At 33.2% G+C, this 112383-nt stretch overlaps 8 protein-coding genes and 1 pseudogene across 11 annotated transcripts; 7 read left to right on the top strand and 2 right to left on the bottom strand.

Moving 5' to 3' along the window:
• The first annotated feature begins 4078 nt into the window (after window positions 1-4078).
• On the top strand, window positions 4079-14948 carry LOC148168794 (multicopper oxidase 3-like). Its single transcript, XM_088045274.1, has 6 exons — window positions 4079-4381; window positions 8175-8271; window positions 10552-11492; window positions 14123-14335; window positions 14402-14617; window positions 14666-14948. Exons 1-6 carry the CDS (start codon window positions 4252-4254, stop codon window positions 14815-14817), a joined length of 1749 nt encoding a protein of 582 aa, XP_087901400.1. The 5' UTR covers window positions 4079-4251; the 3' UTR covers window positions 14818-14948.
• A 5185-nt stretch (window positions 14949-20133) lies between these two features.
• Window positions 20134-26566, top strand: LOC148168793 (sodium- and chloride-dependent GABA transporter 1-like). Its single transcript, XM_088046073.1, has 11 exons — window positions 20134-20387; window positions 22647-22898; window positions 22948-23211; window positions 23267-23363; window positions 23415-23547; window positions 24721-24959; window positions 25005-25221; window positions 25267-25419; window positions 25601-25804; window positions 25859-26026; window positions 26078-26566. The coding sequence occupies exons 2-11, from the start codon at window positions 22652-22654 to the stop codon at window positions 26201-26203; spliced, it is 1848 nt and encodes a 615-aa protein (XP_087902199.1). The 5' UTR covers window positions 20134-20387; window positions 22647-22651; the 3' UTR covers window positions 26204-26566.
• A 7267-nt stretch (window positions 26567-33833) lies between these two features.
• LOC148168791 (uncharacterized) lies at window positions 33834-92086 on the top strand. Of its 3 annotated transcripts, none has more exons than XM_088045316.1 (9): window positions 33834-33921; window positions 66666-66795; window positions 84413-84692; window positions 84742-84964; window positions 86994-87130; window positions 87180-87332; window positions 87621-87801; window positions 90131-90270; window positions 90318-92086. In XM_088045316.1, the coding sequence occupies exons 2-9, from the start codon at window positions 66724-66726 to the stop codon at window positions 90581-90583; spliced, it is 1452 nt and encodes a 483-aa protein (XP_087901442.1). In that variant the 5' UTR covers window positions 33834-33921; window positions 66666-66723; the 3' UTR covers window positions 90584-92086. The 3 variants fall into 3 exon arrangements, with proteins under 3 accessions (XP_087901442.1, XP_087901440.1, XP_087901441.1); XM_088045314.1 differs by lacking the exon at window positions 33834-33921 and adding an exon at window positions 44422-44560; XM_088045315.1 differs by lacking the exon at window positions 33834-33921 and adding an exon at window positions 62586-62810.
• Window positions 76865-81303, bottom strand: LOC148168792 (uncharacterized). The gene is made up of 2 exons (XM_088046339.1): window positions 81192-81303; window positions 76865-81137 (listed from the first exon to the last, which is right to left on the bottom strand). The coding sequence occupies exon 2, from the start codon at window positions 81128-81130 to the stop codon at window positions 77318-77320; it is 3813 nt and encodes a 1270-aa protein (XP_087902465.1). The 5' UTR covers window positions 81131-81137; window positions 81192-81303; the 3' UTR covers window positions 76865-77317.
• A 5453-nt stretch (window positions 92087-97539) lies between the features above and the next one.
• LOC148168790 (uncharacterized) lies at window positions 97540-100264 on the top strand. The gene is made up of 3 exons (XM_088045497.1): window positions 97540-97618; window positions 97670-97991; window positions 98307-100264. The coding sequence occupies exons 1-3, from the start codon at window positions 97578-97580 to the stop codon at window positions 100164-100166; spliced, it is 2223 nt and encodes a 740-aa protein (XP_087901623.1). The 5' UTR covers window positions 97540-97577; the 3' UTR covers window positions 100167-100264.
• Window positions 100265-100395: 131 nt separating this feature from the next.
• Window positions 100396-101191, bottom strand: LOC148168789 (troponin C, isoallergen Bla g 6.0201-like). The gene is made up of 5 exons (XM_088045498.1): window positions 101097-101191; window positions 101019-101046; window positions 100703-100966; window positions 100526-100657; window positions 100396-100474 (listed from the first exon to the last, which is right to left on the bottom strand). Exons 1-5 carry the CDS (start codon window positions 101097-101099, stop codon window positions 100440-100442), a joined length of 462 nt encoding a protein of 153 aa, XP_087901624.1. The 5' UTR covers window positions 101100-101191; the 3' UTR covers window positions 100396-100439.
• A 2280-nt stretch (window positions 101192-103471) lies between these two features.
• On the top strand, window positions 103472-104262 carry LOC148168788 (troponin C, isoallergen Bla g 6.0201 pseudogene; annotated as a pseudogene). Its single transcript, XR_015770782.1, has 3 exons — window positions 103472-103724; window positions 103785-104186; window positions 104237-104262. The product of XR_015770782.1 is annotated as a troponin C, isoallergen Bla g 6.0201 pseudogene (transcript).
• A 230-nt stretch (window positions 104263-104492) lies between these two features.
• Window positions 104493-105399, top strand: LOC148168787 (troponin C, isoallergen Bla g 6.0101-like). The gene is made up of 5 exons (XM_088044837.1): window positions 104493-104515; window positions 104560-104620; window positions 104664-104779; window positions 104823-105108; window positions 105156-105399. Exons 1-5 carry the CDS (start codon window positions 104513-104515, stop codon window positions 105179-105181), a joined length of 492 nt encoding a protein of 163 aa, XP_087900963.1. The 5' UTR covers window positions 104493-104512; the 3' UTR covers window positions 105182-105399.
• Window positions 105400-105815: 416 nt separating this feature from the next.
• On the top strand, window positions 105816-107350 carry LOC148168786 (venom carboxylesterase-6-like). Its single transcript, XM_088046250.1, has 3 exons — window positions 105816-106959; window positions 107006-107117; window positions 107164-107350. The coding sequence occupies exons 1-3, from the start codon at window positions 105816-105818 to the stop codon at window positions 107348-107350; spliced, it is 1443 nt and encodes a 480-aa protein (XP_087902376.1).
• Window positions 107351-112383: the final 5033 nt, after the last annotated feature.

Below are 112383 nucleotides of genomic sequence, written 5' to 3'. Positions count from 1 at the left end.
TCTAGGATGGGCAGTAAATCATTTTAAGGAACAAGAAAACTCCTTGCGGTTTTAGACATATTCGTCTCAGACAAATGAAATAGTGTATTAAATAAATGTCGACCATAAAGTCTGCAGGGAACTTCTTCTTCTTATAAAGGAAAATTTTAGTGCAGTGGGCAAAATCGTAAACTTTATTCTTTAGCAGAGATAAATTGCTCCAAATATTCGACGAGAATATGTGAGGAATGTTAAACTGGCATTGTAAGATAAATAATCCTCCTGAAACTTAGACCTCAATTACTTGTTTTAGTTTCGTTCACGAGCGGGATTAATTCAGTTAGTTTAAAATTAACTTTTTGTAGTTTTCGAATAAAATTTGAACAAGCTAAGGAAGTAACTAGGGAAATTAGGTTTCCGGTAATGCAATTTCACGCAAACTTATAACATTGATTAAGTCTAATTTATTCTTGAAGGTGAAGAAAGTGCAGTCTGCAGTCTTGATCACTTTTGCTTTATAGGAGCAACTAATTCACGTGGACTCGTTTCACTTTTACGTGCATCGCAAAACTGGAATACCGGTATAATTGAAATCGGAATTTCAAGAATGTAAAGATATTACCAAGTGGTGAAAGAATCCCTTTTTGTAAATGTGCCTCGTTATTGCTTGCTGGTCTCTAACAATCACCTCTTATACAATGTGCTTATGTGCTTATCTTCTTCAGAGACGTTTATGATACTTTCTTTCAACGAAAATGGGGATTTCAAATTTGCTCGGTGAAGTATGTTTTTGTGTACGTACTATCTAACGAACAAAAAAGATGTGTTGGAACGTTTCGAGTAAATGCAGGATACATGCTTATTGTCACACAAGGAGATTAATTAGCCGGCAGCTTTCTCTTTGGTGCAACGTGCATCGTTCATATTAAATTACAAAATTCAATGAAGTTAATTTATTACATAAATAGGATACCAGGAGGTTCTATTATTTTCTTCGCAATGAAACAGATTTTTTTCAATTTCTTTATTTTTGGACGCACTAAAAATTTACAAAATTCTTGATTAAATATGGTACTTTTATTAATTTTAAGAATTCAAGAATGAAATTTGGAAGCATTACTACTTTTAATACTCTTATTGACTCTGCCAATTTTAAAAATTTTAGATCCAGTAACAGAATTTTTTAGATTTTTTTTTTATTTTAGAACAAACTAGAAATGTTTCTACATTAAAATTTCTACATTAAATTTCGCATCTTCGTTAATTTTAGGAATACAAGAAGAAAATTTTAAGGAATTTTACTACTTTTGACCCAATTAATAACTTTGCTAATATTCAAAATTATATCATGTTAAAAAAATATTTTAGGATGAATAAAAAATTTTCAATATTCCAGATTAAATTTCATATTTTCGCTAATTCTGGAAATTCGAGTATGAAATTTGAAGGTACTGCTAATTTTGACGTACTTATTAGTTGTGCTAAATTCCAAAATTGTAGAACCAAAAACTGAGCTTTTAATTTTTTTTTATTTCAGAGCGAACTATCAATTTTTAATATTCTCGATTAATTTTAAAATTTTCGCTAATTTTAGAAATTCAAGAATTAAGTTTGGAGGCGTTACCTTTTTTTGACACGCTTAATAACTCCGCCAAATTTCAAAATTGTGGAACCAAAAACAGATTTTTTAGAATTTTATTATTTTTGGACGAAATAAAAGTTTTCAATATTCTAGATTAAAATTCGTATTTTCGCAAATTTTCCGAATTTAAGAATGAAATTTAAAGGTATTACGACTTTTGACAAGGTTATTAAATCTGCTAAATTCCAAAACTTTAAAACCAGAAACAATTTTTTTAGAATTTTCTTATTTTTGGACCCACTAAAAATTTTCCAATTTTTATATAAAAGTACTTTTTTTCGCTAGTTTTAGGAATACAAGAATGGAGTTTAAGAACACTACTAATTTTGACATACTTATTAACTTTGCTAAATTCCAAATTTGTGAAACCAGAAACAAAGCTTTTAGAATTTTTTTATTTCAAGACGAACTAAAAATTTTTAATATTGTAGACAAAATTTTAAATTTTCGGTAATTTAAGGAATTCAAAAATGAAATTTGGAGGCATTACTAATTTTGACACACTTATTAACCGTGCTTAATTACAAAATTGTAGAACCAGAAAGAGAGCTTTTAGAATTTTTTTATTTTATGATAAACTAAAAGTTTTAATTTTAAATTCAAGTTTGAATTTTTGCTAATATTACAAATTCAAGAATGAAATTTAGAGGTGTGACGACTTTTGACACGCTTAATTACTTTGTTAACTTACAAAATTAATTTTAGAACCAGAAACAGATTTTTTGGAAAATTATAATATTAAGGCGAACTACATCAAAATCACCGTTTTGGTAATGCTATTCTGGCCACAAGAAAAACGCGAAAATTCGACAAATTTCAGATAAGGTTTCCTGGAGAAAGAACTAAAGAATAATATGCAAATTCTCAAAGCACAGCGGAAAAAATTGTTCCGAGTTTAGATTTTTTTTGCGAAAAAATGGTGAAGTTAGGGTATGAATTTCATTCTTATCTTCATCCAACCAATTTATGAATGATTCATTGTTAACAATCCTCAACATGTGGGCCCTAAAATCAATAATGCTTTAGTTCAGTATCAAAGTAGGTACACAATTATAGAATAAACGAAACAATTCTGGTAGCTTTAACGTAGAAATGAGGGCGTCAGTATTTTTCACTTGCTTTATTAGAGGAAAATGAAATACTTGTATTTTTGCTTTATTAACATTTTCTATTTCAACTGGGTAAATGATATAAAACAAACAAATGCCCCTGCACATGCACTTTGCAACCCATTTCCAGCATGATTACTTACTTTCTACACCACTTTTTGTTAATATTATTTTATAGTATTTGTGTTAGCTTTCATTCTTTCCCTCAGAATTCTAAAGTTTACACAGTTTTCTTAACTAGGTATACTACAAACAACAAACTTTCCACATGCATCAAACACTCCCAACTTTACCACAACCTTGTCATCTTAAAACATTAATTACCATTAAATTTTCATCAACCTTTGAAAAACCATTGTATCCAGAACTAAACTTTTTCCAGTTCATCGATCACCACAAGTCGGAAGTTTAGTTTTGTATACAGTTCACATGTTATAGACAAGCAGAAACCGAGTTTGAGGTGAATCTCAATGCCAATATCAACATAAAAAGACGACGTAAAATGTTAATGTGAAAATTCAACGTATGGTCTTGTTTTATTAAAGGCGAAACTCGGGTCAGAACTGCGCGGAGGTGGGTTTATAGGTCATTGGGTGGCCCAAGATCAACTAGACTTTAATTTTAGAGGATTTTACGAATGGAAATACGTGTGGAACTGTAGGACGGTTTTATATTTTTAATTTTGTCTGAGCTTCAATTAGTTGTGGAGAATTTAGATTTATGCATGTTCCACGAGCATATTTCTTAACCTGTGTTGAAATGAACAACGGGTTAAATTCACAAAGATCAATCTCTAAGTATCAATAAAATCTGTTTATTGTAGTAATAGAAAATTATTACCTGCATATTACGAGCGCGATGAAAATGCAAAATGCGAGTAAGTAATAATAGTTATGATATAAACCCTTTTTGTTTATTGTTAACGACTTGCAATTAAGCGCTTTATTTGTTTTATAACAAGCTTGCATCTCGAGAATAATAATTGTTGCGGCACTGCAATTACCTAAAAATACAACAAAATTAGAGTGCGAATTGCAACGTGCATCTCAATCCGCTACTTTCAACCACAGAAAATGATTGCATTTTCTTTTATAGAGAGCAAATTGAAATGCGATTCCCCAGCAAATAAGAAAAATCATTTTTTATGGTAAAACGGCCTTTTCTCTAGTTTCTCTTAATCTAGATAATTTTGATGTCGTATTGTATTTTCGCTCTAGAATCCTTCGAGTGTTAATCCAAGCAATAACGTGCATGCGGTCCGAGTCCACTTTACTTTCACTTCTGATATTTTTCAAGTACTTTATTTCCTTCTACCACATGGTAAAGTGGGAGATACCTTCATGGTATTCCATCAGTTTCATAGCTACACCTGCAACTTGCAGGTGGTGCGTTATTTATTTTCGTTATCTCAATGTCTGTTATTATTTTGATACCGTTTCTGCCGACGCTAGTTTAACTTCAGTGTCATCCTTTCCTCAGAGACTTATTCATTTTATATGTGTTCCTCGTGAAGTTTCTGTTATGTTCGATTCGTGTTGTAAAGAAACTAATTACAAAATGTCGAAAACTCAAAATGTGATACTAAGGCTGACAATCGTGTTAGCCATGATTGTGGCGGTTGTGGCGGTGTTATATTTCTCCCCTTTGCCAGGTACAGATTTAAATTATAAATGTTAAGATTAATTTATGCAAGGTAAACAACTTCAATTTTACCTTGCGGAAAAAGAATATTCTCAAGGGAGTCGAGTGCTCAGAAAATATTGGATATTTGAACGGAAATTACTGAGAGCTTCAATTTTATTATGTAAGCGCTTGTCATGCAAAAAATTCAAAAAATAATAATTCGCGTGGTTTAGAAAGTTATGATGTTTAATTTAAGAATCAACAATGTTACGCTAATGGCCAACATTGACGTAAATGCTTTTTTATTTCTTTGTAATAATTGCATTGATATTTAAACTAGAGTTGCATCACAAATCCGCAGATTTCCAGTTTAAACGCGAAATAAATTATTCAATTTTCGGACGCTGTTTTAGGCAAATTGAAAACGTAGTTTGTCAACAATACCATGTGTTAGTTAGTTTAAGTCGTTCTTAACATTAAAACATTAATCATTCAAACGTCCTTTGAAATATAATGAATTAATAAGTCTTTGAAGGTCTCAGGGAAGTTACGTTGATTAATTTTTCAGAAGATTAAATTCGGAATCGTACCATTTTATGTTCTTAGCATGTACCGGTAATTAATTAAGTTTATACTTGGGAATTAATTAACAAAGCAATAATGTCAAAATGTATTTTTCAAGAAATCTTAAGAGTGAAAGAAGGAAAACAGTAATGATGGCACACGAAACTATTAGGAAAAGAGCTCAACAATTATCGCATAAAAACTGTTCCAACGACAGGAAATGTGAAACTTTTACGTCATAGAACTTTCTTTGTTGACGTGTTCATTGCACTTCCAGTAATTATAACGTTTTTGAAAATGACTCAATAATTCAATGACTTCACGGCATAGTCAGTTTCGTTTTAAATTTTGGTCTTTTGTTTGCTTATTAAAATAGCCAATTTTTTTGCGATACAGTAAAGTCTTGGTAATCCAAATTTGTGAAAATTGTTTTTCTTAAGTAATTTTTTATCTGCACTAGATTCTAAAATTATAAAGCAGAAGAGACAAATTTTATAAATTTTTATCTTTAAATAGAACACAAATTTCGAAAATTTTGAAATTATTCTTTTAAATCTGTCAATTTTGTCCCTAGATCAATTAAATTTGTGGAGTTTTTATTTCTTAAATTACCTGTACCAAATTACAAAATTATAGATCGGTGGAGACATATTTTAGAATTTTTTTTTAACAGCCCACCAGAATTTTGAAAATTTTGCTTTTTTTTCTCTAATTCTGTCAATTGTGTCACTATGTTACTCAAATTTGTGGAGGTTCTTTTTTTTTTAATAACTCACTCTGTGTACAAAATTGCGAAAACATTGAGCAGAAGAGACAAATTTTAGAAATTTTTATTTTTATAGTAAATCAAAATTTTTGACCAATTTGAATTTTTTTCTCTAATTATGTCAATTGTGCTACTATAACACAAAAATTTGTAGAAGTTGTTCTTTTAAAATAACTTACGATGTGTACCAAATTATAAAAATATAGAGCAGAAAAGACTAATTTTAGAAATTTTTATTTTTAAAGAAAACCACAAATTTCGAAATTTTGTAATTTATTCCTCTAATTTTGTCAATTTTATTTTTAGAGCATTCAAATATGTAGACGTTTTTCCTTGTAATTGATTCATTACACAGCTCAACAAAAAAATTTTTTTTTTTGTTGCCCTGAATATCTCTGCGGATTTCTATGTTTTCAAGACCATAGTTTTCGAATATATTCTTGAAAGTTCTGAATTGGCTCTGGTTTTTATGATTTTGGCGTATTTTATATTTTTAATAATTTAGACTTTGAGTCGGCTCTTCAGAACACGAATTATAATAAACTGTTCATTATCATGTTAAAATTCGCTTTTGTGCACGACACGTGACCAACAAAAGTTGGAATGCTTCAAGATTTTGAGTAAATAAGGGCATAAAAAATATGAAAGACGCGCTTATAAAATGCGTTTCATTAAAGTTTAACATAAGTTTTATATATTTTTTTCTTTTTCAACTTCTATGTACATTAATTAACCATTCAAACGAAACAATTTGTAATAATTTCCAAAAAAAAAAATTTGAGAATATACTTGTTATTTCTTTCTCAATTTTACAGATTTTTAGTAAAGTATGAAAATTAAGATTGAAAAAAAATCAAAGCCAATTTTCCAAAACCATTTATAGTTTCGTGAATTGTTGGCATAGAAGTATTCGAAACCACTCTTACATCAAGGGCAACAAAATCACTGTTGACCAGTGTTATCTGTGTCAAATTACGAAATCATCTAGCAGAAGAAATAAATGTTAGCGAACTGGTAATCCGGTTATCCGGAGTGACTTCTTTCTTCATTACGTCTTCTGTAGTCCGGAATTAAGTTTCAAGGCATTTGAAAAAAACTAAAATTTTCTTGTATTATTAATTTTTGAAAAAAAATAGACTGACCGAGAAAGATTTTTTTAATTTGTCTTTTCTGCTCTATAAATTTGCAATAACAGATTTCCTTCAGTCTTTGCTATAAAGGTTTTGTATTTTTTAGTTATAAACCTGAAACCATCTTAAATTATTTCTTCTACTGTAAAGACTGTGTTCGATTTCGTCAAAGAAAAAAAATCAGCGTCTCTTAAAAACGAGTTAGTTGTTAATTATAAATAAAAATAAACACGTAATTTATAAAAAATCGTTAATTAACACCCGTACATGATAATTTAGCACTTTTAAGAAAAGTGGGTTAGAAACCAGCCATGTTTACGTATCGAGTGACCATGTCTTAACCTTGTCCAAATCCTGCTTTACAATTTCAATGCAACATCAGGAAAACTGCAAAGACACACAAAATTTTGTAAACAATTATCCAAGGTTGCAACCTACATTTCTTTCGTCCCAAGTTGATCATTTTACTTTTTGTTGCAATATCTTCTCATATGGTACACTGTTTTCTCTCCATGCACAAGACATTAAAGACATTCCTCGCAGGAAATGAAATGCACAACTTTCCTGTAGAGCTGCATGTTTTCAAAGTCAGAGGGTTTATGATGTAATAAGTTGAAACAAAGAGTGCAATAAAATTTATAATTTAACGGCGTTGTAGTAATTTTTCGTAGACAATGGAATTGGGTAACGAAGAGTTTTGTTCGCGTTTTATGTTAACAGGATTATTGTACAATAATTTTTGTGTTGTGCATAGTTAAATTTTGTTGCACAAACCCTATTATACTAGCTCCAACAACCACAATATTGCGCTTTGGTACACGATGACTTTGCAACAGTAATTTCATTCTTGTTGTTGCTTTGATATGAAAAGGAGTTAGTCGTACATTACCATTAAATATCGCAGATGCAAGCATGTTAAACATCTAGTGTTAATAATAGAACCTTGAAACTGCATTTTGTGCTTGGAAACAAGTTAATTTAACTTTGTAATACAATTAGGTTAATTTTACTGCAATTCTTACATTGTTGGTTTATTATTATTACCCTGAAATTGTACGATTTCCATTTCATCTATTGTAAACGAGGCATATCTTATGACCTACAAAAAATTTTCTTCTCAAGGATTACAGATATTAATGACATGACGACTCACAATGAAATTCATGCCAATTACCTTTAAAAGGAAGATTTTAACCTTTCACTGTATTGAACGGTACTTGTTTAACAGCTTTCTTTAAAGAGAAATTGTTGGTAATTTCCAGGCAACATTTCGTTATATCCGCGACACCTTCAACAATGTATCTGTCAATAAGGTGTCTAAAAACTAATATTTTCATTCATCATTTTTTTTCTTTTGCCAGAGGGACATTTCGAGAGCTGTGATAGACCTTGCCATGACCTGGATTGGCCAATGATATGTCGGATTAAACTCCATGTTGAGGCAGCACAGACGATAAGGTAGACCGGAATTTACTGACAGCCATAAAAAGTTCCATTATTATTATACGGAAATTTTGGAACGCGAAATTGTTTACGCACATCTGATGATCAATACAACCTACTTTCAATAAAATGATTGTATTTTTTCATTTCGCTTTCATGCGATAATTAAACGGACTTGCTGTACTGGTTTCCAGGGTGAAAGGGAATGCCTCAAAATGACATGCGGAATTCATTCAGCTGTTATTTGTGTAATGAAAGTATTGATAAGTGACGGTAATTTGCACTCAAATTCTTGATTGAAAACTTAAATACAAGGTTTGAGGGCATTGTGACTTGGAATTGATTCTCAGGTTCTTAGACCCTCGGACTCGTCTAAACTGTTTGTTGTGTAAATAAGATTCTAACTTTACGGACATAACTTTTAAAGTTTTCATCGGAATCTTATCAATTTATTATAATTTTTTGTTGTGAGATCGTTAAACAAGTTAGTTTTTTATTAGCATGTAAAATTTTAAATTTTGAATTTTGGGTTCGTCATGAAAATGAAAAATTTTAAAATTTGCATTTGTTCAGGGATGGAGTATGGTGAGCTGAAAATTTGAATAAATATATGAAACCCGAGAATTTGAAAACCTAAAATACCTAAAAAACTAAAAAGCTTTTTGTAAGGGTCCGGAAAACTGGCCACCTCTAAAATAGTCTTTAATTCAAAAGATAAAAATTTGAAAATTTGCAGATGCTTAAAACAGTATCACCAAGTTCAAGGATCTAACGAAAAAAATTGTTTTTATCACCGATGCTCTGGCGTCGCGACGCCTTAAAATTGTAATTTTATTTCACCTTGTACTAATAAGTGTAAAAATTGAGAGAAATTTGTAAATATTCAAATTCAAATCAAAATTCATATCATATTGTCAATTGTGTTTTTAAATTTTTTGATATTTTAAATTTTCTGAACTATTAAGTTTAATTATTCTAAAATATAAAATAAACATTATAAATTTGCGGATTTAAATGAAAACTTTTAATTTACTGCCTGTTTTATAAATAAAAAAATACCAAAATTTTCTCTATTTGTTCCAAAAGTCTGAAATTCAATAGTTTGTATGAAGAGTCCTAAAGTAATTCCACCAAATTTTATTAATGCAGCGAAGTTTAATAGAAATTATTGGATTTTTTACTTGTCCTTCAACCTGCACATAAAAAAAATCCAAAATTTTTATTTTTCCATCTATATTTTTGAAGTTTAAAACACTCGATAAAAATCCCTCAATTAATACAACCACCAAATTTCATTAATTTTGAGTTAAAAACAGCGGACTTATAGAATATAATAAAGAAAAAAGAATGTTTAGGTCATTCTAAAAATAAAAAATACCCAAATTTTCTATATTTGTTCCAAAAAGTCTGAAATTCAAAAGTTTGGATAAAGAGTCCTGAAACAATAAATCCACCAAATTTAATTAATGCAAAATTAAAATCAACGAAGTTTAATAGAAATTTTGGGATTTTCAGCTCGTCCTACAACCTGTAATAAAAAAAAATCCAAAATTTTTAAATTTAAAACATTTGATAAAAACCTCTCAATAATTACAGCCACCAAATTTCAAAACCAGCGGACTTTAATTTAATAAAAAAAAACAATTATTAGTTCATTCCACAGAAAAAAATTCTAAAATTTTCACTTCTTGGAAATTTAACAGTTTTGACAAAGAATTCTAATGTAATAAATGCACCAAATATTGAAAATTAAAGACGATTTTGAAAGTTGCACATTTTAAATTTGATAAGATGAAAAACAAATCTTGAAAGTTTTATAATTTATTTAACTTAATTTTATAAAATTTTCAAATCTGATAATCAAAATTATCTAATTAATCTAAGAATTTCAAAACTATTAAAATTAAAGTCTCAAATCAGCTCAAAGTCATAGAATAAAAAAAATTGAAAATCTAAGAAGCTGAATCTTGACAGACTTGGGAGTGAAAATCTAAGAATCTGCTTTGGAATTGAAAGTTTTAGAACTATCTAAGACTCTGAGTATATGGAAAAATTTCAGAAAATAACAAAAGTAAAAGACTTTGTAACAACTTAGAATCTGAAAATCATGTAAATCTTATTTTGAAGTTCAAGCACCCAAAAATTTGAATATTTGAAGGAAACGTGCGAAACCAAGAAAAAAATTTCAAAATTGAAGACCCCCCAAAATTCAATTCAAATTTTATAAAGTACAATATAAAACGAACTTTTATGGCTGTAATTTTCCCGCGACATATTCTAACCAGTTTTTTGTAGAACCTGTGAAGGCTGTGCCTCTAATAACCAGTCGTCCTCCCAAGAGATATTATTGAATAGACAGAGTCCTGGTCCCTCAATCCAGATTTGCCAGAATGACATTTTAGTCGTCGATATAGTAAATAAAATCCCGGGTCACACCTTAACCGTTCATTGGAGAGGGCAACCTAATAATGAAGCACCTTATATGGATGGAGTTCCCCTTGTGACCCAGTGCCCCATTCTTAGCTACACCACTTTCCAGTACAAGTTCCGAGTAACAGCTCCTGGAACACATGTATATCACGCATATTCCGACGACGATCGTTCCCGAGGGATATTTGGAGCTCTTATCGTACGACAGCCTGAGAAAATTGAACCTTTACGGAAACATTACGACGTGGATTCCAAAAGTCATCTCATTTTAATTTCAGAAAGCGATAATCAGCTCTTAATAAACGGTAAAGGATCCTCAGATACGGGAGCGTTATCGATTTTCAACGTACGAAGCAACAAAAGATACAGATTTAGGGTTGCTTTTATTGGGGGTGACTCCGGTTGTCCTGTTACCGTGAGCATTGATAATCATCCGATTAGAATAATTGCTTTGGATGGAAATCCTGTTAATCCCACGGAGGTCAATTCGCTTATTCTTGGCAAAGGAGAGCGCGTGGACTTTGTGGTAAAGACCAAATTGGGAAGTGGTGGATATTTCGTACGGGTAAAATCTTGCAAAGGGAAAGGACTAGCTCTGCTAAATTATGAAGATACCGAATCTAAAACTGATGTCAACAACGTTCCGGAAGAGGAAGGGAGAAGTTTTGATACCGTATTCTGCGAAAGTAAAATCGGAAGGGTGTGTTTAAAGGATGTGAAGTCATCACAAAGGATGCCGGAGCTATTAAGGGAGATCACTAAGGTCGTGTACTTGTCCTTCGGATCCAGAATTGTTAATGTCAATGGTGAGCATCCGGTTAAGTAGGCTGAGAGAAAGTAGTATGATATAAGAACGAATGAACGAATGTGCAGTGAAAGCGGTGTTATGTAAATGTTACACTAATTGAAGAAAAAATTATTAGATCTAGACAATTGGTTGGTGGCACTTCTTCAGACTATCTCGCAGACTTCTTTACTCTTCTTTAACGGGTTTTACTAATTTTTAGATGTTCCGGTTGATTACCTATGAGGGTCATATACTAATACGAAGGTAAAAACTGTAATAAAACTTACATCAAGGTCAAGTATAGAAATCAAAATATGCGCATTGACAAACGGAAGCAAAGGCTTGACCGCTCCGGAAGATCAACCAATGCAATTAGTAATGAAAGTAAATTTTTACGTGCGACTATAGATAACAACTCGTGACGAATGAAACAGGTTTACAACATATTAATGAATTATTTTGCCGGTTGCAAAAGTGAGTGTCTATAAATGCTAGAATTTGACAAGCAAAAGTTGTGATCGAAATCGAAAAGCTTTGTTTAAATTTGGGATTTTATTTTTAGCTACTATAAGTGAAAGTAATTATAGTCGTAAAAGTGCCTGTGTTAGTCTAGACGAAACAATAATGTTGCCCTTCTATGTTGTTCTTGAGCTACTTTACTGTTGTTCTTAATTTTTTCTTGTCAATAACATACAATAAACTGCATTTTTGAAAATTGCAAAGTTTTGGAATTGTTCGACAATGTCTTAACAAACCAATTTAATCCAACGACCTATAAAACTATGTATCTTAATATTTTAAAACTAATTTCGTCTTCCAAGAAAACTCATTTTTTTTAATTTTCATATGCAAATTTCCATATAACTTGAAAATTATTATATTGATTTTTTATTGTAACGTATCATTGAAAAAACTAAGAACTTGCCTTTTTGACGCGCTAAAAATGCATTAAAATCTCTTAATAGTTTAGAAGTTGCAGGACAAAAAACATTGAGAATTAAGAAATTGAACAATTGAGAAACTTGATTCTGGAACAATATTTTTTTTATTTTCCTCCTCTCCAGTCACAATTTTGATATTTGCTGAATCTAATATAGAGATCCAAAGTCGTAAATCCCGAAAATTTCTAATTCAAAATGTAGAAGGTTGTGTGATTTTTTTTCTAGTTTTTTCCTGATTCTGGAACAAACATTTTTAAATTTTCTTTTTCTGCAGTTACAATTTTAGGATTTGGTATGTCTAATACAGAGATCCAGAGTTATATATCCTGAAAATTTTGGCTGTATAATGCAAACAATATTTAATTTAAATCAAAAGTTTTGAGAAAAATTTTCTAGTTTTTCCCTGATTCTGTAACAATTTTTTTTAATTTTCTTTCTCTGCAGTTACAATTTTGAGATTTGGAATATTTAATAAAGAGATCCAGTTTCGTAATTGCTGAAAATGTTGATTTTTCAAATCAAAAAGTGTTGAATTTACAGGGCTAAAAAAAAGTTTTGTGAAATTTTTTCTGGTTTCTCCCAAATACTGGAACAAACATTTTTTAATTTTCTTCCTCTGCGGTAACAATTTTAAGATATATTGTGTCTAATACAGGGACCTAAAGTCGTAAATCCTTAAATTCTCGACTTTCAATTCCAAAAAACATACAATTTACAGGACTAAGTAAGAGGTTTTTGTAAAAAGGTTCCTATTGTTTCCCTGATTCTGGAACAAACATTTTGCAATTTTCATATGTTACAATATTGAAATTTGGCGCATTTAATGCAGCGATCTAACTCGTAAATCCCGAAAATTTCGATTTTCTAATACCAAAAGTGTTTAATTTATAGAGCTAAATTTTAAATTTTCTTCTTCTGCTGTTTTAATTTTTAGATTTATTTGATGTATCTAATACAAAAAGTCAAACTTGTAAATTCTCAAATTATTGGCATTCTAATCTAAAAAACAATGTACAAGGCAAAGTAGAAGGTTCATTTTTGGAAATTTTTATCAACTTTTCTAAAATATTTTAGCTAACTCTCCGAGCGACTTCTATAGTTCATTAGGAAGCTTATTTAACAAATTATTACGTTTTTAATAATGTATTACAAAAATTCATGATTTTGCAAGACAAACTGCAAAAAAATGAGAACGAGTGTACTTAAAAATTTATTTTACAAATGTCTCTGAGTGCTGACCTGTTGGAACAAAATTTGTTAAATATTGTAATTGGAAATTTCACTCGTGCTTTTCTCCCTAATAGTGGAAATGCCGGTCAGTCGAGCATAAATTCAGCCATGCGGTATTCTAATTGTCATTTAAATTATTAATTAACTCAATTATCTCCGCACCATTAGAAGAGAAACTGATGGCCAATACGAAAGCCCCTGAAGAAATATAGAGTTAAATTGTTATACAGTATCCTGTTTAAATAAATGACGCTTTTTATTTCCCTTTCCTGTAATAAATTACAGAACACTGCCAGATTTAGAAGGTAAAGCTGGCAAACGAAGTGATATATCTTAGGAGAAAATAAATTTTTACAAGACGCATCTGGAATGAAAGTGTCTGAATGCATGTGCATTTTCATCGACTTTTTTTGAGAGCAAATGACGAACTAATGGCAATGTAAAAACAAAGTAGTGAATTGGAAAGTCTAATTTTCAGGTAAATTCAGTTCCCGCATCTACGGAGTAAACAACTTAACCTTTACTTATCCTTCTTCTCCTTTGCTGACTCAACTGGACAAAATTTCCTTGGGCACAGTCTGTGATCGTCTAAATATCCCCGAGACATGTCGAGGCAAAGAAATTTGTGAATGCGTCCACGTCGAGTACATCCCATCGGGATCATCAACCGAGATCATTCTTATTAATCAAGGTTCGATCTAGTTCAAACTTGTAATTATTAACTCCGATCCCAACAATTACCCTAATTAATTTCCAGATGAGAACGAGGAGCACATTTTCCATTTACACGGCTATCGTTTCTATTTGGTCGGATTTCGACAATTCGACACTCTTCCATCAAGCGAAGAAATAAAATTACTGGATCGACAAAATGTCTTGTTTAAAAGGAATCTCAATAATCCAATCCTGAAGGATACGATCCGCGTCCCAAAAAATGGCGTCGTGGCATTGAGATTCCTGGCAAACAATCCTGGTTTGTTCTCTTTTTGTGTGTTGATTGACATTAAAGATGATTTTGAAGGTTTCTGGATGCTGAGAGACGAAAAGTCGAAAGGATGGACGAGAGGAATGGATATCGTGTTTCAGGTGGGAGATTCAAGTGATTTGGCTTCCACTCCATCGGATTTTCCGACATGCGGAAATTATATTGGTCCCGATTTCTTCCTGATGTAAGGCTGAATTTATAAAACGTGATAATTGTACAAAATTGTGCTTAGTTAGACATCACATGAGTCATTTAAGTTAGGATATATTTATATTTATGTTTCCTTTTAGTAGAAATAAACGAGCTGTTTTTTGTTTAATTTCTCGTGTTGAGAATCAATTGCATCTAGATTTTATTTGCATTTAATTGATTGTTGAGTCTTATTATTGACATAAATCAGAAACGCAATGAATTATAATCGAGTGCGGATTTGTGAGGGAACGACCTAATTGCCTCTCGACTAGAATTCCGTATTAGGTGCTGTTGTGGAACTCCAAAATAAAAAGACTATACGTACCAAAAGGGAATTCCCCTTTTAAAGTGCGAAAAAGGAAGCAATGAAACACGGTTCTGTATTTATTTAATTCCTGCCGATATTTACGACGATGCAGTAAACAATAATGCCCGTTTGCACCGGTTACAGTTAAGCGTTTGAATTAACTAAACGTTCGTTAAAATTAAGCGTTCGTTTAAGTTAAATTGCGTTGCACCACACTTTTCGATCTGCCAGTTAACTAACTCGAGGTAACGTAAGGTAACATAGGGTAACGGACAGTGTTTGACATTTTGACAAAAATCATTAGAGAAAAGCCAGAAGTTAAAGTGATTTAAAATGGTAATGGTGCAATTTCCTCTACTTTTCATTTAAGTTTACGTTGCTCGTGTTAAAGGAATTGCAAGCAAAACGAATTCGCTCGACGAAAAAGTGTTGTGTTTGAGCTTGGTCAAAAAGTATGCTAATGTAATAGAAAATAAAAAAACTGATTCTTGCTCTTGGAAACAAAAGAAAAGTATGGAATCAAATCACTGATGAATTTATTGCTCAAAATATCATAAATGTTCGGCGCAGTAAAGAAGTATTAAAAAGATTTTACGAAAATAAGACGAAAGTGATTAGAAATTTTGCTGCGACGGAGAAGAGAGAAATCATGAAAACGGGCGGAGGTTTAGTGTCGTTAGATCAAACAAAAAGAGATGCTACGTTTGAATTAACGATGTCGATTAAAAAAGCGACATGAATTCGCACCTATCGTAAGGGTACTCCAAACGTTCTTCTATCAACATCAACATCAACCTTAAGTAACAAGCTATAGATAAATAAAATCTTTTTCTAAAATTTGCGTCGTCGTACGGGTCGAAACTGTTATTTCTTATATACAGGGTGTCCCAAAATTCACGGAACAACTTAACACAACGTTGTAAAATATAGGTAAAATAGTGATAAAAAAATGTGAAAAAAAATCTAAGTTGTTCATAAGCGAAGATATTAACCTTCTTTTAAGACTAAATTTGGCAACCTCTTCAGTATATCAATAAGTAGAATAGCAACAATACATAGGTGCAAATTATGTTATATCTATGGAAATAAAACAGAATAATACAAACTACCTTTTTATGTCAATGTCAAATAAATTGAAATTAAAAAAACTCATAACATTACAACAATTGTTCAAAGTTTTGCCCGTGTTGATTTCTGCAAATATCTGCTCGCCGAATTATGTTCGCTTGCACCCTGTCTAGCATTGCCTCATTTACGGCACCAGCTGCTTCAAAAATTCTGTTTATTAAAACAGCTTGGTTTGGCACCGGTGTTCGGTATACGGTAGACTTTTTATGTCCCCAGACGAAAAAGTCTAGAGGCGTAAGGTCGGGCGATCTCGCTGGCCACTGAAACGGCCCTCCTCTGCCTATCCATCTTCCGGGGTAATTTTCGTTTAACCAAGCTCTTACGGGCGCTGCATGATGGGCTGGGGCGCCATCCATTTGTAGCCACATATTGTGAACTCTTGCTAAGGGAAGCTTTTTGGTAATCATCTATGAGAAATTCTAAAAAATTTTCTCCGCCTAGTCGAGGGGGAATAATAACTGGTCCAATTAAACGATTATCGAATATGCCATCCCAAACATTAACACTAAATCGTTGCTGATGTTTGGACAATGTAAATACCTTCGGATTTTCAAAACCGTAATAATGATAATTCCTAGTATTGTAAAATCCATCTCTTGAAAAATTTGCTTCATCGGTCCACATAATGTTTCTACAAAATTGAGGATCATCTTGCACCTGTTGCAGCAACCAATTGCAAAAATTTTCCCTTCTTACAAAATCTCCTGGCAATAATGCATGCACTTTTGTGAAATGGTAAGGATGGAGCCGCTCATCTCGAACAATTCTGCTGACTGCGCTAGACGAGGTATCCAACATATTAGCAATAACACGACATGACGTTGTTGGATCTTCTTCTATTAAGTCTAAAACGGCTTCTTCCATTTGAGGTGTTCTTGTTGTTCTGGGGCGCCCTCGATCCCGATATAATGCTCCTTCCGGTACTACGCTCCCTGTCTCCCGTATTCGTTATGTCTTCTTAATGGATATCTCTCCCGATACACCCTTGCAGCCGCGTTGGCATTGCTTCGGCTCTCGCCCAGCACCAAATACATGTCAGCGTATTCATTATTTGTGAACATTATTAATTCGCAATTCTGACAATTTAGGTGTCATTCGATTTGAAAGGTTTCAAGCTATTGTGATTAAAACATTTATTTGTAAGCATGTGCAATGTTGCCGCATGTTTTTCAGGTAAAAACAGCATAAGGTAATCGCTTTAAAACAAATAATATTGTAAAGCAAGCATTGCTAACTGTGTTGCTAAAACCCAAAGTGTAATTTCTGTTAATTTGTAGAAAATGGTATGTTCATATGTTTCCTAATTGTTGAATTAAACGACTGTAAAAAAATAATATTTGAGCCCCCATATCTTTAAAGCAAAGAGGCATGGATTTTTTTAAACATTTTTTTGAACAGTATTAGTCATGACTCATCAACGTTCCACTAAGCTGTTTCGCGAATTTTGGGACACCTGTATACTTGCCGCGGTGAGCCATTTAAAATAAAATCTATTTTATTAAGGTCGTCGTCCAACACCATTACATTGAAATTATTATAAATAAAAGCTATTTCGGCACTTTTTGAAGTCAATGAACAATTACTTTATATTTTTTGTTTAAACCGTACCTTCTCCAGGGATTAAATTAACTGACAGATAGATGTCATTTATGAAAGATTAGGAACCGGTGCAACGGAATCTATAAGTTAATCTGCGTTTAACTTAATTTTTAGACTTAACTGTAACCGGTGCAAACGGGCATTAGTAAACATTTTTAAAGTTAATTGCACTAAAATGCAATAATTCCGAGGAAGCGTTGGTCGTACTTTACCAATCTTATCTGGTAATTTCAACACGCAAAGCAGTTTTAACATCGTAATAATTAAGTGGCTCTCTTATCTTCTATTTTCACTAAAACGAATAGGTAAAGACACTTTAGAAATAAAATGATTTATTTGCAAACTTCTAAAAGCAAGCCTATGATTAATTAAATAAACTAAAGTTCGTACTTTCTATTTTATAGTACGCACATTACGTTTAATTAGGTAATTATGTCGATGCACTTTTATCTGATTTAATGGCTGTGTCACATGAGACGATTTCTATATCAAAATTGGATAATGTTCAATTTCACCGGTTCAAGAAAGCAATTTTACAAACTTTTTCCTAGTAGTCTACAACTGGAAGAATGGAGAGGTCTTGTTTTTTGCCGGTTCGTCTTTTTGTTTTCTTTAAGCTAGACGTTTGTATTTTCGAAATTTTATCAAAAGTTTTTACGTAAATTGCACACAATCATCCAAATTTTATACATTTTCCAACTTTATATTTTTAAAAATCGTAATCGTAAATCGTAGCCCTGTAAATTGGACGTTTTTCTGATAAGAAAGTCAAAAATTGCAGGATTTACGACGTTGGATCTCTGTATTAGATACACTAAATCTCAGTATTGCGGCTGTAGAGGAAGAAAATTTAAAAATTTTATTGCTTCAGAATCTGGGTAAAACTAAAAAAATACATAACCTTCTATTTAGCCCTGTAAAGTGGACGTTTTTCGAATAAAAAAATCGAGAATTTCTGGATTTACAACTTTGGATATCCGCATTTGATACACCAAATTTTATTTCATTTTAATTTCTTTAAAAAAATATTATTCCAAAATCAGACTAAAACTAAAAAATTACAAAACCCTCTACTTAGCCCTGTAAATTTGTGTTAACTTACTAACGAATTAGTGAATGTTTGTATTTAATAGTTACTCATCGTATTTTCCACAAAATGATGAACAATTTCTTTCAAAGATTTCCACCCTCTAATTTTGGTGCATGAGCAACTGCATGAGAACAAGAACTTTTCTACAATGTTTGAATTTGAGCTGCGTTAGCATTATAACCGTTTCAAAACACAATCTAGCAATTCCAAAACCTTGGAAGTTTCATAAAAAGCTAAAGAAAATAAGTTTTTGTACCGTCGAACCAATATCTCTGAATTCACATCCGATGGAGCAAAACGGACTTCAGATTCAGAATCAGAGACCATTCATTCCATCTAAGAAGTGTCTTTATATTTGTAAAAAATTTGTTGACTAGGGTCATCATGGATTGGACAATTGAAAGCCACATCTAAATAAATTAGAAAAAAGTGAAATCTTGTTAGCAAATTTAACTTCCGAAGTTGTTACGGTGGATTTACAGGCGAAATTTGGAATCGAGAATTACGAAAAATGCGCAGACCGTAATTAATTAGCTGTGTAATCTTTACATACAATTTCCTTTGCCTTTTCATAATTTATAATAATGGTGGGGTTAGTACTCTCATGTTTTTCAAATAACGAGCTAAATTCAACGAAAGAATATAATATTCTCCGCTCTGAATAAATGTTAGAAATGTAATGAATCTTATTTTATATTTCTCCTCTTTTATTAAGCTCATGGTTATACTTTAATTCCTACAGTTCTAAATTTATATTAATCCCAATTAATTCAGCACAATTAGATTAGGCGACATTGATCGCGTATGCGATAGGATGTTAAAAATTCACTCTAGCTGCCACACATTAAACACGTGTCGTTCAACCAACCTTAACCTTCATTTTAGCTTATTGCTGACGCATTGTCCCGTGCAAAATATAGATTTTCGATTAAAGCAGATTTATAACTCCCAACGTGTTGCTGCAGTTTATAAAACTTCATCAGCAGTGTTCTAAATTACCTACTTTCCCACAAATCGAGAAACTGAAAAATTCACCCGATGAAATTGTCTGTTTTCTACAATCTTCGCACTTTCTCTGTACTGTACTCATTGTCTCCGGAAAAGTCGTTTGATGCAAGTTTTCCGGTAATGAGGTGGTTGATTGGGAGTACGAGCAAAACAAGCAGAAACTTCAAGAACTGACTGATTTTATTTTACCTATACTAACAGCTAGAAGAGAATGTGCAGATTACAAAATAGTTATGCTACCTATCCGCGGGGTATTTATAGAAAGTGAACGAACTGTATTGTTAGATGGCGGTTTGGTAGCACTGTGTAGTTAGTTCAACAAGTTTTCGTTGGTATTGCACGAAAATAGCGCTAGAAGTCGCCGCTACAAAATTCCACGGCCCCCGGCAGAATTTATTAGTTTGATTTGAATCGGCGGTACCCCAGCATATCAGGTAAGAAGTTTTATTTATTTATTTTTTTTTGTAATTTTTTTCCCTTCAGTTTTTGATTTCTGTACAAAGTTTTGTTTATTGTTTGCGACCAAAAATTTTCGATTTTATTTAAAATTTAATTCAGGTAGAAAAATTCAGACTTATTCGGTCTTCACTATTGTTGCATCAGCCGTGGATGTCTGTTTTTTAGGCCGATATTATGGACTGCCTAACTTCAGTTATTCGATAAGAGATAAAATGCAGACATTCATTCATGACCACGACTCTAAAATTCTTCGGTTTTGAATTTGGGTGTAGTTTTATCAGTTTTTTTAACAGAAAAATCTTTTTGATTTCGAATAGATGACCTTTGTCTACTCCAACATGTGTTACAGAATTGTTTAAATCGACTTTAATTGACAGTCTTGGTATTTATGAAACATAACATGTTGATTCTTATTGACATTATTCCAATCATAATTATATCAAATGATTGCATGCCCGTTGAAAAACTCGAAAGAAGGCAGCCGCCCAAACCAGAAACGTGTGTTCAAATAAAATTTTTATGTTTGTAATTAACTAACCTAGCGTTAAACACAGAAGTAATTACGAGTACAGCTCTTGATTTCGCAGTCCTGAAAACCGCACAAATTAATGGACTGTACTGTAAATGCCGTGGCAAATAGCAGATACGCTCTTTACTCTCATATAGTCACAAAGGAATTTTCCAGAAAAACTTTGCCAAAGTTTCATTTGAATTTATGCAGTTAGATGCAGACGAAGGCGTATCTCTAATTTTATTTTTTTCGTGCCGTGGCTGACGCTCTTATTTATAGAAAACTTGCTTTGATAAAGATGAAGTTTTCAATTTTTGTTGCCAAAGTGTCAATTAGTTATCTAACGATTTATTTTAGAATACTGCGCGGTTTTAAACCTAAATCTTTGTCTTCAAAGCTTCTGTTTCATTTCGATCAATCTGTAGGTGTTAAATTTGAAAAGCCAAAATGAACACAATGAAATAATGCTTAGTTATAACTGTTACAGAACACCTACAGATTTTTTTCGCAATTCAATAGAAGAAAGGAACACCCACTCTGCAGGTGAACAGGTAAAATATGTTCAATCACGGAGCTAGAGACGCATTCACAGACATAAATAATCTGTGCCAAGGTACTAAAAGAGTTCGTATTTCATTATTATCTAATTACAATTATTTCTCGGTAATTATTAATTATAAATAGATGAAGTAAAATCACATTATAAATAATTATTTAATAAATAATTTAATTCAGAGAACAAATATTATTACAATATAGCTTTTTTTTACCTACAACAAAATTGGCTGATGTAATTCACGAAACGAAACTCGAATTATAATTTACAACTGGTTTTATCCGGTTAGTTTTTTTTATAGATGATAATTCAAATTTACTGGACCATAGAAAATGAGTTAGATGCAGCAGTTCTGCAAAGCCAATTTTAACATTCGCTAAAATTATTTAAATTACGATTTTTGGAGACCGGGTGTTGACCTTTAAATTTTTCAAAGACGAAGGTCAAAAATATTTTTTCGAATCACGAAATAACTGGTTTTCAACCATTTGGCAAAACGACAGTAAACAACATTTTTTACTATTTTAATCAAATTTACAATGAATCCTTTTTTTTTAAGTCTAATGAAGGATTTTTCTAAAATGGACATGTCACATTTAATTCCATTTAAACGCAATTTGGAAAGAACTTGTGCCCAATTATCCTCATCAGATCCTCTCTCCGTGTTTTCTTTCCAAGTTAATGATCCTTACATTAATAAACGTGCTCGTTACGAAGGATCACAATTAATTTGCTTATTAAACTAGTAAGCTACATGAGTCGGCGTTTATCCCGAAGTCCCTTAATTGTCTATATCAATGTTTTTAAAATAAACTGCGATGAAAACGAAAGCTCCAGAGCCCTGTTCTTAAAAATAAGGTTCCCGAAATTAAAACATTGCCAAATATAAAAATAATTTGGAAGGCGAGCAGACACGTGTCCATTCGACCCTTGACCGAAAGGTTCCATTCAAGTGTGCACCAAACATGCCAAAAATGCACCCCTTCGTTTTCAATGGAAACTTGAGAGTTGTTTCTTATTATTAAAACCACTCAAGAATTTCTATTAATGATGCAACAATTGAATTTAGTGTCGCTATTAAAATAGATCCCATTCTGTAACTAACTGGCGGGTTCTAAAAATACCAAACCTGACCTAACATAAGTAAAGCCATGAACTTGTTTTTAGCTGCAATGTCGAACTCGTGGGACGTTCGGACTGATCCTCAGGCGTTCGAAAAGGCATCGTTTATAAAACTGAAGGTGTCCGAAGATGGGGGTCAACAAAAATGTAAAAAGGTCACTTATAAACCACCTGCTGAAGACGACGAACGCGGTGGCTGGGGAAATAAACTCGACTTTCTTTTTTCATGTATTAGTCTGTCTGTCGGACTTGGAAATGTCTGGAGATTCCCTTATTTGTGTTACAAAAATGGAGGAGGTAAAGAGGAAATGAAATTACGATCATGTTTTCAATTTCGGGCTTTTAGGGGCTTTTATTGTCACATATACAATAGCGATGATTATATGTGGCATACCAATGTTTTTCCAAGAGGTAGCAATCGGACAATATTTAGGCTCCGGGGGGATGACGTTTGTGGGGCAATTGTGCCCCATTTTAAAAGGAGTGGGATATTCAGCCATGACGTTGGTGTTTCTCTTGGATGTTTATTATTGTATTATCATTGCTTGGACAATATTTTATTTGATGAGCACGTTTTCCTTTTTGCCGACGTTGCCATGGTCGGGCTGTGGTAAGCATTTTTATTATTATTGTTACAAAATTATTCTATTTTCTCAATATTTCAGATAACTGGTGGAACACCAAGAACTGCTTCTCTTTAGTTCAAAACAATTCGGTGGCCAATGCAAGCGAACGCACCACCTCAGTGGAGGAATATTTCGAGTACGAATGGCCAAAATAGTCAATTTGGTGATAATCCAGTCTTACTTTTAGGCGCCGCGTTCTCGGAATTTCCTCCGGAATCGACGAATTTGGAGGGATGCAGTGGGGATTATTTGTCTGTTTAGTCTTCGGATGGTTGGTAATTTACATGATAATTCGAAAAGGATTGCATCAGAGCGGAAAGGTAATCAGAAGAACGATGAATTAAGTAAATTTCACGCAGAAGGAATCTGTGGAGGGTTATTAATTTTGCCACTGCGTTTATTCAAACTTAGAGTGAATATTGAGATAAGTTTGTGCATATTTGCTTGGCGAAAACGGGAGATAAAAAAACTGTGCTTCTTATTCATCTTAAAAGAGGTGGAAATTTGATCTCGGGAATTATACAAAAATTAAATAAAAATTTCCAAAATAAATTTGTGCACTCGGAATTTACAACTGCACTCTCATTGGACCTTGAACTCTACTATTAAATGTTGAGACTATTTTTAAAATTAGAAATGTAAATTTAACATCGGATTAAAAAAAACAATGTCAGGGAGTTCGATGAGTCAGTGAAAAATTTTTTCTTTGAATTTGTTAAGTATCTGGGTGAACTTCGAAATTCAATGAAAATAATAATTATTAGATTTTTCTAAGAGAATTGGCGGATCGTGTTGACCTTTTACAGGAATTCAAAAAAGTCGTCAGAAAATTAAACGATTCATTTTGACCTTTAGAAAGTACTTATTTTACATTCTGGCGCGTGGTTATTAAAAATGCAGTTGTGCAGATTTAATTTTCAGAACACCTGTTAACAATTAGATAGTAAAATAAATAGTCAAATTATCTTTAGTAAACAATCCATAAATTTAATTTCAATTGTGTCCACATAACAATTAGAGAATTATTTATAGCCAGAACTATTCATTTCGTGCAGCTGTGAGTTTTTCCTTTTTATTTTGCGACTTTAATTTGGTAATTGAACTCAGATAACATATCTGATTTGATTAGTTTAACCATATTTGCCCAAATACATTACAATTTAACAACAAATAAAAAACTATTATATCCTTTATTATTTACTTTGTGGAGATACGAAAAACTGTAGTTTATTTCGTCCTTTTGTCGTTCCAACGTCACGACCATCCCTTGAGCTTGGCATTGACAGAGTTCATTATCGCAGGATCTGATCGTTCACCCAGATCCTTCCTCATTATCCACAGTTGGTCGATTTAAAGCCCCACTTGATTATCCTGTTCCATGTATGTCAAGAGGGATCAAGTTATAACAAGACCCATTGTTGCACGGTTGGGCTCATTTAATTTATAAAGCTTCCAGAATTTCGTTTTTTTTTTTCAAACCCGAAATATTCCAGGTTATCTGGTTCACAGCCTTATTTCCATATTTCGTCCTGTTGATTCTCATGGGTCGTGCGGTGACCCTTAACGGAGCCGGCGATGGCCTTTTATATTTCATCACTCCGAGGTGGGAGGAATTATTAACCCCTGGACCTTGGATGGATGGCGCTACGCAGATTTTCTTCGCTTATAGCATAGGATGTGGAGCTCTGCCTGCGCTGGGATCTTACAATAAGTTTCATCACAATTCTTACAAGTAGGGAATTTTTTTCCATGAACTGCAGTAACTTTTTACTTTCAGAGACTCGCTTATTACGTGCATCATAAACACCCTCACTTCGGTCTTTGCAGGAGTCGTAACTTTCTCGATTTTGGGGTACTTAGCAGCTGAACAAAAAACGGATGTAGCGAGTGTTGTAAAGAGCGGACCGGGCTTAGTATTTTTGACGTACCCTGAAGTAGTGTTGAAACTTCCGGGGGCCGCTTTCTGGGCTGTGACCTTCTTTGTGATGCTATTGGTGAGTTTACAAGAAGTTTGAAGCAAGTTAACAGAGTGTTTCCAGATTCTAGGTATTGACAGCGAGTTCTGTTTAGTCGACGCTTTCATTACTGGAATTATTGACAATTGGTCGGAGGAGTTGAGACCACACAGAGGCAAGTTTACCGTGGCCGTCTGCTTCGTTATGTTTCTGCTGGGGATTCCCATGGTTACTAATGTAAGTTCTGGTTGAAAATCGGTGAACTTGCATAACTGGATTCTCTAAAGAGTTGTTATGGAAGTTCGACTGTATTAAGGACGCTTTTTGTCTCCGGCTGCATCAAATGTAAATTCGGATTTACATTGCTAAATCTCGGGGCAAAAAATGTGGTAATAATTTGAAGAATTTCCCTTTTCAGGGTGGAATGTACGTTTTCCAACTGATGGATTATTACTCCGCCTCCGGAATGTCTTTACTTTGGGTGTGTTTCTTCCAAACCCTGGCGCTTTCCTGGATTTTCGGCGTGGACCGCATCAGCGACTGCATCGAGCAAATGATGGGAATCCGACCGAACAGATACTGGACCATTTGTTGGAAATACTGCGGTCCCTTGATCATGATCGTAAGAAGTAAATCACTTACGATTTTCCCAATCTCCTCATCTTTCTCGATTTAGGCAATTTTCCTCAGTCACTGCGTGCAATACGTAAACCTCACTTACGGATCGTATAAATATCCAGATTGGGCCGAAATTATAGGATTCTGTATAAGCATATCGTCGATGATTTGGGTGCCTCTATATGCCATCTATTTCGCGTTTTCTCGTCCGGGAACCTTCTTGGAGGTTAGTGTCGTTTTAATCAAACCTTATCTAAATTGAAATCTTTTTTTCTAGAATATCAAGGAAGGAATCCAACCTCATATCAAGATGAGAAAAATATCGATTTGCGATAAAAAGACTGGTCTGCCAATTACGGAAAGTAACGTTGGGTTAATTTCGCCCAGTCAGTCTTTCAATTAAAAGGCGTCCTATTTTTATTTTGTGGTTTACGACGTAAAAGACCAATTAAATGGCTGCTTATAAATCAGTTAGAAACGCCTTGACCGTACTTAAAGTTAAATAAAAACAGACTATTATGAGCAAGTTCCTTTTGTTGTGGTTGCAGCGTTTCCGTTTTTTTACCAGTATGGCTTTGAGAGGAAATTCTCATTTTGTATTATCAGTATTTTAATACCAAATGTAATGTGTGTAATTTTTATTAATTTATGTTGTGATTTTATCTTAACAGTGATATTGTCGACGCTGTTGTAAAATACAATTTATGACACAAGACAATATTGTTCTTTAATAAAGATTGGTAGTTTATTACTACTAAAAAGTGAATTTAATGTCTTTTTTTCACCTTTGCCAAAACCCCGAATAATTTTTTTGATCAAAATCTCATAGCATAAAGCTCTCAAAGTAGCGTCCAGTTCTTCCAGAGTTAAATCAGGACGTTGTGGACGTTCAGAAGCACGAGAAATCTTGTTTCCCTTAATTGGTAATGTGGTGTATCAAAAATAATCCTCGATAAAGAGCCCAGAAACTGTTTTTGTAAACGCCAAAGCAAGTGGACTAGAAAAAATTCCTGGATAAAAGACGACAATTAACGAAAAAATTTATTTATTGGTAAATTAAATGCAAGCGTAAGAAATTAAATCTGTGGGACGATTTTTCTTATCTCTACCAATTTATGAATGATTTATTATCGTAAACAAACCAATTGTCCTTAAACTAATTCATTTATGACTGCTGGCAACAAAAAATGCAAACATATTTTTTACTCGTTTTATCAAGATCTATCTAACCCTGTATTTCCAGGATGGAATAATTCTAGTTATTTCTGATCAGAGATTGATACACGTGCTTTACTTAGATTAGAATTGTTTACTACCATAAGTTAATAATAGTAATAGTTTGTTTCATTAGCTATAATTGTCTTTGGAATACAAATGTCAGCACGAGGCCCAACTTTATCGTGTTTGGCGCACTTATAAAGCCGCCTCATAGTGACACGTGGGTAATAAAAGTAAAAGTTTAGTTGGTCAGAGGCGGAAAAATACTATGAGGGTTAAAATTGATGTTTTGCCGGATGAGCTATTTTATTTTTGATGGTATAAAGTTTGCATGCTTTTTAGTGAGTTTAGAAGACTCTAATAAAAGCGGGCGTGAAGTTATTTCCTTTAAATTTTCAGCACTTATTCTCATCTCAATATTGGTTATAAACTTTTATCTACGGTCGTTTAAAAGGTAGAAGTTTTTGAACAGATTTTTGTTCAAAAAGTGTTTTTTTTTAGCATTTAACCATTGATTACCCCTAATATAAATTACGAATGAAAAACGGTCGTCAATATAACATTGTAAGATACACGTGTTAACAGTCGTCTCATTCGATTAAGAATGATTTTTTTGAACTTTCGTATCATAAATGACTATTTTGTAGTAAAAAATAAATTTTGGCCTCTGGAATTGCAATGCACATTTCTCTCTTCTTTTTTTGGTTCGATTTGAAGAGATGAATTTCTAAAATTTGAATCGTTTGCTTTATAACTTAGCAATTTGACGCAATTAATAAATAGCTTAAAAATATTAACCTCCCCAAATTTCTCATAGCACAAACATTTTTTGGTTTTATTTAAAAAAATGAATTTCTAAAATTTGTATCTTCTGTTCTATAACTTTGTCATTTGGCATAGGTAATAAACAGCTTAAAAATAGTAACTTCCTTAAATTTCATTAATAAAGCACTTATATTTTCAAAGTTACGAATTTTTATTAAAAAATTTGGATTTTTTTTGGTTCTATGTAAAAAAATAAATTTCTAAAATTTGTGTTTTCAGTTTTTAATAACTTTGTATAATTTGGCACAGTTAATAAATAGCTTGAAAATAATAATTTCCCTAAATTTCATTTTTATAACACTAACATTTTCAGAGATACGAATTTTTTTATAAAATGTTGGATTTTTTTATTCCATTTCAAAAGATGAATTATTATTTTAATAATTTATTATTGCGCAAACTCCAATAGTAAGTGAATTAGAAAAACATAGCTTAGCAATAATAATTTCTTTTATCTCTTTGTTGGTTCATTTAGATAATTAAAACATTTCGAAATTACAACTAGAATTAGAGGTAAACTAAATTAGAGTCAAAATCAAAACTTATTAATTAAATAGTACCCGTTCGTTGTTTGGTTTAATTTAGATAATTGGAACTGTAACATATCATATACACTTTTAATATTCAATTAAAATCCATTAGATTACATATTTTTTAGACAGATGTTGTAAAGAATTAAATAATTTAAAGTAGGTTTTGTAGTCTGAGCCGCATAAAACCGACAACTACATTTATTATCGTCATTTTTACGACGACATTTTAGTGAACGTAATTTATAATTTCTGAATCTTCCAGAATGTTTGCCATTTTTATTCACTCCATTTTATTCTTTCATAAATATTTTTTTTATTACCGGTCCCTTGTTTAATGACAAAACTAAGTGCTCTCCACATTTACACATAAAGTACAACCCTTGTGAAAATTGATTTTATTTTATTATCGGTACTGCGTATGTTCACTTGGAATTTTTAGTGGATGGATAATACCATTAAATCCTCCTCTATTATTCATTCAGCGAGAGACCCGCTATTGAAGAGACAGTATACAGATGAATTTTTAATAAATCATTTTAACAAAGACAGTAATTTCACCTTTGCACAAACCACAGAAATGAAAAACAAGATAAAAATGAATTAAGAACGTAAAATCACGACTATGAGTTGTAATATCGCGACATGCAATGTTTGCATTGCGCTAAGCAACAATAAACGGTCACGTTTTTCCCTGGGTTTCCGCGGTAAAAAACAAATGTTCTACTCGTTTAGTCAGCGAATACACTTCATTCGTTTTTCGTCCCAAATCAATAGAAGTCGCTGCGAAAACCAACTTCCGATAGAGAATTGCAGCTGATCGGTACTTTTATTTTTTATTAGTCACTTTGCACCTGTCGATGTAGCCATATCGGGATAAAAACATGGTCTTACACTCGAGGAAAATTCTCCAGGGGGTTGAACCGCTACCGAAATGTTACAGTATGGCAACAAAGTGTGGCTTTGTGGTTTTCTCAGTTAGCCACGATGCTTTAATAAATGATTTAATTTGCTATAGTGAGAGAGAGGTCGTTTTGTTACATACTATACGTGACCGGCACGGAAATTCGCATCCTCCACTTGAACAAGAGAAAGAATCGCTCACATTTATATTACAAGTAAAAAACTCGTGTTTTTTTCAGGGGGAACCGCAACGAAATTTGAAAACAGCAGTCGTGGACTGAATACTAATTAATTAGAATAACATTTCTAATTAAAGTTAAAGCAGTCCTATAAAAGATCTCTCGTGATTGAATATTTCACCTGAACAAAACTTCGTTTCCTGGAAAGTTCTAAAATTGAATAAAACATAGTATGTTGGATTAATGTTAACTTTCCATGAAATTTTACGCTCTCGGCTAGTGTTTTTGAATAAAGTTACAACTTCTCCTTTTTTAACCTCCGGGATGAATACATAAATTAAGGAAGGTTTTGGCCTGCAACAAGTTTAATTTAATTAGAGTTGACATGGGACTGTCACACAGCTAATTAGCGAGGTGGTTAACAGACTTCCTTTTCTGTTGCAGGAATTAATGTCTTAACTTATACGGCAAACTTTGACACTCGATCCTTTGCACGAACCCTCGTACACTTCGGCTAAGTCTGCATGCATATGGAAATTGTGAAGCAATTCGACACTGAAGACGTTGTGGGAATTTCGTATTTGGCCAGGACACCGGAAAGGAGAAGTATTTTGGAACTTGCTATTAATAAACATGTTACAGCAAAGTTTTGTATAAAAAATAGTTTTGGTGTTTATGCCTTTTTTTTCAAGTCCAAAATTTTACTATTTTCTGATTTTTTAAATTTAATCTTCTTCCAATCCTTCAGTCTCTTCAAAATTAGATTCTTCTAATTCTTCAGTTCGATTCTTCGGAGTCTATTTTTAGATTTCTCAAATTTCTTAATTGTACAGATGGAAACAACACTAAATCAAAAAGATCTCTTCTCCGTTATTTCAGTTCTAGTCTCTATATTTTAATTTTTTATAGATAATTCCAAATTTCTTAAATGATTTACTTATAAATAAAAAATATCATTTTGCAGCGTGCTAATGACAACCAATTTTAGAGTTTTTCATTTTCAATCTGAACCAAAAAGTTCTAACATTTCTTACAAAAATTTGTAACTTAAGCAATTTTGGTGTTAAACAGATTAAATACTTGTGAGTGGCTTATTAACTCCACCAATTTGCCAAATTATGGGACCAAAAACACAATTTTTAGAAATTTTTGTTTTCGATTTGAACCAAAAATACCTAACATTTCTAACAAAAATTCGTAACTTAAATAATTTTGGTGTTATGGGCATTAAATTTGAACAGATTACTACTTTTAAGTCATTTATTGTCTCCACCAAGTTGCTAGACAAGAGACTCAAAAACACATATTTTTGAATTTTTTATTTTCGATTTGAGCCAAAAATTTCCAACATTTCTAACAAAAATTTGTAACTTAAGTAATTTTGGTGTTATGGGCATCAAATTTCCACAGATTACTGCCTTTCAATCAATTATTAACTCCACTAAATTGTTAGACTCTAGAGCCAAAAATACAATTTTTTCTTGCAATTCAGTCGTTAAATTTTGATAAAAATTAGTAGTGTTGTAGATTTCGAGCTCTTCTTTGCAAATCCAAACCAGAAAACGGCGAAAATCAGCGCGAAACTGTCGGTTAGCATCAAAATAAGCGGATTTCTCTAAGAATTTTGATGATTTCGTGCAGATTTCTGCTGTTATCTTGCAATTCAGCTGTTGAATCTTGTTAAAAATTGGTGGTTTTGTAGATTTAGAGCTCTTCTTTGTAAATTCAAGTCAGAAAACAGTGAGAATCTGCGAGAAATCGTCGTTTAGAATCAAAATAAGCGGATTTCTTTGAGAATTTTGATGATTTCGTGCAGATTTCTGCTGTTTTCTTGCAATTCAGTCGTTGAATCATGATCAAAATTTTTAATCTGAACCAAAAATATCCAATATTTAGCAATTTTGGTGTTGTCAGCATCAAATTTGCACAGATTACTACTTTTGAAGCAATTATTAACTCCATTAAACTGCTAGACTTCCAAGAGCCAAAAATTCAAATTTAAAAATTTTTAATTTTTAATCTGAACCAAAAGTATCCTACATTTCTAACAAAAATTCGTACCATAAATGATTTTGCTGTTATGGGCATCAAATTTGGACAGATTACTAGTTTTGGGTCATTTATTAACTCCACCAAATTGCTAAACAATAGAGCAAAAAACACAAATTTTGGAATTTTTTATTTTTGATTTGAACCAAAAATTCCCAACATTTCTTACGAAAATTTTTAACTTGAGCAATTTTAGTGTTGTCGGCATCAAATTTGCACAGATTACTACTTTTGAGTCAATTACTAACTGTACCAAATTGCTAGACTCTAGAGCCACAAAAACAAATTTAATTTTTTTTTATTTTCAATCTGAACCACAAGTATCTAACATTTCTAACAAAAATTCGTAACTTAAATGATTTTGGTGTTATGGGCATTAAATTTGGACAGATTACTACTTTTGAGTCATTTATTAACTCCACCAAATTGCTAAACAATAGAGCAAAAGACACAAATTTTAGAATTTTTTTAGTTTCGATTTGAACCAAAAATTTCCAACATTTTTTAGAAAAATTCGTAGCTTAAGTAATTTTAGTGTTATGGCCACCAAATTCGGACGCGTCACTACTTTTGAGTCAAGTATTGACTCCACCAAGTTGCTAGACAATAGAGCCAAAAATACAAATTGTGTAAATTGTTATTTTCGATTTAAATAAAAAATTCCCAACATTTGTACAAAAATTCGTAACTGGGGCAACGTGAATGTTCAATAGTCATCAAATTTGGACACATTATTATTTTTCAGTCGTTTATTAGCTCCACTAAATTACTAAAATATAGAGGCAAAAATACAAATTTCAGATTTTTTTTTCAATCTGAACCAAAAAACTTACAATGAACTGATAGTTTGCCATAAACGAAAAGCTTTCGCTCAGAAAAATTGTAGAAAATAACGAATCCTAGTACCAGTCATTAATTACAGCTTGTATAATTCTTTTTTTCCAAATTCCAACTTCCTTGAATAATTTACTTACACGGTCACACAATTTCCTGCCCATCGAAAATATTCTTTGTCGGCGTGCTGAAGACAAGAGAAAAATTCCTCGTGCTCTGCATAATTATGTAAACCACACAAATCTAATTATTTTCAGCATGTAACCCGTGAAAGCTTGCGCCTCCGCCATTATGTAACCACCTGACAGAATCGATGAAAATAAGCGGTTTCAATTGCTGCCAAATTTGCATAATAAAGAGCAAACTTATCGAATCCACTATTCCTAATCGATTATTTATTTATGGCAGACATGTTCAAATCTGATCTGGAATCCTGCACGCGACTTACAACTCCCAATATCAGATTATGAGGATTCTGCTAGCCCAGCAGGCCGGCGGCAGGATTTAATCGTTATTGACGGAATTTTTAGCCAAATCGTGCTTGGAATAAACCACAAAAAGTTCAAACTATTCGAATTAGCAACAAGTCCAAAATCCGTCACGCAATGCCAATCTCCACACATCGGAAACTTAATTTAAAATCGTGATTCGTTTTGTTATTTTGTAAATTGAAATATCCATAGAAAGAGGAGGAAAGGTCATGCATGACCTGTTCTGCCTGTTTTTCAATCCCTTATGAGGTTTTTTCTCGTTCACATTGCGGTTTAGAGGGTATTGGATGCTGGCAGTTACGTGGTTGGAAATATTTCCAGATATCGGAATTGCTTGGTTAAGAATAACGTTCAGAAAGTAAATATTGAGCTGTATTATACACGTTTGCAGGTCGTACACTGTTAATAATTTTGTGAGGTACTTTGGAATTGAATATGTCCGCTCATGAATAAAGAAATTCCTTTATTACAGCAGGAATATATGTGTGCTTTGATAACAGACAATGGCTCATATAAATTTTAGCTGCATCCTATCTTTATAGCAAACAGGAAAATTCCACAAGAGTCACTCCACTGTTAAATTAATGAAAATAATGCACTTCATTATCACCACAGTAATTTCTCAAAGCTCAGATGCATTTTCCATCCGACACAGATTGTGAAATATGTATGCGCCCAGGAGTTGTATTTTTCCTACATTTTAATAAATCACGAGTAGCTCGGAATAAACGTGATAAGGTGCAGAAAGAAGATCCTATCTTGTCTACAAAGCCGCGAGCTTTCGATCGTCTTCTTTAATTTTTAACGCGAAATTGAAATGCACGAGTTACTCGTAATGCGCATTAAGGGAATATTTCATCATTTCTCCCGCGGGCTCTCATTTTTTACTTCATGTTTATTCATATTCCTACAACCTGTCATTTGTCAAAAAAACACAATAATATTTTTCACGTTTTAGAACGGATGGGTCGGAAGTCGTCAAGATTTATTGACCCAGTTTGCGGCGTCAGTGGCGTTCCGACGCTAGTGTTAGTCAGTTGGTGCTGTTGTAGAGATGTCTTTGTGCGCGTTTACTCCACTTTCAGACAATTGGTGAGTTTTACTTTTGCCCTTTAAACAGTTAGATAATTACTCGGATTCAATTTTTGGCTCCGGACAAATTTGATCTTAGCTTGTATTCCGATTTCCCACGTGTAAAGACCGCACGTTTGGTGAACCAATTCAAAAAATGTAAATTGGGGAAACGTGTGACGTTCTGCTGAATTCTGCAAGCACAGAACTGAGCTTCTATTATGTCTCAAATACATGACAAAAGTTTAGGGGCTTCCCGACTTACCTGACTCGTTTTAATAAAATGAAAGACACAAATGTGTAATTTTTATAGGTGAAAATTGAGCTTTTGATCGGACGTAAAGCTCGGTAAATTAAAGATTAGAATGGGTCTCGACCTTACCTTTATAGGATTTTCGAAACTAGTTAATTTACTCCAACCGCTAGGCTATTAAAAGCCAGAAATTTTACATATAAGTAGAGATTACACCGTATAAATGTTCATTTTGTCGCACACAGCGTTGCAAATCGATACGTAAAACGAAGCATTCTTGAGTGATTTTGTTGGGTATTAAGAGTTGCGATTGGTGTTATTACAAGCAATTTAAATTGATTGAGGCCCAAAGTGTTTTCATTATTTTGATTTATAAAATATGTACAAAAATTTACACGTATTGAAGATAATATTCTCTGCAATAAACTCTTTAAAGACCACAAAGTAACTTCAACAGTGTTGCACTCATCACACTTTAACAGTTGATATAAAGAAGTGCCCACATCACACTTGAGATAAAACAGATAACCAGGGAGGTAATAACTGTTTATTTTTATCGGGGTTAGATAACAGCATCTTACGCTTGATGTAACACCAACGCAATTTCTTTTTGGGATCTACGTGTTCGTTTAATTTATAGATTTGACTTTTATTGATTTTTCGCCCACCTGAATTTATGTTATACACTTAACGATTGTTGACACTTTCGTGTAAAAGCAAGTTGCGTTGCAAGTGTTGAGTATAATAATATGAGATGCTTAAGCAATTGAAAAATATGTAATTAGGGAAATGTCAAGTAATTGTTCAGTTGCAAAAATTTAAATTAAACCAAATCAATAATATTAATAATATAAACTTTGGGGATGCATGAAAATGGCGAAATTACGCGAAATTAAAAAATAATATTTAATTTTTAATTTGCATTTTTATTCTGAACAAAAATACCCAATATTTCTTACAAAAATTCGTAACTTATGCAATTTTGGTGTTATAGGCATCACATTTGAACAAATTTCTATTTTTAAGTTGCTTATTGGCTACACTAAATTGCTAGACCATCGAGACAAAAATACAATTTTTAAAAATTTTTATTTTTTTATCTGAACCAAAAATTCCCAACGTTTTTATAAAATTCGTAACTTGAGCAATTTTAATGTTATAGTTATCAAATTTGAACAAATTAGTATTTTTAGGTCACTTATTGACTCCAACGAATAGCTAGTTTAGAGAGTCAAAACTACAAATGTTAGAATTTTTTATTTTTAATCCAAACCCAAAATTCATCAATCAAATATGACTTTTTAATAAAATTCGTTACTTAGGCAATTTTTACGTGATGCTGTTCAAATTTGAACAGTTAACCAACTATCTTTAAGTCGTTTATTGACTCCACCAAATTGTTAAATAATAAAGTCAAAAAAACAAATTTTGTAAATTTTCATTTTCAATCAGAACCAAAAATACGAAAGATATCTTACAGAAATTCATAGCTTGAAAAATTTTGGTGTTACGAGCATCAAATTTGAATAGATTACTACTTTTAAGACGCTTTTTAACTACACCAAATTGTTAGAACATAGAACCAAAAACACAAACTTTAGAAATTTTCAGTCGAAACCAAAAATACCAAACATTTCTTACAAAAATTCGTACCTTAAGCAATTTTAATGTTATGAGTATTAAAGTTTGACAGATTACTACTTTAGAGTCGCTAACTAATTGCACCAAATCGCTACATTGAAGAGCCAAAAACACAAATTTAAGAAATTTTCATTCTCAATCTGAATTTCTTATAAAATTCATAACTTAAGCAATTTTTGTGTTATGGGCATCAATTTTAGGAAAAATAACAAATTATTAACTCTACCCAATTGCCAGAATAAAGAGCTAAAATTACATTTTTTAAGAATTTTTATTTTCAACCCGAAACCAAAATACTCATTTTTTTTACTAAAATTCGTAATTTATTTAATTTCTGCATTATGGTCTTCAAATTTAAACATATTACTATTTTTGAGTCGTTTGTTAACTCCACCAATTTGGTACACTGTAGAGCTAAAAATGCAAATTTTAGAAATTTTAATTTTTAATCTAATTCAAAAATGATAAATATTGCAAACTAAAATTCGTAATTCTGTCAATTTTAGCGTTATGGCCATAAAATTTGTACAGATTATTGTTTTTGAGTCGCTTATTAACTGCACCAAATTGCTAGAATATAGAACCAGAAATGCAGATTATAGAAATTTTCATTCTTAATTTAAACCAAAACTAATCATAATTTCACGTTAAAATTCGCATTTCTATCAATTTTAATGTTACAGTCATCAAATTTGGACATATGTGTTACTATTTTTGAATCGTTTATTAACTCCATGAAACTGCTAGATGCTAGAGCTTAAAATCTAAAATTTTTGACAACTTGAAAATAAAAATTACATATTTTTCAGCGCATCCACCATTTTTGAAAAAAGCTGCAGTCGGTCTAAAGTTTGAGAAACTGTTTTGTTTTGCATTTCATTTCTAAAAACTCTTTTAGTTTCCAATTTGAATACAAAAAAAAAAACATGAAACGAAATTAATTGAATTCGATCCAAATTCCGATAGTTTTCATTCGTAATTTTTCTAATAAAATCACCACAAGCTACCCGTATTTGCTTATTTTCAAATTAAGAGTTATTTTTCATTTTTGGTCGCTTGAATAAAGGACAAACGACAAGCAAAACTCAATTAATGGACTTTTTATTTTGTTGATACAGTTCCACCACCGTCCATGCTCCCTCTTTAAGCGAATCAATAGGAGGTAACAAGATTTATACTAGTTTACTCTTCTCGATCAAACTTATTTTTCCACCCTCAAATACTTCTTTATGGAGTTAATTTTCAAGAGCAATACTTTCAAACTTTGAAGTGTTTTTCCTTCGTTTGTTTTCTCATTTGTTCTGGCCGCTGACGGTATAATTAGCATTTATAAGCTACCAGTGGTAGGTTTAAAATGTCAAGTAAAGTGGAACCTATCTTGTCACCAAATTTACTAACTTTATCCTCTGTGTCTCTATCTAACTGATCCTTTTGTGATGTGACGCTTTGATATCGGAGCAGCTCTCATCGTTTGCTTTGTAACTTGTTCACTACTCAACATTTCTAACTCAATGTTGGGGAATTGTAAACTACTATACAGAGAGGAATTCAATTTAATAATTATGATGACAAAATCCAGATTTATCCGCTTTGTGTGGAACTGCATTCGTGTCAGTTGCACCACTAATCAAATTTTTATCGAGAGAATAGGATCTGTACACTAATGCATATTTCGATATTTTCCTGGAGGCAAAACCATCGCGGGCTTAGCCATATCATAAACAACATCCGAGCGCCGCTAACTTCAATCATACGGTATCAGCTGTACCAACATCCACGTAATAAAAACCCAATAAAAACACCGGGCCACGTATGAAATATAGAATTGTTCTTCCGGAAAATAAAATTTCCGGAATACAATTTATTGCGTTCCTATATTGCTGTTTTCTCCTACCTCTAATGCGAAAAGTCACAAACGCTCCAATCCTAAGGGATTGTACATATTAAAACTTTTATGAAGCAAAATTTCTGAATAAATTGCTGCGAAATCAAAACTTTAGCAATATATAATCCAAAGCTAGCAATCTCTGACGTGGTTTATTCTGCGCTAAAGCTTTCCGTGTCACAGCTTTGTCCAGGGTCGGGTTCAGACAGGAGAAATCGTGTTGGGTCGAAGGGTCACAATAAAGTATGTCAGTCTCCTGAAGTGAAATATTTTCCCACAACCAAGGCGAGGGAATTATGCAAAACATCACAGTACACATTATGATCACACAAAAGGGATGAAAGTACATGCAAATGGGCTAATTCACACCATGTAATGTGTTCTAATTTTTCGTAGCAGAAAAATTGAAAATTATCCCGGCGCATCCGCCATTCTTGGAATAAATTACGATGCCTTGTCTATGCAACGAGCGAAATTTACTGTTATTGGATTTTATGACAAGGCGCGTATTAATGCCATGGAAAATTTAGCAGTAGTCCGTTCGTGACGGCCGCATAAAAGCTCATTCATATTTAATAAATTGCAAGTACAGTTGATTCAAATGCAAATTGGACGCCGCTCTCCGCTTTAATTTGCGCTAGGTCTGAGGTCCAGCCAAAGCGAGTGCTGCAAAGAGTTCCGCTCTACTTTGCTCCTATTTTCTAAAAGTCGTGTACGACTTGCTCCTCTATATTATAGCGACACTTTTGGGGTTTGCGGAACAAGTTGAGTTAACTTGTTGCATTACAACTTTGACAGAAGACTGCTCTTTCATCTCGACTCGTTTCTACGAAAGACCTCGTTGACGTCATCACAATAGGACCCGGAAGCTCGTTTAACTACTTTAAACTTTCGGATTTACATTGGAGATGTTGTTTGCTCAATTTTCCACTTTCTGTAAGGACGTGTGAATCCCCCAAGGACCTAGACAGATTTGAAAGTGCGATACAAGAAGCTGTGACTAGTGGGAGTTTGATCTTGTTCCGGCTTTTATCATTGGATTTTTTACGTAGTTTGAAAGTCAATTTTAACTTTTTTCCATAAACATTTTCTCTTTTTGCCACGTGGTGAGGCAAAAAGCTAATGGATTTTGGAGTTTTGCATATTTAGCGCAATAGATCGCCCTTTGTAATCATAACGGTGAAAATTGAATCGATGGCGCTTTTGAAAGTGTCCAGCGGCTAACTAATGAAATTGTTCGCTTCAAATGTTTAAAATTACTAACAGTGAAATTCGAGCGGGACGTTATAAAATCTTAATTTAGTCCTTAATTTAAAAATAATAACTTGCTGGAGGTATTCTATTTCCGCTTATTATTTTCTCGAAACCCTTCTGTCTGCTGTTATTAAATCCGCCACGAAACCCTCCTGACATTTATACCGTTCTTCGTTAATAATTATAGTAGCGAAAATTCTCAGATTACGACTCCTTTCTACAAACATTTTTGAGTCGAATTCTTGCGATTAATCAGAATTCCAAACTACACAACTACAACTCATAACCGACAATAAAACCGGAAATTGGAGCGTCGTAGGCAATCGGAGAAAACTGGGATTAAAGAGATTTTAGTCTTAATTAGCTGTTTCGAATTTAATTACACGTTAAATTAATATTTCTTTATAGATATCTCCAGCTCGTCCTCTAGACAGGATGCAATTTCGCCTAAAGCAAGACTTTGTTTGATTAACCGGTTTAAATTGCTATTTATCTTGATTAGAGAGTCAGGTTCGAATGTGACCCTTGGAAATTGTGTTATCTTGTTTGTTTTTCCAATTTTCTTACACTATTGATTGCTGTTAGCATTGAATCTGGTTCGTGCCAATGGGCGATTTTTTTTTTGTTTTATTCGGACCATCCAGCCACAAAACTAATATTATCTTAAAATTCTGTGCCACGCCCGACTTAATAAATTAATACAGTTTTTTATCGAGTCTAATTATTTCATTAAAATTTTAGGTTCATCCGCGCATAAAAACAAACCGTTCATTAAACGTTTCGCTGAGGACGCTCTAAAAGCTGTTTTTTGCTACTACAATTCTGAATTTGATAGAATAAATGCGCTTACTTTTTCATTTTTCAGAAATTTTTATTTTCAATTTGAACCAAAAATGTCCAACATATAATAATTAAATTCGTAATTCTGTTAATTTTAATGTTTTAACCATCAAATTTGCACAGATTACTGTTTTTAAGTCGCTTATATACTCCAATAAATTGCTAAAGTACAGAGCCAAAAATGCACATTTTAGAAATTTTTATTTTTAATCTAACCCAAAAATGACCTTAATTTTATGTAAAAATTTGCAATTCTGTCAATTTTAGTGTTATAGACATCAAATTTGAACAGATTACTATTATTGAGTTGTTTATTAATTCCACCAAATTGCTATAATATAGAGCTAAAAATGCAAATTTTAGAAATTTTTATTTTCAATTTTCATCAATAATTCCCATAGTTTGATGATAAAATTTGCAAGTTGGTCAATTTTAGTGTTACAGACATAAAATATGGACAGATTACTATCTTTGAATCGTTTATTGACTCAACCAAATTGCTAAAGTATAGAGCCAAAAATGCAAATTTTAGAAATGTTCATGTTTTATTTAACCCAAAAATGACCCAAATTGAAAATCAAAATTCGTAATTATGTATTATTTTAGCGTTATAGCCATAAAATTGTAGCCACCAAATTGCTAAAATATAGAGCCAAAAATGCAAATTTTAGAGATTTTTATCTTTAATTTAAACCAAAAACTGCCATAATTTCATGTTAAAATTTGCAATTTTGTCAACTTCAGTGTTAAAGACATCAAACAGACATTTAAACAGTTAACTATTTTTAAGTCTAGCAATTTGCTAGAGTATTTAGCCAAAAATGCAAATTTTAGAAATTTTCATTTTTTATCTAACCCAAAAATGACCAATATTTCAAACTTAAATTCGTAATTATGTCAATTTTAGCGTTATGGCCATCAAATTTTCACAAATTACTGTCATTCAGTCGCTCATTAACTCTACCAAATTGCTATAATATAGAGTCAAAAATGCAACTTTTAAAAATTTTCAACTTTAATTTAAACCCAAAATTCCTATAATCTAATTTCAGGTTCATCCGCGCATAAAAACAAACCGCTCTAAAAGCTCTTTTTTACAATTACAAGAATTCTAAATTTGATAGAACAAGTAGTAAGTGCGCTTACTTTTCCACCTGGATCTCATTAGCAGCAACAAAACGTCTTTGTGCTCCCTTTAATTGAAAATTGTGATTACCGCTATTAAGCGCAGTTCTAAAAATTTCCAGTCTTATAGCTTTACAATTTTTAACGGTAGCAAAGCTTTGCTATTATTGCGTGAAATTGGGTTATTTTGGCAATAATAAACGGTTACTAAAGCATAATGCGAAAGTAATCTAATAAATCTTCAAGCATGGCAAGGAAGTAATATCATTTCAAATTTAAACTTATAAGGCTCTTAATTTGCATGGAGTTTTCGGGAAACATTGACAGAAACATATACTGCTTAATATTAGAACGGCTTTGTTGTGATGAGAAACTTAATCGGTCTAATTTTATGTGTGTTTAAAGGGAGTAAAATGGAGATATTCTACCACTGACAAGTTTTATAAGTTTTTTTTCAATACTTGCTTCCAAACTGTGAAATTAAATTTCTCTCCCACAAGTAGATAAAAAAAAGCGTACTTTGAGTTGCCTATATTGAGAAAAATTGCTACAAGCGAGTCATCTGTCTGAAAGTTTATTTAAAATAATATATGACTCATGCAGAGCTCACACAAACCCAACCTAAATCACAACAAATCAAACAATCAATACATTATCAATGGCTATATTTATGACCAACGCAAAACACGTTATCGCGGCAACCCCACAGCAATTCCCTGGAAATTGTATGCAGCTGCACAAAATAATTACCCCCGAAAGCACGCGAGAACTTCACGAACCCTTAAAACCGTTCAAAACGCTTTAGAAAATCGACTCTTCTCGATTTACTCAAAGAAACGAACTTGTTGCATTTATTTGCCGAAGGAAATGTTCGTCGACGAAATCGCAATTTTACTACCGCCTATTTGTCGCAAATCGATCGTCCGAGCTGCTCTCTTGGAAAAAATATTTTCACTTCAACATCCATTCTTTACAAACATTTATCACTCTTTGTTATGATGGTTCGTCACGTGCTGATAATCCTGAAGCTTGCGAACTATCGTTGTTGTGCGATTTTCTAATGAAAGGAAAGCAAATTAGTAAGAATCGAATGGAGTCACAAAGATTGGGATTAATTGAGTCGAACAAAGTCGGGGGGAACATTAAACTTGATTCCGGCAGTTAAGGAAATCGTTCATTGTACCTTAGCGTTCAAAATAGATCATTTGTTTTATTTTATTAGCCGTTTTCATTAACTTGGAATTCATGGTGGATGAAGTTGGACGAATTTATGGGGAGTGATCAGTTTATCTAAATGGGAAAGAGTGGAAAATATGTAAATATGTTTCTTTAAAACCTTTGAAACCGTCAATACATTTTTTTCCATTCAGAGCCTCTTAATCCCGCGGACTCTTTGAATACCGGAAAATATTTGTATTTTAGGTTCCCCGGACTTCTGATGGATTTTTCAAACTGACTATTCTTAGATTCTTTGTTTCTTAAATTTCCAGATTTATCAGATGTGTCGTATTCGTTTTTTAGTTATATTTAGTTGCATTTCAAATATTTTGCATAATTGAGTTCGACTGTTTTGTTTTATTCCAAAATTTTGCCATTTTGATTGAGCTAGATAACAAAGCAATTTACTGCGCTTGTTAGTGCATGCTTTTATGTTTATTCCAGCGTGTATTGCTCTAATAGGAATTTTTTATACTGTTTATTTTCGAATTATTGCAAAAAACATTCAATTTATATTTTCATTTAATTGACATTATTTAATAGTTGTCGTTTAGTCTTGAAACTTGCAATTTATAAATAAACAAATAACAATGTTGCTCCACCACTAAATTAATTAATCTAATAAAATTCCAAATTTTGGAACAGCGTAGAATTTTTGAAAATTACCTCGAAGCTTGTAGAGCACGCATGCTGCGTTGGGTCGGTGGATTTAGTTTATGACTCGGAAATTACAATTATTGACAAATCGGCCTAACTTGTGGAACCTGTGCAACAGTTTACAGTATTTCAAACTTGGAAGCAATTAATTCCTTTGTGGTCGGATCATTCAGTCATCTCATTTTCAAAATCGATGGTAAGTTTGAGCTAATTTCATATTCATTTTAGAGCTTGTTCCGTTGCTGTCAAATGCAATTAGTGAGGATAATGCAACGATTTGACTTCTATTTATGTTCGATGTTCCGTGCATTAGTGGATGTTGCATAAAATCTTGTGCAGGATGTGAGGCCAGGAACGTTTGAAGTTTTTTTTTATACTCAAAGCAGTGACTTTTGAGGATCACAGCTGATGCATTTTGTATAAATATTAGCATACTTTAGGTATGGAAATTGCGAACTTGTAGAACTGTTTGCTTTTGCAGCTTCGGCTGTAAGACAATGGATGTGATGAATGTGGATCTCTACTCAGAAAATTTAAACATTATTCATGTTTAGATGGGAATTTTCCACGTCACATCATTGAACACCAATAGAAATGATCGGCCGAATTATAATATTTAGAAATTTTACATAATTACACTAAATTAGCTTAGAGGCGCCGAAGATGTTTCATATTATCCATATTCAATTACTCCAGAGATTTCACCATGCATCAATACACTGCTTAATTATAATTTGGCACATCCTTTCGCTATTTAACTTCGGAAGAACTTTGCACAAAGAATACCGTCAATAAAATATTAATGAAGCCAATTTGAATATCAAATAACAATTCAGTTTTAGAGCTCGAACCTAAAAAAATCTGTGTGCATATTTACCCTCATCTGAATGTTTACATTGTTGTTTAGCTAAAAACATTTTTGTTGTTTTAGCATAAAAATGTTATCAAATTTTAATCAGCGAATTATTTTCGCGAAACGATTTATTTTCGTTATTCGAATATTTTTGCACCACACTAAGGCGAATGTAGATAAAAAGAAATGAAGAGTCATAGCTTTGGGAATATTCGAATTTCACATAAAGAAAGAATCTTCTACATGTTTCGAACTTAAATCGTAAAGGAAATCTAATATTTCATTGCTTTGCAAAGATGGGAAGCCACTCAAAATCCAGGCGAAATTTTCACGTTCTGAGGTTGTAATGAATTCATAGAAAAAAAAGCGAGATAATAAGTTTCTTGTTTCGTGAAAACCGCCGAGAATATCAAATTAATGAAAAATATTGTGGGCTTTTCGCAGTGTCAAGGTTGACAAATTTATCCACGTAGGAACTTATTTCAACCTCAGTAAAAGAAAATTGCTCTTTTTTAATGACTTTACCTCCCTGGAGATGATTCCTATCCCGTTTGATTCTCGCGATCATTGACCTCCCTCCAAAATCCCACCCTTCCGAATTTAAAACTCATAGCCTCTCGTCTAAGCATCTCTTCCATAATTTACCATGTACTGTTATGACGTCCGCCGCATCCACACGTCCACAGGTTGCTCCAAATAACGCCCGTCGCTTCCCTCCTTTAGCGTGGGAGTACGCCTATGGCGCACGTCTAGTCCAAAAGCTCACAGGTGAGTCTGAATTCTGGTATTGACCCAGCCGCATTTGCAAGCGTCTCCGCACCCGGATCGGGCGCTACCGTCGCTCGACGTCGTCTGGCGTCGAGCTTCAGTTAGCGCCTGCCGTGAGTGGAGACATGTCTTTGTTTCAGTGTGCTGCTGATACGGAACTTAATTGGTAAGTCGATAAAAGAGCTGTTTTCTAAACGTCTTGACATGATGTGGGAGGTTTTCCTTTTTTTTGCGGATTTCTAACTGTTGCGCCAACTTGGCGGCGGGAGTTCGAGTTCGAGCGCTTTCCCGCGAAAAAGAGCCGTGATGACGCGGAAATGAATTTCACTGACGCTGGAAGCGCTTTTCGCGGAAGTAGGAAGCAATGGATATAATAACTAGGATATTGAAAGACAGACGGATTGGAAGAGAAGCGGTGCAGGTAATGGGAGAAGTGGCATAAAAAATTGGAGTTAAAAATTGCGCGCAAAGAAAACGATGGGAAATTGCGAGCGCTCTTGAATGATCGAAAGAAATCTATACATCTATGTATTGATTTGAAAAGTTCTGCGTCATGACAATTAAAATGTTGCAGGTTTGACCTCTATGATGGTCTATAAAAGGAATAAATGATCCGCTCCAATAGGTAAACTGATTCCAACTTGAAACATTTTTAAGTCGTAAATTGTTTGACCAAAAAGCAGTTATCATCAAAATTAATCCAATTACAAAAAAGGGTCGTTACTAAAGAATTGCAGATAGTTGATCGGATCTAAAAATGAGCTAACAAAAGCACGCAAGAATTTTAGTATTAATTGCAAGTAATTTATTATTGTGGCTTGAAGTTTTCTTAGAAAATTATTTTTGGACGCGATTTTTTCTTATTTTGTACATTGCGTGCAAATAATGACAGACAACAATTTTTATTAACAAAAAATTAACCACTGGCTTCATTTATGAGCAAACTCACATTTGAACTTTTATTGTTGGTATGAGTTTGGGAAAATTTCAGATTCGACTTTAGATCTCTAAAATACCTCATTTTCCAAAATCTAAAACTCTGCTTTTGAATCCTTCAGATCCATTAGATTTTTTTCAATTACTTCTATTACTTATTGAATTACTTGAATTGCTCGGACGAGATTAGATAGGCTTTCTTATCTTCAAAATAATTAAATTCTGTTTTAACCGCTCAGAATACAAAAATCTGAATTTTAATTTTCCCATTTTCTTATTTCTGAGTACAATTAGCTTTCGACAAATTTAACTAAAGAGTCAAACATTTTCAAACGTGGGTCCGTTTTTAAATGAAACTCATTTTCTTTCAATTGGCCCACAGATTAAGAAAAGCTTGTTCTTAGACGCAAAATCCGCTCCTCAATGTCGATGATGAATTAAGCGTTTGAAGCGCCATTACCGCCCTAATAAGACAAGATTATAACCTGAAAATCAGGTCAAATGTTAAGCTCTTCATTACCTTCCATCTCACCGAAAATTTGTTGAAACGCCAAAAACCGTAACCGAACTACTGAGCTTCAAACAGGAATTTGACCCGGCGCATCCACCATTTTCGCCGCCTGAGAAAATTTACATACAACAGTCTCGTCGACATCTCAAATGTATTCTATTTTTAAATTGTGTCTCGTAAATACATGGAATCTTACTTTCTACTCGAATACATTTAACACGAAAATGTAAAGGTGAAACTTAACATAAATACAAAGTTTCGTATTGTGATTGACGTCAAAGGCATAAAAGTCTAGGGTAAGTTTTCGTTTATTTCTTTTTATGGCTGAATTGAATATTCGAAGCGCGGAAATTTAGGAAGTTTGTAAGTTGTTCGTCTATTTCCATCGCTATTTGAGTTCGAAAAAGTTAAAGTGAAACTGTTACCCAATAAAGTTTGTTTACTGGAACGAGTATTAATTATGCATATTACGGACAACCAAATTACGCTCTTGTTAGCTTGATGTATAGATAGTTTTGCTTTAAAATTCACCACAAGATAAAAATAAGAATAACAAACTTCATGCTAGAGAAAATTAGATTTTTCCAGCAAGATCTCGGCTGCTCCGACATGCCATTATTACCCATTCGCCGAAAATTTTAATACAGCTGCCTGAATCATCAAATGTCGCCCCCATTTATTTCATGAATAATTTTAAAGTCGGTGGTATAATCCGTGCGATTTGGGGATTATTCAGTTTTCTCTAACGCTTTCCCCAGAAAATAGTTCGCTGATTATAACCCAGTAACTGCAAAATAGGTAGTAAAGTATTAACTGGGTAGTTTAAAATTCTATTTATAGAAAGTTCCGCTATTAAAACTCTGAAAGTTTGCAACGCGGTGTTGTGATTAGGGATTTTCGAAATTCAGCCGACTCGTAAATCCCTTGTCAAACGTGTCATCCCCCAGCATCATACATTATCTATTTTTCTTTTGAAAAATATATTTCCGACGCCTTGTTACCAAAATGAAAAATGAGTCTCCAATAAGCAAACATTTTTTTCCAGCTTTCCAGATTCGGCTTAGGCTTCTGGTAATTTACGATCGATTTTCTGTCATAGTTAAAAGACAAAGAGCTTATAGAAATTCGTAATGTGGTTGATAATCCATCAAAAGTGAAAAGGGTTGCTGGTTGTATAAGACTAAATTAACTAGGAACCTTTGGGGCATGTTTTGTTACGTCAAAATTTGTCTGGGTTACGTAATATTAATTGATTTGATTGTGTGGATGCTACGTTGTGGTAAATCTGGTAATTCCTATTTTATCAGTCGGGAGAGCCTGTTGATTCGTGGACATTATTAGGAATTAATCGCAGCGAACATAATCACATGTCCATGTAGAATTACTTGTTCTCTGAGCGGTCGTAAATTCAGTCAGTTTGAATATCAATCGATTGAGTATTGATAGAACAAACACAATTTTCCATTCCAACGATTATCTTATTTGCGCTTACAAAAAATAGACACGCAAGAATTAAACCACAAACCGCCCTAACTGTTCAGTGTTTTCTTTTCAGCTCGCTGAAATGAGCTTTTATTATAAAAATACTCCGTTCGTGATAAGAGAATTTTCATAATGCCGTGCACATTTAGCGCTTTTTGTAAAGCTGAACTTTCATTTATTTTTACAACTCAGGTGCATTTACATTTTGTTGTGGGGAGGAAATTTCCTTTTTCTCGTATCATTTCTGAAATTCCAGTTAGTGGACGGGATTGTATGATTCAACGTGTTGAGAGTCATTTTACCATGTTTTTCCCTCAAGCAACAAAAACATGTCAAGTTTGTCTTTGTAATGAGAAAGCGTCTTATTATGTACGGCTCTTATTTATGAAGACGGTTTTGCAAAGAAAAGAGATTAAAGAGTTGGGAGTTTGTGACGCGTTAAACTTGAGCACTTTTTTATTCTAAAGCAGATATCACGTTTCTGAGGTGCATTTGTGCTGTTTACTACGAAATAAATGTGGTAATATGAACTGAATACGGAAGACAAACAAATGCGGCATTTGCCGAATTCAGACCTTCTGTGTTTCGTAATAAATTATCTTACTAGAAGCAGGTTAAACGTGGATTAAACAAACATTTTCCTAGCGTGGGGCGAGCTATACAATTTAAATAAACATCATTAATTTGTTGCATGTTTACTCAAGTTTCTAGTAATTTATAACTACAATAATATCAGAATAATACAAATGCAACAAGAGTGTGAACATTTTTATGCGTATTCAAACAAAGTTTACACCAGTTTAATTCTGTTTGAAGTGTTTCGATATGTGGAACTAATTGTCGCAGCGTCCATTAAGCGCAGTCCGGAATTTCAGCCATTTTGGTTTGATGTGGATAAATGTGCGACTCTGTGACACATTTTTGGGAGGAATGAAAAGGTAGAAAATTCCTGGAAAATCTGGAGAAGTCACGAAGGAAAGTTAAATTTTTGGAGTTCAAAAGAGCCTTGAAATAAATGAAGAATCTGAAGAACCTAAAGAATCTAGAGAATCGAATGTAATCCGAAGGGTCTGAAGATTGTTCCAATATAATATGACCTATAATATTGTCCCATTTTTGCCGGATATCCGTTATTTACGACTATGTAAACCCGCCTCGATCTGTATGTGACAGCTTTTGAAAAATTCATTCCGGTAAATCCAGCGAATATTCCGAAAATATCCCTAGCGCGATCATTAACATTAATACGAATGCGTTCTAAATTTACCACCAAAACTGGAACATTATATTCACCCCAAAGGTCTTGATTTAGTTAAGGGGCGGACTTCGCCTTGTCCTTAGAAAATTACGATCCTGCACAAGTGGTTTATGGCCTTTTGCCTCGACTAAACTCAATTTTAGTTCTCAACGTGCAGTTCAGCTCGCTCCCAGCGACATAAATGGATAAAATCATGCAATATCGTAATGGTCCTTTATCGATTGCAAGAGGGTGCAAGTGCATCCTGTTGGGACAGTTCAGGAAATCTGGGTTAATTGAGAGATTTTGATGCAACGTTAAATGCATAATGGATCGAAAGATTTGTAACGGGAATGCAAATTGCAACGATTTGTTTGAGAGGACAAATTGGGAGTTTGGAACGGTGGAGATTTTTCTTACTACAAAATTACTAGGTGATCTAATTTCGCTGCATTAGACCTGTGGGAAATTCTGAATATAAATTGGATTAAATGTGCCTAACGCAGCTAAGGAGTCATTAACGGTTTGTCGAAGAATGAAGGCATATTTCACGTTCACCTCGACAGGATTTCGATTATTTTTATAAATAATCGCTAAATTGGCTCGTGCTGTGGACCCTTTATTTCCCCATTTTTATTGTTGTGAGCTGTCTACTGAGGAAATATTTTACTTAAGAGCACCAATTTTTCCTCAAATCTAAAAAGAAAACGTCTTCTAGATGCACCAATTTGGAGAAAATCGCTTTTCGCTGAGTAAAAATAGATTCCCATTCAGTCCACACGGAGTCTAAAACTGTCAATAAAACAATGTTGTCTGATTTTACCTGTAAAGCTTCCAACAACAAATATGAATGATGATTCTCATGTGCATTACCGAATCGGATGTAAACACAATTCCAGCCACAAAGGAGACGAATTTATACCTCGATTTTCCTAATTAATTTTATTAAAATAATCTGTTTCATTGGGAAAAAATTGGTTAAAATCCAACCTTGTTACGTCCACGCGAAAGAGTTTGTTTTTCATCTAATTAGTTTCACGCTCCACTGCACTGTAAAGGAAAGACTTAAAAATTGTGTTATTTTTACTCGAAGTAAGGAAAACGTGCAAAAACCAAAACAAAAACTGCATTACTATTTTTTGTATATTCGTTCTCATCAGGAGCGCCTAAAATATGAAACTCATCGAACCACATTTTCATCTTCTGACTTCCTCGAACTTCCCTATCCCTCGATAAACAGATCAACAAGTTACATCACAGATTTATATCCGCAACTTTATCACTCAACTCACCACATTTAAATAAACAGAACTTTGGGTTTCTAAGAGTAATCTTAATTTTTCAAAACTCTGAAGAGTTGTACTTAATATTTATGAGCAAGATTTTTCATTCAAATAACTCCTCGATTAAATAATCAAACTTTTCCGCGTTTCGGTAAATCGGACTTTTAATTGAGGGAGTTTTTATATTAGCTATTCGAGAGTTAAATTAATAGCGGCTTAATGTTAAAACGGGCGCAATAACTTTCCACATAAACTGGTTAAAGTAGTAATTATGTCGTAATTCGTGATTTAATGATATAATTATCATCTATTTATACTTTAGAGTAAGCTGACATGTTTACGCCTTAACTAATTTATCATGTTAACAAATTGTTACTGTTCTAATTAGCTGAGCAAACTCCCTTGAATTTATAGAGCAGGGTGGGTCTTAATTTTTCAAGCAAACTCTTTCAACTTCCGATCTTTTCAACGATCGCTCATATGTTTTCAAGATGAAATATTACTTCGATTTTCACTCTTTTTCCTCTCCTTTTCACTACAAAGAATGCTTGACTGCTATTCGAATACAACGAGTTTTGTACAATTTCAAGTTTTTAATTAGCGAGCTGAAAATGTAATTTAGTGAACAACTCTCCTGCAGCGTGTAACGAGAGCATAATCACACACTTGAGGTTTTTAAATTCGGGAACTGCATTTCCAGATATTTATTTGAAAAACAAACCGCGCTTTTGCGACAAAAACTGTATTGATTTACACAACAAATAGGAGAAAATAAAGAACAACAGACGTTGTGGGTTTTGAGCCCGCAGGGAGCCGCCAAGTTGGCCATCATGAAAAGTGTCCCACTGATAGCAAAACACGCAGCGCATTTTTTCACGTGGTATCGGCTTGATCACGTTCATCAACTCTCCAAAAGGATGAAGCTTTAACAGCTCATTAAACTTAAAACTTGAGGATGAAATACAAAAGTTTCAACTTCAGACTCTTATAATTTTATTAAGTACGTTTTATCTAAATTACTCTTTTAATTGTTTAGGTAGAGTCGAACGAACGGTTCTTAGATCGATGGTTAGACCCGGCGCATCCACCATTATTGTTATTAAACCAATTGACTCCGAGTGAAACATGACAGTTATTGTCTATTTAAATTACAATGCGATTTTAATTTACGGATTGTTGCATGGAAAGTGTTTTTTGGTTTTGTAAATAGTGTTGCTTTGTTCAGGCAGTAATGAAATTCAAATAAACGCGGAAAGTGGAGTAATTATTGCGAGGAACAATCTAATTTAAACCGTCTTATTTTAGTGCTGATAAGTTTACAATGGCGATCATAAATTGTGAAATTTGAAGCGTTAGCAATTTCATGCGGCGCGTATAATTATCTGATTTTTACTTAGATAATTTTTTTTTATTTTTATCATGTGCATTAATCTCACATGATTTTACTCGCCGAAATAAAATAATAGAATTATGGAATATTGCAGCGAAACTATCATTTCTTTAGTACGTTGTTTGTAAGTTTTATCACTCCCTTCACACGCCGTTTGTTTGAAACACTTCGCAGCTGACTTTAACCAATTTACTTTTCTCTATTTCAAGAAATAGGACTGCAATTGAAGCAACCAAAGAAAAACTTCTATTTGCAAGAATATTGCTTTGAAATTTCTATTCTCCCAGCAAAACTAGAAGAAGTTTGAGGTGTAAAGTTGGATTATTCAAACTCATCACGACTACATCGGTCAACAAAGGAGTTCCGTTTTACAAGACGAGCGTCTAATTAGCGAGTCGTGAAACTTTTTTATTTAGTTTAGACGACTTTTTGAACGAACCAAAATCTATTCGAGCGTCTTAAAGAGGCGATAACAACAGTAATTTCCAACGTTTGCGCAAGGCGACAAATTTTAAATTGACCGGACTGAATCGGAGGCGAAATTTTACGTGCCAACTTGCTTTAAATTTCTAAGAAAAATGTAACATGTACGCTTTAAAATATTACGGCAGCGATGTTTGCGTGCAAACTTCAAATAGATAAGAATAACGCACACTCTAAACTTCTGCTGCGAATTTTACTCTGAATGACCCACAAACTTACTACTTTTTACACTACACGTGCCAATAAAGGCGATATGATCTCCCCCACGCGCACAATTTAAAAACTTCATAAATCGACAAAAAAACTTTTAAAATCCTTATCACGACTAAAAATATTACACGCAGGCGACCTTATTTTATTTAAGCATAAAATCTACCCTTCATAAAGTCAGGGTGGAATATTAAAAACATGATTTATGTGTTTCCAAACTTGACCTGTTGCAGACACCATAAAAGTCTTATTCGATTTTTGTGGCTCAATTTTTCAAATGTTGTCTCAGTGGAATTAGTTTGTTCGTGCTCAATATCGTACTGTTTGATTGGGGTTGTAAATAATGAGGCGACATCAATTACGCTAAGTACAATATACGCTGGATTAATTTATCTAGAGGATCGGTGTTGTGGCACGTTCAGTCAGAGCAAAAAAACATTGTCGAGCCATGAAACACAAACATGGAAAGATAAATAATTTCTGGAGAGATCGAAATGATTGCGGACATGAGATGTACAACTAATTACTTTAATTATAAAACCAAACACGCAATTAGCTTTATTTTGGGATATTACATTGTAATAATATTATCGGTCTTAATGGATTCAAGAGGAATGCTCTAATTATAATAAATTTGTGAAAATTATGGGGTAATTTGCCCACTAAAATCAAAGCGAATATCCATCATTAAAGATAGCGAAGGTAGAACATCAACAAACAAGCAAATATTGATTTAAATAAAATATACATGCAGGCAAAACTGGCGAATTTCTGAATTAATTATTCAGATTACTAAATTTTGAAATACCTGTCCAATTGCAGTTAATTTTAACGTCTGTTTAAATGTAACTAGAACAAAAGTTCAATATCTCTGCTAAAAGCATCTTTTTCAAAGCAACCGTGTAGTACATTCATCAATCTGGAAAAGTTTACAGCTCCTCGAAAGTTTTCCTATCAGGAAACTCAATCAAAAACGATTATTTATTAAAACGCTTTGGCTTCTGGTTCTCTGTATTAACCTAAAAACTTCATTCAGATTTTCACGGGTAAAAATAAACTAGAATAAGGCGTTTAAAAACAAAGAAAATCCGGGATCCTCGGTCCCCTCGCTATCGCTTAATACGTAGATTAATTACGTGCTAATTACGTAAATTTCAGTGTAAAGTCCCGACTATATATCTGACATTAATGAGACGTCGTGAGGACACTTCATACCCTGTTGCTGAATGTATAAATCCGGGCTGTAATGAGGTCGACCCGGATTACACGCCTTGCATGTTCTACCTACGCTCTTGATTTATTACAGGCTGTTTTCTTCAGCAATTGCTGTCCCTCTTGCTTTAGAAGATTTTTCTCTCAGGTTGCTAAATCACATTATAAGGATATGATCTCTTTTGAAATAATCTTCGCGAGGCCTCGAGAAATTCAGTGGAACGGAGAAGGATACGCAAGACGGTGCAATTCTTAGCGAGATAATTTATTCGAGGAATAAAATGTGCATGGCTAAACTTTATGGTTTTGAGCAACTCGATAAGGAATTTCGTTTCGTAACAAATCGGACGGAGTAATTACTTCTAAATCCTGATAAACTATCGGTGCTACAATAAAATTTAAATAAAAATAGTTTGATAAATGGACGCACTGTAATAGTTATTAGGAAAGTTGCCGCCGCGAGAACGCCCGGTTCTTATCAATTAATGACTTTTCTCAGTCCGCAATGTTTACCGGAGTTTTCATATTCACCTGTATTTGTTGGCATGACACTTTAACACATTCCTTTAGGAGTATTTCCAGTACCGGCATTTACGTGCGTAATTGCTCACAGGAAATTTAATTTATTCGCCGCCAATGTAAATTGTTTTAGTTTAACCAAACGCATATGTTTTGAAACGTAATTCTGTTTGTGGTTGTAACGCTGAAAGATGTCTATTTATGGAGTCAGAAAAATATTTTCCGTCAAAATAATTGTGCTGATATTCTTTCTCGCAAGGCGTCGAAAAGGAAATCGTTTTCTCAAATATCCGCTGAATTAATAATAAGACAGCCTAAAAATTTCGTAGAATTGAATTTCTTATTTTGTTCCCCGATTAATTGCAGATGAAGTAGTGAAGTTCCATTGGGTACTGTTATCAGGAGCTTATCGATTCGATTCGGTCTTTTTAGACGTGTCCAAAAAGAGACGTTTAACATCGAACAGACAGAAGGAGAAACTTTAATTTTCAGCTGCCTGCAATTGAAATAAATGTTCGCTTTTTTGTGAGAAGATACCAAAGAAGTAAATTTCTCTTAAAACTATTGAAATTCTTAGCCCTGCGCATCCACCATTTTTAATACTCTAAGCTTTTCTGTTATTGCTCGCTCCACGCTCATATAAAATGTATATCAAAAACATTCAACTTCAACATTTGTACAAAACAAATAAAAACTGTAATCGACTTTTTCACATGTAGACATTTTATCAATATCGGTGCCATTAAATAGAAATTATTTTGTCGGAACTTTCATGCCTATTGGATTAAATATTTTTGGTAATTTTCAGTTATACTATTTATTTAATTTTCTATGCAAATGCGCTATTTTAAAACGGAAATGATCGAATGAACAAATTCATTCGGCGTATCAATTTAATTTGGCAGTGCATTTTATACAGAAAATCATTTTTGTTGTATTTTTCCCTTTCGCAAACTGAAAACCTCATAATTGAGACCTTTGTATTTCCACAGAAATTTAAATTCTAAAAAGGAATAAGACACTTCCGGCATCAACATACAAAGCTTTTAACACAAAAGTTCAAAAGCTTTGATTACAGTTCTTTGTTCTCCACATTTTTGTCAAGACTGCCAACATTTTTCTGGAGCCCCAATCAATCATTACCTCTCATCAAGTTTACCAAAAACAGAACTGGTGCATTAGACCTCAGGTGCACCGTGCGGCTTACAAATCTAGTAAATGGCTCCTTTAGGACTCGAGATGCAAATACGGAGATGTCGTGCAAACTCTCTTCCATTGTTGGCTTCTTGGAGATGCATGAAACTTCAACAAAGTCAACGGTGGTTTAGCAGACCCAAATTAAAAGATTTATTTTCGTTATAAACCTCTAAGGTTTATTGCGATTTTTACTGCGACTTTAAAATGTTGCTAGTTGATCAGGAGGACCGCACTTTTATTTAATGTACCCCACCGAGTATTAATTTTACGTTCACGTATGGCTTATGGCTACTCAATCCAGGCTTAGAGAGATATCTTATGAATATTCATTGTTATTGTAACAGGTTGGAGCCGCCGAGCACACATAAATCAAGTTTTAAGAGTAGATAGTTGTTTCGTGCTCAAAGTTATCCATTGTACAAATGTAGTTTGCTCGTAATTTATAAAATGTTATTGTTGCATATAATAAACGGCAGAAGCACAATAAATCAAACACAAACGTCGGCATCCCGTTTTTTTTTAATTTGTATTTAATGAACGCCTGTAGAACGGAAAGCTAATGGGTGCCTGTAAGTAATAATTAAAGCCCTGATTAACTTCTATACATTTGTGCTGAATTTAATCTAAAGTTTTCGTGACAAACGTTTGTCTTTGTAATTGTTTCGGTTTAGGTGTACTTGGGAGCATAAAATTAATTCTAGTTCCAATTAGTCTCTTGGAGACTCGTTATGGATTTGTCCTGCAGCTGCAGCGGTTCCAATTAATAAATAACATTAGTTTTGAAGTTTTCACTTTTTTTGATATTTCGAGATTGTATTTGTTTTGATCTCAAAAAGGACTTTTATTGCGTCTGGGATTTTTACAATAATTTAAAAAAAAAAGTACAAAACCACTAAAAAATTGTGACTTTATTAAAGCGTTCTATCAACTGTCGTAAATTACTTATTTTCAAAGTTATAGTGTTCAAATTTTTACAATTTGTTAGCTTTGGACTGTGTATTAAAAACATAAATTTGAAACATTATACCTTCAGCAGGAAAGATTTTAGAATTTTTAATTAAATGAGCAGCTAAAAATTTGCAACTTTATTAGAGCGTTCTATTAACTCTCGTAAATTAATTATTTTGAGAGTTATCTATTTTAAATTTTCGGGATTTGCTAGGTTTGGACTGTTTATTAAAGATACAAAATTGTAAAATTATATCTGCATTGGGAAAAAAATTACAAATTTTAATTAAAATATTAACTAAAAGTCCGTTTTAGAGAAAGAACATTAAATAATATGCACTGTACAATTTTTGCCATTTATTAAAAAAATCTGGACGTACAGGGATTCAAAGCACATAATTAAATAGAAATTTATAAAATTTCGTTGTAGTCTTTTTTATTTTATTCCCTAGAGAAATAGTTTGTATAATTCTCTTTTTAGATCTGCGTTTAACAATGAATTTTATAATGGGACATGAAAGCTTGTAAACTAATGAAATCAATAATAGTCTTTTATCTATGACTCTAAATTGCTGCTCTATGTCAATCACCTCACTGCCACATGTCTCAGTCCAAACTTAACACCTTCAATAAGTAATTTCATTACAGAGTATTAAGTAATGCACAAAAGTGTCAAGTTTTGACAGTTTAATACCAACTGTTGTCGTTGAAATGAACAACAGCTGCAGGTTTACTAATCAATCGGATCAATTTAGTGTTTCATAGGTAATACAATTTACATGCGAGTTGTTATGTCAAAAAGTAATTTAATCAGGGTAAAATCATATTATGTATTAATTCGAAGTTATTGGTAATTCTGTAATATGTACAGAACAAAAAAATCTGTAACAAAATGAAAATATGATCATATTATAAAATTAAAATATGATAAGTTTATTGTAAAAAAAGTTCACCAGGTAAAATATTGGCACGCATTTTGATTACATTATTTAATCCAATTTAAAATACTACGTTCTTAAAATGGTTGAGTTTTCCAATATAAAAATATAAAATACATCGTTAAACTAGATAAAACAAGAACATTAGTATAAAATATCCAAGCGCATCCACCAGTTTTATTGATTCCATCAATCATAACAATTATAATTCAGTCCAACACATTTGTTATTAATTTAGTTCTATTGACTGAGTCTACAATGTACCAAAAAAAGTTAACTAAATTGTAACAAAATTATTAACGATAGCTATCAATTTTATAAAAATTGTAAACTTGTCGATAAACGTAGAGGCAGTTTACACAATAATTTGACTGAGTTGAAGTTAATTTCGCATTTGATCGACTGTAATATGGAGTTGAATGTTTAATCTAGATTAAAAATTTAATTTAGCTTCTTGTAAACCAAACCTATAATTATCCAGGAAGAGTAAAATTAGCCACCAAATTAATCTCACATGTGAAATGCCAGTGATTCCGAATGAACACTAAAATCAGCGAAAACCGTCCGGAAAATTCGTGAAAACGAAATATCTTTTAATTAACTCCAAAAATTAGCCAACACCTTTTAGTCCCCTTGTTCATCCTGAAAGTTCTGACTTTCAAAAAGAATTCGAAACAGATTACTCCGGGAAAAACCGGATTAAGAGCAAAGGATGAGAAGATCAAGCTTGAATATTAGATTAAAAAATTGCAAATGATTATTTCTCTCCCCCCGAAATTCTCTTTATAGTTTCCCGAGAAGTAATTATTGCTCGTATCGCAACTTATCAAAGGCTCCGAACAGATAATCCAACTATGAAAACACACTTGAAATTCAGACAGAGTACTATATTATGTTGAGGAATTATATCAACTCTAATTAGAAGATTTACAATGAGAAGAACAGATCGAATTGGAGAGGCTGGAAAAAGACACAAAAGGGACGTAATTGGAGGCATGCAATCTAATTGCGGCTAGACGGACTTAAAGAAGTGACGTGCATTCTCTTCTTTCAGACTGAAATAGTTTTGAATCCAAACCAATTAAATTTGTCTTTTGACACAATAGAAATGATTGATCGGAAAAGCACACCTGAGAGAACACGTAATATAATATTTACTTCAATTATAGTAATTCTATAATTTAATCTATCATCGTTATTAAACAGGGCGACAAAAAAGAATGTTCCCAAGGGTTGTAAAATCGATCCAACTCTAAACCTAATTGTTGTTGACACAGTTATAAAAATGTTTGCGAAGCTGTTTTTATAGAAATGACGACAATGGCAGAGATTTCAGTTTACATTAACAATTTAAAAAGGATTTCGCTTTAAACTCATGGGTAGCTCGCACGTAAAGTTAGATGAAATCTGTTCTCACTGCACGTAAATATCAACTTTCGCAAATTGTTCGTAGAAACTACATTAACACAGTCCCATTACTTATACAAGTTTGTGCGGCAAATATCACCCTCAGCTTTAATCAACCGACAAAAAAGGCACACCCACCGCAATGGGACGCAATTCCGGAACTCGAAACACTTCACAATATTGCCATTAATTTCGAGTTACATGTCCAAAGCTTGTATTTATGGCAGCAATTTAATCATGAGAAAAACTAACTTGGAAAATTCATAATATTGTTAACTTCCCCTCGATTGTTTATTGAGTTATCTGAATTCTCTTCCGGGAAAGTTTCATTATTCGAGTAGGTAAAACTTTATTTAAATTCAATTGAAAGTTGGTAGACTCTTGAGGATAATGTGAAGGACACGATTATATTTTTAGTTTTTTGAAGGAATATGTCATCTAAACGGTAATGTTATTTATCAAGTTTTCTCGGTCGTTTCACGGAGCAGCAAGCGGAAAATGAAAGAAAATCGATACAGGAAGGTCATGGAGTATGAAGTAAATTATTAATTTCCATCGCATTCATAATTAAGTAACATGGGGACACACCCTAACAATGAACAGCGCAGGGCTGCCAACTTGTTAATTTGATTAAACGAATTAATGCAGCTCTTAAGCCGTTAGCACGGAAAAATTACCATCGTTTGTCATCATTCTCTTCTAAAAATTTTATTATTTACTTCGTTAAATATTCGTGCTTCTTGTTCTTAGAACTAAAAATAACTTTGGACCTTTGATAAATATTATATTTTTATTGATCCTTTGAGAACCCGAAGAAAAAAATACGAATCCTCTTAGAAATTTAAAGCAAAAAAACGATCGACGATATTTTCAGAAGAGGATTATGTCGGTAATAGTACAGGAGATTTGTATAGTCGTGCCATTAATCTCCGTTAATTTTTACAGAGATGGATGAGAGATCGATTTTTGTGTTGTCAACGCATGTAACTGATGCCGTAATTGAATTTATTTGCGTTGTCACCGAAAAATGTCGATATTTTGTCATTACTTCTCACTCAGTCTCCGGTATCAAATAGAATTTTTAAGATGCTAGTGGCAGTTTTCCAAATTATCATCCTTTTTTATAGATAAACGCGCTTGTTTGCTACGTTTTTCTAGGAAAAAGGAAACAGGTGGCAAGTTATTGACACTTGCATCAGTTTCTTAATGTGTGTGCGAACGAAATGGTTTTATTAATATTTGTTGAAGACCGATTTTATCCAGAAATTCCAGAAAAGTCTAACCGGAATGACTTTTAGACGACTTTTTATTAAACTTTTGAAAGTCGAGAGTTGAAAAAAAATCGGGATGTACTGAAAAACGACACGAATTTGCTAATTCAAAGCTACCATTATCATATGCAAAATTTCGCACAAAACGCAAATGTGTCAATGCGGTATTCAATTTTCGCCGCGTCACTTTTTTCTTTTTTTTATTTGTAGAAAAGATTAAATGGTTATGTACGCCATAAAGTCCGGAAAATAATATTTTATTTTAGTACAGTCTAGAATTCAGCAACGACTAGTGTATAAAGGGTTGCCAGACGAATAACATAGAGAATTTTATTTCATGCTATGAACAGTTTGATTTTAATTTCAATATGTGACACTCTCTGAAATTTCTCCGACGTCACAATCGCGAATAATTTACGGGTGTTTAATTAGAAATTCCGTTAGAAATTATGAAACTGTTCTCAGAAAGTCGCTCGAATGTTTAATGTACAAAAAAAACATTATTTCAATCCTGTAAACTGACACTTATCGGACTCAAATGAGTCTTGTAAAGCGGGAAAAAAACAGAATTAAAAAAAATATTATTACTCAAGTCTCGGCTTCCAGATTTTCAGTTTAAAAGTTTTTCTGCTAATTTTCCTTTTCAGATTGTTACTTAACATCGTGATTTTTTAAATTATAATTCTGCTCTTTCTCTTATAAATGCTTTTTAATTTCAGTTATTGTATTCTATCAGAATTTTCTTTTAATCAAAATACCAACAGAAATTTCTGACACTTTTGTATTTTCAGTTTCATTCAGGTTCTTAGGTATTCAGTTTGATTTTATCAAAACTGTAGGTTTTCTTTCTATCAAATCCTCAAATTTTGCTCATTTTTGAAATCTTAGAATCGGAAATTAGTAATTTACTTAGACATTATTTATTATATATTTTAATTCTCAAATTCCTAATTTGTGAGATTTTGATATTCTCTTAATGGAGAATAATTTCGGCGAGTTTAATAAGAAATTCCGTCAGAAATTATGAGAGTCCTCAGAAATAATTCGATATTATCTGCAAAAACATTTGAAAGGGTTTGTAGGGTGATAAGAAGGTACAAAATTATTTCAGTTCAGTAAACTGTCATTTACTCATTAAATGACTTCGGTAAAATAAAGAAAAGTAAGCAATTTATTACATAGAAAGTTTCATTTTCTACATTTTTTTTTGTTTAAAAGGTTTTTATCCCAAATTTAGCTTATTGTACGTCTTTAATTATTAAGTCATTATGATTCTGCTCAGGCTCTTACTACCGTTCAATTTCAATTCGCTTTAAGATCTTCATTTTTCTAAATTAAAATTCTAAATTTCCAGATTTATCAAAAGTATCTTTTAATCGAAGTACTTTTAGTATTTCGTTTCTTTTTTCAGATTCATTTTTCCAAAACTAAAAATTTTATGTTTATGAAATTCCCTTATCCTCAAGTGTTCTCATTCTTAAATTTATTAATCCAAAATTCCTAATTTATTTATTATTTATTCAGTTTAATTATTTAGTATCCGATTCAAAATTTTTTGATTAGAATCCTAACTTTATACGAAAGCCTTAGATTCTGACCTTTTGAGATTCCAAATAAAAAACCTAAAGAAACAATAATCAAATTTTAAATCTAAAATCTCAAAACTTCGCAGCAATTAAACAAAAAAATCTAAAATGACGGAGCTTCAGAATCAGTTTGAAAACTGTAATAACATAAATTACGCATTCAAATAATCTGAAACTTGAAGCCTGCAAAACCAAAACGTAAAACAACAGTATATTATATGTGAACCTGAGAAAATCTTCTAAAAGCGTGAAATTGCCTGGCAGATAAAAAGTCCGCAGGACATATTCTTGTTTCAATTTTGTATGGTAATGCAGAAATGTTCGTTCTATAACACACCGGAGTGCATTTAAATTCTATTAACAATGGAAGTTTCTCTTTAAAATTCGTTCAATTATTAGTGAATATTATTTTGTAAATTAATTTTGAAATAAATGAAACCAAACTCACTCACTTTTATTTACAATTCATCGGATGACAGTCACGAACGTTCAAGCAAAAATCGGGTGAAAATAAATTTACTTTAAAAAGGTGGCAGAAATAGGTCAGCTGTATTGAATTTCGCGTTACCACTAATTTGAGGATAAATAATAGCACAAGTATTGTTAGCGATACATTAATTAAACTCATCATATTCAAATTCGACACTCCCCGATATCGATAGAAACACCTGTTACCGATTGCAACAAGCAAGTCGCAAGGCGAATCTAAATTTTTTATTTGCTTCGTCACGGAAATAAACACCTCCTGAAAATTTCACACCACCGAATCAATTCGTCAGTTTCATCTTGTGGTCGATACAAATACATTAATTAAAGAAAACTTCCACTAAGGAAAACAATAACAGTTTCGTCGCGGCACCATAATTAAATTTTGACGTGATGGTTGCATACCAAATTTCATTTCATTATTCTGGTTATTTACATTTACAAGATACAGTCATCTAAATTAACAGAACCCAAGGGAGAGTCTTTGAATAACCTGCTGCTAGTACGGCGCCAACTCTCTAGCTTATTCTCAGGAAGATATAAATTGTTTATCAACTTGGATTACTTAAATTTTCACATTTTACCACCCGTGGAGCACAGGTGTCTTTGCCTTTATCCAGCTTGAAATATGCGAGCTTTGTCAACGTTTTTTCGGGAAATTAATGTGCAGTTTACAGGCGTCCAATTAAAACTGAGTGAAATTGTTTTAAAAGGTCCTCATCGCTGTTTGCCCACGGTGTACAAATACCGAAATTTGTTGTCTTTGCAAAGGTGGATAAAAACTTACAATATTTTGAGTGTTTGAGTAATATTTTGGGGCGGGAAATCGATAGATCGACACTGAAAATAGTGGAAATTGTTTTGTACCTCCCGGGCTTTAGAGAGTGAATCACATCTCAATCGCGCCCTAATTAGACGTCAAAACAGCAATGTTGTCTCAAATTATAATTATCACAAAACCACTGCGTATTATCACCACGACGTGCCCTTCAAGAATACCACCAATAGAATAATAGACAGCACAGCCGGTGCAAGTTTTATTCAAGCCCAGTGGCAGGAAGCTTCCTATTATAAAAACCATTCATGACTGATACACAAAATTATTTGAGTAACCCATTCGAACGTCAAGGTTAGTTTTATCTTCGACCCTTGCACTGAATACGGTCCATAATCTCAAACTAAAAAAAAAACTTTGTAGAACACGCGATAATTAACAGTTCCTTTGTGATTTTTGTGTGCTCGTGAAACTAAACCGTGCAAAGGTGTTGTTATTGTGCTGTGCTTTTCGCTACATGCAACGTAAATAAAGAAATTGTTATCGTAAGTTTTAATCATATTTATATTGAATATGTTTCCACCGACAAAGCCGTCAAATGGGGCGAAAGCCTCGAATTAATTGTCAAAGTGAGAGGAAATTGCTTCGGAATTTTCCGAATATCAGCAGGGAAATAGACGCGTGTCAAAAAAATTCTTTGAGCCACGTGTAATCAGCAGCCAAATTAATTTTTGCTGCCGACATAAAGGATGTTTTTACAATTCAGATGCTTTGTGCGAGCGCTTTGAGCCCGCAAATATAAAACTGTAATAATAAAACTACAGACTCTACCATGTTGGAAACGTTCATTGCAGGTTCAAATGAAATTTCATTTTAATTCGTGCAGTTGCGTTTTCTTTTAGTTTTCTTCCGTATTCTGAAGACTCATTTAATAAAATTCAATAAAGTGGACGGGATTCCGAGTAAGCCCCATTAATCTTGAAGAAAATTTCACTTAACATTTAAGCGAATTTCTCCGGTGGGGAAAACAGACAAATTCTTTTCGTTTGGAATAAGTGTACGAAAGTGAACTCCTCAATTCTTTCATTAGAAATAATTTGGTTGTTTTTATGGAACGGAGAAACAAATCGGCATTGATACAGAGATGAATTTCCAGGAGAAAATTGGAAAATCCTATAAAACAACCGTAATTTAAAAAGCAACAACTGAAACGAGCTTCTTTCATCTTCTAAAGTATGGAATTAGAATTTATGCTTTTAAATACCTCTTCATCCGATTTTCCACAAAAAAATCGCTAGTGAATCTTGATGTGATAAAACTGGGTCAAATTTCGCCCGCACATTTCTCGTGTGCCATTTACAACGCGAATTACCACCCATTCAAGTCACTTTGTATTATCCTTGACCTTTGCCGAAATTAAATTAGCACTGTTTCTTATCCTTATCATCCTCATAAAAGTTGATGACAGTTCCATTTTCCGATTAAAAGAAAAAACTGGCTACGTGACAAAATAATAATTGCAGTTGTAACTAAAAGCGGCGTGGAAATCCCGGATTAAAACTTTTCGCATTTCACGAATTTAAATTACGTCTTTTTTGTGTGACGAGTTTTTAATAAGAATCGATAGAAGTTGAAAAGATACTTAACTCTGCAATTAACGAATTTGAAGTTGAGACAAATAGGAAGCAATCAGAAGAGAAATGCATTCCATATTCAACAGACATGACGAGATTCAACATCTGGCTTTTGCCGAATTAATATTCATCAAAGGCAGTCATACTAAAATAGAAGTGAGGTCGTAATTGCTAAGAAAATTGTTATTGCTATGCATGGAAATCTGCAAGCGCTTAGCTTCCGACAGTGACAATTAGCGGAACCATTGTGAAAAACCCATAATTGAAAATCGAGTTTTCAAAGCGTTTCATTCTAGTTATCTGAAAGGATGTTTGACAACTGATTTAATCACAATACAGTGCCGAGTTGTTTGATAAACGCTCCAAATCAATAAGTTTTTATTAACACCGCGCATACAATTATAAAACCAAAATTATTTTGTGTTCTTTTAATTACTGCTCCACAAAGAGCTTGAAGTCCCTTTTTTAAAATACCGCGTCAGTTCCAGCAGGAAAGGTGAACGTGACATTTCGTACAATTTCTTTGTACTAAAGCTTAGAAAAGAATCTACTTTATAACGTTTGCTTATATCTGCAAACTGACGAGCTTTTCAATTTTAGATAAAAATTCGCTCCTACCTCATAATTTATTTCTCTAATAAAATGGAACTCTAAACATCCGATTTGTTTGACACAGATTAAAAGGCTACGACTATCGATCAATGAAATATTGCTGGTTTTGATGTGACGATTAATTTTGCATGAGGACGAGTCCATCGCTAATTGACTTTTTAACGCTTGAATTTTTAATGATCACGGAAATTCATGCTTTTCTGAATATTCAATATTTATTAGGTTCTCGAATTGTTATAAGCAAAAGGGTAATTTCAGGAGATTATTTTAAACTCTGTCTACACACATAGCAACAAATTAAAACTCTCCTCAGCTAAATCCTGAGAAACTAATTTTAGAGTTTAATCAAGTTTCTCGTCTATCACTCCTGATTTTGTGAATCACGACCAAAGAAAACTTATTACGCTTCAAAAAGTACTTAGAGACAAGAAGTATTTCGATTTTAGCGATTTACCATTACGGACTGTCGGATCTAAATTTACGAGCCTGTTTTACGTTGAAATGATTACAGACCAGAGAACAGAAAGTTTATCTCAAGCTACTTATAATAATTGTGGTTTGGCAGGCTCCAAAAAGGAAATACGTGCTTTCTAAATTCTCACTGAATGCACAAAAAGTGACCGATTGTACAATAATTTATGTTTTACGGTATCGTTTACCTAGCGTCTATAAAGTCGCTCTTTACGGACGGCGTCCTTAGTCATTAGAAATCAACCGTTTGTTAGTGTCAAATAATTAAAAAAAATCTCGGTTATTTGTGGACGTACATTAAAAAATAGCATATGATTTGGATGTTGCGTCAAATTCTGCGTAAAATAAGCATCAAATTAATTTTTTTTTAAATATCTCTAATTTTAAATTCGGAATATAACATCGCGACCTGAGAACTATAAGGTTCTAACTAACATTTGCATTAAATTGATCAGTGCTTACGTTATTAGTGATATCACTTTAATTTATTAAGAATTTATTTAAAAAAAATGATAGGATATATTAATATCATTTTGGCTTGTTAAAACATTAAGTTACTTCATTTTTAGACTTGATAGAAAGTGTTTAAAAAATATAGTAAAACAAAGAATTTAAATTTTCACCAAAATCACTTAGAACCTTATAATTCTCACGTCGCGACATATTATTCTTATCGGTAAAAAGGCGAGAAAAACAACAGTGAAAACCGCATCTGTCTATCTGTCATAATTCCGGAGTTTTAAAAATTGAAAAAAAGTTTAATATCAAAATAAAAATTAATTTTATTACGTGGCCGCCAAATGGTTTTGGACACGTCATTGTCATTTGATTGTCATGAAGTGTAAAGCACCCTTTACGTATTTCGTTGTTTCTCTCACTTTTGACAAGATTGATTGAAATTTACACGTCAAATTGACAGTAATGCATAGCCTACACTCAAATTTTTAATAAAATGATGTCTAAAATTTTGACGCAACTATAGAAGGGTAGTAAATTGCAAGTGACGTCAAAGAATTATCAGATGTATTAGATCAACATTTTGAATTCAGTTTTATCGGTCAAAACGCTGATACTGTCTCTCCAGCAAATGCCGCCCTCAAACATTGCTGTCAAGGTGTAAAATTTTTCTTACACCTGCTCAAATGTAAATAACTATTTTGCTGTAGTATAATAAGAAAAAATATTTTTTTGCGTTGATATAACAAGATAAACGTTGAGATAAAAAAAGTAATACATCTAAAACACTTTTATCAGGTTTCCTGCAACTTTCCAGCTTATAGGGGTTTTCAGCGTATGTTTGACTTTATTATTACCAGCTTCTGTTACATGCTGGATAACTCTCTAGAGTTTAGAAGATCTATTGATAGACAATATATATTTTATTTAACTCCAGAACATGGGAGTTGTTTGTTTTCATTCAACAAAAAGAAAATTAAAATAATTTGACTATAGAATTTAAAAATCTCAAAAAAGTTTTACTCTATTTTTTTTTATTCTGTGAGAGGTTTTTCTACTCAAAAACTTTTCCGGATTCTTAAGTTTTCAAAACCTAGACCCACTTTTCCAGTATCTGACCTTTTAGACGCTGATTCTCTGTTTCGGATTTCAGCGTCCGAAAGCTCATATTTCCCGGAGATTTTTTGTGCTTTCCGTCAGAACGTTCTAATTTGGAATTTGTTTCAGATTGCATGAGAAGCCGGTGGTGATGGCATAGCCGCCACGGGCGAGGATTGTAGATAGCATGGCCAGAGTGCGGGTAGTCAGATGGACTTGGATTGTGTTGGCTGGACTGTGCGCTCTGGCCACATGCGAGGTAAGAACTCCCATTAAATTTTCACTTTAAAATGAGCAGCAGCTATGCGCAGAAAAATCAATAATCCTAATGAAAATTTCATCATTAACCTAGTTGTGGTTTCTTGGAATAAATACGCGCATTCTTTGTTTTAACACCTCTCGTCGAAAAAGCTCAACACATCGGAAATTTTCAATTTACGTCATCGCCTTAATAGCGTTTAATTATTCATCACGCCGACGCTCATAGAGCCAAATCCAATCGATTATTAACACGCCGGAAATACAAATTCAGTAATTTGACGAGTATTGATTCTCGGATTTTCAAACGAAAGGACTAAACTTCAGTAATTACTAAGAGGCACACAAGGCGATCCACGTTTTCCAATAACCTTTATGATAACAGTAGTGTAACAAAGCCGGTTCTAGACCGGAAGTCGTAATCTCGAGCGCCCGTCCGGTGATGTATTGCTGGTCATCTACCAATCAGGCGCACAGATGGTGTCGGCGGCTCTTCCGGCGTATTGCTGGTCATCTGCCAATCAGGTGGCGGGTGATTTAAAAATTTGACACATGGCGGTGCGAATTTGACAGCTGGTGGCGGGAAATTGAAATGTGTAGCCGGTTGGAGGCGCCGCGAGCCGATAAACAGTTCAATTTGCGCGTGCGCGGCTAAACGGCGGGAAATTTAAAAATTTGACAGATGGCGGTGGAAATTTGACAGCTGGCGACGAGAATTTTGACAGATGTCATTATGGAATGACGGAAATTTTGAATTTGACAGTTGTGTCAGATCAAGATGGCGGTGACGGTTTGGGTGACAATCATAGAGGGCGCTAGAGTGAGCTAAAATTTCAAAAAGTTTTAAGCGCGGTTCTCGGAAAAAATTTTTGCAATATCTCGAAAAAAAAATGCAAAATAATGCGTTATTTGGGTGTAATCATCCGGTCTGATCTCCGCGTTTCTCGGAAAAACCGCAAACATTGATAAGACCGGACGTTTTTCGCTGTCTATATAAAGAAAAAATCAATCAATTTCATTCAAATCAAGTGTTGTGCAGTCCAAGAATCGATAAGTATGGGTTAATTTTCATTTAATTATTTTATACTAAGTAATACATCTCTTAGAATGGATTTGAAACAAATCAACATTATCACTAACAGTTCCAATTCCATAAAGGAATTTAAGGGTCTTACAACTCTACCCATTGGTGTAAAGTACCTTATTAAAAATGTGTCTTTGTACAAAGGGCTTTACGGTGAGTGTCCTATAGTGGAATTGGAAGATTTTAAAGTATTTCTACCCAAAAGAAGTGTTGAGGTTATACGCAGCAACTTGGAAAACTTTACTTCAGACACTTATTGTTTAGTGTACAGAGGAATAAGAAAATTGAAGAATTCTGAGTACGGTACTACAGCATTGTTTGAAATTGTCTTAAAAAATGAAGACCATTACCACAAAAGAGTTTGAAAAATGATTATTGCATAAAATTATACAATTATAAATTAGTAGTGCTAAGTCATGAAATTACACTTGTAAGACAGAAATAAAGCAATCTAATCAATATGAGTTTTACAACCTTTCCTGTTGCGGTAGACGCACACATCTGTTGATAAAATAAAACACTTGTTAAAATCGTTCTTTATATTTATTAAAATCACACAACACTCGTTCGCTTAAGAAATGTATACATTCCATCATACAGTAATTTTTAATAGAGGCATTAGAGTCACAAATAATTCTAATAATTTCTAGTATTGACAAGTTAACAGAAGCATTTGCTATTTTGTGTACGTTATTTAACAATTTATAATAATAATTAAAAAAATTTAATTTATGTAATATTTCAAGTCTTTTCGACAAAATAGTGTCTAATTGGAGAATTTGTTGAATATCATTATCCATCAAAACAAAACTAGTTGAATTTTTAGATAGCTGAATGAGTTTTGGTTTGCGATTGATGACAAAATTTTCCCAAAATTTGATAGTGTTGACCTTTAAACTGCCATCGATGAATCGTGTGAGCACCTTAACAAATTCAGACCATTCGATTGTATTGAAGGACAGATTGTTGAATTCATTGTTAAGTCGAATTGCAGGTTGAAAATTTCTCGCAGGACTTAGACCACATTCAATAAAGAACGGTGATAAATATTCAAAGTCATATCTGATATTGTGAATTAAATGTTTTTCTTTTTTGATTTCCTCTTCAAATCGGTTAGCTTCAATCATCAATTCGCAATCATACTGAATTTCTTCAACATCACACTGCTCATCGGCAGACATCTTGATGTAAACTAATCAAAACGATCATTGTTTACATGTCATAACACATTTTTCTTATCAATCCAACTGTTATGGTTATTATCAAACCCTAACCATTTAACCAATACTTTATTTCCACGTCGTTTCAAAACTTTTTCCACCAGATATATGTCCGAATTTTTTGTTTTCTGCAATTCTTTTTCGTAGAAAGCACCCATTATAGGTTTTTCTTCCATATCTTCTAAAAGGTACGTGGTAGGATTGGTAATATTTATTTTAACAACCTTGAACAATTCTGTGGTCCAATTAGGTGTATAACCTTTATCAAAAATATGTTTGGCTTTACTTATCCTAACAATGTCTCCAACTTTAAATTTTCTTGTGGCTGTTGCAACTTTAATCTCATTAAATGATGATTTTAAAACACGATCTTCATTTGTTTTGTTTACATTAACGGGCTTCACATGTATTGTACTATGGATGGTATTATTATATGTGGATACAAGTTCTGGTAGAACATTAATCCACTTGTAAGAACCGTTTAAACTGAAGTATTTAAAAAGACGGTCTTTTAATGTTCGTATGACTCGTTCGGCAATTGCTGCTTTTTTAGAACTGAACGTATGGTAATGATTTATTTTATATTTCTTCATTAGTGCATTGAATTTCGAATTAAAAAATTCTTTACCTTGATCTGTCTGTAAATTTTTGGGGTGCCTCTTCTCTTTTAATATTGATTCAAATGCTTTTGTAACTTCATCGGCATGTTTAGACTTTAAGGGCTTAGCCCAAACATATTTCGAAAAACAATCGATAACAATCAATATAAAGTTAAAATTTTTATTAGACGAGGCATACATATTCATTTGTCCTAGATCAGCTTGCCATAAATCATCTAAACCCTTAATAATTGTTCGACGTCTTGTAAACTTTCTTTGGATTGGTTTGTGAAGCTCATTAACAAGCTCTAGTTTTTCTTTGGAATGCTGTTTCACCATTGTTTACCACTAATCTGATAAATAATTTGAAAACAACTAATTTTATATAAATCTTTTATTAATAATAAGTAGAATCTACAGACTGTTTTGTATTACTAGATATCTAGAATTTTTTCACTAATTATTACAGATTCACATTTACTGATTTTCAAATTTTTTAATTATTTGAATTGTGCAATAATTTTTTATCATCGATACTAACCAATTTGTTTTTGCTTAAGAACTCTAGATTAGCAGTCGAGATGGAATCAATTTTCTCTTTAAGTAAGTTAATGGTCGTAAGATTGTTTTCCATATGCTGATTAATTTTCAAATTGTTGTCCGTAATTTGTTCTTCTATTTTATTTAATCTTTTATCAATTTGAGCTACAACATTTAACAATTCTGTTTTTAACTTGGCATATATTTCTTGCTGTAATGTTATACGGTTTTGACAGAGCTCTACAGATTTAAGAACTCTAGAAGATATAGCTTTAATAGTTGTTAGAACATCCTGGGATAGTTGAGCAATTTTAGTGTCTATATATTTTTTATTCGCAGCATCATTATCCAAAGACGGTTCTTTAATATTGCAAATTTTCAAATTTTCTGCATCAATATCCCCATCAACAGTAAATTTCAATCCATTAGTAGTTTGAAATTTTGCCAACAATAAAGTGTTTTTATGATCGTCTAAAGCTTGACCAAACTTGTCGAGAGGCATTTTACAACTAAATGATTTGGACGGATTACAAGTTAATAAATAATACCCGCTTCTTTTAATTCATTAACTATAGCTACAATTTCATTGTTATGTGACGAATTACCAGCGTCTTTTGATGCCCAAAGTAATTTTAATCTATCAACAAGTTCGTTAACATCATCCCAATACACATATTCGATTGATTTGGAATTGTATTGCAATATATTATCTGTAAGTCCACTTCCAGAAAACGAATAACTACGTTGTGGTGAATCACTAATAAGTGGTTTTATAACACTTCGATATTTCGGATGACTACTGCCTCTTAAGTATCCTGTTGGATCAAATTGTCTTTTGTGTACGCTTGTTGCTTTAAGTATTGAGTGATAGCTATCTTCATCATCTTTTGTATACTTCATAGGACGTTTTTTAAACAATAATTCATACAAGCCCCTTGTACCCACATAAGTTTTACCTCCAATAGTAAAATCATCACTGTTTTTCCCAAAATGAATTAATTTATTGCCCAACATCCATTTATTTGTTTCTGCATCATGATTTACTCCATATGTTGTATCATACTCTTTTGCTGAATGATCTCTTAAAAATCCATCTATGTATTCACGAGCTAATTCCGAATAATCAGATAAGTAGTCTTCATAAGCTTCTTCAGTGATATTTTCAAACACATTATCATCACCATCACCAACAACATCATCATCAGGATTAACTGTAGCTGTAGCATAATCATCAGTTGGTTCAAAACTAGGTTTGTATTCACCAATAATTTCAGTAGGAAGCTCCTTAACTGAAATTTGATCCACTGATTCAATGACGGGCTTGGTATCTGTGAATTGATTTGTCTGTGTAGATGAGTCACGTTTTGGAGCGAAGTAACGTGTTTGTGTCGTACTATCAATGACCTTTGCGGTTTTTGTGGTTTTTGCAGATATGTTATCAACCTTCTTGGACAGAGGATCAATAATAGGTTGAAATATTTTCTTTATTGTTTCATCTTGCTCAAATCGACCCAATTTAAGAGCTAAATATTTTCTCCTAATACCTTTAGCGAGCCGATCAATGGCTTTTGTAACGTGCGGATCTGAAGATGTCATTTTAATGAGTGATGATAAATTATAGAAAATTAGATTTTTATATATTTATCGAACCCTTTGCGATATCGACCATTATCCACCGGAAAATCTTTAACAATTACTAAACATCCATAACGTTTTCTCCAGCACTCTGAACAATTTTTTTTGAATTGATCATAGGACATATCGGGTGAAACGTGCTCGTCATACACATGTTTCAAATTGATTTCGTCTTGTCTAAATAACACAATAACATTACTATTATCACGTATTAATTGTTTAGGTATTTTAGAATAAGTTTGGCACAAGTAGGCTGCATCGATATTTTTATGTCTACACATTGAATAATACTGACGAATTTTATTTTGATTATCACAGGCCACATCGTCAAATATAAATAAGGAATGATCAAGAGCCTGAGAGGGATCAATTACGTCATCATTATTGTCGTACGGAAAGTATTTTATTCCATTCACACGTGCCAACACCGATTTTAGTACTTGATATTTAGTTTGAAATAAAGATTTTGAATAAAGATAAACATTTTTAAATTTAAGTCCTCTTTCATTATAAATTAAAGAAAGCAATGCGTTCGTTTTTCCACATCCACTGGGCCCACAAAAAATTGCTCGAAATGAAGTTGGTAGTAGTTTTCCATGAATATGAGTTTTCGGTTTTTCAAAAAAATCTAAATTAACTATGGGTAGGGTTTCTTCTTGTTGCGTGCACTGCATTCTGACATAAACTGATGGTGAAAATAAAAAGAATTGTTTATAAACTTTTATAACCATCATCACTGTTAGAAAACATCAAACATACTTTACAACGTAAACTGCATGATTCTAGTGATGATGATGATGATGATGATGTTGATTTTGATGATGAATCATTTTTAATTAATTTTTCGAGTATACATCTACAAGTATCAGGTCCACACGTGGCGTTTGGATTCGACCAAGGACATGTCACATAATGAAGTCCGAATTTATCATTGTATACTTTTTCTGGTTTGTTGGTATGTGCTTCATGCATTTTGAACCAATAACTAAAGAAAATCTACTACAACATCACCTTAAATAGATCTGATGGAGAGAGGGTGATTAATAAAAAATTAAAAACTTTAGCATTTATTTATTTGTTCCACCCACTGGTGCAAAATTACACAGTTTACATTGCTACACATGTAATTTTTTTGATTAAAGTGATTAAAGCATTTTGGACGTTGTTTTTCAAACTTGGGTACTCCATCTTCATTTTCAACGTTTTTTATGATCAAGTCCGGTAATTCACTTGCACACACATATGTTAAATAAGTATATTTTTGGCTCCCCTTCACATAAACCATTTTATAGTTTTTTAATACTTTAATTAAAATATCAGCAATGTCATCATAATTCACATATCCATATGAATAGCGTAGACCATGGAAATTTCGTTCTTCATACCTCACTTGACTTTTATTGGTTTGCGACAATGTGTCAAATTTTTTAGGCGGCTTTAGAAGGTAATGATTGGTTTGATGTCCGTTGAATATGGTAACTTCTTTGGGGTAAAAGGACCATTTTTGATTTTCATTTCTCAAGTTAAACCCTTGAATATCAACACAAACAATCGTCATCATGATTGTCGTCACATTAACATTACATCTTTAGTCTGTTAAATTATATACCACCCCCTCTACTTTTTAAGATAGACTTCGTACTATCTCACTAATAGGAAGATGTTCAAAGATGGTATCATGAATGATAATGCAATATGCTTTTGTATCTGCAGGAAAACCACTTGCGGCTTCAATATCAACCTTAAGATCAACAGTATTTGATTTCAACGATTGGTGCCTTTGGGAACAGTCAATGACGAACAAAGCTCGATTCTTAAAAGCTACATAATCTAACAAAGGTTGTTTGGGATGTGTGATATCATTTTTAAATCTACTCAAAAATTGTGAATAATTATAATGTGCATCAACAAATTTATTTTTTTCAAAGTTGAGCCTCATGCGTTCTGTGGGGTAATATTCTCCATTTAGCATAATACGTATATCTGATACATTTATATTCCCAAAATATTGCGGATCTTTTTTGATAGTATTTCTGATCCCCGTTTGAAATGCAATAATTACAAATCGAGGTGTTTCTACACTTGTACTTGTTTTTACACCCCAAATTTCTTTTGTAGCACCAACAGTCAGCTGAGGCAATTCATGATAATCCCATTTTCTGAACGATATAAACATTGGCTCATCTGTTTTTATTGATTTTAACAAATTTAATTTCAGGACATCATTAGGTGTAATAATGTCCACTTTTAGTGAGATATTTTCAATGTTTAATTCCCCTGCTATCGTAGGATCTTTTACATTAGTTGTATGCATACAATCATCATCGTTCTTGTTCCTTACAAGACGTATAGTTTGTTTTCCAAAAGATGTTACTTGATGATCATTGAAAACACCAAACAGATGTTTTAGAGGAACACGTAGAATGAATGATCCATCAGTATTTACTATAGGATTTTGTGGAAAATTCCATCCTGCAATATCCAGGTGCTTTGAATCGTTGGGGTTATAACAGAGATAACCTCTGATTGTACTCACAATACCAGGATCACGCACGGTCTCAATTTCTTTACCATTTAATTCATATGTGACAGAATCAAATAGAAATGCACCAACATTATTTACAAGAGATACACTTCCTTCTCCACTTTTTTTCTTGACACTACCTTCAATAATCAAGGCGGCATCGTACATTAAGGTCCATATGTCCGATTGATTTATTGAAATTTCAATGATGTCATTATTATTAAAAGTTTTCACATAAGGATAATATGTTCGAGTCTCAATCTTCTTAATGTTTTCATCAAATTGCGGTTTTCGATGAAAGTCGAACGTTTGGCTTAATGACATTATAACCTAACGATTTAAGAAACAATATATTCGCTGGAGTTAAACCCTTTGTCTTCGATGGTTGTCTTTTACAGACTGACTGCTGAACAACTGACATCGAACTTTTATAAGGACTTCGACTTGGATTGATAAACACCAAACCCATTATGACAGTTTCTTTAGTTCTAAACGCACAATTACTTCTTCTTTACGAAAATTGACAGGTTTGAAATCTTGGTTAAGTATGCTTAGTGTTATGTTTGGAATTTCTCGCTTATTAATTATGGGTAGATATACAAGATTCCTTGGTACTTCGTCTATTGCAAATCCTGGATTGACTTGCACAGCAAATTCGTAAATGGTATGAGAAAGCCTATGATTATGAAAAGCTCCTGTCGTTATATTACAATTAATTTGAATAGTTCTGACTTTTACTATGTCGACAGGTAGATCTGATTCGTGATGTTGATGTGGTGGTAGTGTACGTTTAGAAAACCCTAATATTCTACCAATACTATCCTCCTGTGTAAAATCGATTGCGAAATGTTCGCTTTTAATTTCACACTTAAGCGTATTGTGATTGGGTTTTAGTGAAAAATATTGGTTGTAGTCTTCTTTCTTCACAGAGTTTGGAATTATTTTTTGGATCAAGTATGATTCAATGTCGGAAATTTCATAAGATCCTGTTGGTATTGTTATTACTTTTGAATCTTTCTCCTCAGAGTAATAGAATTTATTTTCGCCTGGTTCAATATTTGGAATACTATTGTATGAATGAAACCCAATTAACGCTAAACCGTAATCGCAATCTGAATCAAGTTCTATAGGATTTGGGAAATCGATGGATAGCACGTGATTGTTACTTTTTAAAGAAAAGATGGTTGACATTATTCACATACAACATCTAAGATGTAACTGATTTATTTTATATATTTTACATATTTTTATACAAAAATTTCAAACATAAATGACCACAATTTACTTGATTGTAATTTTGATATCGATCATTGTTGTAAAAAATTTCAACACTATTACCCAAATAACGTACAAGTTCTTGAGGCGGCTTTAGTGCCCCAAAACTATCAAAATAGGTAACATTGTTGTTCTTTTTTATGTAGGCCACCCAATGAGTTCCTGGATTTTTCTTGGTATCCAAATTGACTATTGCGCATTCATTTTTATTTGGTTTATTTAATAATGTGTCACGCATAAAAACTCCTCTGAAATATGGTATTTTTAACATTTTTGCGAATTTTCTTATATCGATGTCGTAGAGGGCTCTGTTGGGTAGCTCTATAGGTAGTTTTTTGAGACCTGCTGTTTTTTCAAAAACAATCCGTATCCACCTCTATCATTCTTCTTCAAATAAAGACCAGATCCTTTTTTACCAATTTCTTCCATTGCTTTATTATGCCGACCTTGTTCATCTAATTTCTTTTTCGCATTCTTTGCATCAATCACTGTTTTTGCCACAGCACTAGCTCCCCCTATTAGTGAACCAAGACTTCCCAGTCCTGCTAATATAGGTAGAAGAGGTAAAATTCCTCCTTGCTTCGGTTCAAACGGTATTATTCTAGGAACACGTATGTTCTTACGACCTCCCGCTTTTCTCACAGCTATACGACCTGTTTGGAGTGCCATCACTGCAGCTCTTCTCAATGCTGTTTTATTAGATAAATCTACATTTTCATTCCTTAGATCCTTTCTTATGTGGTCTACAATACCACGATTAAATGAAATAGTAGGATGATGACGATGAGTCTTTTTTCGAAGGCCCATTCCAAGCTTTCTTTTCGTTTTCATGGCTGTTGTTACAAGCCAAGCTGCTGCTTTCTCTCCTAAACCGGCGTCTTTCGATTTAACCCTCTCCCAAGCCCGATTTTCTAAAATCCAATCTGCTTTGTGTCGCTCGTCTAAAGATTGATTTTTGGAATAGCTAATGTCGTGTTCTTTGCATGCAGCATCCAACTTATTTATACCAGAATCACCTTTCCGTAATCTTTTCTCCAATTTTGTGCCAGGACCACAGTAGCTTTTTTATTGAAAAATGAATAAAACCTTATAGAATATGTAAAGACTTACTTGTAGCCGGGTATGTGTAGTTCTAGAGGTAGTTTATTAATTAGAGAATTTACTACACCACGTCCACCTTTACGTTCGGGGACTAACATGACAATGAATACTTCGTATAAGTCTAGTGATATTTATAGAAGAGGGAGGGAATAAAGGCACATCATTTTAATTACAAGTTTTATTTATGTACTTTTGAACAAGATTGGGTGGTAAAAATATTTCCAGGTCCTTAATAAATCCATGTAGTCCTCGGTCGAACAAAGATTGACACAACCTCGCCACATCAATTTGCTTATCGATGAATTGTTGACAAATTTCCATACCATTGCGATATTGCTTCTTCCATGATTTAATTAATGCATCCTCTTCTGTGAAGTCCGCATCGTACACCTCAGCATGTAGGAGATCATAGTAAGCATCACAAAATTCTGAATGGATACGTTTGACGGCGGAATTAAGATCTGTTGCCTTCACCCATTTGTCTTGACTGTACATTTGCCACATCCTACTACTCCAACTTGAAATGTAGGAATGAATGGTGATTTTCAATGTTGTAGGCTCTCATTTGTTTCCATTAAAAGTGATTTGTAGTGACCGTGTGGTAAAGTATCAGTGGAATCATTTAATAAAAATCTTTTATCATCAAAGTTGCTTAAACCAATTTTGTGCTGTTCGATACTGTAAACTTTGTGTGCAAATGATCGTATTGTACGTTGAGTCACCTCTTTAACCATGTTATTTTTTAAACAGTCTAGGTAGTCTTGAAAAGTGATTTTATTTTTGACAACACTAAATTTAACACCTTTTGATTTTTTGATACATTTTCCCCCTTTAACTTTGTACGCGTACATTTTAGATCTAAGTCCAATAAAATGACTCATCGCATTGCTATTTAGCTCATCTTTCATCACCCCAGGGACCTTTTTGTTTACAAGAGGTATTGACCATTGATTGTTTAAAGGGTAATCACTTGTATCGAACATTTTTATATTTGCCTTAATTAAATCATGATAGATATCATCACATTGAAGTTCGTAGATAAGGCTGTCTGTGTCAGTATATAAAAGTTTGCAATTATTTTCATTAAACTTCTTTAACATGAATTCATAATGAAAATCATAGACACATACTTTGGAAATATCTAAAATAGACATACCAATGTACAATGGTTTATTGAATATAAGTTCAGTTTTTGCAAGCTCGATCGCGATAAGATTTTCATTAAAAATTGTACGATTTTGAAATCTGGGGCTGGATATTAAATTTTTTGCTCCGTATCTCCCTTCCCATTGCGATACCAATTTTACAATTCGATGTTTTCGGATATTTTCCATGGTTTTTCCAAACACTGCATTATTTGCCAATTTATAATTATTTTTTTCAAAAGTACTTTTGGCTTGTGCACGTAAATTTGTGTTTAGTTCGATATACGGTTTTAGCCATGGAGCTTGCTTGAAACTTAAAATTTTATGAATCTTTTTAACCACTAAACCATTATGTATCGCTTGTTTTAAATTCTGATAATGAAGAATGTAATTAGTTTTTTTATGTAGGGTGGTCATTAATTTAGAGATTTTTGAATTTGCTGGTTTTCGGTGTTCAGCACAAAAAGGTAAGTCTTTGTGCCGATCATGTATATGTTGCGGGTAGTCAAGATCGACTTCTAAAATGTAACCTGTGTTGGACTCGTTGGAAATATTTGTAACATCAAAATCAGTAACATCATCTAACCATTTAAATTCTCTATACGGTAAATATTGCTGCATGGCCCACCCGTAAAGATTGTTGACATCCAAATACATTAGATATTTATTTGGTTTAGATGGATCATAATCGTCACCTAAATATTTATTATTTGCTTCCGAGTATCGATTGCAGCATTGATTTATGCCACCGCGAATACCTCTTTCCACAAATAATAACATATCAATATCTTTAAGAATTTCGAGTTTACATCCAGTGTATTTCAGCATACAATCCCATGTATAACCGGGTAAAGTGTAGTACCATGCGGGGTCCAAACCATACGTTTTATGCATTACTCGACGGAAATTTTCGAAAACATCGGCCAATAGTAAAATGTCAATTTTCATATATAAATCCAAGTATTCGCCCAAGTTGTTAATTTTGAATTGGGTCCAAACGTTTTGACCATGTTGATAATTTTCTTCGGAAATGTGCGAATCATTTAGTTTACTATAAAATTTTTCGATCGGTGGTAGACATGTTTCTGTTAATTTTTCAATTGAGTCGAGATAGTCGTATGGAAATACACCTTTGCGTGTGAGTAATTTGAAGGAATCCTTATCTAAGTCTTTAAATTCGCGTTTTAAATGTTGTAATTCATCTGCTTCTAAAGTCGATACTAATTCATCCAAGGATGCATTCATAAATCTGAGAGAATCAATGAACCTAAATTTTATATCAGTATTTTCATCTTTCAGCGTGAATGCAATGTACTTTTCTAGATTGATTGGCAAAAGTGTGATTTTTCCTAATTTTGAAATATCTTCAATGAGGAAATGACTATCATATCCCGATAAATTGTGGAAAACAATGGGAACCATAAATCGCTTTTTATAATTTAAATTACATATTGAATGAGCAAATCCTCTAAATACCGATGTAAAATGATCATGATCTCTTACAATGTTTTTTTGTTGTCTATCTTCTTCGGTAAAACATTTCCCACATATGTGACATAAAACAGCTGATTTAAAGCTTGGACTTGAACCCATAGGTTTAGCTTCGATTATTTTTTCAGAGACATTTCTTGCAATTTGTTTAAGCTTATTTGTAAACCACACAGCAACATTCTCACCACGATAAAAGTCATAAAAGGACAGACTATCATCATAGTTACATTTTAGAAATAGTCCAACACTGCACGCTTTATGTTGTTGATACTTGAAGGTTTTGGATGTATTTTCACAAGTTTTTTCGATCGGTTGAAGCACAGACTCGAAATCGCAGTATAAAATAAATGGTAATGTCTGTTGATTGATATAATTTTGAAATTCTACATAATCATATTTTGGAAATGAAATTTTACTAAAATTTAATTTTTCACATTGCTCCGAATGCTCTTTAATAGTATCCTCCTTCTTGAAATAGTTAAGGCAACGATCACATAAATACACTTTATGATTATTTTTGTTTAATTGATTTGAAACAAGTCGAGACAAGTTTTTAATCCAACAATAATGATACTTTATTTCGGTGTTATCCACATCGGCATTATCTGGAGCCTCATAATCATTTAATTTTGGAAAATAAACGTTTTGGACTTGGAGCAAATTTACATGTTTTTCTAATTTTTTTTCTGTTAGTCTTACTGGAGCTACAGTATAATACGATGCTTTTGATTTAGTTTGATTTAATTCCAAAACGTACACGTTAATTGAAACATTATTTAATTTTTCAAATTTGGAAATTTGATTAATACTGACAGGAAATTCGATTCCCTTCATATTTAATTTTGATGACCAATGCGGATACGAATTAATTCTATCAGGATGACTATTAGCGGGGAATAAGGCTGAGATGACGCTCCAAGAAAAGCACTCGTTATCATTATAATTTTTGACATTAACACAAGCGTGTTTATTAGCAATTTGTTGTGGAAGTCTGATGAAAGATGAACCATTCCCAATTTCACATTTATTTATATTGATTTCCAACGAAATAATTTTATGTAATGCCCAACCCGAATCACGAAGTTGAAAGTTTTCTAGTTTACTTAAAATTTTATCACTTATGTAATTTTGAAACCAATTTTTAATATTTCGCCCTTGATCCAACAGTCCATTCCTGGTGTTAAACGATTTTTCTTCAATAATTTCACTACCATCGTTTGGATTGTTTTTAATAAATTCACCATGAAAACATGCGTTAATTTTAAGCAAAGTAAATTTTTTAAGCAATTTTTTAATGCGAGAATTAAAAACCGAAAATGCATCATTTAAAAACTGAACAATATCAATGTGACTTAAATTAAAAATTATTCCAGTTTGAACGCGTGACTTAAAAGCAGTTTTCAATTCTTCCCACTGAACCCTCTTTTGATGATTTATCTTCAATCCTCGACCACTGATACCATTATTTGCACACAAACGTTTAAGTATGAGGTGAAAATGTTTTAATTTAATTAAATTGGAATTAAGCTTGAGTCGAGCACCAACACTCAATTTCAAGCTTTTAATAGTTTTCGAATAAAGTTTAAAATAACTTTTAATTTGGTGGACCAAATATAAAGCACTTTGATGATCAAAGATTGTTGTCAAATTATCCAAATGCGTTTTAGTAGCCTGAACGATGTCGTTACTTACCACGATCACTTCATCAGCTTTGGAAGTCATGATAGGCCTAAGATAAAGTACAAATTCAGTACCAGATTTAGAAGCAAAAATTTATTCTTACCTTTTATTATCACTCTCACTACAACACAATTATTTGTCTTATCGACTTAAGTTGATCACTCGTATAAACGGCGGAAAATGATGAGCTGATTACTGTTCTATTAGCACCTCGACAGCAGCAGCACAATCAATGGTCTGAGCTGATCATTTTGTTCGTTATATAGACGGTGGGAAACATATGGTCTTATCAATGTTTGCGGTTTTTCCGAGAAACGCGGAAATCAGACCGGATGATTACACCCAAATAACGAATTATTTTGCATTTTTTTTCCGAGAAATTGCAATATTTTTTTTTCCGAGAAATTCCAAAAATTTTTGCCGAGGACCGCGCTTAAAACTTTTTGAAATTTTTGCTCACTCTAGCGCCCTCTATGATTGTCACCCAAACCGTCACCGCCATCTTGATCTGACACAACTGTCAAATTCAAAATTTCCGTCATTCCATAATGACATCTGTCAAAATTCTCGTCGCCAGCTGTCAAATTTCCACCGCCATCTGTCAAATTTTTAAATTTCCCGCCGTTTAGCCGCGCACGCGCAAATTGAACTGTTTATCGGCTCGCGGCGCCTCCAACCGGCTACACATTTCAATTTCCCGCCACCAGCTGTCAAATTCGCACCGCCATGTGTCAAATTTTTAAATCACCCGCCACCTGATTGGCAGATGACCAGCAATACGCCGGAAGAGCCGCCGACACCATCTGTGCGCCTGATTGGTAGATGACCAGCAATACATCACCGGACGGGCGCTCGAGATTACGACTTCCGGTCTAGAACCGGCTTTGTTACACTACTGATAACATTAAATAAAAAATGGCAAAACGTGATCGCACTTCTATATCGGAAATGAAACGATTTCGAGTTCCAGTAATTGAATTTTTTCCCAATTTGTCGATTTCGAAACATATTGATATTGCTGACTTCATCGCGTACGACCACAAAAAAATGCGTGCCAATTAAGCAAACAAAAATGATGTTTGGCAATTATTACAGTTGGAGGTGCTAATTAGAAGTCGGGAATTTCAGAATAATGGTCACGTAACGGGGATAATTAGTAATGTAAAGTTGAAAAAAATAAAAGGGTTGTGGACTGTATGCATGAAAGGGCATAGAAGGGTGAACAAAGTGGAGTTGAAGTGAACCGACACCCGTTCATGTTCAATATTTCAGAGTGGAAGTTAAAATGGATGGCAAAGTGTCCTTTCTTATTCTCCGAGTCGTATGCATTTTTCAGGAGGTTTGAACTGAAAGCAAGGAGACTCAGCGGCAGTTGATCATATTTGTTGCGGGTGTACTTTATTTTACTATATTCACTTATTTTATACATATAGCAGGGGAGATAAGGGCACATTAGTACACGGGGTAAGTTGTTGCGTTTTACACATTTTATACAAGTCAGAAAAAAGTTTAATTTTGTGTTATTTTTGTGGATGTTTTTCAGATTTTAAAAGAATATGATATTCAATTTAAAAACATAAAATCGACTTAGTTTAAGCAACAAACTTGTGCTTGTGTTTGGAGGCTAAATTAGAAGCACTATTTAATAATTTTCAAAAACATAATTAGTATTAAGATATTATTATTATTATTGTGCAGAAATTGAGCTTTCGTTACCTAGTTCTACATATGGATAATAATTCCATTGGATTTCAATTAGTCCAATATTATTTTATCAAACCCAGCGATAAAATAATTGTTATCAGCTTTATGTATCTTTCGATATTTGAATGAGGTATTTCAGACTTATTGTACAAACAATAAGTATCAACTAGACATAAAAATGATAAATAGAAAAAATCATGACAATGATGATTGATAAGATCGAAAAAATTGGAAATTTTCGAGTACAAAATAAGACGAAAAGAATACGATTAAAGTCGAAAAACCAGGGAATTCGGACCACTTGACACAAAAAATTACAAGATAATTTAAATTAGAAAACTTCAAAATTTTGGTGCAGAAATAAAACAAGACAAATTCTATTCTGATAGACAATTAAAAATCAATTTCTCTCTAATTATAGAAACCAAATTTAATTATTTTCAACCACATTGCACTAACATTGAACTAACTGACGTCGACAAGTCCAGCAGCCGAGAATAATTTTGTATTCCTATTAAATTGTAAATTTCCAGACTTCACCTGTTATTTTTTTGTCATATTAAATGAAAAATTTGAAATTGGAAAAAAAATCTCAAAATAAATAATAACAAATTTTAGAATTATTATTATATTTTAGAATTACCTGTTGAAATAACAGGAATATTAACAATACATTTTCGCACTTTGCTATAAACAAGTTGTATTCCATAATATTATCTTTCAGTCATTTTATAATTTGTACATGTATTCAAAGTTTGTTTTTGTGTTTTAACGGTAAAATAGCCATCAGCAAAACTACAAAATTCCAATGTACCCGAAGCCCGGCTTTTCCAAAATTTCCTCCTTTGTTCGCTTCACTGTTTTTTATGGCTTTCCCTTTTCCTAATCGTTTATTACCCCTAACTGGTCTTTATTTACCCACTAAATGTAGGCAGCCCCATTAAAAATTAAATCCCAAGCGTAACGGCTTAACTTTAAAAACCACAATGTTGCATCAAATCTCTTAACCATGAAAATTCATTCCGCAATTCTGAAAACGCACCGTTTTCTTTATATTAAACTTTTCATTTAATGCTTCTTTAATAAAATGTAAATGAAAGGTTTACTGCGCAAAGCTGCCGTCAATCTTTTTACAGCATTAGTGCTTTGCATATTACGCGACAAAGGAAAAATGAATCAAATTTTTAGTATTTACTTCCGTGATAAACACTTGAGTTAGTTCAACAGGGGCGCTAAATAAATGTCTTTGATATGGACTGTTTTAATTTACATTTTATTGTTTAAATTTTCGCGTGTTTGCTTCCATTTCGAGGTTCATTTGAAATTCATTATTATCACAAGTTGCCCTTTTCTCTTCCAGGTTTGTGCCGCCAAACGTTAAAAAATAGAGAGGCCCCAAGACGGTTGTAAAGATACGACCAGAGTAATAAAATCTCAGGTTTTATAATTATTGTCTTGATAAACTTCAGAGCGAATATGTTGCTGGTAAAAAAATGACCTCGCAATTAAATTTAACTTGTAACGCCAGGAAGAATCCCGTTTTCTATTATCTCGAAAAGATGGAGTGCTTACGTACCCAAAGTCTAACCTAATAAAGCTTTTACGAGGTTTTCTTTTCAGGTGTTGCAACAATGTCCAGCACGTGCAGACATCTCACCCTGCTCGTGTTCGTTGAAAAAGAATGGTTTAGACATCCTGTGCGAGTTCACTGACCAGCAACACATAAATAATGCCATGGGGGCGTTAAAACGAAAAGAATTTGTTATCTTTTATCTGAAACTTCGCCACAACAACTTGCGAAAATTGCCGGGTTTCATCTTTTTAGGTTTAGATATCCGTCACCTGACCATACATAATAGCAGTTTGTCGACGGTGGAAGAAGCATCGCTTAGCTCGATTGGTAAGACGTGCGCTTTTCCAATTCTTTGTTTTAATGGAATTGGATACAGGTAAGATGTTGACGCAATTGGACGTGTCCCAAAACAGCCTAACGGTCGTTCCATCTTCGGCCTACAAGAGCCTGCACCAGCTACTGATCTTGAACATGAACCACAACAAGATTAGCGTCATACATTCGAAGGCTTTTCAGGGACTCGACACGCTGGAGATTCTTACTTTGTACGAGAATAAGATAACGTCTATTGAAAATGAGGCCTTTGTGGGCTTGGAAAAGTAAGTTCTTTTAGAAGCGGTTACTTTCGATGTAGGTCATTTTATTACATTATTAAAATCTATCGGATATTGATTGGTGTTACCAATTCTGTTTGTCTCAAGGTTACCGTTACAACTCAGACTTGATAAAAGTCTCCTTCATAATTTACGACGAAAAGTTATACTTGTCCCAAATAGTTCGAGTATTGATCACACAGAAGCTCAATCCTGAGTGCTTCAGACTGCCTAAATTTTTCGTGGCGCATGTGTATATTAAATTATATTTACCAGACAACGATCCTTCAGTAAAATGAAACATGAGCTCTCATTTTGTCGACGTAATCAGACCCTTTTATCAACGCCAGTATTGGAAATTCCCCATAAATTATTCAGCGATTTCGCGATAATTTTCCCTATTACTTTAACTAATAGCCTTCAGCAAGTAACGTGCCCCTTACTCAAGAATAAACAGCAACTTCTCACGTTTCCCACATCGATTTCCACTTATCCACCACCTTCAGACAGTTTTTTACATTTTAAAATTCGATCGCGAAGTTCGGTGTTCTTTTTCCCAGAAAATTGAAGAGAAAAAAGTAAGACAATTTTGTCAATTTTTGTAGTACTGCTACGAAATTTGGGAAAGTAACCTTTATTAAGTAGTTTATTAACTCTACCTCATTACAAAATTCTAGAGCAGAGGACTCAAGTTCTAGAAATTTTTTATTTTCACACCATGCATAAATTGGCAACATCAGTTGAAAAAATCGGAATTCTGTCAATTTGATTGCTCCAGCTACGAAATTTGGGGAAATTACTCTTATTAAGTAGTTTATTAACTTTATCAATTGACAAAATTGTAGAGCAAAAGACGTAAATTTTAGAAAATTTTTATTTTTACACCAAGCACAAATTGCCAATGTCTGTTGAAAACATTCGTAATTTTGACAATTTTTATGCTACAACTACGAAATTTGGGGAAGTTACTCTTATTAAGTAGTTTATCAACTCTATCACATTACAAAATTCTAAAGCAGAGGACTCAAGTTCTAGAAATTTTTTATTTTCACACCATGCACAAATTGGCAACATCAGTTGAAAAAATCGGAATTCTGTCAATTTGATTGCTCCAGCTACGAAATTTGGGTAAATGACTCTTATTAAGTAGTTTATTAACTTTATCAATTGACAAAATTGTAGAGCAAAAGACCTAAATTTTAGAAAATTTTTATTTTCACACCAAGCACAAATTGCCAATGTCTGTTGAAAACATTCGTAATTTTGACAATTTTTATGCTACAACTACGAAATTTGGGGAAGTTACTCTTATTAAGTAGTTTATTAACTCTACCACATTACAAAATTCTAAAGCAGAGGACTCAAGTTCTAGAAATTTTTTATTTTCACACCATGCACAAATTGCCAACATCAGTTGAAAAAAATCGGAATTCTTTTAAATTGATTGCTCCAGCTACGAAATTTGGGGAAGTTATTCTTATTAAGTAGTTTATTAACTCTATCAAATAACAAAATTCTAGAGCAGAAAACCTAAATTTTAGAAAATTTTGATTTTCACACCAAGCGCAAATTGCCAATGTTTGTTGAAAAAATTCGTAATTTTGACAATTTTTATACTACAGCTACGAAATTTAGGGAATTATTCTTATTAAGTAGTTTATTAACTCTATCAAATGACAAAATTGTAGAGCAAAAGACTCCAATTTTAGAATTTTTTTATTTCACACAAATTGCAACATCTCTTGCTAAAATTCGTAGATTTGATCATTTCTGTGCTTCATTTACGAAATTTGTGGAAATTACCTATCTCAAGTTCTTAATTAACTCTACCAAATTACAAGATTGTAGAGTGGAAATTTTCGTTTTTTGCAACAATTGGAGTATACATTATCATATCAAAGGTGTCGCATTAATTGTAAAAAGAAACTTATTTTTTAAAAACTTGATAAATTATCATTGACGATTCTCATTTTGTGAGACAGAATCGTTCCGGCAGAAACATTTTCAATTTCATTTTCGGTGTTCTTTTCCCCAGAAAGTTGAAGAGGCTGAATTTGGGTGGCAACGGCTTGACGGAAGTTCCCCAGAAAGCTCTCTCAATTCTAGATACTCTCAAGAAGCTAGAAATGCAAGAAAACCGCCTTAGTGACATAAGAGAAGGAGATTTTGAAGGTGCGTTGTGATTGTCAGATCGAACAAGAAAAACTCGTGTATTTTACAGGTTTGCGAAATCTCGATTCGTTAGGATTGGCCCACAATAAACTTAGGCAAGTTCCATCCAGAGTTTTCTCGCATCTCACGCTTCTAAATTCCTTGGAACTTGATGGGAACAATATAGACACGATCGATCCTGACGCTTTCGTGGGGCTCGAAGGTGAGATTCCGAAAACAAAAACTTTAAATGCTTAAAACACAACAGCTTAACTCCGGAGGAATAGGGATTTCCAGGCACGTCTTCACGCGAATTTGCATGCAGTATGTGAGGAATTAAGCGCTTCATTAACTCTTGCAAAAAGTCTAGCTGGGGATGTGAATTTGGCCGGAATTTTAATTTTAGCAGCATTGATAAACACCGCAGTAACGTGTGAATTAACCCCACTGAGAATGTTTTTGAATTAAACAACGGATGTAAAACACACATTATTTAGGATTTTTATTTTAGAGAACCTCCAGTATTTGCGTTTGGGGGATAATAACATCCATACTATTCCCACTGAAGCATTGAAACGACTACACAGACTGCGCCATTTGGATCTAAGATCCAATAACATTACTTCTATCGCAGAAGACGCATTTCTGGGTTTCGGAGACTCCATCACGTTCCTCAACTTGCAGAAAAATTTGTAAGTACAACTAAACTTTACTTATTCTTCCTTTAGGGTACGGAATCGTTCAAATAGATTTTAACTTCAGCGAGAACTCCTCTTAAATTCGGTTCGAGGTTTCGCGTATTCGTGTCAAAGACAATGAACAACTTTCGCTGAAATGGGCTTATGAGGATATGTAATTAACATGTCGGTTTTGCATTTGCTATTAGCGTGCTTACTGAGTTGAATAGTTCGAAGTTTCAATTAGTGCTATTTGTGATGAAAAGTTGATACTCTGATTAGTTGAGCTAAAGGTAGACTCTTAATCGAATTTGGAAAAGTTCTGGCGTACAAAGCGAACTGCAGATGCTTTAACAAAAATTTAATTAGGTTTTAAAAAGCGGAAGTTTTTAATGGGGACTCAGTTTTTTGCGTCTATGAAATCCTCATTTGCTGCGACAAGTTACAAAATTTTAGTGCAAGGACAACAAATTTCTAAATTTTTTTTTGGAAAACAGAAATATTTACACCAAAAGAATACAATTTAGAGGTGTTACAATTTCTAACTCGTTTTAAACGCGCTAAAATACTCTATAGAGAAAACACAAAGTAAAGTCTAAAAGAATATAGATATAAAATTTAATTAAGTAATTAATTCAAATTTCACCCAAAAATTGCCAACATCTGTTCGTAAAATTTCTAATTTTGATATTTTTTGTGCTACACCTACAAAATTTAAGGAAGTTACTCTTATTAAGTAGTTTATTGACTTTACCAAATTACAAAATTATAGAGCAAAAGACCCAAATTTTTGACATTTTTTATTCTCACCAAGCACAAATTGCTAACATTGGTTGCCAAAATTCGTAATTTTGACAATTTTTGTGATACAGCTACGAAATTTGTGAAAGTTACTCTTATGAAGTAGTTTATTAATTCTGCAAAATTACAAGATTGTAAAGCAGAAAAGTTAAATTGTAGAAATTTTTGATTTTTACATAAAACACGAATTGTCAACATCTGTTGCTAATATTCGTAATTTGATTAATTTCTATGTTACAGCTACAAAATTTAGGGAAATTACTCTTCTTAAGTAGTTTATTAACTGTACTAAATTAAAAAATTGAGCAAAAGACTCAAATTTTAGAAATTTTTGATTTTCTCACCAAGTACAAATTGCCAATATCTGTTGAAAAAAAAATCGTAATTCTGTCAATTTTTGCGCTACAGCTACGAAATTTATGGAAGTTACTCTAATTAAGTAGTCTATTAACTCTAGCAAATTACAAAATTGTAAAACAGGGGACTCAAATTTTATTTTTTTTTTATTTTCATACCTAGCACAAAATGCCAACATCTCTTGGTAAAAGTAGTAGTTTTGATAATTTCTGTGCTCCATTTATAAAATTTGGGGAAATTACCCACCGCAACTTGTTAATTAACTCTACTAAGTTACAAAATTGTAAAGCGGAAAACTCAAATTTTAGAAATTTTCGTTTTTTGCAACAAACAAAAATTGTCAAAATCTTTTGCAACGTTTTCAAATTTGAAATATCTGAGAACAATATAAAAAGATGTAGAGACTCTAAATATGATTTAAAAAAAGAGTCTTAAATGAATTTAAAAAATGTAAGGCAAATCTAGAAGATATATAATTTAAAGTAATTCAAAATTGTCTGTAAAATTAAAAACTTTAAAAATCCATAAAGAATCCAAATAAAAAATTTTAGAGAATGAAACAGAATTTAAAAAGAATTCGTATAATCTAGAAAAGTTAAATAAAATTTCCAAAGAATTTAGATAAAATCGATGAAAAATCTGAGAATTTAAGTAAATCGGAAAAAAAATTAAAAAAATATTTTGCATAATTTAGAAAAATCTGGAAAATGTAAACAGGACCAAAAATGTAAGGACATCTTATAAAATTAAGAAATTATGTTGTAGACAAAAAAATTAGGGGAACTAGAGAAAATTGAAAGAAAATCTGGAGCACATCGAAGAAGAATCTAGAAAATCTAAAAAGTCCAGATATTCCTAAATTATTTATAAAAAAATATACAGAAGAATCGAAGGAAAATTTAAAATTTAAAATAAAAGTATCTAAAGAGAAAATTCAAACCGAACCGAGAAAGCATTTTAAGTGTCTAAACAGGAACTATGAAGAATCTGAATGGCCCCCAATATTTTTTTCCGACCAGAGATTCAAATCGCGTTAATCCAGCTCTGAGAATAAAAACTGAAAGCGTTAAAATCGGCCTAATTAAGCACGTAAAAACATAAAAAGTTAAGAAACCGAAGCTTTACTCATAAAGCAAAAGTAAAAAACCGACTCGCTGATCTCATAATATAAACACCGTTATTTCAGCATCCGAACATTAACAGGCCTCACGTTTGAGAACCTGAATTCCTTAGAGACTCTGAACTTGCAAAACAACAAATTAATGCACATCGGCGAAGATGTAATGGAGCCCATCCTGGATACTCTCCGCGTGGTGGATATAATGGGTAAGTTAGTCTAGATTGTTCATTCAGTTTGACAGTTTCAATTCCAGATAATCCGTTGTTGTGCCATTGCGAACTACAATGGTACAAAAACTGGCTACGAGGCCTCAAAGACAAGGACGATGAAACGATGCATAAGAAGAGAACAGTGTGTATGATGCAACAAGAACATCGCGAATACAACTTGCAGAATTTGCCTTTGGAAAAAATGAATTGCGTTATCAAATCTCCTGACATTTCAACAAGCGGTTCTAACCGAATCGGTTATTGTGTTGCGGTCATGAGTATGTGGGCAAGCACAGTGAGAGTCGTTTAACACTAGTTATACTTAGAAATGTGTTTTGTTTGTAATTATTGAGAAACTAGAATTTAGCAGGATTAGCTAGAATTTTAACGTAAATATTTTATATTTAAAGTTAGATTTATCCTGTTTTGCAACAAGTTAGAGCATGTACGTTGCTTGTAATGATAGAAGAACGTATTTCAAAGCTTCTTGTTATGTATTTCTTAGATTTATGACTTTCAAGGAAGCTGAAGTAGAAACACACTCCGATCTTCATTGCGCGCTGCGTTTTAAACATCATGGTAAAAGTGATTGTGTCTCTTTCTCAATGAAGACGGATTTTGGTGTCTTTACCCAGCTTCTGCACTATTTCATACATATCAGAACGTTCCGACAGGAATAGGACTGAGTAGCGTCTGAAAATTTACATCCACCATTATCTCGAGTGTCCCAATTCTTAACTATATGTCTTTTTCTCTAACTCTTGATGTTTACGTGATGTCTTAGCTGTAAGTACGACAATTTGATTCTTTTCCAAATCTCTTGGTTGCGAACGCACACAAACGCAAACATCTCAGTTTTGATTGGGACTAAAAGGCCTACAAACATATCACGGTGGAGTATACATTATCATATCAAAGGTGCCGCATTAATTGTAAAAAGAAACTTATTTTTTAAAAACTTGATAAATTTTCATTGACGCTCCTCATTTTGTGAGACAGAATCGTTCCGGCAGGAACATTTTCAAAATGGGATCGTCATGAAAACTTTTTATAAAATAAGAGGGAGCCAAAATTGCATGGTAGTATATAGTTATAAGAGATATTTTAATCCAAAACTTGTGAGCTTGATTATCCATATCATTATTGTTAAAATACTAATTAAGAGTACCTATTTAGCGTAGTCTTAGAAGGGTAGAATACATTTGTCAATGCACTATCAGTGTGTTCAGCAAAACGCGATTAAATTTGGAAAAAACACGAAATCTCTGCTATCACGTACCTAAAATCCTAGACTCTAGCTATTAATGATAGCTTCAGAAGCACACATCCCGAATCAAAATTGGAACATATCATAGTAATAGCTGCGATATTTTGTAAAATTTGTACGAATAAAATCGCAATTGTGCAATTGATAAATGGCAAATATTTTTGTGGCAATGTTTTGTGATTGCTGTTTTTGAGGCGTTGCCAGACCATTTCGAGACATATCCGGTCGAGGCGTTGCAAAACTTCGCGTTCCTATGTAAGCTCAAAGCAAACGTGCAATATTTTTCTAAAAAAATTTCTAGTGTCAGGTCGTTATCGCATAGAAACGCGAAGGGCAACCCCGACCCCACCATTTTTTACTATTTTACCGTATTCAGATATGTGTAATATCATATAGCACTGTAATGGAGTACTTGTCTAACATTGAACATGGCTGTTGTGTTTTGTGTCATAATATATTCAAATTATTATATTCAATGTTTCCAAAATGTAATATTCTATGTATATGTGAAAGTCAATAAAGAAGTTTATGCTGACACTTAAATAATCTTTTTTTTATATAAAATCCCACAAAGAATTTGTCGAACAATTTTCCAGTAATGTCTTTAAAAAGTTTCCCAAAGGATACGTAAGAATTTTACAAAGGTTGCCAAATATTCGTTTCTCAAATTACTTCAGAGCAAAATGTTTAATGTACAAGTTAAAGAGTATTAAAAACTTACACAAACCCGCTCAATTTTTTTTAATACCTCCCGAGGTTGAGATAAAAAGAAAAAAGAATTACCAATTTGCGATAAAATAAATGTTTTATTGATAATAAATTACATTGCTATACGCAGTTAGTTCATTTTGTTTCATAAAGATTAATACGGTTTTATGAAGCAAATTACTGAATTTTGCAAATAAATATATTTCCTTAATATCTTCAATATCATCCTCTATATAAGCATTTAAGTCAAACCTAAAGACCCGAGAAAATAAAAAATTCCAAAAATGTCCAAAACATCAAAAGTCCAAAAATTGAAATGACGAGACTCAAAAATTTTAAATCAAATCTCATCTGACAATGCTTTTTCTGAAACCAAATGTCAACTATTTCAAACACAAAATTTTAAAAATCCGTAACTCAAGATACAGTTTTAGATTTTGAAAAATTCGGAGAATGCCTTTACTGTGAGATTTAAAACAGCACTAATTAGGTTTTTATATTAAAATTGAATCATTATAATTAAATTTTTACGAAATAAAATGAATTCTGCATTTTTAATACATTTTTAGAAAAACGAATTTTAAAAAATTCTGATTCGAAATTCGGTCGTCAAAAAATTAGGTTAAGGTTCTTTACTGTTAGCTATAAAACGCTACTAATTATAATAAAATTGAATCATTAGCATTGAAAATATAAGTTAAAAAAATAAATAAACGGATTTAGTATTTTATTATTTTCTCGTTAAGGCCGTCTGACACGGTCCACAATTATGAACGAAAATGTGAACAGAATTTGGGATATATTTCTGATTTAAAAAATGAATAGTATTTTTGAAGATATTTGGTGCACATGTATGACACGGCTTCGCATTAGAAAATATTTTGACGTTTAACTTAGGGATTTTGTTTTTGCTCAGAAAACGAGTGCATCAATTCCTGACAATTTAAAGCCATAAAAGTGTAGCGCTATATTTTTTTAATTGTTCCATATACAGGGTCCGGCAACACTTGTGTCCATCCTCAAAATCGTCTTTAATTTTAAAGATAAAATTTTGGAAATTTGTATACGCTCATAGTTGACAAAGCTCTAGAAGCTGACGCACAAATTTGTATTTTATCACGATTTGGTTGGCGTCGCGACGCCTAAGAAGTATAATTTTTTGCGAATTTTGAGTTTTTGCGGAAATATTAGCGAATTCAATTTTTTTCCAACATAACTGCGATACAAATATCTGAGTTTTTATTTTAAATTTAATGCAAATTGTGTTTAAAATTTGCGAAAAAAACGTTGTTTTATCAAGTAGTTTTCAAAATTATGACAGCGCAGCGGCAAACTACGTTTACACCAAAATTTCACAAGTCACTTCATTCACTTTTATAAAGGTTAATTTTGATTAACACGGGCTTGTTGCACTTATGCACACCAGAAATCGTTAATTAACATCGACAAAGCGACAATTTCAACAAGTAAGACTTTTGTTACAATCTAAAACGAGCCAAAGAATAGATGTCATTTGTGACACAAGACGTTGACAGATGGGTGTAAACGTAGTTCCCAGTTTTGACGTAAAGAAATTGGAAACTAACTTGATAAAACAGCATTTTTTTCTCAAATTTTGAAGACAATTTGCATTGAATCTAAAATAACAACTGAGATATTTTTAACATATTTATGTTGAAAAAAAATTAAATTAGGGGTTGATATCACAAACCCTTTCAATTACCTAAAAATTACATTTTTAAGTCGTCGCGACGCCAAAACTATCAGTGATAAAAAATAAATTTTTGCGTCAGCTTCTAGAGCTTTGTCAACTGTGGAGGTATGCAAATTTTCAAAATTTTATCTTTAAAATTAAAAACGATTTAATAAACGATCAATTTGAATATCTGCTGAAGTTCATAGAACCTCATATATCAAAGCAAGATACTTTAATGCTGGATGTATACTTTTTGTCTACATTCAGAAAATTGGTCGTCAAAGCACCTGTCTTTATTTCTTGGGTGGTAATATTTGGCTGCAATGGTCTTAATGACTCTTGAATTTTTTCAAGTGCTGCTTGCCAGCATGCAGGTTTTTGTACAGCGGCGTCTTTACGGCGTACAAATATGTATGTTTTTGATATTCTTCAATTAGAAGAGTAACTTGATTTCTAGACCACGACATTATTATTTGAGCACAACACACGTTAGTTGACTTCAAGCGCAATGACTCAACTTCATGCGCAACTTTGCCGCGCACTTTCTGTACAGAATTCTGGAAGAATTTAGAACATGTTCTAAAAATTTTTCTTCACACAGAATTATGTGCAAAATTGTGTGCAAAGTGTGTATGACACGATGAAGATTTCTGGACATAATTTTTCAAACTAAATTCTGTGCATAATTGTGGACCGTGTCAGACGGCCTTTAGACCAACATATTCATTCTTCTGTGACAAAACGGGCTTCGTTTACTTTATAAGCGCCATGGAACCTAAAGTTCACTTACCTGAATTGAATCATCTTTTTCCTGAATTTTAAGACACTAACATAACAGCACTACCACTACGCAAAAGACGCACTTACACTCCGCGAAAAACGCAAACGCGACCCGCAAAGAAACCCGTCGTTCAAATCCCGTCACCCAAAAGGAAAAAATCCTACCTTGTTGGATCCAACGTCGCCGTCGCCTTCGTACACGAACCTACTGCAATAGAAATTTTTTGTTAAAAATTTGTACTACATCTTTAAACTATCAATTAACTTACCCTTTAATCCTGATCCCTAAGCTGTATCGTCGCGCTCGTACCACTGCATCCCCCTCTAGGAAGCAGACACCACTCACACGACTTTAATTTCGCTTTTTTCTCGCGCACTAAAAATTACTTCGGCACTGTTTTGCAAAACTTTAGCATTCGCGGAAGACACGGTTTTGAGATGGAATAAAATCTCACAATCAAAACAGGCTTAATTTACCTTGTCAGAATGTTTTTCAGAACAACACAAACTCCAGAACGACCGTCTTGTCCAAAATTCGAAACACAACTGATTTCAATAAAAGGATTATTACCAACTTACATGAATTTCCTAATTGCTTGCATCAATTTTTTTCTTGAGTTAACAAAAAGAACTTGAGTGGCGCTACGTAATAAGAATAAGAAATGACGACTTTTCAGAAAATCGAGTTCCAAAATAAATCCTAATTTACAAAGTGTTCCAACGATTGTAGACAAAACTGATTTTGCAGGTAGTTAAGTAATCATTCTCACACATTCAGAGTGAATTTTAAGATGTTGGCAATTTTTGCTGGGTCTAAAAAAATGAAAATTTTTTAAAGTTGAGTCTTTCACTCTACGATTTTGCAATTTGGTGGAGTTAATAAACTATTCAAGAAGAGTAACTTTTCTAAATTTCGTTGTTACGAATTTTATCATAAGATTTTTTTTGGATTTCGTTGGATCTTAAAAAAGAAAATTTCTAAAATCTGTATTTTTTGTACTACAAATTTGAAATTTTGTGGAGTTTTTAAACAACTCAAAGATAGTAAGTAGATTCCCCAAATTTCATTGTTGTAGCATTAAAATTATCCAAAATACGAATTTTAGTGAAGGATGTCAGAAATTGTATTTGCCTTATTTTCCAAATAGAAATTTCTAAATTTTGTGACTTCACAACGCTGCAATTTGGTAGAGTTAATACACAACCCAAAAGCAACAGTTTCCTCAAATTTCGTAGTTGTAGCATAAAAACTGTTAAAATTACAAATTTTAACACATTGGTTGATGGTAATTTATGCTTGAGGCACAAAATCACAATTTCTAAAATTTGAGTCTTTTACTCTACAATTTCTCAATTTGGTGGAGTTAATAAGCTATTCAAGAAAAGTAACTTCTCCAAATTTTGTAGATATAGCATTATTACGAATTTTAGCATAAGACAACTTTTGTAGGGTCTTAAAAAAAATTCTAAAATCTGTGTTTTTGTACGACGATTTTGCTATTTCGTGGAGTTAATAAACGACTCAAAAATAGTAAATTTCCCAAATTTCAAAGCTCTGCACCACAATTACCAAAATTACGAATTTTGGTTGAGTATATTTGAAATTTTTGCTTCGTCTTCAAATAAAAATTTCTAACATATGTGTCTTTGGCTCCACAGTTTTGAAATTTAATAAACTTAATACACGGGTCAAAATAGCCAGTTTCCAAAATTTCATTGATGTAGTATTAAAATTATCAAAAATACGAATTTCAGTGAAGGATGACGGAAATATCTGCTTCATTTTCAAAATAAAAATTTCTCCTCGGCTCTACAATTTTGCAATTTGGTAGAGTTAAAACAGGACTCAAAAATTGCAAGTTTCCTAAATTTCATGGCTGTAGCACAAAAATTACATAAATTGCGAATTTTAGTGAAGAATGTCGGAAATATTTGTAGAACAATCATACAAATACGCCACTGCTCCCTGGAGGAACTCTGTCGTAATAGCCCTCAAGCTTAAGACTTTGGAAATTGTATTTTTAATACGGAATATAAGGAACGAAATAAAAAACACTACATTTTCAAAAAAAATTATTTTCAAAATTCGTGTAGGTATCGAAATTCAATCTTCAAAAGATTTTGGACAAAATTTGAGTAAGATCCTCCACTTTTGGCTTCAGAACGGCACTAAATATATAAAAATTGAATCATTAGCATTCAAAAATACAAGACACGAAATATACATATAAAATATAAACCTAAACGAAGTTCAAAAGTAGCCATCAAATAAAAAGCATTGGAACGTCCAAACGCTTCTAATTTTTCAAGAGTTTTAAATACTCTCTTCAATGAACTCAAATTGTCTATTGATCGATAATTATTTATAGTATTATTATTACACTTTACTGTATAAATATGTTAATGTCTTCATAAATTTTGTTAAGAACATATTTTCCGCTTTATGGCACCATAAACTTACCTTCTGGAATTCCCGCTATTTAATACGCTCTGGGTGTACCATTCAAATACTATTAAACTTTATTTCCATTCTTTATCGGAATACATTATAAGTAAACAAAAATATCTGATAATGATCAAAACTTAATCTATAAGTAATCAAACTGTATGCCTAACAATGAACCTGCATTAGACACTTCCGCAAATTTATCCGAAGAATGAACGCCATTCGTAGAATAGAGCTCCGAAATCACAATCAACAATGTTTTATCAGAAATTGTGCGATACGGATTAATTTCAGCCACATATTAACTAATTAACATCTGTCAATAAATGTAAATATTTCGCTTTATCTCGACGAGCTTGCTGGGAAATTTGCACACTTTATCACTAAACGCACAAAGACCGAAAGACATGAGTGCATCTAAAGAAAAATTTAAATTAAACGATGTAAGGTAAGTTATAATTGTAACTATCTTCACACTATAATAAAGTTAGTGTTGCAGCAGCAAAAAAATTAAAAAATGGTTCTCGAAATGGGATAGAACCATAGCCGCCATAACCGGAGTTGTGATTTTTTGCGCGGTTTTAATTGTGGTCATTGTGAATGTTAAAGCCGCCGATGGAAGCAATGAAGATGAAGATGAAGATGAAAAGAGAAATGTTCAGTCTGGTTTAATTAGTAAAGAGTCGCCGCATTTTGTCCCGCAGAGGATAATGGCAGGATCAAATTGTAACAAGCTGACCGATAGGACAGTTACCATTGTTAACGCCTCGGTGGCAAATCTTTGCCAGGAGATAATCACATGCATAGAGGGTGTAGACACGGTAAGAAAATAAATAGGCGGAAAAACCCTAACATTTTTAAATCAGTTATTTTTGTTACCGCGAAATGTTTTTAGACTCATTTGTATTAATTAACAGATGAAAGAAACAACCTGAAAAAATCCAAATATTGGCAAAGATTGTCTTGTCCACATCACTGACCGATAAAATTACACATAATCGGCTTGTGTTAAATGTATTGATCAACAGATCGTGTTGGACACTAATCTAATCTTTTACAAACTGTCATCAATCTATGATAAACATTATATTATCAAAATCTCTTCAGCGCGTAATTTCTGTTATTTTTCGTTTCAGATGTATTTTAATCAACTTCGACTAGTCGTCTTCGATAGGGAGCTTGCAGAAGGCTGGTTAGACTGTGACTTACCGTTCACAGACTTAATTATAGAAAGCTCAACTTTGAACAAAATTGATGAAAACGCTTTTCAAGGAGCTACTTTCACCAAGTTGAAGCGCCTTAACCTCAACACAAGTGTCCAAGAATTTCGCAGAGAAATGTTTGTAGGCCTCTACTTAAAAACCTTGCAAATAATATGTCAATCCACCGCCGATTTCGACGAAAATGTCCTTGGTGCCATCGCTTTGTCCCTCGTGTCTTTACAAATAACAAACTGCATCGTACAAAAATCCAATCCAATTCTCCCGAAGATACTCGGAGCAAGTGAAGAACTGAATAATCTAAAAGAGCTCGATATCCAGTTCAACACCTTTAAGACAGTAACAGCAGACAGCTTCAAGAGCGCGACGCTTTTACAATCAATTTACATGTCAGGCTGCAAAATCAAAGAGATTGAAGCTGGAACTTTCAACGATATGGAGTCAATAATCACGTTGGATTTATCTTCAAATGCTTTGGAGACTTTACCGGAAAGACTTTTCTCAAGTGTTAAAGGAGGTATAATCATCATTGGTAATGACTTCGTCTGCGACTGTAATCTCGTTTGGTTGAAAGATCTGGTTGAAACTTGGGGCGTGGCGTTGTTCAATCCACCGGAGTTTTTTTGCGCGCCGTACCATCAACTTTACAAGGATGTTACCTTTTGTTCGAATGGTACGACACCTGATGATGAAACAACGACGCCAGGTATACCAACAACGGAATTGCCAACAGAAGAAACAACAGAACTGCCAACAGAAATGACTACAGAACCGATAGATGGGCCAACAGGTTCTACCACAGAAGTTTCAACAACCACGGAGGACAATTCAGATACAACAAGCTCTTCAACATCCGAAATAAGTACCACCACGACATGGTCTACTTCGACAGTACCCTCCACAACACCTTCTTCGGATCTAAGGGAGATACGGTGTCGCCCGGCAGAGCAAGAACTTTTAGACGAAGACCTTGATTCAACTGTGGTTTCTTTGGTGGTACGGGAAGGTACCATTATCATGGACTTTACCATTAGAGATGACGATGTATATATTACCATAAGAGGGTCATCGTCAGAAGATAAGACCAATGTACTGTGGTTTGACAGTGACGATAAGACAACCACTGGATGTATATCACATGTATCTTTAAACAGTACTACAATAGTCCCCAAACCACCACCAGGAAAAATTTTTGTGTTCTGTTTGATGAGTTCAACACAAGAAACGATTTCGCCTTTCGACTGTGGCGCCTTTAAAGTGCCTGAAGAACGTACAACTTGGCTGGACAAAGACGATATGATCCCCCTCATCTCCGGAGTGGCAGGATCTCTTCTTCTCGTTGCTGTAATCACAAGTCTTATTGTCTTTTACTGTATTCGCCAAAACCCCAGTTTGATCAAAGGCAACAAACGGGTCATCATCGTCGAAAGTGAAGCTGCGGACGCTATTATAATGCCGTCATACTACAGTGAGCCCCATTATAGACCCCCAACCCTCAGCAGTCGCAGCAATGGATATCTAACTCCAAAGCACCACGTGGTGTACCATTACCCAACACCACGCTCGCACCTAAGAACCATTTCAGAACACACTGATTTTGTGGTACCATCAACCAGCACTGGTGGTCGTTACAAGAAAGGTCACTACAAGAGAAGAACCAAGTTGGAACATAAATGTTACGACGATAATGTGTACGAGTCGCCGCCTCCATTGCCGCCAAATCATCCCTCAGGAAGCGTTTATGGCGAAGGTTGTCGAAGCTGCAGTCATGTCTAAGCTTTTTAAGTAAGATCACGTGCAATAATAGTGCAATATTAGATAAGGAATGTTCCGAATAAGTGACCGGAGATGAAACTAAATAAAAATAAAAAATAGATCGTGATTTATTTCCTCCATGTCTTGTCAGAGATTCTCTGCCAAGTCCGAGTAGACGTCAGTATTAAATCAATAACAAACTTGTTGAAAAATATTGCGTACGGAATTTACGTTCGCGAAAATGAAATGATCAACAGTAACAAATCTTTATTATTTATTTAATTAGTAATGAAATTAGTCGTCTCCTCCCGTCATCACTTCCATAAATTCTGCAAAATATCCAAAGTTATAGCCGTTAGAGTAGCCAAATCATAAATTACCATCATAATCTACAGTTCCTGAGCCGTCAGTATCAATTTCAGTGATGATTCCATCAAGTTCCTCGTCGCTGAGGTTGTTGTCCAACTCCCTAAGAATTTCCTTAAGGGTGGCGGTGGTAATGTAGCCGTTGCCTGCACAGCACAATAGATTTCCGTGTCTTTGAAAACTCAACTCACCTTCTTTGTCGTATAACCGGAAAGCTTCCTTCAATTCTGATTGCATAGCTTCCGCATCTTCTTCTGCCATGAATCTAGAAGCAAGCGTGATGAACTCTTCAAACTCCAATTCACCAGATCCATCGGCGTCCACTTCAGCGATAATTTCATCCAGGATTTGAGGGGTGGTGTGGACACCCAACATGCTTAAAATGGTTCCGATCATGACGGTACCAATGCTTCCCTTCTTCTCGACATCGAAGGTGTCGAAGGCCTTTTGAAGAACTACAAGAAATTCGTGATTCCTCTTAATAATAAGTGATCATAATTTACTTACGAGCGATTTGATCCTTGCTTAGCTCATCCTGTTGAAAATGAAATGAGTTTTACGTACACTTCCATAACTCACACTTACCATGACTGATGGAGATTCTTTGGTGTAATGTGCAAGAAATAAGCACCACGTGAGAGGCACACTCTTATAAAAGTTCGCATACTGCGAATAGTGGGGTCGGGGCCACTACACATTTTTTTAGGAATCCAGCTGTTCATCTTTTAATTAATCGTAAAATAGAAAACAGGGTCGGACTGACATAATTTCGATGCCAGGACAGAGCGTTTCGTAACAATGGATTTTAATTGCCGATTTCATAATCTTACAAAGGCGCCCTCTGTCTTTTTTGTTGTTGATCCAACATTCTTATGAAACCCTTATTTTGTTCTTAAAATTTTTTATTAAGAGTATTTATGAGGATAATCGCTGAGGGTACCTTTGCTCGGTGTTTTTTCCAAGCAATTTTTTTAGTCGTCCTCTCGAGAATCTCCCCATTCCCACCCTGGCCTCCCCTTGTAAAACAATGTAAGCGATTTAGCAAAACAATTTATCACGGTATGCTTGCGTAGAACACGTTGTGCCCCCTCTAAAAAATTTTATACCCGCTTTCGTGTTTGGCGCTTATCCAAACACTGCTCCAATCAGATCAGTTTATTTAAAATTCTAATCTACTATAAAGTACCTACTTCAAAATGCTACTATGCGATCCAGATAGTGACGTTACATTCGGGTCTAGACGTTTTGCCCTTGATTTGTTTATTTTTGTTTATAGGGTTTTTCCTTTATTGTAGTGGGGCTGCTGAAACGCTATTTTTGTGACACATCGAACGCTCGCTTTTACAATAGATTGCGCGAGTTTCTGGCACGCGAAATCTGGTGTTAGGCTAAGTTTGGGGAAATAGGTGAAGTAAAAATTATTTCGGTCTTGTGGGTTACTGAAAAAAATGTTGGGGGGGGGGCTTGCAGTGGGATAAAAAAGTACTCAACATGTCAATAAACTTAATTATATAATTTATTTATGTATTTATTTATTTATTAAGTAATTATTAGAGCTGTTTTACAACTAAAGTTCTAAAATATATTTATAAATAAAGTCAGTTGCAGTAACTCTAGTCGTAAATGTAACTAAAATGAATAATAATGCAGATGTAATCACGTCGACACATAAAATTTCATAACGTGAATAAACTGATGCAAAAAATCACTTAATAGAGCACTTATTTGAAGTGTTTTAATGGTTCTTAATACATAATTATTATTATAAAGTTATACTAAAAATTTTATACCGATTTCCAAGAATATTTGAAAGATTCAGTGTAAAACAAATATGATTTTTAAAACAAACAAATTACAGAATTATAATTTATAATTTTAAAAATTCCTAAATTTTACTAAGTAGTCGGATTTTTTTTTAATTAAAAGTGTAATCGATTATTTTAGAAAAAACAGGAATTCAGACGCAAAGAAATTTTCATAGAAAATAAGCTTTGAGATGAAATTATAAAAAAAGAAATACAAAAAAATGTTAGCTCATTTTAACCTTCAAACTTCTGAACAAATGAAAACTTAATAATGAATGACTGGGAACTTTCAACACTAAAAAACTTAAATCAGTAAGCGGAAAGCCTATGAATATGGTAAAATAAAGAAACTGAAAGTTCACGAGTTTGAGAGTAAATTTTAGAAGGCTGAAAATCTGAAACTATGGCAAACTAAAAACATCCTTAAGTCCAGAAATAAATAATCCAGATTGTCGGTTTCCAGACCTTAAAACTTCAAATCGAACCAATCAACCTGAAATTCAAGAATCTGTCAATTTGTGAAAATGAAAAACTGAGCTACAGTAAATTTATAAGTTAATTAAATTTAGACTCGTAAAAGATTTAAAATAATTTTTAGCATTAAAAATCGATTAAAAATGTACAAATTTGTTAATTTTGGTGAAACCTTTAGAGTGAAATTTGAAGGTAATTCTTTCGTTTAGTTACAAATTGTCGGATCAAATTTAAATTATGAACTAACTTCAAAATTCTGTGAACAAAAACTCCAAGAAATTTTCTAATTTAATCAATTGATTGAAAAATTCTGTTAGACTATTTTAATTTAATTAGCCGATGTACACAATAATTTAATTCAAATTAACATAGTCTCCCAAATATTTTGACGATTGCTGAAATTTGATTGGCAGAAAAACGTTCACATTCCACTTTAACATGATGTTAAATATTTAATCAAAATTAAAGATATAATTTAGGTTCTGGTCAACCGACCCAGAATCTAATTAATTTAAAAACGTGCATCGATTCTTTTATGTACCAAAATTAGATTAATTTAGATTATTATCAGTATCAGATAAAAATGAAATAGATCAACCAAATAAATTATACTTTTCATTTCTTTCTATGTAAAAATATAAAGCAATAAAACATTTTATTAGACCCTGTAAATAAATTAGCACTTTTTTAACACCCCGTACTCAACTACGCAACCTGTGACTTGACATTTCCATGACTAAAATAATTGAGCCGAGACGCATCTCTAGTCTTATTGTAATAAAACACCACATCTATTTTATGCCTTCACCCCTCCTCAGTTCTTAAGCAGACCTCGTCGCTCCAGGAGCTTCTTTAAAAATGGTAAGTACGTCCTTATTACTACCTCTTTAACAATTTTCTTTGTAGAATGACCTAGATAGGGAACAAATTTTGAGTAAGCACCCCTCGACACCGTTTTTTATGATTTTCAAACCTTCTCAAACCTCATTTTTAGTGTTAAAATCGACTTTTGACGCCTTCGACGTCGACAAAAAAGGCTATATCGATGTGGATATGATCGGTACGATTCTAGACATGCTGGGAACTCAACTGGATGGTGAGGAATTAGACGGGATTATTGAAGAAGTGGATGAAGATGGAAATGGAGAAGTCAGTTTTCACGAGTTTGCTAATTTGGCGGCGCGGTTTTTGGTAGAGGAAGACGAAGATACCGAAGCTATTCAAACAGAGTTGAAAGGAGCTTTCAGGTTGTATGATAGAGAAGGGAACGGTTTTATCACCACTGAAGTTTTAAGAGAGATTTTGAGGGAGCTTGATGATAAACTGAGCGAGGATGATTTGGACAATATGATTGAAGAGATTGATGCCGATGGCTCCGGCACCGTTGACTGGGAAGGTAAATGCAATTTTTTCCCATTTCAACACCTAAAAAACGTTTTTTTTTAGAATTCAAAGCAGTGATGATTGGTTAAGTCCCTTCGTAGAATTTTCATTTTTATAAAATCAAATTTAGATATTAATACAGGATTGAATAAAAACTCGCTTGTTTATTTAACCTTGTCGTCCCAATTGTGCTGAAAATCGCCTATTATCTTCCAAGCCGTATCCCCTCCTTAATCGAAAGGTGACTCTAATTGATAGTTCTATAAATATTTCGTCCTTTAATTAAAAACACATTTAATTAGTGTCTTGTTAGCCCGGGTCTTCACAACAACTTTCAAAATGGTAAGTTTCCGTCTTCGCTTTATTTCCCCAACTGTTTTTTCCAGGATGACGAACAACTTCTTCAGTTAACCAAAGAACTCGACATGGAAAAAGACCAACTTAAAAGTGAGTTCCTTCGCTTACTTTCGTCCATAACAAAATTTTCTAGTGTTGAAACAAATTTTCGATTCTTTTGACCTGGACAAGAAAGGTGAGATCGGCGTGGACATGATCGGCCAAATTTTAGACATGTTAGGTCACCAACTCGGAAATGAAGAACTTCAGGTTTGTACACATTTTACAACCCAATCTTCACGACACTTTCTAGAGCATCATCGCGGAAATTGACGCGGATGGAAACGGCGTCATGAGCTTTGAAGAATTCGCGCATTTAGCAGCGCGTTTCGTGGTGGAGGAGGAAGAAGACACGGAAGCCATCCTGCGGGAACTCAAAGATGCCTTCAGGTTGTACGATAAGAACGGATTAGGATACATTAGTGTGGACTTGTTAAGAGAGATTTTGAAAGAACTAGATGATAAAATCACACCGGCTGATCTGGAGCAAATGATTGAAGAGATTGACACTGATGGCTCCGGGACTGTGGACTGGGAAGGTTAGTAAATGAAAACTCCGGGAGTAATTTTGATTTTATTATTTCAGAGTTCAAAGCGATGATGATCGGATAAACGAGTTTTGCGTATGTAATTATCACTGAACGCAATTAGCAAACGGTGATAATGTCTCACATTTAATTTCGTCCTGTCATCGTGCCAGAACTTCTATAATAAGTATGACGCTGTCGAAGTTATGTACATACATTACTTAACTTTTTAGTACTTTACCTGTAAACTCAAATCGTCGTTTTAAAGTTTGTGTAAATATTAATAAAGAAATTTAAATCTTTTGATGGTGTTTTTAGTATTCGTGCCAAAACGAGCTTAAAAATGTAAAATATTCTTTAGAACTTCAAAGAGTTATTATATTAAAACTAAAAATAAGAAATTGTAGATAGATTTAAGTATTTTGGCGCCCATCTGTGAGAAATCAATTCAGTCCGAAATAAAAGAGTTATAAATAAAGATAACAAAGAGTAATTGACCCGATATCAGTCGCAACTGAGACGCAATTTAAGAATTTTTTAACAACAGTTCTTTTCTTAACGGGTAAGACATGCGTACCACGACACTTAACAATGAACTCGTTTAGTACCATCATGTTGGGGCGAAAATCCCATTGTTACCACCCCCATGGGTAAAATTCTGGGTTACCACAAAACATCCCTGTCTGGACGTCCATTTTCGGCGTTTGAAGGAATACCATATGCCCATCCACCCATTGGAGACAAGCGCTTCGAAGTATGCAACCTACCTCGCGTCGCTTCCAATAATGTACCATTTTCAGGCGCCGGAACCCATGGAACCATGGAGTGGAACCCTACACGCTTACTTTTTGTACGAGTGCCTCCAACAACACACTGGAGATGAAGACTGTCTTTACCTAAACGTTTATGCCCCTCAGGAGGTTGTTAACACTTCCCTGAAATTGGACGTCATGGTCCACATCCATGGTGGTGGTTTCATGGTTGGCAGTGGCCATGAATACGCGTCACCACTTTATCTAATGGATCATGACGTAGTTTTTGTTAGTTTAAACTACAGATTAGGAGTTTTCGGGTTTTTGAGTACTGAAGATGACGTTGTTAGTGGTAATAATGGGCTGAAGGATCAAGTCATGGCTTTGAAATGGGTGCAAAAGAACATTGCAGCCTTTGGAGGAAACCCAGACTCTGTCACTTTAACTGGAGTTTCTGCAGGTGGCGCCAGTGTTCATCTTCACTACTTTTCGCCCATGTCACTGGGTCTCTTCCATAGAGGTTTGTCTAGGAGTGGGTGCGCTTTAAACCCATGGGTTTTTCAAAAAGGAGCTTTAACGAAAGCCCAAACTCTTGCGTTTTTCGTTGGGTGTCCACAAACACCAAATCTGCGACTAGTTGAGTGTCTGAAACGACGGCATCATCGTCAGATTATGAGTCATATTTCTTCGTTCTATAGATATGGAATTCTTCCGATTTCACCATTCGGACCAGTGATTGAACGTGGATCAAACCCTTTTATTACTGAAGAACCATTTCAGTTACTAAAGAAGAAAGTAGTACAAGATGTACCATGGATGGCGTCGTTTGTTGAGCACGAAACTGGTGCTCTTGTTGCAGACCTAGGTGTTGAAAAAATTGACAAAAATTGGTCTTCCATTGCACCGGTTTTACTACATTATAATAACACTTTACCAAAGACATCGTCGGAGGAAATCGCACGAAAAATTCGAGAGTTTTATTCCGATGTCGTCCAGATGACGACTGACAGAATCACAGTTGATGGCGTCGCAAAAGCAGTGAGCTTACAAGCGGAGGCGACCAACTCTTCGGTTTATTTGTACGAGTTCAAGTATACCGGAGGATCAAAAAGTGGTAAAAACGAGTGTACGTCGATCCAATTTATTTTGTTTTGTAGAAGTGGTTCACTACGATGACAACCAGTACTTCTACTATGACGATAAGAAGACGACTTATGTTAAAATGAAGAACTTCATGGTGAAGATGTTGTTGAGTTTCGTTAAGACTGGGTGAGTAATTCCGGTGAGAATATTTATGACAATGTGTGTTTTTCAGGGCGCCTGAAATTGGAGCGATTGCGTGGAAACCTGTGGAAAACCGGAAAATTAACTGTCTTATTATTGAGTCGGAAAATGTGAGATTAGAGGTGAAACATGATTTGGGAAATGGAGAATTTTGGAACTCTTTAGGTCTTTTGGAGAATGAGAACAACGTGAATTCTTCGCACCCTGAAACTAATTAAATTATGCATTGTTTAAAGTCTTCGTCTTCTTCAGTTTCTGTATTTTTATTAAATTTTGAGAATCTAAAGTTGCTCTTAACACCTGAAAATTTAAATACTCAAAAAATCTGAAATTTGAAGAATCGGAAGGAGTATAAAAAAAGATCAAAGAAATTGCAAAAAATAGAAAAATTAAGTACACCTCTGTTAAGCGCAGAAGTTTCAAAAGTTCTTGTAGAGAATGAAGTAGATGAATCCAAAAACAAATTGATGGAAAATCCAGCAAAACTAAATGTAGCGGATCAAATTTTATGGTTGGCCTAAATATTAAGTGTGACGCTTTTTAGCTTTTGGTCCATTAAACCCAGACTGCCAATAATAGGATGTCGCTTGCATTGTTAACTAGAAAACTTCCTGTTTATTCATGACTTTGCTGTTAAATATTTAATTAACAAGGGAACCATTAATAATAGTGAGAATGTCTGACGCAGAACGAGTTTATGAGAGACTGTGCAGGTATGTATAGTGGGTTATCTACGATTGAACATCTTTTAAACTCGTACAAAAGAAAATTATTTATGAACCGAAACAAACAGTTCTGACAGAAATTATGTTAATTGCATGTCGCAAAAATGCACAAGTTGATAATTTAATTAATTATTTACATTCATTTATAGAAAGTTAATTGTTAAAAACCATATTGCACCAGTTTCTTTTTAATATAATTTGTGCGATTAATTAAAATTAGTCATAATGCAAATGAGAAGAAATTTCGTGCTTGACTGATTCAATTATTGGTTTTGGTGGCAATATATGCAAACGTACCTTTTTAAGCAAAAAATCTGTATCGTTTAACAAACCGCGATAAATCTCAATCAGCTTTTTTAATAAAATTTCAATTGGTCGATGTTGAAACTGCCAAATTAAATATCTCAAAGCTGCCATTGCAAAAACAAAGCTCATTGAAGTTTCACATTTTGGCAGCTATTGATTTCTAATATTCGACAAAAAAGCAATTTAGGAACAAAAATTTGGCTATTAATCCATGAATTCCACTTTCACAAGCACAATAAATGGTTCCATGCGATTAAATAAACCCCGAAAACTAGACTAAACGCAGATCTCAAATTAACATTAAACAATGCCGAAATTACGATTCCTTTCTTCTTGTAAAGCAAACCGGCGATTATACCCAAAGCATGTGATTTCTTGCGTAAATCGTGGAAACTCAAAGCTCAAGCCGCCTCCATCATTTCCGCATTTTTAGTCTCATTTCTTCGCAACCTTGACACTCGCTCATACGGAATAATGACGGCTCCAATTAATGATCGCATTAATAACGGAAGTCGAAAAAATATGATTAGACAACCAAAACGAGCAAAAATCCCGAAGTCGCGGTCAAGGGCAATTCGCGGTTTTTTTCATATAATTATAAATATTAATGATTTTCCACGGTGTACAAATTACCTAATTCCAAATAATGTCCTAACAATGGTTAAACGGATCCATCAGCTTTTACCATTTAGACAGAATTTTGTAATTGAGTAAGGTATTTAGTTCTTAAATTGATTATCGACGCCTTTTCAACATTCTTAACCAAGTAAGACGAAGTACCAGAAAAACTGTTTTCGGATGAAAAGTGTGCTACTTTGGTTTTTATGTAACGATCAGTATATAAAATTCGCACGCCGATAACTGTCACTACTCATAAAAAACGGGCGTTATCTAATCGTAAAAACTGATATATTTAGTTTAATGGAATGGGTTTTATTAGAAAACTGCGTACTTTCCATTAAAGTAGAATAGGAAGGAACATGTCTGGAGTACATTTCGTAAACTGAGACGGGACGAAAAAATTACTTTCGCTATTAAAAGGGGTTATAAAAAATAATTGATATTGCTGCAGTTGTAATTAGTAATTAGTTTTGGAGTTATTGGTCGCGGTTATGTAAAGCTTCGAGCTTTACGAACGTTCTTTTTAATAAAAAAATCGTTTTACGCAGATACCTTTCCCGGAATTGGAATTAAAAACTAAATTAAATCTTCAATTGTCAAATTAGTTGCGCAATTAACTCAATTTCAATTAAACTATTTCAATACGCTCTGTTATGAATATTCAAAATTTTAACTCAAGTAATTGGGGAAAAAATTACAGAGAAATTCGTTCCTTGGGTATGACTAAACAATAAGTCAAATTAAATTATTGATTACGTAATTATTTAGTTAATTATTTATTACGAGTAATTTATCAAGTCATTCTTTCGTAACACTTCTTACGTGCCTACCTAAAATTTTGCTCGATTTTTGCTTATTGACTGTTACCGTGATTCGTATTTAATTCCACTCAGTTTACCCATTACAACGGTTCCAGTCAGATGAAACGGAAATTTCCTGCTGTTTGGTTTTATTGCTTCAACAGGGAGTCCTTGAAAAGATAAAACGAAAACAAGAAATCAAAGTAATTCTATCAAATTGCCGCCGATTTAAAAATCCTGTATAACATGATGAACGAGTCATAAAACATAAAATATTTTACTGCTACTATACATCAAAGCGTGTCTAGTTTAAGATCGATATTTTTTAAATAAATAGAAAAGTAAATGGCGAGTAATAATGTGTGATTATGTCGGCAACTTTCAATACGATTTTTTCGATTTGAAGAAAGTATAAACAATAATTTAGCACGAAATGAAGAATAATCAGTGCTAATGTTTTTTGTTCGGATTTTAGCCAATTGCTATGTGAAACTCATTTGTACGCAATAAAATCTAAATTGCGTGTTCACGTACGCAGGTCAGGGGGACACGTTAAAGACACTTGATAAATTGGAGAAAAGAAAGAAAAGTGCTTTGAAAGTTACACCCAATCTTCCACGTTTAGTATTCATTCAGTAGTCTTAATTGGCTTAGATATGATAAATCTCCATGTACTACATTTCTCAATTTCCAGTTCTAATTAAGTACTGAAAAGACATACCTCATAAATTAATAAACCTACAGTTAGAGTAAAAATAATTGAGTTGTATTACCAAATCTGAATTTTCTTCACGTTACACTTTCTGTTCCTAATTGCCGGATGTAACACTACATTGAAATAATTGACATTGCGTAATTATTTAAATAAATCTCAAATTTTTGGTTCAGAAAGAACACGGAATTTTTAAGAGGTGATTTACCAAATCGATACTTTCGTAATTTGTTTTAATTAAATGCAGCTAAAGTTTCCATTCTGATTTTTTAGTAGATATGAACAAAATTCGGCGCAATCAATTTTTACGTAACACGTTGAGGGTGAAAGGGTTGGTGCATTACCAAACGAACTACTTTCTTTAAAAAATATGAATGTAGGTGAAGTATGTGAAAAAAATCAAATGGGAAGTAAGGAAAAGTGTAGCAGCTTCATTTTGTGCAAATGCAGCATAATAATCGAGAAAACTCCATTGTTTCAAACAATAAATTGAGACGTCGCAAATTAACAAAGCTGATGGAGATCTCATCGAGTAAACGCTTCGGTATTACGCTAAACAGAGCAGCAACACAAGTTTTCTCAAATTCTTGTATCTCTACAAATAGAAAAACGACAGAATTAATTTTAGCATGCATAATTTTTGAAAGAGTCCACTTTATTTACGAGCTGTTATTAACATAACTTTCATCTCTCCTTTTGGCAGAATTAATTGGCGTAGTACAAACTCGTAAATAATTAATAGCTCATCAGTTCTGTGACTTTATCTAATATTTTATTCATATGGGATTTAGTAAGAGCTGTTGTGGGTGACAATAGGATTCAACTGCAATAAATCAAGTTTATCTCAATAGTCATCAATGTCAGTTGCGACATCCATATTTGGGCCGCTGAGATTTGTATCTCTTTGTTTTTGAGCGGGTAATGGTTGTAAATTGTGATTAATGAGTTGCAATGGGATTTTGGCCGGTTTGTTGAAATCGAGATGGGCATCCACCGAATTTTGGCTTATTAGATATCTTCATGGGCAACCGTAATTTTTGTAAGTTGCGCCAAATTGTCGAATTAAATTTGTTTACTGTTAGAGGTCCATTATTCTAGTCGAGCCTACAATCAATCATTATTACTGTCTAGTGTCTAGATTCAATTATTATTATTTATCATTTGAGTCACGTAATGGTTGGATTAAAGTTTCTATTAACTTTATTAAATAATAATTAATAAACTGATTATTTTTCCTGGTGAGGGAGATAAACTAGACGCGTCAGGGAACATTTTTTTTAGTTTTTTTTGACAATTTTTTGTAAGTAGGGCTAAAACTTTTTTCCTGCAAAAAGTTTTTTGTAAACGCCGATTTTAAAATTGCACAATGTTGATTTTTTTAACTCTTGGAATGTCAAATATGAGCTGTCACATTTGTCAAATTGTCGTCAAATTGTGATAGGTTAAGCAATAAATTTGTTTTTGTTATTTTTCAGATTGACAGGTAGGTATTTTATTATAACTTTATAAAATTATGATTTTCATCATAGTAACAGTTAGTAAAAAATTTCGCATCTATTGTACAAAACTGACATGTATTCATTACAGAAATCTAACTTATCCCTTTCAAATCCTGCTGATTTTAAAAATTGGCTCTTTGTAAATCGGTAAATTCTCCGTAGGAAAAATGGAGCACAATTTAATTTAATTTTTTTTTTCTGCTTATTCTTTTTTGAAATTTATGTAGTCAAATCTTTATATATAATTTTATTACATAGTGTAAAAATGCCAAACTAAAATCAGTGATGTGAGTGTTAAATTCTCTTTCGAATGCAGTTCAAATGACCTAAAATGAAAGCTTAAATTTCACAAATAATATAAAAGTCTTCACAAATCATAATTATTCTAATAGGAGTATGAATTATTAATAATATATTTTGAGATTGTTAAATATATAATATTAAGGTGCTCATTAGAAACGAAATTTAATATTTCACAACCCTATTTAGAGTTGATTATAAAAATTAAATAAAATTATATAACAGTGACTCTGTTGTAGAGAGTAGTTCCAATTTATTAGCTCTCTAAAGCTCTCTTTGAATAATTAA

This window comes from Gnatocerus cornutus, chromosome 9 (assembly GCF_029298725.1).
Source record: "Gnatocerus cornutus isolate USDA-ARS CGAHR chromosome 9, icGnaCorn1.1, whole genome shotgun sequence".
Classification (NCBI taxonomy): domain Eukaryota; kingdom Metazoa; phylum Arthropoda; class Insecta; order Coleoptera; family Tenebrionidae; genus Gnatocerus; species Gnatocerus cornutus.
This window is presented reverse-complemented; position numbering and strand designations above follow the sequence as displayed.

What these genes read in the sequence shown, in the direction of transcription:
- LOC148168794 (XM_088045274.1), top strand. Translation starts at nt 4,252, where the DNA reads ATGTTCGATTCGTGTTGTAAAGAAACTAATTACAAAATGTCGAAAACT. An exon ending in ATATTTCTCCCCTTTGCCAG is followed by an intron (nt 4,382 to 8,174) that starts GTACAGATTTAA and finishes TTCTTTTGCCAG; the next exon opens with AGGGACATTTCGAGAGCTGT. An exon ending in CAGAATTGTTAATGTCAATG is followed by an intron (nt 11,493 to 14,122) that starts GTGAGCATCCGG and finishes TCTAATTTTCAG; the next exon opens with GTAAATTCAGTTCCCGCATC.
- LOC148168793 (XM_088046073.1), top strand. Translation starts at nt 22,652, where the DNA reads ATGTCGAACTCGTGGGACGTTCGGACTGATCCTCAGGCGTTCGAAAAG. An exon ending in GCGGTCCCTTGATCATGATC is followed by an intron (nt 25,805 to 25,858) that starts GTAAGAAGTAAA and finishes TTCTCGATTTAG; the next exon opens with GCAATTTTCCTCAGTCACTG. An exon ending in GTCCGGGAACCTTCTTGGAG is followed by an intron (nt 26,027 to 26,077) that starts GTTAGTGTCGTT and finishes CTTTTTTTCTAG; the next exon opens with AATATCAAGGAAGGAATCCA.
- LOC148168791 (XM_088045316.1), top strand. Translation starts at nt 66,724, where the DNA reads ATGGCCAGAGTGCGGGTAGTCAGATGGACTTGGATTGTGTTGGCTGGA. An exon ending in AAGAGAAGGAGATTTTGAAG is followed by an intron (nt 87,131 to 87,179) that starts GTGCGTTGTGAT and finishes TGTATTTTACAG; the next exon opens with GTTTGCGAAATCTCGATTCG. An exon ending in CCGCGTGGTGGATATAATGG is followed by an intron (nt 90,271 to 90,317) that starts GTAAGTTAGTCT and finishes TTTCAATTCCAG; the next exon opens with ATAATCCGTTGTTGTGCCAT.
- LOC148168792 (XM_088046339.1), bottom strand. Translation starts at nt 81,130, where the DNA reads ATGACTTCCAAAGCTGATGAAGTGATCGTGGTAAGTAACGACATCGTT.
- LOC148168790 (XM_088045497.1), top strand. Translation starts at nt 97,578, where the DNA reads ATGAGTGCATCTAAAGAAAAATTTAAATTAAACGATGTAAG. An exon ending in TTTAAATTAAACGATGTAAG is followed by an intron (nt 97,619 to 97,669) that starts GTAAGTTATAAT and finishes TTAGTGTTGCAG; the next exon opens with CAGCAAAAAAATTAAAAAAT. An exon ending in GCATAGAGGGTGTAGACACG is followed by an intron (nt 97,992 to 98,306) that starts GTAAGAAAATAA and finishes TTTTCGTTTCAG; the next exon opens with ATGTATTTTAATCAACTTCG.
- LOC148168789 (XM_088045498.1), bottom strand. An exon ending in AAGCAAGGATCAAATCGCTC is followed by an intron (nt 100,967 to 101,018) that starts GTAAGTAAATTA and finishes AATTTCTTGTAG; the next exon opens with TTCTTCAAAAGGCCTTCGAC. An exon ending in AGGAACTGTAGATTATGATG is followed by an intron (nt 100,475 to 100,525) that starts GTAATTTATGAT and finishes GATATTTTGCAG; the next exon opens with AATTTATGGAAGTGATGACG.
- LOC148168787 (XM_088044837.1), top strand. An exon ending in TCGGAAATGAAGAACTTCAG is followed by an intron (nt 104,780 to 104,822) that starts GTTTGTACACAT and finishes GACACTTTCTAG; the next exon opens with AGCATCATCGCGGAAATTGA. An exon ending in CGGGACTGTGGACTGGGAAG is followed by an intron (nt 105,109 to 105,155) that starts GTTAGTAAATGA and finishes TTATTATTTCAG; the next exon opens with AGTTCAAAGCGATGATGATC.
- LOC148168786 (XM_088046250.1), top strand. Translation starts at nt 105,816, where the DNA reads ATGCCCATCCACCCATTGGAGACAAGCGCTTCGAAGTATGCAACCTAC. An exon ending in GTATACCGGAGGATCAAAAA is followed by an intron (nt 106,960 to 107,005) that starts GTGGTAAAAACG and finishes TTTGTTTTGTAG; the next exon opens with AAGTGGTTCACTACGATGAC. An exon ending in TTGAGTTTCGTTAAGACTGG is followed by an intron (nt 107,118 to 107,163) that starts GTGAGTAATTCC and finishes TGTGTTTTTCAG; the next exon opens with GGCGCCTGAAATTGGAGCGA.